Here is a 141,146-nt window from a genome sequence, read left to right on the forward strand (position 1 = left end):
TCATTCTAATTTTCTTTTCAGTCTACCAAGAAAAACTAAACATCTAAAAATATATTATAAAATTTCCCCATGTTTTTTTTTCTCAAAATGACTTAAGTGATTGGATTTTAGCTGATTACAATTTCATAATGCTGCAAAAGATATGTATGAGAAAAATGATTAAAAATAAGATATGAATACGACAAAGAAAAGCCAAAACGTGCCAGCATTTTGTAATAATTATATAAATTTATATAATTTAAACATAATTATAATGTAAAATGCATGATTTTATAATCTATAACCGTAGATGAGATATTCACTTATACCGATGAAAAATTAGAATAGCTTTACAAATTTTCATATTTTTTATATTATTAATATTTCAACAATTCAATCGTTGTATTTATATTTAATTTATATAGATTAAAATTTTATATAAATTAAAATTTTATAATTATTTGTTTTAAGTAAAAATTTTAACCATTCAATAAATATTAATATATATTTTATTGATATAATAAAAATATTGGATTGGTTTGAAAATATACATTAATGACAAGTACAATTATATCGATAAATTCAATAATTGAATCGTTAAATTATTAACTTTGAACCAATAAAAATACTATTTATTTTCTATCATATTACTAAATTAATTTTAAAAATAATTATATTTATAATTTATAATTATTAGCAAAGAAAGTTAAGCTAATTTTAAAATAAATGTAGTACTTTAATATAATTCTAAGCCTAAAATATAAGAAAATCTATGATAATTATAATCATAATTGAATTTACAATTATTAGTTAAAAAGTTGTGTTAATTTTATTAATGTAAAATAAAGTTCTTTCTTGAATAGATCTCTACGGTTTTGCAGGGTAGATAAGAAGGAAAATTAGAAAATGGAAAATTGAAGGGTAGAACAATAGGAAAATGTAAAATATATATTTTTATTTCCATAGGTGTGCTTAATAGAAAAGATGAAAAATTGAAAGAAAAAATAATTTTCTTTTCATATATTGTTTGATGGAGTTGAAAATGAAAGAATAATAAATAGAACATTTAAAAATATATAATTTTAAACTAACAAACACATAATTTTCTATTTAAAAAAATATATAAATTTCTCTTCTCTCGTCATTCCAGATAGAAATTATTCTTTTGTCTTTTTTTCCCTCTCACTTTCTCCTCTTACCAAGCACACTCGAAATTTATTTTCTTTCTATTTTTCACTCCCTCATTCCATCTCTCTACTTTTCCACTCAACTAAACATACCCGAAACATCTTAATTATCAATTAATTAATATTAGAGTTATATGCTAATTAAAATGTAAGTTTAAATTTATAAATAAGATTTATTAGTTCGGTATATTCAATCTAATGACATTTAAGAAAATTTATCAATAAAAATTAGAGATTATTAGCACTAACAAGTTAAAATTATTTACAACAAATTTTATCATTAAATCAATGATATTTCAAGTGAATTAAATTTCAACAATTATTTCTTAATTACTATTATTAAATGTATTTATTAATATAGTTTGAATACCTTTTTATTTATCTTGAGTTAGTGTTATAATTGTCGCGTTTTAACTTTTTTTTTCAAATGAATATTATAGCTTACTCTCTAATATAATTATAAATTTATATTTATTTAAAAATAATAAAAGTTATCAATAATAAGTGAATGTGATATAGATGAATCTGAAAGTATTTTTACTTTTTACTTTAAGCAGTAGGGGGTGTTATGGGAATGGACCCCATTTCCATGCGCATGCCTGATGCTCCATCACCATGCCTACCCAACCAAGCAAGGAATCCAATCACGGCCGTCCGATTCAAACACCCACCCCCAAAAAAAAAAAAATACCCCGGAAAATATATATATCACGTGACTGATCCCATCTTTGACGTGGACCGCATGTGAGCTTTAGGTAGTGCATTCCACGTCATCAATAACAAATCATCATCGTAAATGAAAACTTTATGGAAATATTTTAAAAGAAAATACTACAACTTTCAGATAGATAATTAAGAAGGAATTTCAAATCAGAAAATATTCATAGGTTTTGTTTGTTTTTTAAACAGTTAGCTAGGAAGAAATCTTTTGAAAGGACCCATTAAATCCTTGATGAGTTTGATATACACCAATTTCAATGTGTTTTGTCAATTATGGGGTAATTGGATTGTTGATCCTATTAATCAAAGCAGCCTTTGAAATCTTTTATTTTAAAACTGTATATTCTGTTGGTCTTTGGTTTATTAGGATGCCACACCTTTGACTTGGTTTACTACCTGTATCAACACTCCCATGTTGAAATCTACGCTCCGGAGGTTGGTGCCACTTTCTACGCAGATCAAGTCGATGCCGTTCATTCTTCAGGCCCTAGGCGTTTTAACTAAGGTTTTTCAAATCAGATTAGATTTGTCAGTTGGTACATTAATTCTAAACAAATTAAAAAGTTGGTTGATTTATAAATTAGTATAAATTAAATTAAAATAATTAGTTGGATCGACCATTAATTAATTTTTAAAAATTTATAAAATTTAAAAAATTTATAAAATTTATTTTATTTAAATGAGGAAAATTATGAAAATTAAAAACCGATGATCAAACCAGCCTATCTGATTTAAAAAATCATTAATTTTAGCTTTCGTACAAATTGATTAGTATGATATGGTGTTGGGTGTAACATTTGATTTCCTTTCTCTTGTTGCATGCTTTCCATGTCAATGATGATTTTCTTTTTATCGACAAAGAAAGCATAAGCCATACAAAATATATTTATTAAAATATGTATATATAAAATGTAAGTATATTTATCTTTTTCAAATTCACTAATTTATTAAATATGCTGAATTTCTGAATTTTATGAATATTTAAAATTATATTTCTATAACTTTTAAATACATAATTATATTGAATCTATCATTTCACTCTCAAATCCAATTTAAATCCTTAAATTTCGAAAACACACGAGTATTTCAATCTAGACAGACAATATTGTATATTTATGGATTTATTGGTATTAGTATATATTAATTTCGGTATGTTCTAGTTTATCATTTTGAATTTAATAATATTTTTAAAAATATATAATATTGATGAAAATTTTCTATAAATATCAAATAAATATGATAAAAAATTAAAATATAGATTATTAATCCATAAACTTTACGAATGTTTTTTATCAAAAAATTCACAAATATAATTCATCATTTAATAAATTTAATATAACATTACATAATAAGATCATCCAACAAATTATTCCGTTTTACATAACAAGATCATCATTTGTTTTACGCAAGCTTTTAAATTGTATTTTAGAATGTTAAAAATTGAAGAATAAAAAGAAAAAGATATACAAAAGTATTTAAACTCTGCTTTTATGGAATTAAAATATTTTACCTTAACCTAATATGATAGTAGAAGAAGTCTTAATTTCGATCTAATTTATCATTAAACAAAGAGGTGGATGCTCCTCAGAACGCATTTAGTTCCACAATGAAGCTCCTGTTCACAGAGCATTCTGAAATTGGAACCACTGACTGCAGCAGGTCATACTCATCATCATCGGAGCCCATCTATAGAACATGTAATTCCCCCCCTCCGGCCCCTTTCCAGTCCATACTAGGAGTAAAAATGAAACAGTTGTAACCTACTTGAGTTCAGGTTGAGCTATCAAATGAGTTTAATTTGATTAGTCATAAATCTAATCGAGTTTTAATTATTATTTTCAATTAATATTAAAAAACAAGTTGCATATTAACTTAAAAAGAATAAATAATCAAGTTTGAAGTTAAAAATGAATCTTAACAAATTTAATCTAGTAGGTTTGTATAATTCAATTTTTATCTTGATTCAAGTTCGAGTTATTACGTTCTAACCAAGCTCAAAGATTCAAATTTGAAGTGGAACCCAAGTTTGAGCTTTTTACAACTGTATTCATTAACAAAGAAAACATATTCATATTCATGGAGACAATAAATTCTATATTCAAACTTAACGTAAGTGCCTTAGGTGTAAGCAAAAACATCCCTGGCTGGGGCCTATATAGTCCAAGAGGTAAACACAAAATAATTTATAATCCTCTATTCAAAATATTTAATTATCTAAAACGTTATTTGCTCCATTTGTCATCTTGGCAATAAATTCTGGAAAAAGGGAGTGCACTAAGGTTGTATCAAGAGACAAATAACCTGGAAGTCCGGATGAAAAACCAAGGTTTGAAGTACTTAAGTGCCAAAAAGCAGCTAACTGGTTCAATGTAAAAGCAAACTCAAGTCCTAAGGCCTTTCCTGCTCCTGTTTAATTTCACCAATTATTTACTGATTTCCAAGGAAACTGAAATGAACTCTAGTAACTGCTACACGAGAGATTCCTAGAGGAAGAACATATTATATAAGCAAATAAACCAGGCATAAAGTATTGCAAGCAAAAAGCAAAACAATATCGAAGTTGATAGAAAATGCCTCCACAAAAGCAAGCCAGAGTTGAGGTATCAAAGAATAAGATTTTGAGGGGAAAGAGAGCAAGGTTCTACATAATTCGCCGTTGTGTATTCATGCTGCTTTGTTGGAGGGATCATGGAGACAAAAATAACCGGTAAAGTTCAACATTCATGCTAGCTAGATGATGTTTTAAGCATTAGATTAGAACAAAAATAGCAACACTACTTGTAAAAACTAGAGCCCTAGATCATATGAAGAGGTTCACTCACTAAATTTGCTAAAGAAGGCAATGGAATAGAAACTCGCTCTTCCCATTTTCTCCTTTTTCTTACTCATCAAAGTAGAGGCCACTTTATGCCAGGCATAGGTGCCTGCAACCATCTTACCTTGGTTTATTAGATATAATTTTCCTTAACAAGTGAATATAAGATTGTAAATTCTTGATTCATTTCAAGTTTCAGAAACAAGCGAAACAAAAGAGGAAGGCACCGTAGAATAAACGGTCCTCCCCCAACTCTCGCAAAGTGGGGAGCCATTGGCACCGGAAAACGTCTCTTTTACACTCTGAAGAACGAGTTAAGACTAAACATTTTGATATCTAAATACATATTTCTTGAGTGAAAATATCAAATTCCAGAATACATATGAGAATTCAAAGGGAAGAAGATGACCAAGGAATAAGGAGACAACAGCAAATATGCTGAAAACAGCTTAGCTTGATATCATTAACAACTTTCCGGCGAGCCAATAAAGAATCAAATGCAGTCACTGCAAATATTTAACCATTTTAAAAATTAAAATCCAATATATGAAATAATTGCAATCAAAACTTTATTTTCAGTAAATTAAAACCAACTGCCAATTTAAAAAAAAATTTGACTATTGAATTCAACAATATTTGTATTAGATATATTTTAAATTAATTTTTTACTCGTGCAATGTATGATTTTATGCATTAATAAAATATATTATAATTTTTTTAAAAAGTTTACCACTAAACTTTAAAAATATATTTTTTTATGTGCAAAATTTTCACTATATTTTAGCTGAATTTGAAAACTGCCATGATATTCACTTTAATTAATAATCATCATTGTATTTATAAATTAAAGATGTAATTACCACTATGCTTTAACTCTAAATTAAAATTTGTCACTTTACATTTATTTTATTAAATTTTATCTTTAAAGTTTAATTTGATTGAAAATTTCTACTGAATTTTTAATTTAAATTAATTTTTTGTATTTTATTTTAATATTTAACATCACTAAGTAAAAATTATAATGTCAAAATTAACAAAAACAGATATTTTATAAAAATAAATTTACTTTATATATATTATTTTTCTAGCATTTATTTCATTAATTTAAAATTTCTAAGATAATTTATTATTTTTATATTTTATAAATTAAATTATTATTAACTATTGAAATAAAATATTTGAAAAAATTATTATTAAAATTTATTTTCAAATATTCAAAATTAATATTGAGTGATAGAATTTAATTAAAAAATAAAATTTGGTGGTATAAATTAATAAAATTTAAAAGTTTAGTAGTAAAATTCATAAAATTTAGTATCAAATTTACTCATATTTTCAAAAAAAAAAAAAAAGACAAATATCAATAAAAATAAAGTATAATGATGATTTTCAATGGTGATTTTGTATTTTAACCATTTTTAAAAAAATGGTAATATTTGAATTTTAAAATAGTATGGTAAAAAATTATTAGTATTTTAAAACATAATTATCCGGTTGTTTTAAAATTTTTACCAAACAAAATTTTTAATATTTTTAGATTATTTGGTAAAGAAATTAATTTTATTTTAATTATTAAATAGTATGGTAATTAAAAATAGTTTTATTAACAAACATATATATTTAATATAATTACTCACCATTAATTTGAATTCATTTTAAATAAGTAATTGAAATTAATAAATTTTACGTAATTGAAATTAATAAATTTTACGTATAATATTGATTAATAAATAGACAGGCTTTCAATAACAATATCAACATTATATGATATTTAATTTTATATTTTAATATTATTATACTAATTTATATAATAATCGCATACCTATATATGTTAATTAATTTAATACACATTAATGCATGTTTATTTTATATACATATCATGTGTACTAATTAAGTTTTATATAAATTTATTATGAGTTAATTTATTTTATATATATATATATTTGGACTACCTATTTAATCACGTTGTGTAGATTTTTTAACTTGTATTTTAATTATTTTTCTTGTATTTGTATCACTTGAGAGTTTATTTGTATTATTTAAATTATTTATTTTAGGGATCCATTAGAAATATTTAAAGGGTTTGACAAGTTATATAATTATTTTAGGTTTTGATTTCGTATTTCATTTGAATATATTTCTAAATTTATTTTCATAAATATAATATTTATTTTATAAGTTTATCTATAATTAATGGTTGACATTCCAAGTAAAGTGGGTGTAAAATCTAGTTATTATAAATTTAAGATTATCTTTTATTAATTTAAAATAGATATATTGTAACAACCCAATTTCATTGAAATCGTAATAGTGGTTTCGAGATCACAAATTCAAGTCTGAAAAATAAAATTATTTAAATTTCATAAAATGATAGATATTATGGTGGGAATATTGCATGAAAATTTTTATCGAAAATTTTTATCAATTATGTGTCTAATTGCAAAAGGACTAAATTGAATAAAATGTCAAAGTTGAATTCTAGTATTTATAAGGATTAAATAGCTATAAATTAAAAATGAGAAGTCCTTATATGACAATTAGACCATTGATGAAAAACATGTAGATATTTTTAGTGAGTCATCCATGGAAAAATTGAAAAAGGTTAAGGACTAAATTAGAAATTAAATTAAATAAAGTATGATAAATGATTAAATAGAATTAAATCCAGTTTATATCATCTTCTTCTCCATAAAATACATGGAAACCCTAGGAGAGAGAAAGGAAATTTCTTAAGCTTGATTTGGTAAGTTCTATGTCCTGTTTTTAGTGATTTTTATATTTTTGAGATCGGGAAAGCTTAATTTATTTATTTGGGTGATTAAGTTGAAAGAAAATCAAAGTTTAGAAAATTACGCATGGATGAATATGCAGCAAATTGAAAGTTTTTGATAGAAAATGAAAGATTATTGATAGATAAATCACTTTTACAAGGTGATTTTTGGTGAAAACAAGTGTAGGGACTAAATTGCAATGTAGTGAAATTCTTAGAAAAATTCTAAAAATTATGAAATACGTGTTCTGTAAAAATTATATTGAAATTTTGAATAAGCTGGGAATAAGGAGAAAATTGCATGAATTTCAATTTCCAAGCCTAGGGACGAAATTGGAATTAATCAAAAATTTAGGGGCAAAATGATACTTTTGCCTAAAATGTGAAGTGGACTTGATTGAATGTAAAAATCATAGAATTGATGATTAAATTTATTTATATAGATCCGAAAGTGTCGAACAAAGAAAAAGATCGAGGGAAAGAAAAAGTTTCGGATTAGTAGATACGATCAATTGTCGAGGTAGGTTCGTATAACTAAATTAAGCATGTAAATGTGTTGAATTGATTGTTGAATATTGTGCATTATGATTTGTAATTGGTATGTACATGTAATAATCAATCTTGATTTGTGATTTACATGTAAATGATGAAATATTACATGAATTCGTTTGAATATTGATTTCCGATTGGACAGATGATTACCATGTATATGAGATCTTGCATATGTTGTAGTAAAGGTTGTTTCGAAAAGGATAATCTTTTGATCTCATTATGAAAAGGAATGTAACCCAAAAGGGTAATACTTGAAAAGGATTTATGTACCCAAATGGTACAACTTGAAAAGGTTATGTACACTTTGTGTGTACACTTGAAAAGGAAAGGTATACTTTGTGTATACCATATGAATAGGAAAGGTATACTATATGTGTACACTTGAAAACGTTATGTGCATTTTGAGTGTACAAATTGAAAAGGGTATGTACACTTCGTGTGTACCACTTGAAAAGGGAATGTGCACCTCGAGTGTACAACTAGAAAAGGAAAAGTCCATTGGAAATTTAAAAATTCAACAGAAATGTATTTACAAGTGAAATAAGAAGAAATGACATGTTGAGCTCATCTATGCATAATAATATTTTTGTACTAACCAATTTTGGTTGAATGATTGTGTATAGGTCATATTTGTTAGTTTGTTAAATTTATGGATAAATTACTTTATGTGTGATTTACTTGTTAATTTTGAGTGGTAAATGTAGTTTGGTTATATGAACTTACTAAGCATATAATGCTTACTAGGTTTATTTTTCCCTATTTTATAGTGCTCGAAGCTCGTGAAGGTTGGATCGGGTCGGAGTATCATCACATTATCAACTCCTTAATATTGGTATAAACGATAAACTCATTTTGATATAATGGCATGTATAGACTAATTGTAACACCCCTTACCCGTATTCATCGCCAGAATAGGGTAGGAGGCATTACCGGAGTTTACCGAATTAATTTTCCGTTAATACGAGTTAAATACTATTTATTTACTAAAACATGTCATGGTGTCCTTTAGATGGGCCTCTAAAGCCCAAAACATACTTGAGACTAGACTAGAATTAAATCGAAACCATAGGGATTTTTCAAAAATCCCAAAGTTTTTTTTTTTGCTCAATATAACCCTTTATAAATATCTAACCTTCCTGCAATTTTTAAAACCGAGACCAATCCAACCAACCAATTCATTTCAATCAATTTAATACAAAATTATACTTCTATTATAATTATACTATTTAACTTACTCATCATTCTTTACTTTAATGTATATTCATTAAACAAGTCTTAATATTTATATAATCACCAAGCCTTATACATGCCATATAAATCAAAAGGAAATTTACAAAAGCTACCGGAGATAATCGGATAGTGTGATCCTCTGTGTTGATCCGATCCTCCGTATACTTCCACGTCAATCTACAAGAGACATTGAATACATTCAAATAAGCTTATAAAAGCTTAGTAAGTTCATAGGCATAAAACATAAATCTTACCAAATATTTATACACTTATACTATATACACAATTATTAAGTTCACTGTCAATCACGGTCATTGGTGAGTTCCTATATAAACTCACTACCGCTTATCCATTTCCATTAATTCTTTTGGGCCCATTTGTCATATATCATTCTTTAACCAAATTAGGGAATGGTAAAGGAAAATTGAGTACTTCACTTTCACTTTGCCATAGTATAACTATGGGCTTGCATATGATCACTTATCACTTTTTAAAATCATAGTCCCGTCACGGTCTTACATCGATCACATTTATCACTTGTCATCGATCGATAAGTGCACTAAAGCTACCACTTATCATTATCACTTGTCACCGATCGATAAGAGTAGCTAAGCTACCACTTATCATTTGTCACTTATCATCGATCGATAAGTGTAGTGAGGCTACCACTTATCACTTGTCATCGATCGTAAGTACTCAAATCCGACATTCCACTCAATTTGATCATTTATTCGATTTTCAAGTTGTTATTTTATTTTCTATTCATCAATAAATATATTTCATCATACATTATATAATTCATAAAATTAACATATAATCATTAAACTTCAACCCTATGAACTTACAGGTTGATTTGTAAAATTTGTGAAAATTCGTGGACTAATCACTACTTTTTCTTTTCCTCGACTTGCTTCGGGTTCTCGATCTATCATTGTAAAATCATTCATTTATCAGTATTGACTTCATCTTCAACCCGCTTATAAGTAATATTATCTATAATTTAATTGTTTACTTATGTATTTTCCAATATTGTCCATCGGTGTCATAGTCACTATATTATTTTTATTTTTAGCTACAGAACTCCAAATTAGGATCCGCTAATTTTATCTGAAACTAGACTCATATATCTTCTTATCATAAAATTTTTAGAATTTTTGGTTTAGCCAATAAGTACAGTTTATTCTTTAAAGTCACCCATGTTCTGCTGTCTGACAATTCTGACCCTTCTTCACTAAAAATTAATTATCTCTTCGTATGAATTGGATGATTTCCATGTTTGTTTCTATTGAAAATGGACTCATTAAGGATTTTAAAATATAAATTTAAGCCCATAATTATTTTTATCCAATTTTGATGATTTTTCAAAGTCAGAACAGGGATCCTGAAATCATTCTGACATTGTCTCACAAAATCTATTATATCTCATGATCTACAATTCATTACTTTACACCGCTTTCTTCTATGAGAAACTAGACTCAATAAGCTTTAATTTCATTTTTTTTTATCTTCTAATTCGATTTCTACAATTTATGGTGATTTTTCAAAGTTAGACTACTGCTACTGTCCAAAACTGTTTTAGTGCAAATGTTGATTTCGATTTTTGCCCCAAATTTCACAGTTCATACAATTCAGTCCTTGCTCAATTAATCCCTCAATGAAGCTAATTCTTCCAAATTAATGCTTTACCTTAACATTATAAGTTATTTCACAATTATTTAAATTCAGAATTTCCACATAAAACCCTAACTTCAAACTTTTTCACCTTTAGATCCCAAACATTCACTTTCTATTCAATTCTTTCAATAAAATCAGCATATAAACAATTTAAAACTCTAATTCCATGCTAAATCATCATATAATTCCAGCACATATTCATATCAACTTTCAATTTCTTTCATAGAATCAAAACTAATAAATTCAACAAGTGGACCTAGTTGTAAAAGTCATAAAAATACAAAATTTCAAGAAATAATCAAGAATTGAACTTACTTGCAGTAAAAATATGAAAACCAGCTTAAGAAAACCCTTCTATGGTGTTTTTGCTGATGAGAATGCAGAAAAATAATGAGAATTCTAGATAATTCCACTTTAGTCCTAGTTTATTAAGTAAATTTTGCAATATTCCAATTTTGCCCTTAATTCATCAATTTTCCTGCTGATTTCATGCACCTTGTTGTCCAGCCCAAATAGACCTGGGGTCTATTTGCCTTTTAAACCCTCTTTCTTTTATCATTTAAGCTATTTAATCATTTCCCATAATTTTACATTTGTTACAATTTAATCCTTTTTATTCAATTAACTATCGAAACTTTAAAATTTCTTGACGAAACTTTAATACTAACTTATTAACACTCCATAAATATTTATAAAAATATTTATGGCTCGTTTTAAGAATTTTCAAACTCTCGATATCTCGTTTCCGATTCTAATTTAATTTTTTTTTTATTTCTAGTACACTATTCGCTATTTCAAAAATTTTCCTAACTTCACACTTAACTTATATTCACTAAATTATTAATATTTTCTACTCATTTTTTGGATTTAGTGACCTCGAATCACTATTCCGACACCATTGAAAATTCAGGCTATTACACTAATGAGGTCAAATGATGATGTAATATGTTTGTTTACAACTTAGCCATTGGAATGACTAGTAATATGTATTTTGTGGTAATGTGGTATGTTCATGTTCAACAAGATACAAATCACCTGTCTTAAAACTTGATTTACAAACCAATGTAAAGGCAAGCTTTAAAGTATGTTTAAAAGTTGGAAATGTTAGATTGAATGATGGAAATTGGTTGAAATGGATGGTATATATTTATAAGTTTTCATGCAGGAAAATGGTTTAGCTTAAGTGAGAAATAGGGCTAGGAAATGGTCTTATTTCATCCACACGGGGAAGACACACGGACAACCCACAGTCGTGTGAAATGACCGTGTGTCCCCTGCATCTTTAAATATAAAGTCAGGATAGTGCATATTTGTTGGGTTATTTCCTCTTTATTATTTAATATATGCTCCTTATCATCATCATCTGATGGTCATTGACCGAAATATGGATTATCTCAATTCCACCTATGATTGAAGTTATAAAATATGTAACATGCTAGTACGACCCAACCTTATTTTATGCTATACTAAAGTGACATTGTTAATATAAAAAATATTTTTTTAGAGCAACAAATGTCTTCTCAACCAAGACTAGCGAGACAATGGGAAGTGAAGATGCTTTATCAACCAAGGTTCGCGAACAAGTTGCGGACCATATGGCGACATTGGGTGTAGAGGATTCCTTTAGGCTGCTTGTTTTCAATTCACCATTGGTGAAATCAATTTTGCTTCAGGATATTGCAGAGGCATCATTGTAATTGATGGTTAATTCCCTGAATTAACTTCTTTATTTATTCTCTAGATAAAAAATGTTTTCTCAACCACATTTCAAAGCCTTGAATGTTTCAAATTAAAGAGTTTGTAAGCTGTTTATGGTGATTGTGTCTAGCACCATTCTCTTGGATGATATCATGCCCTATGATATCATGCAAGATATTTTTTTCTACTTGTATAATTAGCATTGACCTTATAATATTTGAGTTCGCAGTCTAAATAGTCAATATCTTTAATTATAAAACTTAAGTTGGAGAAAGACTTGATGTTAGGTTATATCCATTTTTATAATACATAAATTAAGTAAAATTAATATTAAATATATAATATATAACCTTTATAAAAATGATTTACAAAATTTATAAATTATACAAAGCTTTCATAACACTTCTTGTAAATAATATATATTTTACTATAATTTTATAAAGTTATTTTTATAAATAAATTATGATAAAAAACTATAACTTTTTTATGAATAAGTGTATTATTTTATAATATATAATATGGACACATAAATAATTTATGTCTATACTTGGCCATAACTTTCTATAAATAAATATATTATAACACTTTTATAAGAGGTAAATTATTTTTATAATAAACTTTTGACCATAACTTCAATTTTTTTAGGATTTAAATAATATAATTTTATTATACCTTTATAAAATATACAAATTGTATAATATCATTCGCTAGAATTTATAATATAAAAAATTAGACATAATCATCCTAAACACTTATACGTGTTCACAATCATAATATAAGTTATATAATTTTATAAAAATAAAACTTTAAAATTGGATTTGAGTATAATTACTTTGCAATTACTCTAATTCTCAACTGCCTAAAAATTGAAAAGTATATTTGGAATACTCCAATTATACCCTATTCAGCGAGACCTACCAATTACAATGGTTACTCAAATCTACCATCCTTGTGTAATTATAAAAAAAAAAAAATACAAGTGATTTTCCAAATACTAACTTATTATCATTATCAACATCTTGTAACACAATTATCCATGATATCATATTACCATCCTAAGATTTTCGGAAAAAAGTTAGGATTTAGTAAATCTTCACAAATTAATCCAAAATCTTTGGCTTTAAACGATGATCAGATTTCTGTTTCTTACATGATTATTTATCAAGTTGAAAATCCTGTGACATTGAACAGTCTCCAGGAGATTAGAATCCTATATGAGAAATAGTTGCGTCTTTGGCCGTTGCCATTTTACATATACAGAGTATTAAACAGGCAGAGGATTAAATTTCAATCAAGATTTAGAAAAAGAAGTGTTGGGTTAAGAAGATAGGGACTGGGGAGGTGAGTGAGAAATCATCACTGTCCACCCTAAACAATCATGATTCGCACTTTCCATGGGCTTTCTTTGGAGGCAAATCCCTCAATGATGGACCCTTGCAACAAATAATATTGCTTTGACTTTGGGAAACCATGTGCTGTTCCTGCATTATACCCACCTGCTTTGCTCCTATTTCCTCATACCTCACTTGCTGCTGGTTCATATATTGACAAACACAGCATTTCACCTTTTTCTCATGCATTACTCATTAGGAAGGAGGTGTCTAATTGAATCTAGTCAAGCTCAGTTTGATTGAATTTTTTTTTTAAAAGCTTACAATTTAAAGTTCACCAAAAAAAAAAAAAAAGTAGACCAGATGAAACTTACCATTAAGCAGATTGATTAAAAGTATTATTTTTAGCTTAAGGTGAGAAGGTTGAGTAGTCAATTTAAGCAAAGGTGCTATACTTATTGTGAAAATGACGGCCATTTCCATTCACTTGTAAATTTAGTATATTCATATTTAACCCGTTTTCATGCAGATTTAAATTCAAATAATATAAACAATTATTTGGCATAAATAATTCTGGTTTCACTTGATTGGAACACATATTTACTAATGGTTGAAATAACCAAGTAAGTGCGTTTGCAAATCTTCAAAAGACAAATCAAGTTCATCTGCGATTTGCATAGACAGCAATTTTTTTCACAAGGAACCAGAAAAGAGAAATCAATAGAACTTTTAATTAGGTAAGAAAAAAGCTCTAATGTATGGCATAATCATGATTAACCAGCTGTTTTAAGCCTTTTAATTATAAACTAGATAGTGCAGCCATCTGTTTCTAAGTTTTCGAGTAGTGAGTTTATTTTTCATCTTGATAAAAGAACATCACCATCATTTCTTCCATCTAGGGTTAATTAATTTAATAGTAGACATTGCCATTCCTGATCCAAGTGATACGGTATTATGATCTACATATATAGGATACTGAGTGCAGCCTATCTTGCAATTGCTTCGCTTATTAGAGTCGTTCGATGTGTGCATATTCATTTCTTTTTTCATTTTTTCCATGTATTTAAAAATGTCATAATTTTACATTAGTTTCCAAATATGTGAAAGTCAGAAGTGTAAAATAAGAATACTTCAATAAAAAATCAAAGTTTATTAAGAGTTATAAAATTCATTTTAATCCATCTATTAAATCAAATGAATTGTTATACATTAAAATTTTATTAAATCATCACACCGTTAAAATTACAAAATTTATACAAATTTTAAACTAGTGATGTTAACACACATTCAATATTTAGAATATATATTAAAATATAGTTTAGAGAATAGAGGATCATTCACGAAAATTGCTGAGCCATGGAAAGCTACACTATACCTATAAGAAAAGACTATATATGGAGAGCTAATTGATGCATGCAAAACTCCGATTGCTACATACAATAATTGCCCTCGGAAGATATTTGAGGATAAAAAACCTCAATTCTATGAGGTGACAGAAATGAGTGCATTTGACTTTAGTGGTATTTGCTAATGGATGTCACATTTTCATAATCATTCTACAAAGCTTTTGAGTAGGTTTTTAGATTATGTTAATCGGGATTTTTTAATATTAATATTTTAAAAGTTTTTGGTCGTACATGTTAAACATTTCGCCACCAGTATAAATCTACATTTTTTTTCACCTCCAAGTTAACAGCACCATTGGCAACATCCAACATGGGTTCTTATGCTAAAACCATGATTCTCCTTTTCTTATTAGTCTGTCTCCAATCATTTATCAGTGAGCAAACATTTCAAAGCATTCAAAGTTGAAGTAGTCAAGTCAGTTTTAAAGATGATTAACAAAGCTTTACCATATTCTGCAGGTGGAAACAAGGGCTCGGACTATGCTGCAAACTCTGCAACTAATGAAGTAAGTTAAACAGCAAATAAATCAAAACTTTTTATCTGTCATAACAGAATAATCTTTTAAACATACATTTCATAACTTTATACTGTAATTTTAATGTAAACCATTGTTCCATCTATGTTATTCGGACTTGAACGTCTCCGGATATGCACTCCAACACGAGTATATTCGATTTTTTTTTTTTAAAGTTAATGTATTTAAAGAATCCTCTTGATCTATGTCGACATTGGTGTCAATTATAAATGTTTAAAAAAAAAAAATAGAGTTAAAGCAACGTAGATTGTCATACTTGTGCTGAGTATATAATGGCTCCACTTTGAAGGGCATGATTCAAGTGCAGATGAGGAAACTGATACTAAATGTTGACATCCGAAGGGACTATAGTCCAGTCACTTCGAACCCAAAACACGAACCCGGACCGCCACGAGGAAAATCAGGGACAGCTTCAACTGCTGGAGGTGGCAGATGAACTTCAATTTAAACTGAAGGCCAGTTAAGTATTACTAAAATAAGATGTTTAGTGGGTTTTGAATATAAAATCTTGGGTGATAATTATGTTATAATACGCTGTTTTCTTCTGTTATTATTATTATTATTTAGTTGTAAGTTGTTCGAGTATAATTGCTAGCTTTTAAGCTATGAATTGATGTAATATTCTGTATTTCAACGGCAAACTCTGTCTTTCATGGATAAAGAATCTGAAAACTGCAGCAAGTCAACAACAAAGAAGCATATCTTGAAATTGAGAATATCAGAATCCAAAAATGGCTGTCGTTTCTTAGAAACAGCTGGCTATATGAAGTTATGATTCTTCAAATATTATTTTAATAAATAAAAGATTATGAAAAATTAAATATACTTACATCGGATATTCATGTTAGAATTCAAGTAACATGGTTAATGTTAATGGTGTATATTGAAGAAGAAAAATGAGAGATTAAAGTAGAACAAATTAGGTTGACCGGTAGATAGAGCTTTGATTCCATGCTCCATGTTTGATGAATATGTTTCGAACATGTTTTACAGACAAAACTGAAACATCAACAAATAATATGAGATAAAATCTCCATGAATGAATATTAATTGGTTACTATAAGAGAAAAGAAGTAAGAAGAAGGTTATGTAAGCTTAAGGAAAGTCGTGTGGAACATGGGAATTTAATACAGCGAACCAAACTGCTAAATTAAACAAAAGCAACTTTAAAGTTCCAACTTCCAATAATGAAAAAAAAAAAAAACACTAATGTTTTTTTACTCAGATGCAATTTTTTATTGTTTGGGTACGACTTTGATTCAAGCGAATTTAATCAATCTGCTATTTTATAAATTAAATCTAAACTTTTATAAACTTCTGACTGAATTTTTAATAAATAATATATGTTAATTAGAATCGATCTTGAAATCGAATTACATTCAGACTTAGATCAATATAAATTTGAATAAAATATACATATGATATTTACACATTATGAAATTCCAACCTAGATTTCAGAACTTTGATTTTTATCAATACCACCAAAACTTCATATTCAAACCTAAATGCTCAAGATTCCAAGACCTCCACTTTTATCAATTAAAAAAAACAATACAATTAAATTTATTTTATAAAAAGTGTGAAAAATGACAAGTAGATGAAAATTAACTATCACTTAAATGGAAAATGTTTTCAATTAATTTAGTTTAATTTTATTTATTTTAATATTATATTATCTCATAAAAACTTTAAGTTTAAAATTTGACTTTTATTTAGAATAATATTAAATATTTAAAATTTAAAGATAAAATATAGAATATATATTTTAGCACTTACATTTTCAATACTTAATTTTTAACACTTATTTTTCAACCCTTAATTTTTAATTTATCAAACAACACTTAAATTTGAATTTGTAAATAACATTTCAAATCTAAATTTATTTTTCTCTAAAATTATTTATTGTCATCATTAAATCTATTTGAATCCAAATAAATCAAATTATTTAACAAATGATTAATCTACTAAATATTTGAATTTAGTATATATAAAAAGAATTAAATAAAATTTAAAAATAAATAATAAATTTAAATATCCAAATTCATTATCCATAAAAATAAATAAATTTAGATATTAAATATTCAAAAGTTAATAATGGTTGTGTTTTTGACATAGCATAATTGCTACAAGTTCTTCTTTCTTTAATCCCGTCCATTATCCTTACCCAAATATTATTTAAATTTATAAAAAAATTGAATATAAACAGAGGTTGCCATTTTTAAATACATTATAGGGCGTAGCCAACGTTAAATGGTAGTGTCGGTCGGAGACCGTTGCAAACGGCAGAAAAAGCCAAAAACAGAACAGTTGACAAATATAAAGACATATATACCCTCAAATCTTACCGGGCACTGCCGCAACCCGCAACGCCAGGCAGGCAATATCTACTTCTTTCTTTGAGTCATACGGCGTATTGGTTGTGGTGAGCTGAACTCAAGTCGAATGCAGCCAAAGTCAAATTCCCAGAGGACTTCAGTTACTGTCCGCTTATTACATTTTACACGACAGTTCACAATTTACTGTTTTGTCCTCGCGTTCAATTACATTTATATTTTATAGTCTCTCTCTCATCACTGACCTGGCTCAAACCTCCCCCTCAAGATTGGTAACTGGTGGCTTGTTCTAATCTTCTAAGAGTGTTCTTTATTTTAATTTTTTATTTTAATTTTTAATTCATTTCTCTCCTTCATCAAATCATCCGAGTTTTCTTTCATCTCCCAATTCGATTTTATTTTATTTTTGGATCCAATGCCGGGTCTCAAATCTCCACCAGATGCTCCTCCGCTACGGATTGCAGTTTCGGAGCCACCGTCTCATAATCCAGTTCGTACCCCAAACAAAAAGATTCCATCGCCTTCTCCTTCTCGATCCAAGGCTTCCCCAGCTCGCTCCGCAAAGAAGCCTCCACCCGACTCACCCAACCCGGATGATTCCTCACTCGACAACCCGGATCTCGGCCCTTTTTTGCTCAAGTTGGCCCGAGACACCATTGCTTCTGGAGAGGGTCCTACTAAAGCTTTGGACTATGCGATTCGAGCAGCGAAGTCTTTCGAGAGATGCGCCGTGGAAGGCGAGCCCAGTTTGGATCTGGCGATGAGCTTGCACGTGCTGGCGGCGATTTATTGCAGCTTGGGGAGGTTCGATGAGGCGGTTCCGGTGCTGGAGCGGGCGATTCAAGTACCGGATGTGGAACGGGGCCCGGATCACGCGTTGGCTGCCTTTTCGGGGCATATGCAGCTGGGGGATACGTACTCAATGCTGGGTCAAGTGGAGAAGTCAATTGGGTGCTATGAACAAGGGCTAAAGATTCAGATCCAGGCTCTGGGAGAGACCGACGCCAGAGTTGGCGAGACTTGCAGGTATGGATTGTTTTTGTCTAGATTTATAGCAGATTTGAGATCTTTTGGGTGTTTGTTGAATAGGGTGAAGCGCAAACTATGTACTCTTTGCGAAGAGGTACAAAGATAGGATAGTTTACTAGGTATTGATACAAATCATATATATATATGAGTGTCTATATGTCCATATATATATGGCCGATTGCTGGAATCTGGAAGAAATAAAGGGCTAATTTTATCCTGATTCCATAAGGGATTAAACTTTTAACTAGAAAGGTAATGAACTTAAAACCATGTAGCAACCTGCAAGCCATTTGCTTCTTCCATGGTGCTTCGTAGAGTGTAATATGGTTTGTTGTCACTGTAATTAATGAATGGATCGTAGGTTTTAACTTAAAATACAGGATGCTATTGAAGGTCAGTTCTTGTTGGATGTACTTATTTTTCCTTGCGGAGATTTTTGGTGTTTGATTTGTTCTGTTTCTTGGTTTTCCCCGGAATGGTTATTTGTATTTTTGCATAAAATTGTTCAAGTTTTGTTCATGAATAATGGAAATGATAGGTACTTGGCTGAGGCCCATGTTCAAGCAATGCAATTTGATAAAGCTGAAGAATTGTGCAAGAAAACTCTTGAGATACATCATGCACACAGTGAACCAGCATCGCTGGAAGAGGCAGCCGACCGCAGGTTGATGGCACTCGTATGTGAGGCAAAGGGAGATTACGAGGCGGCTCTTGAGCACCTTGTCCTAGCCAGCATGGCAATGATTGCCAATGGGCAGGAGAATGAAGTAGCTTCAATTGATGTCAGCATTGGCAATATTTACATGTCTCTATGTCGCTTTGATGAGGCCGTCTTCTCCTACCAGAAGGCACTAACAGTTTTCAAATCATCAAAGGGTGACAACCACCCTTCAGTTGCCTCCGTCTTTGTACGACTTGCGGATCTATACCACAGAACAGGAAAGCTCCGAGAATCAAAGTCCTATTGTGAAAATGCCCTGAGGATCTTTGCAAAACCCGTGCCTGGAACCACAGCAGAAGAGATAGCTGGTGGGTTAACCGAAATTTCAGCCATATATGAATCTGTTGATGAGCCTGAGGAGGCTTTGAAGCTCTTGCAGAAAGCAATGAAGTTGTTGGAAGACAAACCCGGTCAGCAAAGCACAATTGCAGGAATTGAAGCTCGAATAGGGGTGATGTTTTACATTCTTGGGAGGTATGATGAGTCAAGGAACTCTTTCGAGAGTGCAGTAACAAAGCTTAGAGCAAGTGGGGAGAGGAAATCGGCCTTCTTTGGGGTTGTCTTGAACCAGATGGGCTTGGCTTGTGTCCAATTATTCAAGATTGACGAGGCTGCCGAGTTGTTTGAAGAAGCACGAGCAATACTCGAGCAAGAATGCGGCCCATGTCATCAGGATACCCTGGGAGTATACAGCAATCTTGCAGCAACTTATGATGCTATGGGAAGGTAACTAATATTTTAAACTACTATGCATCAAATTCCATTCAACCTAGCTTATTATCCATTCTAGTTCCATCATGTATTGTTAAATGTTATAGCATAATATGCTTTTACAGTACAATGTTATATATATCAAGAATTCAGTTACTTAATCTTCTGATATAAAAATCAGGGTTGAAGATGCAATCGAGATATTGGAGTATGTACTAAAATTACGAGAAGAAAAACTTGGAATAGCAAATCCGGATTTTGAAGACGAAAAGAATAGGCTGGCTGAGCTCCTGAAAGAAGCGGGCAGGTCACGCAACAGAAAAGCAAAATCACTGGAAAATCTCATCGATCCGAACTCAAAGAGGACGGCAAAGAAAGAGGGGACGAAAAAATGGGGTTTCAGAATTTGAAAGGAGGCATTTCCCAGGTCGTATCTAATCTGTTTTTCCAACTTATATCCACATTCTGTATCATGGAAGATCATGTATAGTGTTACAAGTTTTAATTTCTTGAGCTTTCTGTTTTTGGAGCTTTAAGATTTCATATTTTTTTCCCTTAACCTTTTTACTATTGTTATTTGTGTTATTGAATGTCTGTGATATGCTCTTGAAATTTGGAAAAGAAGAATGTTCGTTTGAGTGAATAAATCTTTGGGTGAATAAATTTGATTATATGTTTCTGTATCTTTCTATTGTAAACTAATGTATCAACTAAATTTGATTTTTAGTCTCTATCCCTCCATTTTTCACCCGTTGCAATACTATATTCAACTAAAACTTTATTTATGAAACTCACATTTCATCCGTGATAATTCAGCCAAAAGTGTGTCAACGCCATTTTCATCCTTGGAAAAATCTAACAATGCTATAATGATCACCATTGCTTTTCTTCTTTGGCTCTCCTCTACAATACCAAAATTTTGATTTGACTAATAGAGTATAGCATCTTTATTCCAACCTAGACACAGAATAAAAGAAACAACAATTGACAATGAAAATGATGTTGCCAATCCAATCTAACCCATTAAGGGCATTCAAACCCATATCCGCTATGAGTAGGTCACCGAGACGGTCTCTCTCTCCTTCAAAAGAGCACCTAAGAGGGTCAATGCTCCTCAAACCACTCTCTTCCATCATATTTAGGGAACTTCTATAATATCTTCGTTCAGCTCAGTCCAAGGGGCACAAAATGTATGTAAGATCTAAGAAACCTTAAAAATGGGCAAGAGACTCTTTCCAATTTTATTCTTTGTTTGTATCAGTACTAACTTAAAACATAGAAAGATGTTCTGGAGATCAAACTCCAACGCCCTTTGGCCCTTCTTTCGTTCTTTTATAGGTTCATCTAGCCCCTCCAGTAGCCAGCTACCCATCTTGCTAAAATCCACTTTCTAGTTGAACAAAAAACCCTTTTAACCCTAAGTAGGTTTTAGGTGGGTAAAAACTTTTGAGATAGCATTTAATGAAGAGAAAAATGAGATGACATTCATTTATGGGAACGAGATATATATGAGATGGTATAATGGGTTCATAGAATCTTTCCGTACTCCGTGCTATATTCTTAATAAAATTATTATCGAATATCAAAATTAATCTTTAATTTTTTTTAACCACCTTCTTTATTTGTTTGAATTTCGCTAATCCACAAGATAGAAATTAAAAATTACGCGAGATAAATGTTATACATGTTTTTTTAAAAATGGTTCTTTATCTTAAATGATATATATTTTTAAAATGTGGTTATCCTATCCTTAATGATTTTTAAAAAATTATAAATAAAATTAATAAATAAACTAAAATATTAAAAAGAAAGTAACAATTTTAGAAATAAAACATATATCAGTTTTAACTCTATTTTCATGGAATCAATTTCCTTCTACTAATTTTAATTTCGTACTTGGCGGCTTTTCGTCCAATGCAAAACATTTTAATATCAAACAACAAATGCGATGCCGTTTCGTCTCCGACAACAAAATCTCCCAGAATAACCCCAGCAAATTACATGTATACAGTTACCCCATCTGGAAAAAGTAAACGAACTCCTCCAAGGAGTTTTATGTAATTTGAAACTAACTTGATCGGCACTTTCAAAAATCTTTTTCATTTATTTTGATATTTTAGGAAATAAATTTTCCTTTTTCCCAATCGATTTGCCCAAGTAAAGATCCCCACTTTCCCCACTCTTCCAGGTGACCCTTCATCCTGGAATCAGGCAAAACATTAATTAAAATTGTTGTTTTAATTTCAGCGTCATTTTTATTATTTTTAAAGTAATTCGAGGAACCCTAGTTTCCCCAACTTGAAAGGTAATAAGGCGACAGTTTTATTTCAATAATTTGATTCTTTTTCTTTTGCTAATTTCTGTAATTTTATTCTGATATTTTTCATACAAGAAGTTCAAATTTCTTTTGCTACGAAACTTAGTGAAAAGTTCAAGCTTGTGGACAAGCTGATTTCCAATCAGTAGATTTTGCATTGAACTCGTGGCCTGAAACGCCTGAGACGATGCCGTTGTCGTTCTTGGTCAACAAATTTTGTGGTATTTTTTTTTCTTTCCTCAGATTTCTTATCTGTTTGTCGAGATAATTGTGAGAAAATATGGATTTGTTCAAGATTTTGTGAAGATAATTTTGGCGTTTGTTGTGCTTAGGTAAAATGCAATAGGAAATTTCACATTTAGGAAATTACAGAAGCTAACTATGATTTGAGTTGTAATCTCTCTTTTTCACTCGTTTTATTTAGTGGATCAAGTTTCTTAACAATGACTGAACTTATTTAGCTTTTGTTTGGTGTTAAACGAAACTCGTTTGATAATTGGATGAGGCTTAAATCCGATTACCCTTTTACTGAGAGATCTCTATTTATGTGTTTAATGGTAAAAGTCAATCTTTTGTAGAATTAGAGATAATTATTTTGCTATTTGATGAGTTCTTGACATTGTTATGCTGCTATGAATTTCAGGGGATTACATTTATGAACTGCAATAACATATAATGGCATCACAAGCTTATCATCTTCTCTTAAGGTAGTTAGGTACTGAATGCTGTAAAGCACAGAAACCATGGGAGACGGAAATAACAACTCAGGCAGAGGCATTGCAGCCAACAATACTCCATCCAGCAACAGTGAGAAGCCGGAGTGGCTGCAACAGTACAATCTGCTCGGCAAAATTGGTGAAGGTACTTATGGTCTTGTGTTTCTTGCTAGAATCAAGTCTCCGACAAACCGTGGAAAATGCATTGCTATTAAGAAGTTCAAGCAGTCCAAGGATGGGGATGGTGTCTCCCCCACTGCCATCCGAGAAATCATGTTGCTCCGGGAGATTTCACACGAGAATGTTGTGAAGCTTGTGAATGTGCACATTAATCACGCAGATATGTCATTATACCTGGCTTTTGATTATGCTGAATATGACCTCTATGAAATCATTAAGCACCACAGGGACAAGGTTAATCATGCCATGAACCAATACACTGTTAAGTCATTGCTCTGGCAGCTGCTTAATGGACTGAACTATCTCCACAGCAACTGGATCATACATCGAGATCTAAAGCCGTCAAATATATTGGTTATGGGTGAAGGTGAAGAGCAAGGGGTTGTCAAAATTGCTGATTTTGGACTTGCAAGGATTTATCAAGCTCCCTTGAAGCCATTATCTGAAAATGGTGTAGTTGTAACTATTTGGTACCGTGCACCTGAATTGCTTCTTGGTGCAAAGCACTATACCAGTGCAGTTGATATGTGGGCTGTTGGATGTATTTTTGCTGAGCTTTTGACTTTGAAGCCACTTTTTCAAGGTGCAGAAGCCAAATCTACACCAAATCCTTTTCAACTGGATCAACTGGACAAGATATTTAAGATCTTAGGCCATCCCACCCTGGAAAAGTGGCCTACGCTTGCAAGTCTTCCACATTGGCAATCAGATGTGCAGCACATTCAATCACACAAGTACGAAAATGCTGGACTTCACAGTGTTGTTCATCTTTCTCCGAAGAGTCCTGCATTTGACCTTTTATCTAGGATGCTTGAATATGATCCTCGTAAGCGTATAACTGCTGCACAGGCCTTAGAGCATGAGTACTTCAGAATTGAGCCCCTACCAGGTCGCAATGCACTGGTACCCAGCCAGCCAGGAGAGAAAATAGTTAATTATCCTACTCGTCCGGTGGACCAGAATACTGATTTTGAAGGGACAACCAGCATTCAGCAACCATCGCAACCTGTGTCATCTGGAAATGTAGCTGGTGGCATGGGTGCTCATGTAGGGAGAAATGGATCTGTGAATCGGCCCATGCCACCTCCTCCCATGCAGAGAATGCCACAGGGCATTATGGCTTATAATTTCCCATCACAGGCTGGAGTGGGTGGTGGAATAAATCCAGGAGGCATGCCAATGCAACGAAATCTTGCTGCCCAAGCTCATCAGCAGCAACAGTTGAGAAGGAAAGATCCAGGAATGGGCATGACTGGATACCCTCCGCAGCAAAAATCAAGACGCATGTAAGAAAATTAACTTCTGATATGTTAATCATCTCAATGTAATTGAGTACGGTGTTGTATTCTTTCAATTTCAGTATATTATTAAACTTATTTCATGGAATTTATAGCCCATTGACTTGTGCGAGATCAATAGATCTATTAATATGAACTCTCTGCGTGTTCAATCACAAACCATTCTTCAAATTCAAAGTCATAGACTACTGTGAGATCAATCCCCTAGGTTCAAAATGTCCGTTGAATAACCTTACTGTTATTGCTTGATGAACATTTGATGTTCATATGTTGCAATTTTTTTTTTGTTTTTGTTTGACGACTTATGAATTTAGTTATTTGAACGTTAGCAAAGATCAGGTGCGCAGGCCCCAGCATGAAGAGGCCTCCAAAGCTTACAAGTCACTGATCTCAAACCTCAACATTTTGTTCTTACGAGGGAAACATGGTATCTTTATATTTTATTTTTTATCTTTAGTTAAGGTTTTCTTTTACCAGGTGATGATGAAGTAGGTTAGAAAAATCTTGAATGGAGTTCCAATTTGAGTTTTGGTAATCATTTGCCTTCTTTTTGTCTTGCTTTAGCAGAGACGAGAATTGGGATTTTTATTAGTTAAAAAGAAAGGTTTCTTACAACTTGAGAAAGCACTTGGAACCAAAACCTGTACTTTCACTCACCTAGAATTCTATGACTACAAGAATTAAATTCTAAAATTACAACCTAATCATAACACTCCAGTACTCTCACAGGAGCTGCCTAGATTGGCCATCGCACTTTGAACAGACAATCTCACCATATTGCTGCCTGATGATATTGAAACATCTAGACATTCCTGAAGGTCGGAATCGCAAGCTATCAAAACCCATTCATTATCCTCATCCAAATACTTGATTTCAAAAGTACCCACATCCAGCTTCAGCCTCTTGGCCACTTCCTCTTTCAGTTCCACTATACCAGAAGTTAAGGAGATCCGAAATCTAATTATATCTTCTCTGTATGTAGCCTTAACCGTCACACTTGTTTTTCCCTGCCTAGCTGTTAAATTGGGTGTTGATCGAGTATAAGTAGTTGTGGCCTGCTTGAGAGCCAGATCAGAATATGGAGGTGGTGTCTCATCTACGGCGGCTTCCGCTGCTGAAGGGCATAAGTTTCTCAAGTCTTTAGAACTTCCGGCACCCTCTACTAGCATACCCCCAAAGGGCTCTTGACATTCTGTAGCCAGAAGGGCTTCGGGCATTGAGAATGTGGCTGATACATTCAACCCCCCTAAAGTTTGAAAGGCAAATTCAGGAGGGCTGTGTGCTTTAAAGCATTGAATGGAATTGAGTGGATCTTTAGTACATGCACTTTCAATTTCAGGATTACCTTGGCACAGGCCACGAGATGTAGGCATGTCAGCACTCTCTTCTCTTTGGCATCTCATTACTTCTTCCCTTTCATCCATGTTTGGTGAAAGCCCATTCAGCTGAGGGAAAAGTTCTTGGCTCGATGTCCTCCCTCCCAGCAACCAATCTTCCACCAAAGCTTGTCCATTGCTTCCCTGTGTACTATCATCTTTTTCACCTTGAGGCTCCAAGGGTTTGGATTTTGGTGAGTTCTGTTGATTGGAACCTTTCAAACTGCTTGGCCATGATACCGAACCAACAGTAACTGGGAGCGGACTACTGGCGAGAGAAGCTAAACCAAATGTGCTGTCTGTCGTACCTTGGACAGATTCAATAACACATTTTAGCTTGCTCAAGGAACGGTTAACTTTGTTGATCCTACGAGATGGCCATCGGGAGATCCCATGCTGCCTGCAGATGCGCTTCATTGTTGTAGGACAAACTGTAAAGCAAAAATCTCCCTGAGCATAGTCCATTTAAATAGTACCAAAACTGTATTCCAGATTATATAATATAAGTTTAAAGGCCAAGAAAACTTTTCATATGGAGCATATTACCACCAAGGCTTTTTGCAGCATCTTTGAGACTCCCTGCAAAATACTGTTGGAGCACCTCCAGACTAATTGATTTCTCGGTTTTCCCACGTTTTCTCTCCAGTTTTTTTCCATCTTTATTCTGTGGAAGACAAACAGGTTTGTCACTTCTGCTAGCTGCAACGCTACCTCCAGTAGTTGCAGGGTCAAGATTCATGGTTAAATGCTGTCGTGACGAATCTAATTGTAGTTCTCTATCTGGTGAGGTGTTAATCCCAGGTGGTGATTTCACAGATGGAGGGATTGGAACTGATTCAAGTATCGAATCATGCCTTTCATCTGAAGAAGCTTCAATGATTTGGATAAATCCTTCACTCTCTTCAAGTTTGGCTCCGGAAGCAACCTTAAGACTTCGGAAATGCTGCTTCATTGTTGCCAGTATGGAGCCCAACAAAGTCCGTTGTTCATTGCTGTCAACAATAGCAGAGGGCAAAAAGAATTCAAGAACATAATCATCATCTCCGGTATAAGCACTCCGTAAACAGATTGCGAAACATGCGGTTAATCCAAACATGCGAGCATAGTGTACCAAGGGGTACTCAGTTTTGCAAAACTGGGTAATGTCGGCACAGAAGCACGAGTTGTGGCATAAAAAGGCCCGACCGGCAACACCCTGACCCTTTTGTAGGTGATGCTCGAGACAAGCCTCTCGGAAACCCCACGTGTGAGCATCTACAACATAGGAAGCCAAATCAGTTGTTGACATACAGACTTGTCCCATGCAGCTACCATCAAAGCTTGTACAGCTTCTTTTTAGACCACCACCATAGGCCAGAACACTGCGATGCTGGCAAGGAACCCAGGTTTGAGCCAAAGGTAGTTTGTGATTTTCACATACTATTGTCAAAATCTCCAAAATTTCAGCCAACGCATTTTGGCGACTTTTATTGCAAATCTGGTATAAAAGCATTACTTCATCAGTAACAGACAGAAGAAATGAAATAACACCATACATTTTTTTGCAGTATCCATAAAGAGAACTAACAGATTTGAAGAATAAGCTTTTAAAGCTTCACCTGGGTGATCGGATGATCCAATATTTCTGAACTCTTCAAATTCACTGCCTGCATGAGAACTGAAATCACGTGACTGAGGAATCTCGAAGCATTTTAACATATTATTTGCCAAGAATCAGTGCTTAAGAATACAGAAGGAAAATAAGAAGGGTTCTTTGAAAAAGTCTCCAATGGACGGACTGGATGTGAATGTCAAATATGGGTATATATTCAACACAGATGTGTTCAGTTTTTTAAAGTTCTTTCATTTATTTGAACTTTGGAGTCCTTGGAAAGTCATATTACTATATTCGTATCCGGGAAATGCGTACTTAGAGAAAAATACAAGGTTAGGATGTACTGGAAAGAAACACAACCTGAAGTGCTCTGCATACTTTATCAACCTCAGGTGCATAGTTAATCTTCTGTGAAGTCATTATGAGTTCAAGTACACCAACACAAGACTGCATTGAAGGTTCAAACACTGGCAATGCCAAGGTTCCCTGAACATTGTAATGCAAAGCATGACCAAGCCGTGAGTACTCTTTGCTCGAATAATACTGCACATTTGGAGTCCATTCTGGCAATTTCTGCAGGAAAACACGACCGGGAAGCCCGAGCTGCTTATCACTCTCCCCATCGACAGAAAACATGTACATCAATGAAACCATCCGATACTGATGCAGCCCGTTGCTATTCGGATCGAGAACAAAGGGTTGTCCCGAAGTCGTTAGGACATATCGGCCACCAGTCTTTATGGGCGCCCAAACCTGTGCTAGAACATGTTGTTGTGTCGATTCTTTGAAGTAACGCAGTGCCTGAGTCATCCTTTCTTTCATTGCACAATAACTATCCGGGTTCTCAAGTGGAACCGGTCCCAGAAATGGCGAAGACAGCCCTCTCTTATTATCGTCTTCCTTGGGATTCTCATTCACTGAATTGGAAGTGCCTGCATTTAGTATAGTTTTGAAATACAAATCAAGTCAGTTAAGCAAACATGTACAGTTTCTAGAATGATGCCCTCGAATAAGCTCAGAAAATTGTAGAATATTAGGTACCCCATATTGTATTTTTATTCAATCAGAAGTTCAATTTCCTTCTTCCATGGAATTAGGGTCTTGAGAAACTTAAAAAAGGGATTTAAAAAACCGAAGAGATGAGATGATTTCGGACACGTAATAAAAATTATAAAAATATTAAATATTATCAGGTACCAATCATTTTGGATATGAAATGAAAATATTTCCATAAACATAAACAAAATTTTCAGGGTTCCAAGAAGGATCAAATTCAACCAAGACAGACCAAACCAAATTCAAGCTTCAAATCAACAAACTAAAACACGAAAAACCCAAAAAGTAATCAGCTAATACAAATAAGAAAGCCAAAAAGAAAAAGAGAATAAAATATTGGAAGTCCAAAAAAGGACTAACAGGTTAGGAAAAGATTGTAACCGGCTGCAGACCCAAGCTTACTATCCTCATCAGAGAAAGTCCAGAGAGGAGAAAAAGGCTGCTCAGAAGAAGATATGATGAAAGGAGAAGGTGGGTTAGAAAGGAAAGTCAGCTGATCCAACGGCCAGGAATTGTGGAGATCAACGCCATCATCATCATCATCATCAACCGAATCCATGATCCCCTGCGGTTGTTGTTTTGGCGGGAAAGGACATGCTTTGTCTTCCTCTGGCTCACACATTCTCCTGGGGAAAAGGAAATTTTTTGCTCCTTAAAAAAATTTCTTGTTATTTGGGATGGAGAAAGGAAAGTTGTTTTCCTCTGTGCTTTTTTGTTTGGTGGGGAGAGACAGAGAAGAAGGAAAAAAAAACCAACAAAAAGAAAAAACACATACGTAATACAATACAGTGACTTGTTTTGTTTCTGCGCATATTTGTTAATTCACGCATACTGGCATATTGATGCAGAAAGGACATTTTTATCTCTTGGTTTAAATATATTTTTATTTAATAATCAAAACTATCAATCCTCCTTCTTCAATTCTGAAATAAGATCATAATACGCACTCGAATTTATATTTTTTACACAGATAAAAATATCAATATAAGTTAAATTAATATTTAATTAACATTAATTAATTAAATATTAATTTAATTGATAATCAGTTAAAATTACCTCAAACATATTAACTTCAAAACTCAATGCAAACAGAAACCACATAAATAACTCAAAAAAATCTATGAAAAGGAAGAGTAAATTCATATTAAAAGAAAAAAGAAAGGAACATAAAATGGGCCACACAAAGCTAAAAAAATCTTTTGAGAAAACTTAAAAAAAAAAAACATACAGAAAACGCCGGATATATATATATATTTTTGATTTCTATACAATAAAATTTTTCAATACCTTATTAAAAAAAAACCCTTAGATTACACTTTAATTACACGCAAAAATGATCATAAGTTCCACGGTGTTTTTACTTCCAAATAATTTAAATATAATCTTATACAAAAATAATATGAGTATTAATGACACCAACAACCATCAAAGCATAGATCAGCGAGAGATGGAGGGACGCCGAAGTCGCAACAGGGATAGGCAAAGGCTTCACAAAGCAAAGGGAAAAAAAAGAAGAAAATCAGCCATGAACGGAGTCTCACTAGACATCAAAATGATGGACGAAAACAAAATGAGAGACCCTCTGGAGCAGTAAGGCCTGCTTCACGCATGCAGGCGGACTAAGGTCAGCTAAAAGAGAACCACAGGTCTTGAGTTATTATGCCGAAAAAAACTAAGGGTATGGAAGAAACCTAAACGACGGTTGATGATGTGAGTGGTCACGACCCTGGCCCGAACTGGAAGGGATGATAGAGTTTGAACCTTAAACTCACAGTCAAAAAATGAGAAACCTGTTGCGCCGAAATGTGTTTTAATCACATGAGTAGAATCGATTAGCTGTGAATAGGGGTGCCTTCCAAACAACATGTGTCATTGCCCCCATGTACCCAAAAAAGAAGTTTTATTCTTTACAAGAAAGGAAATGTGATTCCTGCTAAAATTGATTAGCTGAGTCTACTTAAACAAATCTCACGTCATTGATTGATTTTATATTACACCCAGTGACGTACCATTGGAAAAATAAAACTAATAAAATGAGAATATTTTAAAATGTTTTGGCTTAACAACACAATCGATAATAGTTGACGACTTCTATTTATTATTGTTTATAGATATTACAAATGAGATTAAGTGGTGATTTATATACCGCACAAATGTAATTTTAATAAATAAAATATGCAGCAATATATTAATTTTATTTGCAAATTTGGAAAAAAACCTTCATTATTGTCAGTAGAAAATATCATGACTTGAAAATTTCAAAATCATTACTTTAGATTAAACCCGATTTAAAAACTTATTTTACTATTTTAAAATATAAAAATATTTTGTATTTAAAAGTAAAAAAATTATTATTAAGTAGCGTTATAATAATTAAGTTATATAAAATGTTAAAGTTGATAACGACGTGGTTTACACTATATATGATGAGAAAAACCGTTAAAATTTATGGTGGTTCATACAATAAGTAATGTAGAAAGCCATTTTTAATTAAGGATGGTGTAATAACGTGTCAAACTTGAGTTCTACGTGCTAGATGTGAGTTATTTTAAACATTGGAATTATTACCTATTAAATCTATTACATTTAGATGTGTTTGATTTGGGTACTGTTGATAATACTTAAGTGATTGCTCTTACCAAGGTTGTTGATAGTATCTCCCTAACCACTTGGTTGGTCATACTAGTTGTAAGCAACTTAATGTTGATACTTTGTTCTTGTATGTTTTTGATTATATTACTACTGATCATAAGCATACTAGTAGTATTCCCATCAACCATACTGATTATCTCCATGCTCATAGATTGATTTTGGTAATATTGATCACCCGTTCGTAGTTGACCTCATTTACTTGCACTTTCAGGACGTTTTAAATCGCTTTAGTTATAACTTCTCATTTAATTTCTCGCAAGTGGTGGTAATTATTATAATGATTAAGTTATACAAGGTGCTGAGGTTAACAATAATGGTGGTTCACACCATTGATTATGCAGAGATCCAAAAAGGATAGTGGTGATTCATATAGTAAGTGATGTGAAGAGCTACTAAGAATTATTGTTTATTCGAGTTGGGAGAACGATTGAAAAAAGCGTAGGCTATATCGTTGGTCTTGTCTTCTTATTCTTAAAATATATGATATTTATAGGTGAAAAATGGTTTAGAGTGGGTCCCTCATTACATGGTTACTTCCTTTATCAAGTTCAATTTAAACATAAACTTCTTCAAGATTAGTGTGTTTAGAAAGTTGAAAATATTTACAAGATTGAATATGATTTAACAACTATTCTTAATGATATTGTAACAATATGTTTTTTATGGTCACGTAAAGATTCTATATATAAAAAAGTGTAGGAAATACCGAAACTTGGAGTGTTCATATATGGAAAGCATAGGAGATACTCATGCTTGGGTATAAATAATAATTTCAATCAAAATGAATTAATTTAAATTATACATAATATTGTCGAAAACTCAATTCATACAAACCAATTAGTCCACTCTTAAACTTGTCTAATCATTATTATATGACAAATAAATAGGAAATCGAAGCTGTTTGCTTTTAACATGATGATCATTACCATCAAAGTTTGTATTAACCTTAGCTGTCATTAGCACTTAATCTTATTTATTATAATCATTGAAATGACAAAGCTGCCCGTAGCATTTCTATTCTTTCAAAGAAATGTGAGAAATTTGTTGGTCAAAGCGGTGGCATATTAGAGAAAGAGGTGCCTTAATCATACCCCTTTATTATAAACCCCTAGATGCTGATGTTGATATCTAAGGGAGAATATTGTATAGTTGTTTATTTGGATGGGAACAACGTAATAATCATATCGATACGGACTTTGGTTGTTTAGGATTTTTTTTTTTTTCGGGTAGATTCAAATTTGAAAGAATGGGATGAGTTTATTTGAATTAAAGGTGGGTTTGGATAGATAGTGAGGTGGGGTGCAGTACTGTGCGTTTAGTTTATTTCTTATCCTACATTATAATATTGTTACAGTATGTAATTTTATTGTCATCACTATTTTTACATTAACCGCAAATAAACGCACAGTCCATCTAAACTTATCCTAAACATATGAATGACATTGTGAAAGCCTTTTTGTCAATGACTTTTTGATTGATGGTTTTGGAATGTTAACATCTAATGAGGTCGAGCTGCAAGTTGTCTTAGGCTGGACATGCAAGACACTTTTCTCATGGGATATATACCTTAATATCGATTGTCTTGACGCAACTGTTTGCATACAAAGCGATTGAGTTTCAAGGCTAAGATCAAATGGTTGCTTGACTTAAGCTTAAACCCATAAGACTTAGATGTTATTAGTTCAATTGTTGTCTTTAATTCCACAAAACTGTACCTTCATTTTTTTTATTTATCATGCCAACTTACTAGTAGCAAATAATGTTATAAATCAAACTTGGATTGGAAAAGAAGTTCTGGTTCCAATGTGAAAGTAGTTGTCGAGTTTAAACTCTCAAAAATGATTTAACCCTTTATAAAAATTTATAAATATATAAACAAATAGGATATTTGTCACAATTTCAACCATATTTGTGTCATCTAAAAACTCCACAAACTGTGTAGGTAAAAGTATCATAGAGGCTGTTGTAGTAGGAGTCGAATTGCATTCTGTCCCCTTTACTTAAAAAAATGTACAAATTAGTCTCTATACGTTAGATCAAAGAGTAAATTGGTTCTTCTATTAAAAATTCTATCCAATTTTACTATTAAAAATTGGTCCTTGTACTTTAATATGAGGTACATGTGACATAACATGTATCTGTATGGTTATTTCATCATGCACACTACTTTTAACAGTAGAAATTGATGAAATTTTTAATAAAAATGATCAGTTTGCTCTCTGATTTGATCAACATATAAATACTAATTTGTCCATTTTCTAAATGAATGGGGCAAAATGTAATCTAATTCCTAACATAAGGGCCTCCCTGATACTTTTTCCAACTATGCATCAAATAATTACATTATCTATATAAATATAACATTGATCGAAAAGAATCAACTTACACCAATATAAAATTAAAGTAACTTTACCCTTTTATATATATTTTAATATTTTAACCACCTCCCCAAATTGATTATACATAATAAAATTTTATAACTAAATTCTAATAAAAATATTTTGAATACTGTATAAAAATAAAAATATTTTGTAATTAATAAATTATTATTTGGGTCGAGAAAAAAACCTTTCGAATTACAAAAAAAGACCTTCTCTACAACCTAATTCAGTCAGAGTAACCTGTCTCTTGAAGGACAAGAAACCAGGGTGTTATCAAGGAGAATACAAAGTAAAGATCCTAATTTCCAATATTGGACCAGAAAAAAGGCCTTATTTTTACTACTTAAAAGCCTCTTTATTACTTCAGAAACAGAGTGAAGAGGCATAATAAAAAGCCACTGACACGAATGTTGAGATAATTGTAATTTGAGTTGGTATCTTCCCTCCATCATTTCTTAGGGCAATGGCTCCATAAACTGGTAGGCAATTTAAGACGATGAAACCAATTAAAATCATCTGCAAACCCAGGCCTTCCATATTGTTGCCACGCATAAATGCAGTCAATCCCAATAGGAATGAGAACAAGTTGATTATTGCTGCCATTGTTAGTGGCACAAACAATGGGGATGGGACACTAAACTCAAAAATGCCCCAGCCATATCTCTTGCTATGTTCATCATCAAGCGCCTTGCTTGTTAGGCTAAAACCATGTGTGGAAATCCCTACTGACTTCAACAAGTACTCAACTGAACCAAATAAGTAACATGACAGTCCCCTTATCATCCACATCCTTTGACAATTCCACCACCTATGGACCGTGCCTCCAGCCAGGAAGAACTCAACGAAATCTTGCCCATATGCCCCGAGGAAAAGGAAAACATATAGGAAAAACCATGGTTCCGATAACTGCAAACACACAATTTTATTTTCGAGTCGATAAATATATCGGATTCAAACACAAGCTTCACTACATATGTCTACATTACCTTTGGGAAGATGCTGAATTGATTGAGGAGTGCTAGCTGGGGGAGGAAAGAATAGAAGATGACTGGAATGCACCAAATGGGCCAAAATGCATAGTGAGAATAAGCTAGGCTCATTAAAACACCCATATATTGAGAACCAAAAATGAGAGGATTATATTTGGAGAAAGCTACTTCAAACAAGCCAATGCACCATCTCTTGTTTTGGCTAAGTACATCAAAAAGGGTAATTGGGACATCCCCTAAAAATGCAGCTCTCTTAGGGTTGCAAAATAAGCTCTTCCATCCTTCACAATGAAGCCTATACGATGTGTTATAGTCCTCAACCAATGATCCATATCTAAACCCACTCTGCATACATAACAATGAACTCTTCAAATACTTTAAAATTTTAATCTTTTTGAAGACAGTATTGTGGAGAATGACTTATGAGCTTTACCTTAGAGCCCCAATTGGTTTGGTTCTCGTAGTTGCAACCTGCAACATGGTGTGCCAATGACAAAATTTCTTGAGATTGAATGGGCTTGCTTACCACATGGTCGGGGCTGAGTTCTGGGATTTCGGGTGGCACCGGAGTTGATGGACCTCCGAACAAAGCTCGTCGATGAAAAAAGCAGCCGGATCCAATATAGCTTGGGCCCTTTAGCCCATCAAAACCCATAGGATTTACTTGGAAGTGATGTTTATACTCACAAGCATAGATATCGTGTTTGTTAAGGCCATGAAATCGCTGGGGAAATTGGATAAATGCTAAGTTTGATTTGATTGCAGGGTCCGATAAATAACACAGTATACGAACAAGTGTTTGGGGATCATTTGAATACATGTCGCAATCTTGAGTTAAGATTATTGGTGCATTTGTCATAACAGCTGATACACGTAACTTCAATGTCAAAAATGAAAGGGAAAAAATCCAATCAGAAAAGCATAATAAAAAGTAATTAATTTGATGGTTAGCAGAAAAACAAGATTAATGGAGTTAATTAATTCATACCAGAACATTAAGAGCACCGGCTTTAAAGTGGTGAGGTGAAGTCTTGTTTTTCTCTCTAGAGACATAAATGAGATTTGGCATTAAACGGCCAGAATTATCTTTGTCATGCTTCTTATCTAAGATAACCTGCTTATAGTTCATAATCTATTAGTAAACAAAAACAAGATAAACCTATACAAGCATCGGATTATCTAAAATAATCTGCTCATAGTTTGTCTGTTTCATTCTCAATCTGCATGCAACTCACAAGGATTTTTTTTTTTTTTACTAATACAAATTATATTTAAATTTAATTATATAAATAGTAAACAAGTCAACCTAAGTCGAAATAATCTTGAGTCTGATTTGAAAAATGTAAATAGAATAAGCAAACCTGAATGACAGTAGGATGATTCATACGAGTAAAGCCTTTGATCCATTTATTAAAAACTTGTCGTCGTTGTTGATCACTAATATATTCATCAATTATTTTACCTTTATCCATCACATGTTCTATCTTCATTTTCATATCTTCATACATTATCTGCAATAATTACGATAGATTTGTTAATAATATATTCCGTAACATCATTATTAATGAATAAATATAAATTTATATAGTCTGAATCTACATAGAATGGGATAAGAATGAATTGGCAAGTGGATATTAGTCTGACCATTGCCAATCCATATTTTAAAAGTTTGTAACCCTTTATAGCAGCCCCCTACCCTATCAACATAAGGCTTATATTTTACCTACATATTGACATGTTTGAATATTTTTGGTGCTGTATTTAATTATTTTCTTAAATTATTTTGGGATCCTATTTAATTTATTCCATTTCGTTTAATGAAAATATTAAAATGTAAAAATAATTTATAAAAGTGCTTTAATTTTAAAAATATTAATTTATTACATATTCATATTCAATCTACTTGCTGAAGGCTTCTATTTATTGATATCATTTCGAAAAAAGAATCGATAATTTTTACGGTGTACTCTATCTTTTATAATAAAAAATATTTTTATACAAATTTATTTAAAATAGTTAATCTACACAATCAGTAGGTAATTCTGAATAATTATAATCAAATTCGTTTTATATTTAATAAGAATTAATTAAGTAATTGTTCTTTATTAGAATAGAATGATAATTAAAAATAACTTTTATTAATAATAAAATAAATCATAAAAAGATTTGAGAGTTCCGACGTTAGCTAATGCTACATATTTAATAACTTCCGGAAACGACAGATAACTTATCTATAATTTATTGTACAGTTGTTATTATTAAATATATAATATGATTAATTTAAGGATAATTATTTTATTCATTGTTAGTAGAGTAAAAGAGAAGATGATATCATTCTTATTTATTATTATTTTATTATATTTCAAATGATATTAACCTAAATTTACTTGTAAAGTTTTTACTAGATAATATTCCATAATTTAAACATAAATATTAATACTAAACCTACTCTTAAATTTGAGTGTTTGACCTTTAAAAAATCCGAGTTTGACTACACCACAAATAATGTCAACTAAACGACAAAATTTTTATGGCTGTCTGTGTCTGGATCTTTGTCTGAATGTATATTACCTAATTTTTTTTCGTATTCTCTGGATATAGAGTTTGAGTGAGTTTAATTATATTTTTAAAAAATTACGGGTATTTTAAAGTTTTTTACAAAAAAAAATAGAAAATTAAATTAATTACTAATATAATTTCGTATAAAATATGTTTGGAAAAGTTAATTAAGGTGTTTGAGTGTATTAATTACCTTAATCTTCTCAAAGTGAGGGCTAGAAGAATGGTAATTAGATTCAAAATATACTTGAGGGCTCCTTTCCATTACATTGTGTTCCCTGCAAAACGGTAACCAATGCCTTGCAAACTCAGCAGCCTCCATGAAAGCGAATTGAGTCAAATCCGATCCTCCATCATCGGAAACATAGATTGAAATCTTGTCGGTCGGGTAATCGTAAGCCATCAACGACAATGCCGTGTTCACAACATTCATCGGCGGTTCCTTGTAAGGATCAGCCGTGCATATGAACACGTCTAGTTCTACAAAATCTTCATCTTTGATGATTTGTTTTAGGTCTTGAGGGAACTCTTTCCGACGAATGGGCGACATTCGGAGAGCTTGCAGCGAAGCCCACATGAAGCCAAGAACGAGATCAGAGATAAACAAAGAAAGGGCGATGGAGAAAGAGAGTAGGCTGGTCGTGGAAAGGAGAAATAGGTTTCGGACATGGCGGTAGAGTAGAGCCAGAATGGCAGAGAAGTAAACCGCCGCGAACAGGCGGTTGAAGGTGGTGCGTCGTAATGGCTCAGACGTGTGAAGCGGAGGAGAATCGGTGGTGGTGAACCCTCCTCTTAGACGTCGACCTTCCATACTTGTTGGCTAGCTGATATGACCAATACCATTACAACACATCTATATATATAGGCGACAGAGAGGGTAAAGGAGCCAGAACTATTCAGCCAAGATCTCATGTCTGGAAATGCTAAATGAGGCTGGGATTCTCGCTCAGCAAAAATTCATTTTAATAAACAATCACAAAAAGTCCAAACAAAGCAGAAAATATAGACCAATGGGCAGCCTCAACAACCCAAATAATTTTTGGAATCCCAATAATTTTTATAATATATATTGTTCAACTTGGGATCTCAATTATTTTGGAAAGATTAGGAAAAAAGAGGAAAGAGAAATAAATTAAAATTGGTTGTATGCTGTTTGCTTGAAGATTATTTTTTGGGGTTAATGAACAATAGTGTAGAAACGACTTAGATATCAAATAACAGTGCCATCGTAAACTACTAAAAAGGAATCAAAACTAGGGTCAAGTTGTTTGCTTCGTATTACATAAAAGAGAGAACGATGAACAAATTAATGTCTTAAAGATACACCGGAAGGGTTGGATCTTTATTATGACCTACCAACTGAAGAGGATATTATAGGGGTATGGGAAGGATGAGTTTTCGATCAGTGTGGAAAATTAGATTCATGGACTAAGTTCATAAAAACGGTGTGAAGCATGTATGTTTACGATGATGCAAAGTTCATCGTCCAAAGAGATTTGCAACCATGGGGAGGGAGTTGAACGCCAATGGGAAGAAGAAAATACACCTTCAATGCTTTCTGGAAATTTCAATTTTAATATTCATTTGTGCATATTCAAAAAAAAAATTATATCCAAATAAAGTCACGTATTAATAATATTTCACTTTTTATATAAAAATTTAATAAAACTTTATAAAATGTTTAAATGTACAATAAAAACGTGACTAATACCCATACATATCATATCAATAACACAATTTTTAATGTCTTAAATTTCAGTATACATGTGTAAACTTAATTGATAACTGCTATTTTCACGAATAATAGCAAATAAAAAAAAAAAATACAACATTAAAGTTTTGAAGCTTTATAATTTTAAACTTACTGTTTGATGATATGTATGGTTAAGAAAGTAGACTTTAAATTTGTTGGCAACTGTTATATTTTATTATTTTGGAAGTCTCTTTATTTTTATTTATAAAATTTATTTTTTATATTTTAAAATTTAAAATTTAAGTTTAATTGTTAATACTATTAAAATTTTTAATTAAATTTGTGGTGTAATATTTGGAAATAATAAAATATTTATTCGGTAAATATGTAACAAAAATTTAATGTTGTAATAAAGCTAAATTTAATCTGAATGACCCGAATTTTAAAAATTGAAAACTTTAAAGGCTAGATTCTTAAAAATAAAAATAGAAAAACTAAATTTCATATTTAAGACTTGTTCATATTAAAAGTAAAGATAAGATTCCAATTTTTTTAATTCCTTAAATTCAAAATTCTAAATGATTTTAATGAAATATTAAAATAAATATTTATGTTAATATTTATATTTTAACAAAATTCTGATCCAAATATTTTGTGGTTAATAAATTGTTGTTTGGGTTAAGCGAAGATTAACACGAATTACAAAAGATTTTATTCAAACAAGCTAGAGCAGTAACCCAACCCTTGATGAAACCCAAGGAGAATACAAAGTAAAGACACTAATTTCCAACATTTAACTAGAAAAGGCCTTATTTTAGTGCTTAGAAGAGTCGTTGTTACTCCATAAACAAAGTGAAGAGGCATAATAAAGAGCCACTGACACAAATGTAGAGATAATTATAATTTGGGTTGGCATTTTCCCTGCATCATTCCTTAAGGCAATGGCTCCATAAACTGGTAAGTAATTCAAGACGATGAAACCAGTTAAAATCATCTGCAAACCCAGGCCCTCCATATTGTTGCCGCTAAAAAATCCAGTCAACCCGGATAAGAATGAGAATAAGTTGATTATTGCTGCCACTGTTAATGGCACAAACAATGGAGATGGGACCCCAAACTCAACAATGCCTTGTCCATATCTCTTGCTTTGTTCATCATCAACCACCTTACTGGTAAGGCAAAAATCATATGTGGAAATCCCTAGTGACTTCAACAAGTACTCAATTGAAGCAAATAAGTTACATGTCAGTCCCCTTATCATCCACATCCTTTGAACATTCCACCACCTTCGGACAGTTCCTCCGACCAAGATGATATCAAGAAAATCTTGCCCGTATGAGCCGAGGAAAAGAAAAACATAAAGGAAAAACCATGGTTCCGATATCTGCATGACATGAATTGTTATTTTCCGAATCCATAAACATACCTAAATCTAATAAAAACTTTATATATATAATACAATTCATTGATGTTCATACCTTTGGGAAGATGCTAACTTGATTGAGAAGTGTTAGTTGAGGGAGGAAAGAATAGAAGGTGACTGGTATGCACCAAAAGGAACAAAATGCATAGTGAGAGTAACCTAGGCTCATTAAAAGACCCATATATTGAGAACCAAAGGTGAGAGGATTATATTTGGAGAAAGCTACTTCAAACAAGCCAATACACCATCTCTTGCATTGGTTAACACCATCAAAAAGGGTGATTGGAACATTCCCTAAAAATGCAGCCCTCTCAGGGTTGCAAAATAAGCTCTTCCATCCTTCACAATGAAGCCTATACGATGTGTAGAAGTCCTCAACCAATGATCCATATCTAAAGCCAGTCTGCAAACATGTCAATGAACACTTCAGATACTTAAATTTTACGCTTCTTAGAGACAGTATTGTGTAGAGTGACTTATGAGCTTTACCTTAGAACCCCATTTGGTTTCGTTCTCGTAGTTGCAACTTGCAACATGGTGTGCCAATGACAAAGTTTCTTGAGATTTAATGGGCTTGTTTACCACATGTTCTGGGCTAAGTTCTGGGATTTCGGGTGAAACCGGAGTTGATGGATCTCCAAATAATGATCGTCGACGAAAGAAGCAGCCAGACCCAACATAGCTTGGGCCCTTTAGCCCATCAAGGCCCATAGGATTGATTTGGAAGGGAAGTTTATACTCATTATCATAAATATCATCTTTGTCAACGCCATGAAATCTTTGGGGAAACTGAATGAATGCTAAGCTTGATTTTAGTGCAGGGTCTGATAAATAACACAGCATTCGAAGAGGTGTTTGGGGATCATTTGAGTACATATCACAATCTTGAGTTAAGATTATTGGCGCATTTGTCATAACAGCTGATACACGTAACTTCAATGTTGAAAATGTAAAGGAAAAATTAAAAACCATAATGAAAGGTAATTAGTTTGATGATTAGCAGAAAAATAAGATTAATAGATTTGATTAATTCATACCAGAACATTAAGAGCACCAGCTTTAAAGTGGTGGGGTGAAGTCTTGCTTTTTCCTCTGGAGACGTAAATGAGATTTGGCATTAAACGGCCAGAAATATCTTTGTCGTGGCTCTTGTCTAAGATAATCTGCTCATGGTTCATAATCTATCGGTAAATATAAATAAAATAGACCTATCCAAGTAAAAAAGGTTGAGTAAACAAACCTGAATGACAGTGGGGTGATCCATACGAGTAAAGCTTTTGGTCCATTTATTGAAAGCTTGACGTTGTTGATGATCGGTTATGTATTCATCAGTAACTTCACCTTTATCAATCACATGTTCAACCTTCACTTTCATATCCTCGTACATCATCTGCAATAATTCAAGTTTCAGTGTCCAAAAAGTGGAAGATGAATTGCTGATAACTGATAAGCATAAAAAAATGGCAACTAGTCAGCTAAAAAACTTCAGATTTCATGTGATTAGGAATGTTCATTTTGACATCCTGCGAACTGAATAAAAAATTTCAGTAATTTTACTAGTAAATTAACTTGTGGTTTCTTAAAAATTGAAGTGATGTTGTAAAAAAATTTCATTTTTAAGGGGCTAAGACAACTACCTGCTCCTTCCTTCATCATTGATTATCACGTTACTACGGATGATTATCACGTTACTACGGATGACTTTTGAAGGATCATTATGTTGATGATGAGCATTAATTTTTTTGGGGGATTTACATTATATATTTGCACAGCACAATCAAACGAGACGTTTAACTTATATAATTTTTTAGTTGAGAAATAAAACCTTAACATAAGATAATACCGAACATTGAGAAGTTTGTCAACTTTGACACTTCAAAAACTCCTCCTAAAGGAGTTGAAAATCCTTTAACACAATTTATTGTTGAACGTTTAACTCATTTAATTTTTTAATCTATACCATAGATAAAATGGTTGATTGAGTTGGTATCATAAATCAACTCAACACCAACTCGATTATGAAATTACTAAAATACTTTTACTTGAAAGGGTGATTAATATTATTGTAAGGGTATTTTTATTATTTCATTGTCTCATATAATTTGTCAAATAAAACAAGAAATCAAACACATAACCAACGAATTCAAATAAAAATATCTTACCACCTATAGTCATTTGTTAAAATAATTTTATAAATACATATTTTTAATATATAAAATATTTTCGTTCACTCTTATCATGGGTGTGATCAACTCTATTATATATAATATTCAGATACAGATGAGAAAAATTCATATAACAAATTTATAGTAAAATTATTATAAAACAATCATGTATATGTGATATTACATATTTTATATAGTTGAAATGGTAAAATTAAGATGACGAAAATTAAGATGTTTTGGTTCAAATCAAACCATATATATATATATATATATATATATATATATCATTAGTGTGATCAACTCTATTATATATAATATTCAGTATACAGTATGAGAAAAATTCATATAACAAATTTATAGTAAAAATTATTATAAAACAAATCATGTATATGTGTTATTACATATTTTATATAGTTGAAATGGTAAAATTAAGATGACGAAAATTAAGATGTTTTGGTTCAAATCAAACCATATATATATATATATATATATATATATATATATATGTATTATTCTATATTTTATATGAAATATAGAAAAGATAAAAATATCTTCAAAATAATATTTTTACTTTATAATAATAATCTACTTTTAATATTTTTAACACGAATTAAAACTCAATTCATGAATCGAATAATTCACCTAGTATAAATAAAAACAAACATAAAATATTGAAAATAAAATAAAAATAATGTCTAAAAGGTTATATTTTCCAAGTGAAATAGAATAAGCAATTACCAACATGGGAACCATGTGCAAATGCAGTTTTCAGAAAGGTAAAAGTAAAACTAAAAACTCTGTTCGAAGATAATGGATTAAAATTATCCACTAGGTCAAGTTTTTAAAAATTTAAACTTATTATATAATATTTTTTAAAATAATAATACTTTTATATTTAAAAATTTATATTTTTAAAAAAATATTTAATACACTATCAATAGAATTTAAAATTCCACAAATAAAATTAGAATGATGACTAATATATATAAGATACAGTGAAAATATATAAAAGAAAATTAAACTTACAACAAATTTATAATTCTATTTAACAAATAAAAATATATATTATTAATATATCAAAATATTTACTGTTTTAAAAATTACATTTTCTTTTTTTTACCTCCAGAGGTTATCACTTGCTCTCGGAATACAAAATTAGAGAGTTCACATGTTGTTTTCAACTATGATATACCCAAGGCAAGTGGACATATAATTTGTTCTCTTTGCATATTTTAAAAGTTTGACAGTTCAGCCTATATATTTAACAATAAAAACGTTCCGCCCATTGACAAAGAAACTTAGGATGATTATTTTTAAAGTAGATTTTTAATTTATATTTTAAAAATTAATTAATTAATTAATATATAAAATTATTGTACTCACTCATTTAATATACAGAATTTAATTTATTTTATATTTTAATAAAAATTAAAATACAATTCAAAATATAATAAAAAGATTTTGTGATATTTTTTCATATAAAAAGATTAATTATATTTTAAAATTAAAACTTACACATGTTATGTTAGAAAAGCTAAAACAATATCTTAAATACTAACGTCATAATCCAAGCTGAACAACCACAGTCGAATTTAGGGGTTGGCATAGACGTCGGTTCTCTCTAAAATAAAAATTAACATTTAGGTTTTCTAATTTTTTTAAAATTTTAAATTAGTAAAAATAAAATTGTACTTTAACCCTCTAAAATTATAAAACTCAATTTAATTTTTAAAAATTATAAAAATATAGATTATAAAAAATTAAAATTTATTCGACCCCTAAAAATTTGTTCTAACTTTGCCGCTATCAACAATGTAATAACTATAGAACTATTTTATCCTCCAACAAATGAAAATGAAAATAAAACATAAAATAGTAAACTAAGTTGAAAGCTTTGTGTAGTTAAGCTACATATACGTGAACATTATAGGTTAGATTTAGATATCTTATTATACTGTTTTCTTGGTATGATACACGCACCTGAATGAAAACAATATGTACATCAAATTACTTCCAAAACGACAAGCAACTTATCTATAATTTATTGTATAGTTGAAATGACTTTTTATATCTACAAATGATATGATTAATACTAAACCTAGTCCTTAATTTGAGTACACCACAATTACTGTGCACTAAAATGACAAAAAACGTATAGATGTCAAACTGGTATTAGTTAACAATAAATTAATTTTATTTAATAATTTTTATTCATTCACATTAATTGTTTTAAATAAATGAAAGAATCTTTTGCCATATTTTGAAAATGTTATTTTTTAAATTAAAATTTTGCTCAAAATTTTAATTTGAAGTTTATAAAATTATTTTAATTCTTTTATATATATATATATATATATATATATATAATAATTAAGCTTTTTCTTTTGTTAAAACACTATAACTAAACGGAGGCATGAGTGTATTAATCAAAACAAGTAAATATAGAGAAAATCAAATTAATTGCTAGTATATATAATTTGGTATAAAAATATGTTTGGAAAAGTTAATTGAAGTGTAATAATTACCTTAATCTTGTCAAAGTGAGGGCTAGAAGGATGGTGGTAATTAGAATAAAAATAGACATGAGGGCTCCTTTCCATTATATTGTGTTCCCTGCAAAATGGTAACCAATGCCTTGCAAACTTGGCAGCCTCCATGAACGCAAACAGAGTCAAAACCGACCCTCCATCATCCGATACATAGATCGAAATCTTTTCTGTCGGATAATCATAAGCCATCAATGACAATGCCGTGTTCACTACATTCATCGGCGGCTCCTTGTAAGGATCGGCCGTGCATATGAACACGTCTAATCCCACAAAATCTTTGTCTTTGATGATTCGTTTTAGGTTTTGAGGGAACTCTTTACGACGGATGGGTGACATCCGGAAAGCTTGCGCCGAAGCCCACATGAAAGCAAGAACGAGATCAGAGATAAACAAAGACAGGGTGATGGAGAAAGAGAGGAAGATGGTGGTGGGGTGGAGAAATAGGTTTCGGACATGGCGGTAGAATAGAGCCAGAATGGCAGAGAAGTAAACCACCGCGAAGAGGCGGTTGAAGGCCGTCCGCCGCAATGGTTCAGACATGTGAAGCGGGGGAGGAGCATGGGTGGTGAACCCTGCTCTTAAACCTCGGCCTTCCATACTTCTTGGGTAGCTAATATGGAAGTTTGTGATACGATGAATACAAGTTACAACATATGTACATGTAATGGATATATAGGCCAGAGGGCGGCAGAGACGTGCCACAACAGTTCAGGCAAGATACATGAAATATGGCAATATGTCCGAAAATTTTAATTGAGATTTTGATCCAAGTGGTTATATTATATATATAAATATCTATATTAAACAATTTAATTTCATTAAAGTACATTATCTCTAACTTTTTTTTTTGAAAGGATTTGAATATTAAAAAATTATACTATATGAATAATATTTCTGTTGACTGGATGTCGACTTCTTTAAAAGAAGTCTACAAAATGTCATCTGTTTGGAGCTAACTATCCTCAATAAGTTGGGATTTTGTCTCCCAATTTTTTGGAGAGACTAAGTGCCTATAACAATATATTCAATAGAGTGGGAGCTTTCTTCCGAGTTTGTGAAGAGTCTGTGTACTTAAAGTGGTGGATTCAGTAGAGTGAGAACGTCTAGATGGAGACGAATTGTGCATAGTGCACTATCACCTGCCAAGGAAATGTGAGGAATTATGATTTATAGGATTTGAGACCATGCCCTACAAGGCTCTTGTGAGCAACTATGCCACCCCTTGGTGGATGGCGATTCATATGGCGTTGAGGTGCTTGCTTTAAAAGAATAGATGAGTAAGAAGCATAGCAGTTCAGGATAGAAGAAGTTCCTCCTGAAGTTAAGGATGGGTATTTATAAGTGAGGCTGACCATCACTATTCATCAAGTCCTAACATGTGTTTGGTGTTGATCTTATCACGATTGACCACTTAGGAAGCATGATAGCCCTCTAGATAAGTGATGATGAAATTGACATGGATTAGGCGAGACCTCATGTATGATCCATATATAAAAAGATTCAACATTTGTCCTTAGCGAGATAGATCAGAGATGCCTCACATCCCATGCAATTATGTGTCTGCAAGGTCCATGGTTGGGAAAGTGTAGCCTACAAGTGAAGTCATAGTCAACAAGTTTGTTGCTGGGAGAGGTAATGGTGGCAAAGGCCACTCTAGTGAGATACTAATATCAATTATCCCTTAGTCAAGGGGGAAGTTACAAAGTGACTTATTTTGAAATGATTTATTTTCTTATTTATAAATGCGTATAAATTGCACGTGTGGTGAAGTGAGAGAACGATTTATGCATGTAGAAGCTTCCATAAATACTTTAATTTGAATTTATAAGAGGCATCATTTGGGTTTTGCTAGCTAATAAGAGAGACATGCAACTAGTGTTGATAAATCATTGATTCAGTAAGTCGTAACTTATAGGACACATGTTAACGCTATATTGGATACGACAAGTTGTGCCACTTTAAATCTTTCTTTGAACACCTTAATCCTTATAAACTTTAAAGAAACTTTTTGTTGCTCAGATTTGTCTAAATTTTTGCCTTTGAAATTTCAAATTTTGGTTTTACTTTTTTTGTCTTAAGCATTCAAAGCAAAAGTTTTAAGGATTAGGAAAGTTAGGCTTTATATTTAGAATGCGATACGGGGTGAATGTAATGGAAGAGGGAGGAGTAAAGGCGATGGTGAAAAGAAGAAAAGAAAAGATTGAGCTAGTTCAAGTACAACGGCGGTAGTGACAAAGAACCCAAATTAATTAATATAGGGATTGGTTGTGTAAAACGAAAGAAGAAGAGATGATAAAAATGTTGGAGGTGAGGGGTATCACAGTGCCAAATTACGTGTTCGAATTTTCAATCCAGATGGTGTAAACTTATTAGTGATGAGTTGGGGTTTCTATTTGCCATTATACATCTTCGAAGCTAGCTTCCATTTGCGTTTGGATCCCTTCTTTTGTGAGACATTGAAAGAATATGGCCCAATTCAAACGAACAAGACGAGTAACTACAACAAAAAAAGAAATAATTGCGCAATAGGCCCAAGCCCAACCAAAGGGAACAGCTTGGGTGCCACTCCTTATCCATTTCTTTCTCTTCTCATTGAACCTCAGCTAAAACGAGAACAATGGCTTCAAATTTTCTAATCTTACAAACCCCAAAAGAACATGATAAAAGAAGCAAGGCAGTATTCATCAATAAGAATACAAAGCAAAAAACCATTGGGAGATAAACAATAAAACAAATATCAACATACCAAAAAAACTATAAATAAATAAAAAAAAGGAAGACAAAGATCCTAGTTTCCAGTATTTCACTAGAAAAGGCATTATTTTTAGTATTTAAAACACTCACTAATACTTCACAAAGAAAGTGAAGAGGCATAATAGAGAGCCACCGACACAAATGTTGAGATAATAGTAATTTGGGTTGGCATTTTCCCTGCATCATTCCTTAAGCCAATGGCTCCATAAACTGGTAGGCAATTCAAGACGATGGAACCAGTTAAAATCATCTGCAAACAGAGGCCTTCCGTATTTTTTCCACTAAAAAATTGTGTCAATACCAATAGGAATGAGAACAAGTTGATTATTGCTGCCACTGTTAATGGCACAAACAATGGGGATGGGACCCCAAACTCAAAAATGCCTTGGCCATATCTCTTGCTTTGTTCATCATCAACCACCTTGCTTGTTAGGCTAAAACCATGTGTGGAAATCCCTACTGACTTCAACAAGTACTCAATTGAACTAAATAAGTAACATGACAGTCCTCTTATCATCCACATCCTTTGTGCATTCCACCACTTTCGGACAGTGCCTCCATCAAGGACAAAATCTAAGAAATCTTGCCCGTATGCGCCAAGTAAAAGAAAAACGTACAGGAAAAACCATGGTTCCGTTATCTGCAAGACATAAATTTTCATTATTTTTTTCGAAATCTAATAAAAACTTTACTACATATAACACAATTCATGGATGTTCTTACCTTTGGGAAGAGACTGACTTGATTGAGGAGTGCTAGCTGAGGGAGGAAAGAATAAAAGGTGACTGGAATGCACCAAATGGGCCATAATGCATAGTGAGAATAAGCTAGGCTCGTTAGAACACCCATAGATTGAGAACCAAAGATGAGAGTGTTATATTTGGAGAAAGCTACTTCAAACAAGCCAATGCACCATCTTTTGCATTGACTAAGTACATCAAAAAGGGTGATTGGGACATCCCCTAAAAATGCAGCCCTCTCAGGGTTGCAAAATAGGCTCTTCCATCCTTCACACTGAAGCCTATACCCTGTGTAAAAGTCCTCAACCAATGATCCATATCTAAAGCCACTCTGCAAACATGTTAATAAACTCTTCAAATACTTAAATATTAAGCTCTTTAAAAACAGTACTGTGGAGAGTGAGTTTTGAGCTTACCTGAGAGCCCCATCCGGTTTGGTTCTCATAGTTGCAACCTGCAACACGGTGTGCTAGTGACAAAATTTCATGAGATATAATGGGCTTTCTTACCACATGGTCCGGACCGAGTTCTGGGATCTCAGGTGGCACTGGAGTTGATGGGCCTCCAAATAAAGCTCGTCTACGAAAAAAGCAACCAGATCCAACATAATTTGGGCCATTTAGCCCATCAAAACCCATAGAATTGATTTTGAAGAGACGTTTATACTCGGTAGCATAAATGTCATCTCTGTTAAGGCCATGAAATCGTTGGGGGAATTGAACGAATGCTAAGTTTGATTTTAATGCAGGGTCTGAGAAATAGCACAGTATACGAAGAGGTGTTTGGGGATCATTTGAATACATGTCGCAATCTTGAGTTAAGATTATTGGTGCATTCGTCATAACAGCCGATACACGTAACTTCAACGTCGAAAAGTTAGGAGGGAAGAAACAATTAGAAAAGCATAATGAAAGGTAATTAATTTGATGATTAGCAGAAAAAAAAAAAAACCAGAGTTGATTAATTCATACCAAAACATTGAGAGCGCCAGCTTTAAAGTGGTGGGGTGAAGTCTTACTTTTCTCTCGAGAGACATAAATGAGATTTGGCATTAATTGGCCTGAAATATCTGTGTCTTTGCTCTTATCTAAGATAACCTGTTCATAACTCATAATCTATTAATAAACCCAAATATTGTAATATCTGTTAGTCGGACCAAAACTTGTAAAATAGAATAAGCAAACCTGAATGACAGTGGGGTGATCCATAAGACTAAAACTTTTGGTCCATTTATTAAAAGCTTGATGTTGTTGATCATCACTTATGTATTCCTCAATAACTGCACCTTTATCTATCACTTGTTCTACCTTCATTTTCATATCCTCATACATTATCTGCATTATTTAAGATTTTAATGTAAAAAAATGACGGATGATATCATGTTTATTACTTCAACACCATGATAAAATAATTTTTTTTCTGTAAAGAGAGATTTTCTTAATAGATGAAAGAGATGCATAGATAGTTTAAAAAAATAGTGTAGTATACCTAAAACGTGATATTTTCTAAGCCAAATAGAATAAGCAATTTTAAGATTATCCTAACCGCCCCACTTGCAGAATGGATTAAAAATAATCAACTAATGTTACTTTAATATAATTCTGAAAGGATAATTAACTCGAAATTATAAAAATACTTTTTATATAAACTTTTATCTATTCCTACTTTATAAATCCAAGAATTTAATATGTATTCAATAATATTAAAATATAATTATGTTATAACGCCTCTTATATTTATTATTAAATAAAATTACTTTTTTAACTTATATTTTATTTACCCACATTATAGGTGTACAATTATATGTATATAGATTACAATTTATAATAATATACCCAAAGCAAATGGATTATTTGCTAATCCATATTTTTTGTATTTTAAGCAGTTTAAAGCATACCCTTAGCGTATAAACATAAGCTTTATATTTACAATTAAAATTTAATTTTCATGGATTTCATATCGATTATCATCACCATTCAAATACATAGAATCAATGTAAAACTCATCTATTAAATATGAAATTTAACTTGTAAATGATGATTAATAGTGTATTGAATATTAATAGATGATATAGTAATGGATGGAAGCCAAACTCCCATTGAAAGGCCAAATTAATCAATAAAAATTAGAATAATTAGTTAATATACTGTACTAGGAAATTTTTAACTTTACAAGAAACCTTAACATATCTTTAATTAATATTTTAAAAATAAAAATAAATAAATAAAACACAAAAACATTTTTAAGTTTAATTATGAAATTAAAAAATAAATACAATTTATTAAATAATAATCCTAAAAATTATATATTAAATATTCACGTCATAATCCAAGCTGCACAACCTAATAACTATATATAACTATTTCGCCCTTCAAGAAATAAATTAAAACATAAAATGGTAATTAAAGTAAGTTGAAAGCTTTGGAATTAGGCTACATATACGTGAACATTACAAGTTACATTTAGATATCGTGTTATACTTTTCTTGCATAACACATGCACGTGAATGAAAACAATATACATATATTTAATCACTTCCAATATGACAAAGCAACTTTTCTATAATGTATTGTATAATTGAAATGAGTTGCTTGTATTTTTATTAATATGATTAATTTAAACATAAATTATTAAATTGGTTGAGTCTTAGTTCAATTGGCATGGACATTATTGTCAATACAAGAAGACATAGATTTAAGTGCGCTGAAACGCATTATCCTCCTATTTATGGGTTGGGGATGGGTTATGGTAGTTTTAGGCATTGTGTAAACAAATTTGACCATTAATCTTTTAAAAAGAGTCAAATTATTATTATTTTTAACATCAATACAAACTAAAACGTTAATTTTTAAACATTACTACATGCATGACAATCACATGCACTTCATTTTAATTTTTTAAAATTTTATGAACCTTTTATTTTTATTATTTTTATAATTTTTAAATTATTTGTTGATGTAACACATAAAAAATTAATTTCATATCAGCAATAAATGTATGTGAACTGCAAGTAGGTTGTCATGTCAACATTATTAAAAGATTACTGTTTTTGTCAATATTTTCATTAAAAATAACATTTTCACTTTTTTGTAAAATTAATAATCAAATTTAACTTTTAAAAAGGGTCAAATTGACAAAAGATATAAATGATAAAGGCTAAATTTCGTATTACGCCTAAATGTTATTTAATTTATATATATACATATTATAAATTTTAATTACATAATTTTACACTAACAAGTGTTAAGTACAATGGCAAGACACGTTGCATTTTCAATGGGAGGACACGGGTTTGAGCTTTGAAGACAATATTGTTAAGAAAGACCGTCACCAACGACGAATTTAGGATAGATTAATCTCTACAAACCATAAAACAGACATGGAGGATACTTGTGTTTAGTAGAAGCATTATTATTATTATTATTATTATTATTATTATTTTGCTTATTTTAAAGATGTATCTTTTACTAGAGTTCTATTCATCTTTTAATTTTATGTTTAAATTTATAATAATTATTTTATGAAAAAAATTATTTTAATGCATAATTAAGCTCATGTAATTAATCAATGTTAGAGAGAAGTAAATAAAGAAGGAAATAAACAGTAAATTAAATTAATTACTAGTATAATTTCGTATAAAAATATGTTTGGAAAACTTAGTTGAAGTGTTTGGAGTGTATTAATTACCTTGATCTTCTCAAACTGAGGGATAGAAGGATGATGGGAAATAGATTCAAAATAAACATGAGGGCTCCTTTCCATTATATTGTGTTGCCTGCAAAACGGTAACCAATGCCTTGCAAACTTAGCAGCCTCCATGAAAGCAAACAGAGTCAAAACCGACCCTCCATCATCCGAAACATAGATCGAAATCTTTTCTGTCGGATAATCATAAGCCATCAATGACAATGCCGTGTTCACTACATTCATCGGAGGCTCCTTGTAAGGATCAGCCGTGCATATGAACACGTCTAATCCTACAAAATCTTCGTCTTTGATGATTTGTTTTAGGTTTTGAGGGAACTCTTTACGACGGATAGGCGACATCCGGAAAGCTTGTGCCGAGGCCCACATGAAGGCAAGGACGAGATCAGAGATAAACAAAAAAAGGGTGATGGAGAAAGAGAGGAAGCTAGTGGTGGGGTGGAGGAATAGGTTTTGGACATGGCGGTAGAGTAGAGCCAGAATGGCAGAGAAGTAAACCACCGCGAAGAGGCGGTTGAAGGCCGTCCGCCGCAATGGTTCGGACATGTGAAGCAGGGGAGGGGCATCGGCTGTGAACCCTGCTCTTAAACCCCGGCCTTCCATACTTCTTGGGTAGCTAATATGGAAGATTGTGATACGATGAATACAACATAAGTACATGTAATGGATTTATAGGGACAGAGGGAGGCAGAGACGTGCCACAACTGTACAGCCAAGATACATGAAATGACAATATTTCTGGAAATGCTAAATCAGATTTGGGTCCTAGTGGGTAATATTAAACGACAACGACTAATTTTTTTTAAAGTACATTTCGAATCTCTAGACTATCTTTATTATATATTGTTGGACTGGAATCTCAATTTTTTTGAAATGATTACTACTATATGAATTATATCTCAATTCTCGATATTTTGGGATGATAAAAATAAAAGAAGGCGAGAGAAATAAATAAAATCGTTGGCTGGATGTTGCTTTCTTAATGGATATTTGTGCAGGTATCAAAACAGTAGTACTCCGAAAAAGAATCAAAATAAGCATCTCTAAATCATAATTCAGTATTAGATTAGACTTAGCGGAGGAATCTCTCATCTTCGAAGCTCTGCTAGGGAAAAAAGTTTGTACAAAAAAAATACGAGATTTAGAAAATGAATTTGAGTAAAATTTTAAACCCATTTTTTATATGGATTGAGTTTTAGGTAAGATTTTTTAGCTTGAGCCTGGCCTAATCCGATTATATTATGTTATAAAAATTAATTATATTAATTACACATGTTAAATAATAATTATATATTTATATTAAATTACTAATCCAATAACAATTAAATTCATTATCCAAAACTTTAAAAAAATTATCTAACTAATTAACTCAACTCAAAATATAAAATTTTAAAAATTATTTTATATACAATAAATATTTATGGTAGCGTTTTTAATATAAATTTTTTTAATGTGTCGAAAATTTTTTTAGCATTTTTAAGGTATTTAATGTATTAATTTTTAAAAAATTATTTTGAAATAAAAACTAATCTAAAAAAATCAAATATGGATGAGCCATGTTGGGCCCGAGTTTACTTTTCTTAAATTAGCCTAAATTTGATAAAAAAGTAAGTCTATTTTTCAAGTCAGACCCGAACTTGAAAAAATAGTCTAGATATCTTGCATGAGCTCGACTCAGTTCATAAACACCCCTAATACAGATTATAATGAGAGATTTGAAAGATACAATGGCGTAAAGAGTTACTATACTGCATTGAGAGAAGTTTACGATTGTGCACTTATGAGGGATTTATCTATTTATTTTAAGGTTGTGATATTTTTTCGAAACAAAAATATTTAGTGTCAAGTAATTAAATCTCTTATTGCAGATATTCTGAAAAAAATTAAATAACTGGCCATACTTCATTTCTATAAAAAAAAAATCAAACTCGATCATATTGTTAGAAAATTAACAATCTGGTTAAGAATTGTGATATTCGTTTTTGGTCAGAATCACAGAACTTTGAGTAGGTAAAATCCTGCACTTGGACCATGTCCATTGAGATCTACTTTTGTGGCTGAATAAAAAAGAGGGCTATGCTGCTTATTTGATGGCACATTGATCATTACTCTCCCGTTAACTATGGTTGAAATCGGTTAGTTTCGGTCGGGTTTTAAAGATTTTTTAAATTATTTATCAAAATTCGATTTAGTTTGATTTTCTATTTTTCTATTAATTTTTTTAAACATATTTTAATAAAATAAATTTTATTTTATAGTTTTTAAATATTATTTGATAAAATTTTAAAAAAATTTCATAAATACTTTTAAGAAACAATAATTTTTAAGAACTTTTAAATTAATTTTATTATTTTAAATGTAAAATATTTTTTATATCATAAAATTAAAATTAATAAGAACAAAATTTGGTTGAGTTTCGGATAATTACAATTTTTAAACTTGTAGTTCATAAACTGTCCAAATATCTTAATTCGAGTCAATTTTAATTTAATCAATTTTTTACTCAACTCTAACAATATATTTAGTAAGATGTATAGCCATTTTTTCTTTTTTATTATCGTACATAAATTAATGTTACCATTTTATCTAAAATTTTATTTAATATTTACATATTTATTAATAAATATATTTATTATATAAAATTTTCATTCACATGATTTATATATCCTAATCTAATTAACGTAACATTCCCGTCGATTCAATTTTGTGGCAAACATCATCTTAGAGTTCACCATCATTCTGCCTACCCATGTTCAAAGATGGGACACATTGAGGCATTTAGCGTGTAATAGGACCATACCATCTGCTTGTTCTAACGAAAACCAGAATTATATCATTAAAATATATTTGTATTTCTTAAAAGGCAGATCATTCAGTTTTTCTATTTGTTCCAACGAAAAAGTAATTTTAAGCCATTATTTTGTAGGTTATATCTTATTATCAAATAATAATCAAGTCCTCTATCATAAAAATAAATGGTTTATGACCATATTTATTTTTAAATATTAATAAGAGGATATTATTTATTCATTTATCGAACTATAAATTTTATTATTGTGAATGATATTATATATTGTAAAAGTCATGCACTCAACATAAAACAACTCGAATTACTAATTTCTCATAGGCCTGACCTAAATGGGTCCAAACATACAAGCCTGTTGGGTTGAACAAAAATAAGCCACGTCTGGACAAGTTTCCCTATGCCTCTATTTACTATTCCGTCAATCACAAATTGATCCATTTGTATAAACAAGAAGGTAGGTTTTAGATGAAGCCATGCAAAAGCACCTGATCCAATACATTTTTAAAATTAGAACCATTAAGTGCACACAATTTGCACAAAATGGTAACCCTAATAGGACATATAAATAATAAACCTACCTCCTACACACCCATTTGATGTTTCTGGAAAACTCTTCTACTACTCCATTGCTTTCATCGTTTTTTTTTTTTTTTCATATTTCCTTGTATAAAATTTCCATGGAATTGTATAAGGGGCACTGCCACCTAGGCTAAAAACGCCGGTGATGGCGTAAATCAAGAAAATATTGGCTTTTTAGCTTTATTTTTTGTTTTAAAATCCATTTTTCATAATCATGTTCTAATGTTTTTATATAAAAAAAGCTTTTTTTTTAAGATTTAATTTTTATTACTTGCATTATTTAAAGGAGCTGTATTTGAAATTTCAACGGCAAATACAAGGTGTACACCCTTGATGATGATGCCAATGGAGCCAAACTTTTACTGTTTCTATATTAAATAACAAAATTTTACGAAATTAGCATGCACTGTTTAAAAACCAACAGATTGTTTATTTGTTTATTTTTAAAAATATATTTTTTATTTAATAACTCTAATATGAACGTGCACCATAAATTATTTAATTTAATATATTTTTATATTTAAAATTTAAGTATATTGTTGGTTTTAAATTTAGTGGTCTAATATTTTTTCCAATTTTTATTATAGGAACTTTGATAATATTCTTTCAGGATAAATACTAAAATTATACATGAACTATGGTTTAATATGCAATTGTATATATGAACTTTGATTTTGTGTAATTTTATACATGAAATTTTGATTTGATCCAATTCTTATAAATTGTTAACACAATTATTGATATAATAACATTATTTTATATTTATATATTGCATGCATAAATAATTATATTTATCCAATATAAAAATAAACTAAAGTACTTATTTCTTTAAATATGTGTATGATTAAATCAAAATTAATGTTTCAAGTATACATTTAAACCACAATTAGAATTTCACGTGTATTATTGCACCAAATTAAAATTAATGTATACAATTACACATTAAATCAACTTTTATATATAATTTTAAGATTTATCCTATTCCTTATTAAGCAAAAAAGTTTAGAATAGGCAATATTTATATTTTTAAAAATATAAAATGGTTTTAAACATTGATAGATAATGATTTTAAGAAGGAATTTGACATGTTCTATAGCTTTAACTTATATTTTAAATAATTAGAATATATAAAATTGTATTCATCACAAAACCTAATATTGTTATGCTGTCTTAGTAAAGGTAAGATAAAAATGAATAACAAATAATTCAATATTATATGTGGGTATTCTAGATGGTTTAAAGCTCACTCAACAAAGAGGTCATGACAAGATGATAATCCAAATAAACAGTTTGAAGGCTATTAAGGTCATACATGAAAGTGTTTTGAGTACCTCAAACTCTGACCTAATCAAACGAATTCATCACATATTGTCTCAAGAAGATTGGTGAATATTAAGATACATTTTTAGAGAGCATAATCAAAGCACTGATTGTTTAGTTAAGTTGGCCTTTGCAAAAAAGGAGGGCTTACAATTATTTGAACTCCCGCCTAAGTAAGCCTTAGAATTTCTTGAAGTAAACAAGGAAAATGGTGTTTTTATCTCTCAGCTATTTTCAATGTAATTCTTTAATATAGTTTTTATATTATTCACCAAAAAGAGAGAGAGAGAGAGCGCTTAGATAAAAGATAAGGCTTGTTTTCTAGATGGGTCGAGTCTCAAGTAGTAATTTTTTTGATCCGAGCCAGGCTGAATTAGTTGTTTTCTTGTTGTTTTGCTTTCATTTCACTGTTGTTTTACTACCATTTTATTGTTATTATTTGAATATTGTATAACTCTTATTTTATTGTTAATTTTGCTACTATTTTAGAGATATTTGCTTACTAAATGATAACTACTTTAGTGTTATTTAAGTATAAAGACTTTTTAATCTATTTTAATTTATTAGGAAATATTTATTTTAATATTTTTAATATATTAGATAGTATTATATTTTTTAATTTATTTTTTAAAAAATAATCTAAAGAAATTTAATACGGACAAATTAGGTTGAGCTCGAACTTAGTATTTTTAATCTAGGTTAGACTTAAACAGAATTTTAAACCAAATTTTTGGGTTGGGTCTAGGCCTAAAAAACAAGTCTTAAATTTTGCATGTGCCTAGTCCGAACCTAATAAGTCTAATTAGCAGCCTATCGAGATCCTTAAATCTCAGAGCAGAAGAGGAACGACTGACTTGGTTGATGATATTCGATAATTGATGTCTCAACAGTGGCAAGTGAAGGTGCAGCATGCAGTGCCTGGTGTCAACTCCGTGGCAGATGCCATGGCCAGGGTTGCAAGAGGACTATCTCCGAGGGTACACTTTTTGAACGACCTCCTGATTCTGTTGAATGTTTGCTTCAATTTGATCTGTAATAGCTTATAATACTATGTGATTGATCTGGCTAAACTTACATCTGGCTTCCTTTAAAAAAAATAAAAATTCAAATATCAAGTCTACAAACATAAGTCAACAACGCCTTGCCATACTGAAAAGATTAAAATCCCAAATTTTAGAGGGCTAAGAAATTAGAAATTTTAGACTGTTTCTGAAGTGTCGTTTACCTTACTATTTCTTTAATCAATTCTTCTATTCTTTTTCCCCTTCCCCATTCCATGCTGCTTAAAACTTGAATCCCCCCTTAAATAATCACAAGCCATTGCCAACGGTCTTCTCATCACATGGCGCCGATCAAATTTTTGAAAACCAAAACTATATTTGTCTCTTTCCCCAAGTACTTTCCCCAAGTACTTCCCCCATTTTCTTTCCACTAGTTTTTGCCAAAGATTCCACGTCTTAAATACCAGTTCAAGCGCCTGTCTGTCTGTGAATGCTGACACTGATTTCTAAAATGGGGAATTGTGCTCTCAAAGGTGCCGTTGAGGAGTGCAGCCATTCCATCAGGGTTTTAACCGATGCCGGCGAAATCATTGATTTCAAGGGCCCCAAACTAGCTCGGGACATCGTAAATGGTTTTCCAGGGTATGGTATTTGCAGAAGAGGCCAAGCTTCAGCCCCATTGGCTGAAGATGAATGCTTGGTTAATGGGGGATTTTACTATCTTCTTCCCATGGGCAAGTTTCAGAAAAATGGTGACTCTGGGGTGATTCCAAAGGATAAGGAAGAAGGTGTTAAGAAAGATGAAGTGGATCGGGTTGATCAGATAGAGCGACCGAAGATGTCGTCGGCGGATTTCGTTGAGAATTTGTCGAGTGGGTCTTCGTCGGCTTTGGAAGTGCTGTCGTCGGAGAAGAACGGGGTTTGGAAGGTGAAATTGGTGATCAGCAGTCAGCAACTGGGGGATATTTTGTCGCAACAAGTGAACACTGAGGCGTTGATTGAGAAGATGAGGATGGCGGCTAGCTCAGCTGTTGTAACTCCACGGCGGACCAAGCGGTTTTGGGGGGTGGCCTCCTGGAAGAAGCCAGCGGTGTCAAGTGTGTTCAAGGTTGCCACTGATAATACCAAATCACCATAGCTAATTATTGAATTAGAAAGAAAAAAATGCTTAGTAGCTTAAGCATCTTCTTGTACATATAATTAATTGAAATTTTAGAAACCCATGTTGGCTTCAACGCTTCAAGCATCAAATTCCGAGAAACAATGATAATTCTGGTTATGGCCTTATTTTCAGTTTCACTCTCCCTTCTTGACTTTATCTTCATGTTTTGACTCTAATTGGTTCATAATTTATGTCAAATTCTTTAAACATAAACTAAAAATACATATTAAATTATTTAAAAGTTTTCATTTAAATTATTAAATTATTCAAAAAAATTATTCAAATCATTTTACTATTTTTTTAATTTTTGTCAATAAGCTTCATGCGACATTCAATGATAGGTACGGTAGATTCGTGACATCGATAAGTAGAATATATTTTAGATTCAAATCATTTTACGGTTAATGTCAAAAAATGACAAAAAATTATTTAAATTTTAATTTACAGATATATAACATCCAAAACTGTTTGATAAAAATAAAGTTTTCAAATGATGAAAATAATGACAATAAAAAAATCATATAACATCAATTTTAGCAACCAAATAATTTAAATGAAAAAACTTTAAATAATGTAGTGACTAAATGATATCTTCTTTTAATTAATACCCATGGTTTATTGAGTAATAGTAGTTTACCCAAAAATTTTAAAAGAAAAAAAAACAAAAAAACAAAATTAAGGTTCCACCGAGATTTGAACTCGGGTTACTGGATTCAGAGTCCAATGTCCTGACCACTAGACCATGGAACCCTTTGAGATTGTGGGCCCAAACTTAAGCTTCTTATTGTGTTACGCTTTTAGATCCGACTTGCGCTGCTTCTTTTGACGTATTAGGAGGCAAGGAAATAACAACATTGGACTAAAATATGAAACATGATTTACCACACATGCAAAAAAAAAGAAGAAAAAAAACCAAAACTGAGGTGGCAAAGCTGAGAAAGATGGACCTTTGATAGAAATTTCAAGCAAACTTTGCTTTTGCTAATAAATTAATTGCTAGTGTCTGCTATGAAGGCTAGTCCTAAAAAATATGCACTTTCTATTAACTCTTTATTTTCTGTTATCCATTAACAATATGTTCTTCCATATCACCATCAGTGAGCAAAACCGAGCTGTGATGATGCACAAGGTACCACCGTCCATGATGGAACTCAAAGACGTTAGTCATGTTAAATGCGCTATTATCCATGTCAACATAGGTTTTCATAGTAACCCAAGCCATGTCTGTCAATACCCGGGCTCGAACATCTGTAACATGAAAATCAACCCCTTGCTGCAAATTAAATGCTAGGTGCCAACTGAATATCACCGCATTATATCTGCAATTGGGAAAAAGAACATCAGATATCAGCAAAGCAAACCAGTGATATGAAAGACCTAAGCCTAAGGAAAATACTGAGATGATATATTTTACTAATCCGCAGATTAGCTAATGTCAACCTACTTCCTCTGAAAAAATAAAAAACCATGAAGGTCATAATTCTGATACGACTAGGCTGAGGGTAGAAATATCATCAAGGCCCTTATACTAGGAGTCAGATTGCATTTTGCCCTTTCTACTAAAAAAATGTGCAAATTAGTCCCTAAGTTAAATCAAAGAGCAAATTGGTCTTTTCAATTAAAATTTTATCTATTTCTACTGTTAAAAATTGGTCTATGTATATCAACATGAGGTATATGTGAACATCTATCTTCAGCATAACATCTCTTCTTCTCAATACTTCCTGCACCTATGGGGTACCTTGCCTTTTGTTTGAGGCATAAATTTGTCTCATGCTTATAGCAAAAAACATGACAAATTTTTTTTGTTGAAGTGCACTAATAAGTTAGGGAAAAAGCATTGTTACTCCAAGTGAGGAAATCACCATGAGCTAATATTGTAAAAGAATTCCAATGTTGGAACCAACTAAACAGACTCAAGCCACATATATCGTGGTCGTATAATCAATCCACTATCATCCTCCGAATTAGATCTCCTTTTTAGTTTCATATATTTTGAAATCATCGCAGCATATACTAGGTATCTTAGATAGGAAAATATCAAAGGACCGGATCCACATTTGACTCGCATTTAATTAACTGCTGCATTACATTACATCTATAAATGGGCAGACAAGCATGTCCATCTATATGGCCAAAAAAAGCGCATGTCTATGTAACTCATACAGTGGAACAGATCTACATGAAATTGTTCAAGCAACAAGATAAAAGAATTAAAATGAGTAATGACACCATAACTTTTACAGGGCCGAGTTCAAAGTTTGAACCCAGACCTACCTCAAGACTAGACCATGAATTTTAGAGCAGAAGCTTGATGAAAAATCATAGGAATTACTGAAATTATAACCTTCCATCATCATAAAGACAAAAAGCAGTAAACAACAAACCCTGAAAAAAGTTCTCCAGATGCATGAACACACTTTACATAATCCGCATTGAGCCAAAAACGAATCATCCCTGGAAGAGACCTATCTCTGATGATGTTAAAGAATTCGGTATTAACATTCATTATGGCTCTTGTAGCCGCATAGTATGCCTTCCACCCATTAACTGGTGTTACGGTATCTTGCTCCAAAGTAAAATCCTAACAAACAAAAGATTAACACAGAAACAACCAACTTTTAAGAGAAACATGATAATGCACAGTGGTAAGAGAAAAAAAAAATTGCAATCACCAGATAACGGCCCAAAAGTTCAAAATTTTGAGTGATTCATTGATTGCTTACTAAAGCCTATGAGGTGATAAAAAACTCACACCACAAAGGAACAAAATAGAAGACACATAAACATTAAAGCAAGTACATTTTTTTCATTCGAGATAAACAAGTAGTGCCACGATTTTGTTTAGTTAGGTTCTTAATTCTACTCTCTCCAATAAACTAAGAACTAAAAGATTGAGGAAATTGGGTACCTTGTGATAAAGCGCTTTCCAAACATTATCATCATTGGCCGCCTTTCTCATCAGCGAATTCGTCATGGAGAGCTGGCACAGGCTCGGATAATCCAAGTAACTGAGCGCGTGTGTTGTAATCTCTGGCACTAACTGCTCCATCATCGACGCCCCGTTCTGTCTCTCCGCCACTACATTGGAAACATCCGCGGTCACCATACTTCCCTCAACCGGAGCACCGGCACCGCCGTGAACGAACGCCGCGGAATCGGAATTTCCGTTGAGGGAGAGGGAACAGTTGCAGGAGGACGAGGGTGTGGCTCCTTTGCTTTCGTCTTTGCCGGATGACGTGGAGGGACCAGAGGCGTTTGATTTGCGGGGCCTCTTGAAGAATGATCGGACGGCGACGAGGAGGGAAAGGAAGGTGATGATTGTGGCTATGATGAACGGCTGAAGGGACTTGAAGGCTATGGAGAGGCTATAGGCAATCTCCATTTATGACACATTAAAGCTTCCCCGTACATGAAATAAAACCCTAGAAATTCCCACAGATTCCAAAACAAAATTTAATTAAAACACAATTCTCAGGTCTGTTTTCTTAATTTGAGGCTTTCGGCAATACTATATCCTGAAGTTTTGAAAAAAAATATATTTTTTAAATTAAATTAAATTTTGTTGCAGAAGAGAGGACGGAGAGTCGTAACGGAGTTGGGGGAGAAATTCAAACCAAAAAAATAGGTCAGCATTGGGGCCATTGGGAGATAGTTTCGTAATTGTAGTTTTCAGAAAATTTTCTTTAGCAACGGCGTCGTAAGGGATACGTTATTTTTTCATCTCCAGTTGAGTTGTGAAATTTTGATTTAACCTAATTTTAGAGTTTTAGAAAATAGATTGATTTTTAAAAATAATAATATTTTTAATATTTAAATAATTTTAATAAAAATATTTTTCGTATTTTTTAAAATATTTTTAAAGCTATTCTTAATGAAATAAACATAATATAAATATATTTTTTATAAAATATTATAGTAATATTTCTTTTTAGAATCAAAATTTATTTTATAATAATTAATATCATATATATATAAACTTAATTAATAAACATTATCTAATTAAAATTTAATTTAAATTTCATAAAATTAAATATTATTTAAATAAATACTTATATTTATATAATTAAAATATTAATATTTTATACAATAAAATATTTATTATATTTATAATTGTAATATAAATTTATTATTAAAATATTGATATAGATATTTTTCAATAATATATTTAGAACATTATTTAAAATTTAAAATTATTATTGTTAAAATTTATTATTAAAATAAAATTGTAATATTAAATTATATTAATTATATTATTAAATATAAATAATTAAATAGGTATGTTTAATAATATTGAACATTATAATATACGATATTAATACTTTTAAATATTTTAAAATTAAAATAAAAATTATTATTGATATAATAATATTAGACTTGATTTCAATTTAATTTTTATATAAAAACAAAATTATTAATAAATAAGTTCTTTCCGGAAAAACCTTTGCACATAAGTGCATTCATTCCTTGTAGTGTCATGTTGGTAAGTGTATTTTGATATGATCAATAGGATTGAATGGCTCGTATAGGTCTTCATAACTAACATCTTGATGCCTTTAGGTAACATAGTAACTTTTATTTCCTAAGCAAAAGGGGTTTCTTCGAAGCTTTGAGTCCGAGGAATGTAGGTGGGGCTACTATTTTTCTTTCTATAGCTTCCATTTTGGCTTGCTTCGGAGTGGGTAACATTGGTAGCCTAGTAAGAGTAAATCACAAACGAGTTAGTAATTGAAAAGGAAGAGAGTTTGAGGTTACTTAATTACGAGATGCGACGAGGAGCCTTTAAGGACAACTTTAAGAACTCTTCAGGCTTCACTTACTGCTTAAGAGAAAAAAACTTCAAAATGAGTTGAAGAAGAAGCATCATAAACTTAAGGATTGTCATTTAGGAATCAAGGGAGTTTAGACGAGATTTTAGGAGGCTTACGAACTCCTTAGACTCCTTATCAGGAAGATTGACATCTCCCATAGTATCCAAGGAAGGTAGGCCTTAAAAGTGGGAGAGAGATGAGTGAGGTATGCTATGTGGACTCCTCAAACTCCTCGAAGATGAAAGACTCGAACTTCTTAATCTTGGAGTTTCAAAGGGGAGAGAAACTACAAGTGATGCAAAAAGCTTGTAGGTTTGAACTTGGATTTAGGCATTGGACGGTTTTGTGGCGTGAAGAGGCCTAATCTTGGGGTTTCTAAGTGAGTTGTAAACATTCTAAACTCCTCAAACTCCTCTTAGGATGTAAGGGTCTTGTGACTCATGGTTCTGAAGTTACGTAAGTGTGAGATCTTGGTGCAATGGAAGGTTATCTCGTAGTTTGCGTGCAATTACAATAGTTTATAGACTCCTTGAGAATGAAGGATGTCTTGGCTCAAGGTTTTGAGTTGGAGGAAAAATTAAAAGCGGTGAAAGGAACTTGACAAGACCTAAACCTAGAATTAGGTGTTGGAAAGCCTTAGAGTGTGGAAAGACATAATCTTGTGGTTTTTGAGTGGCTTATAGACGTAGCAGACTCCTCAAATTCCTTGAGTCTTTCTTTGGACATGCAAGAAAGGAATTGTGGTTAGTGTAGGCTGGAATTTTTACCTCTAGAGCACACTCCAACACTTAAATCAAGCATGTAACATGTTATGGTGTTCGCTATAATTGACCCGCTATTCAATTAAGATCAACTTGACCCCTTTTATTTCGCTAAGTATATGGTTCGTCAAACCATATAGTTTGCCTAAATGGGTTTGCCCCACCATGCAATGAACTCATACTTAAGAAACATGTGTTGGCCCTACAATAAGATATGTGTTAGTATGCATGGGGACCTATCTAATCCTAGCATGTCAAATTAAGAGACCATGCTTTATAAATAGAAAAATTGACCTCCATGAAAAATAGACTTACGAAAACACTCAACGTAACCAAATTTTGAAAATTTTAAAAGAGTAGAAAGAAACCTTGTGACTGATGGTATGGTTGCAAATGACAATGATATTTGCTTTTTATAAAGCTTTTTGTGACAACTTGAGGAAGCCGACTTCCCATTATAGGCTTAGAAGATACATCAGTAGGTAGAAAGATTCTTCCTTAAACCTTGAATCAATGGATTATTACTGGGCATGGGCATTCTTGACTTTGTAGGAATTAATGGATTATTACTGGGCATGGGCATTCTTGACTTTGTAGACTTCTTCTAATGGGCTTTAAGCCACCTTACAAGCCCTTGATATTTTACTATTTTGCTCCAACAAAAAGTATAAAGTCAATGATGTCATCTACCATGTCTTACTTTTTTTATTAATTAGCATTATGCAAGTATCAAAATGGAAATTAAATTGAGAAAAGTCTAGTTATATAGCTGAATTAAGCAAAAATATACATATAGTGACTAAAGGAGCACTAGTGAGAGGTATGGATGTCCTACGTTAGCCATGAAATTGAAATTGAAGTTGAAGTTGAACTGTATGTGATTTATGGAAGCTTACAACATAGTTGGTTCAAAACAATAATCGGACTTGGACAAACCGACAACGCTGGTTTTGTACTTTTGTTAGAAAAATATAAATCAAAGGCGAAGACTTTAGGAAATATAAATAATTGTTTCAAAAGGAACATAGAAAATGAGTCAGAAAAAGCTATTGTCATCATCAGCCATTATAGTCTGCAAATCCAAGCACAATCAAGACAAAGGAAGAAGAACAAAGCACCAGTGGAGTACTGAGCTCAGCTAATTAATGGAGTTCTGAAATCACCAATCTTCCTCCTCCTCCTCCTCTTTCCGAAAAATAAAGGTCAACTCATGTAACAAAATCTATAATTTCTCTTGTTATTTCAATATATGGTAGGAAAATTCATCGCTTTTATAGATTTTGAACTGGTGTCATCTTTTAACTAATGGTTTTTTTTTTTCTTTTTTCTTTTTGTGGGATGCATTGGTTTAATTTAAGACAACTGAAAGCTTGATTATTGGTTGTTTTGATTGAATGGAACAGTTGGAATGGGACAATGTCGACTTTTTTCTTCTATTTGTTATTTTGGGTCCTACACCATCTTCCTGTCTGTAAAACTAGTTGACTTTCTCGCATGATTTTCTGCATTTTTAGGATCTTGATTTCTTTTGGGCCTAAATGTCTTTAATGGTTAAGGAATTAGCTCAAGTAATTAAGAGAATCAGAATCTAACACCCACTCCTGCTGATCCAGTTTAGTAGATTTAATTCATTACTAACTATTTTTTTATTTTGGAGGCCAAACCACTATCAAACGATTCACTTCATTGCATATCTTTGTCCTGTCACTGTTTTTGGTGGTGACTGTTTCCTTCTTGCTTGGCACAATATAGTAGTAACAGTTCTTTTAAGAGAGTATTCATAGTAAAATTTTGAGATATACAGAAATGATGGTTTTAGTTTATTAAGGATTTTACTGTTGGATGGATGTAAATTCTTGTCTCGATGTAGCAGATATCATCAGATAGACTATTTGCTCGAATCCCATCCCTGAGAATCTTGTTTTGTTTAGTTCTGCATACTTTGATGGGCTGCTTTTGCTTGAAGAAACTTAGACACAAGGCTGGGTATGAAGCGCCTATCAATCTTGCTTCCGAAACACCTTGTAAGTTAGACAGTGAAGAATGACCTAATAACTTGTTTTCTCTTTACATGTTTCAGTCTTTTTCTTTTCGCAATTCCCACTTAGTTCTGTTGTGCAAACAATATACTTGTAGAGTACTTAACTTTGAAACTGCTTTAGTTTTTAAGATTCATAGATGAAAGGATATCGATCCTACATATGCTGCTGCTTAAAAGGCTAGATTTCTGAGTATCAATTCGCACAATCTGTAGTATATTTGGTTGCCTAAGTGTAGAGCATGTCTTAAATTTTGACAGTTACGGTGAACGAAGTAGAAGCTTTATATGATCTGTTCAAGAAGTTAAGCAACTCCATAATTGACGATGGTCTGATTCACAAGGTACATCTATTCCAGTATGGTTCATATATTTGATTTCTGTTTGTGGGGTTACCTTAGATTGTTTGAGTCGCAATGTACCAACCATAGCTTCTTTGAAATTCGGAAAAATCAATACATATTCTTTCACCATTTCTTTTAAGTTCACTTTCTTTGAAATGTTCTCCAAACAGGAAGAATTTCAGCTTGCACTCTTTAAAAACAGCAATAAGCAGAACCTCTTTGCGGATAGAGTGAGTATCCTGTCATTCGGAACTATTTTCTTTTGTCATTTTACATACTTTAATTCTCAATACATATCTAGTTTATTGCAGATATTTGATTTATTCGATGTTAAACATAATGGGGTTATTGAATTCGGAGAGTTCGTCCGGTCTTTAAGTGTGTTCCATCCTAATGCTCCCGAAGCAGATAAAATTGCTTGTATGTAATACACATCTGAGATAAAATGTTTTCATCTACCATAGCATCAAAAATAATTCTTTCATTTCTGTTATTCTTACAAATGAAAACTAAAGTTGGTAAATATATCTTCTTACAGTCTTATTTAAACTGTATGACCTACGACAGACCGGCTGCATCGAGGTTGAAGAAGTAAGTACTTTTTAACTTGATCTTTTCTTAATTGTTTGCTTCAGATAACGTCAATATCAACGAAAAATCACTCTTTTTTTTTATATCTTGCCTGATTGATGTAGTACTATTGTCATCATGTTTCCATTTTCGAAATCAAACTTCTATAATTTTGTAGTTTACTACTCAATATTCTTGTTGATCATTGCATTCAGATTCTGACGTTTCATCTCATTTTCCTTCTTTATGACCTAAATCGGAAGTTGAAAGAGATGGTAATGGCTCTACTTTGCGAAAACAACATGTCACTTTCCGGAGATGTGGTGGACTTGATTGTGGAAAAGGTGCTGGACATTTTGAACTGATAGATTTGTTCCATTTTATCATTCTGCTTTCTGGACCTTTTACAATGGCCGTATATTCCTATTTGTGCAGACAATGATAGAGGCAGATACAAAAAGAGATGGGAAGATCGATGACGAAGAATGGAAGGAATTTGTGAAAAAGAATCCGTCAGTCATAAAGATCATGACTCTTTCGGATTTGAAGTGAGTTCTAAAGTTCTTTCATCTTCGCCTCTAGTCTAAGTTCATCCTTTTTCCTTCTATGAGTGTCACTCGAGTTCGGTCTTCTCTTTTCGATTCCAAACTCAGTCATTCGATGAAATATTTACTTTCGGATATTATGTTTCAGGGATTTAACCCTTGCATTTCCCAGCTTTGTAATGAACTCCGAAGTCAGGGATTTGTAGCAACCAGTGAAGAATTGAGAAAAAATTGAACTGAAGCTATTGATTTCAGGTCATTGTTTGCACTTGGATTATGAAATCTGATTTCAATTTTCAATAACTTGATACCTTCTGCACCATATAGGAACTGTATGTACTGAAAATTTATTCAATTCCTAGCAGAGATGAAAACTCGTTCCGGACGACTGGAAAGAATTTATATGAATTCTAAAGAGTAATATGATGTTTTATATGCTCAGTAATCTATTTTACATTTTGTAAGCCCAACATTAAAGCAGTATATAAAATCTTTACAATTAGTGCTAATAACAAATTTCTCAATCAGAATGTTCCCTATGCTAGCTAGTTTCATTCTTTGTTTGTCGGTAATAAATTCTAGCAGATAAAGATGCTACCTGCTAGCAGAAGAAGGTTTTATACGAGGTTGTTCAGGCTTTGACTAAAAACCATTTTTTCCAAGTTCATTGGATAGCACATTTCGGTGTGACGGCTGCTCCACACATTGTCTGCAAGTATCGCATTCACTGCATCAGTTGGATGAAACTGATCCCACCAGATGTGATCTGAAGCGTTGCGACACGCCATTTGCGGTGACATGCACATCATCCATCCATTATATTTCCCTAACCCACAGCAAGCATTGGCAGTGGACTCGAAACCTGAATCGGAATCCATAAAAGCCATCAAAAGGTAATCAAGGATCTCAAACAAAATGCATAGAGAAAAACACAGTTCAGAATTTGGATGATCATACCGTAATTCTTATGGTTGCGAATTATATCCATGGAACCTTGAAACACGTCACAGAAAATTATGCCAGCATCAGGAAGCTCATGGAGAAGCTCATCAGTCATGTATCTCGTGAAAAAGTTGAACTCCATGATCATATCATTTATCTCTTCAACACACTCCCCATTGTTGCTCTTGTACCGCTGCAAGTAGTACGGAGCACAACCGATTGGTGGTAGCCCCATCACGACGAATCTCCGAACATTTGTGTTGTACAAATTCTGGTTTACCAATACTTAACAGGTCAGGAGTTACCAATAAATCCAAATTCCGACAAACTAGAATTAAGCATGAAACAAAGAGAAGACAGTGATAGTCACCTTTATTTCCTGCCTCATTGTGGAGGCTAAGAACTGATTGAAGCCCCAAGGTAAGTACAAATTTTGCACATTTGATACATTCCGCAAATAGTAGTGTATGTAGTCATTTATCCCAATCGAAATGTAAAGAACTGAACTGGAGATGAGATCAATGGCGACATCCTCACCGAGGCTTAAAACGAACTGCTGATAAGTATCACTGAACTGCTGAATTTGGTGGGTGAGTGAGATGTGCTGACCCTATTTGATGAACAAATGATATGAATATCTAGTTACCTAAAGGAGAAATTGTGATTTATGTTACTTGATCTCAGGGTGCGAGTACCCCAAACTGTTGTATTTGGAGAGCCGCAAATTCCTGGGATCTTTTGTACCCTTTAGCAATATCCATTTGCCCAAAGCAAGGGACAGCCGAGATTCGAATCCCAGACTGCTGGATGCCATCTTTTGAGGGTGACTGTAAACACTTGCAAGAACTTCAATCCGAATTACAAGTTGATAAAATAACTCTTATATATTTATTAATGAGACAGTTGAAATCATATTCATACCAACTCCGATCCACTTGAGAAAATAATGCCAGCGGCGGCAGATGCATAGTTGACTCCATGAAGCATATCTTCCAGCTCTCCAGTTTGTCCAAGATAACTCGGCACAAAGGGAAGTCCAAGATGCAATGCTGATTAAAAGGTAACCAAAATCCAAATATGAAAAAATGAAAAATGCCCAGGACATAAAACTAACCCAATGTCACACTCAATGCCTAAAACATGAATAAAATCAGGCAAGAAAATGAAGAAAGATAAGATAGTGATGAATTACCAAGATAATCAACAGGGATTCTTCCATTGCAGAAGCGTCCAGTGGGGAGATGGGTGTCGAAATCTCGACCATAAGGAGGACGATCGGCGCGAGCAAAGGTGCCAAGATAGTTGTTGTTGCCACAGTCGACAGTGGAGTCGCCGATAATGAAGAGTGCAGGGACCAGAGGGGAAGAAACAGCTGGGGATAACAAGGGCGTGGGAGAAGCTGAAGAAGAAGGAGGCCTGGAAAGGTTATCGACAATGAAGATCTGATTTGAGGAAAGATTGTAAAGTTCTTGAGGGAATCGAAGAGCTTTGGAATGCGAAACAATGGCGGAAATGAGAAAGATGGCAAGAAGATGAGTAGTTAACATTTCTTTTGTGTTAATGTTTCAAGAAGTGGGAGTCAGGCTTGGAATTTGGCGGGCAGGGTAAGTAGTTTATTTTGTGGAAAATGGGGGAATGTTTAGTTAATATCTTTTTTAATGCTAATAGTTTTATTAAATATCATAACTGATTGCATTATTAATTATTTCCAAAATACTGGGGTTATGACTATCAAAACTTTTTTTATTATATAATTTTTAAAATTATTTACAACCCTTCTCTAATATATAATTAAAAATATTTATAATTAAAAATATTTATATTTCAACGCATTTAAATACTCATTTCAACAACAATATGGATATCAGCACCATCAGAGTAATCTTAAATATATTTTAACATGTTTATGTTGTGTCAGTCATGTTTTACTTAGTCTATCATAATGCTTCTATTTAAAATTTTATGTGTTACTTACCAATGTACCTATAATATATTCGTGTAATTTTTGTTTCATTTAATGTTTTAATTATTTTTCATATTATTTTTATATCATGTATTAATTTATTGCATGTTTGTATTATTGTATTTAAGAGTGGAGTGATTCTGAACATTATATCAAAAATCCTTAAAAGTTAATTTTCTTGAATCAAATTACTATATATTTATAATATAAATATTTTATTCAAAATATAGAATCAAATCATTATATACCAATATAAATATCTTGGTCAAAATATGGAAGAGGATTTATCTAGTAATTTTAAAATTTATCTCAAAAATGCTTAAATTAATAAATTGCAAAAAGAAAAAAGAAAGAATCGAGATGTATTTGGGTAAGACTCAAGTTATTTCCAAAATGTGTTCGGATGCTTAAATTAATGAATGAAAAATCACATAAACGATAAAGTGGCAAACCATTTGCATATTATACAGCTTTAAAGAAACTCAGAATACACAACAAATGATGTTTGCATTCTTAAATATGGTAAAAAATATATTGCTTTAACGAAAATACAACAAAACAGATCCCAATACCATGCCCCACGGATCTAAATTTACCCACTCTTACTTGGACCAAGCGACCGTATCGATTTCAGCTTGTGCACTCCTATATAATTCCAGTCTCTTCGCAAGAGCGGATCGGCGTTCCATGATTGCTGGATCCTCATTCAGTAATGCTGATAATCGTTTTTGCTACAAAAAAAAATTCCCAGAAATCATTCACTGATCCTCATCTGTTTCACCAAAATAAGTAACAGACGGTAAGTTGGTTAAGAGAGGACATTTCTCACCTCCAGTTTACCCAATTCCGTGTAGAAAAAGTCAAGCAGGCTTCTTTTAGCTTCACGGACTTGACAATAAACAATGGACTTTGGAATCGAGTGGCGCAAAGTAGCGCAGACCATATTTACGTAAGACAAAACTGTACTTCCTGCTCATACATTGTTAGAAACCCATTATCAGAAATAAAATACATCGAATAATAGTATCCTTCGATTAAGTTTCAAACAATTGAGATCCATCCTCAAACTTTGTGTATATGAACCTACCAATTCTCCTCAGGTAGGAGTCATTGTATCGGTCAAATATTGATTGCGTAGCACTGCCACCCTTATCCACGTCTTGAGGAAGCTTTCGGAAGAACTCAACTGTAAGGTAACAACATTCCATATCAACCAGTTGAAGTGTTGCTTTTTTGCTCTGATCCCTCATTCTTTCAAGAGACTCAATCGCAGCATTTCCCACCTCTCCTCTGAGTGCAGGATATTGCTTCAACTCCTGAAAACCAAACCATGTTGACTCTTATAAACCTTGAAGAATACTAAACTCAATGTCAAAAGATAGAAAAATAGCAGGCAAAATTTCTTTGATGCATGAACAATATAAGCAAAGATGGGAACATACTGGAGTTTCACTCATAGCCTTGTGAACCAGATCCTTCAGAATGGAATGAGTCTGAAAAATGTAACAAATGAAATCAATCCAATTTGAAGCATCACTCCATGACCAACATGATCCCTAGTAAACCGAGACCTTAATAGCAATTAAAAATTATCAACATTTTTTATGCAAGACAACTAAATAGAAGAGGAAAGCAAGAATCTTGATACTTGAAAGAAAAAAAATGTTTTTTAAGAATCACAACTGAACTGATGCTGAAAGAAAAAGAAAACCAGATGACCTTGGTATGCCAAATTGAATATGACAGATATACCATTTTTTCTAAAATTTACTTTCATACCGCATCAACAGCAGCCTCAGCTGGACCTCTGATAGTAACTAAAGTAGATTCAATCAAACGACGATATCCTTGTTCAGGAGCTATTAAATGTGGTTGATAGCCATCAGCTTCAGTAATAAGCTTCCTAATATTCTCCATTGATAGTTGCCTGTCAAATTGCAACCTTTTCAAAGCAGCAGGAAGTTGGTTGTCGAAAACATTGTAAACCTTATCACCACCAGTACGCCTGTGAACAACATTGAAAGTCAAGACAAAACCTCTAACAAAATTAGCAAAAATTGAATGATGTTAAAGACAGGTGTATTAAGGAAGGTAAAACAAGACGTGATACATACACCCCATCTAAATGTTCTCTGAAATTTTGATCAAAAAGACGGCAAATCTCCATAATTGTGTACAACTTCCCCTGTATAAGCATCTCAATCATCAGTAATTCCTAAAGAGCTTATAACTAATAATCAACTGAAAGTGGAATAGCCAAAGAATTCCAAAATCCACACACAAGAGCACACTTACACCCGCATCAGCTGCAATAGGCTTTCCAAGGCGACTCAATTCGGTTTCAAGTTCAGCAATTGTTTTATTAATAAGGGACTGAATGCCAGGGATTCTAGACTTGATAACAGTTTCCAAATGCTGAGACATTAACCAGTATGACAAAGTTAATACAACTTAAGAAAAGATAGCACTAAACCCAGTATCATCTTGTCCTTTACAAGAAAGTATAGGATAAAAAGTAAAAAGAAAAAGGAAAAAAGAAATAAACGCCCTATAGATTACCTTTGAAAGCATCTTAGCAAGATGCTCAGAACCCATTCTATGAGCAAGATGCCTATACTCAGGAGTACCAGAAAAATACTCACGCTCTCTACGTCGAGCAGCAATCATATCCACATTCTTGTTAATATCTGCTTGTGAGCGATTCACGACACCAACCCAAGGGAATTTCAGCCGGTAAGATTTGCCTTCCAATATCTAAGTCAAAGGAAACATTAATCAGAACATGATAACACCTAAGGCATCCAATACTAAAGATTTAAAAGTTTTAGCATCCAAATCATGCATAAAACAAGTTACATCAACTGCATCAGTGCCCTTATCCATCAGATCAATCTTTGTCAAGACACCAAGAGTCCTCTCCCCTGAAAGATTTATAACAATGCTTAGTATCAGAAAAACCCAAAACATCCAACCATAATGCTTTGAGCAACCAATGAGTCAAAAGTTTACACATCATAGCAATCCTTTTACAATAGTAGTACAAATTTAAAAACACGCATGACTTCACGGTTCATTGATATCTCTCAAAAGAAAGTAGAGACGATGATAATCTTGAGCTGCATGGCAAGGAAAAGAATATTGAATGAACTAGTATAGCAAAATAATAACCTGTAGGGTCCACCTCTCTTGAGATTTTAATTGCGTCCGATGTAGCAAGATCTTGATTAGCAGGTGAAATTGCCAAGATAATACAGTTGGGCTGCAGAAACAGTTCAAGAAAAATAGCAACAATGTTCAGCTGTCATTTTTGCACAAACCATAAAAAATGTACACTGCAAAGTTATTGGAAACAGAGGAAGTGGCAATTACAGCAACAATCTACAATCCACTTTTCCTACAATTTTCGAAGAAGTCACATATAAAATACACATTATCCTAAAATATTGTTGGCAGTAACATCATTGTAAATCTTATTTAAGTAAATTTTACTAGAAGGAGCACACAATAAAGATCAAATGCATTTTACCTTCTCAATGTAAGAGCGAACCATGTTCTCAATATCTTGCACAATGCTCTCGGGCTGACCCTCTACATTTAGCAAGATAATCAATCAATTTCACATAGTAACATACAAATTAATCAAGAATTTCATTGGTCATGTTGCAGCGGAAAAGCTAAAAGGATAGGGTTTAAAAGTGATAAAATGGTATGGCTATTATATTTGAATTTAAAATGAGAAAGACAATTGCACTTTGAATATTACACTTCTTTTTTAGGTCACCGTGGAAATATATTGCAGTCAACGAATAACAGTAATATAAGGCTTAAATTTTTCTAGGTGTAAATTTACTGGGCATTCATTAACTTACCAACTGCTACCTTCGTAAGACCAGGAAGGTCAATCAGAGTCAAATTGACAACTGCAAAAAAAAAAAAAAAAAAGGGGGGAACACAGAATAAGTAAAGGGGAAAAAAACTAGTAAATACATAGAAAATAAATAATCCACAAAAGAGAAGGAATAATTATCTGCCACCAGATTATACCATTGGGAGAATATATGCTAAGATGAATTGGAACACTGGAGATTTGCTTGGTTCGGCCAGTTTCTCTATCCGTCTCATCTTGAATCTCCTTCCTAACGGCAGCTGCAAACACAGATAATGATTAGTGAAGTTAAAACCTAAGTCTAACTGATGCTAAAATTTGGCACGAAAACGAAAGCTGAAAGGATAAAAGTAATAAACTTACCGAAATCGGTGAATCTTTTTCTTGGAAGGTGAAGAAATTCAGCGTATTCTCTGCTTCCTTCATCAGTCTTATGAAGCTGCAACACCAGAGGTCTCCGGGTAACAATTCCTGCATGAATTTTTAACTCAGTGAACAAAAAAAATACTCATTTCTTGATTTAATGTCATCTTTTCTTAATTTTACCTGATCCACGGGGTAAAAAATCTTTGCCGACAATGCTTTCGAGCACCGAAGATTTCCCTGAACTCTGTTCAAATTCGAAACCTCATGTCAGCTGAAAGAAAAAAAAATTTACTAGAATTGAAAATAGAACGGAAGATCGAGTGCTGACCTGACCGCCGACGACGGCAATCGCAGGTAATGAGTCCCAAAGAGTCGGCAATGCACTTGCTTCTCCATGGTCACCAAGAGCGGTGCAAGCTCTTTGAATCTTGTTCACAAGAGAAATTAAATTCTCCATTTCTTTTTAAAGCAACAGATCGGTGCCGGCGACGATAATAGGCGTCAGATTCAATCAAGCTGATGAACAAATCAGCAACGGCACCTCAGATCTGAGACAGTTTTTTTTTTTTTGTTAAGTTTTGAAATAGGAAGAAAAATGAAGAGGTTGGCTTTAAAGTGAAGCCCGTTTTACTTAAAAGGTGACTCAGTCTCGATACGACATGACAATAAGCAACGCCTAGAGAAAATGAGAAGTCTATGACTCGCTAACTCGGCTGAGTTAACTCGCGAGTAGCGAGTCTGTCGCTGCAAAGTCGCTCTTTGTTTGCTACCAATTGCTAAGGCCGTGTTTGTGTGGTTCGTGTTTAAAATTCATTTTTTAACTTTTTCTTTTAAATCGTAATTGATTTTTACGTTTTTCTACCAATAATTTAGATTTATATTTATCTTAAAATATTCGAGTTTATTTAAGAAACATTTTTTTGTATTTTTATGAATTACTGATAAAGTGATAATTATACGTTATTAAGTTCAAAACCTTTAAGAAAAATAATTTATATGGTATTTATTAAGAATGTATATGTTAATAAAATATGAAGATTATCATTTGAGTTCTAATTCAATTGACATTATTATTTTTATTAATGTAAGAGGACGCGAATTTAATAATAACTTATAATAAAATTAATATTAAAAAATAAAATATAAAAATTGAATGATTAATAGATAATTAATGTCAAAACTAGTGCACACTCAATATGGTTGATAATTTGAAATAATAAAATTAAATTAAATATATTTTTAAAATAATTTATTTAATAATATAATATTTTTATATTTTAAAATAAAAAAATTTGAAGTAGATTTTCTTAAAAATAAAAAAAATAACATTAAAACTATAGATGAAGTATAATTAATTTTGTTATAATTAACGTCAAAATGACCGTAAAACGATTGTAAATAAATAATAAAAGATAAAACTATGTTCTAATTAAAATCAAATAGTAGAAATATAGCTTTATATGGCCCTTGACTTCTCGCCCCCCACAAATTCTATTATTTTACTACAGTATTTATTTATTCAACAAGTAACGAAATTTAAATCACTCAATATTTAGCAAACTCTAACAATACATTTTGACTTGGTTAAAAAAAAAAAAAAAAGGGAAAGCATGTGATAACCTTTTCCTTGTTTCGGTAACATGTTTTTATCAAGGAATGGAACTTGAATTCCTAACCTCAATGGTGTGAGGTCTTTTCAACTTCAAAACCCCAAAAAAGTAACTCATCAATCATCATATACTTTCTATATATATATATATATAGTTTGGAAAAAGAAACATAAAATTATGAAATTTGAAATTCAAGCCCCTAAAAGATGTTTTAAAATTGATTACCAAATCAATTAAAATTTGATTTTAAATTTGAATTTGTTGTACCGTTATAACTAGTGTTTATCAATAACTTGGGACTGTTCTTTTGTTAAATTCCTAAATACATTAATAAAGCTCTTCATTCCTTGATAAGGAAGACTTATTTCATGCTAACTACTCCAAATCTGTAAATTGTCCATCTTATGTTTTTGAGATTTGACTGTTTCATTGCTCTTTTAGTCTGAATAAGTTGGAAAGAAATTAGGCTCAGATGTATGGGATAAGCCTGATGTCTTAGGTTTAGTTATTTTCCTCTTCTCTTTTTTCTTTTAAAAAAAATCTGACAATTTAAATTTGTATTTTTATTTTAACACATTATGCGGCAAATATAGTGCAAATTTTTGAACTCCAGATATGGTGGTGGTTTTTTTTTTTTTCTTTTACGGTAAAATTGCTTTAACAGTTCTTATTTAATACTCCAAATTGCATTTTAGTTCATCTACTTGAAAATGGCCCAACTGCCCCTATACGTTTGATGGAGGACTAAAATAGTTCGTTTGTTAAAATTGTGCCATTAAATGATTATTTCGATGTTTTATAAATAAAGCATAATAACAAATTTAACTATCAATATTTATATATTTATTCAATTTGAATAAATTTACAAAAATCGAGGGCTAAATTTATTATTATGCTTTATATATAGAACACAAAAAAATAAACATTTAATAATGACATGGCTTTAAAGGAGAGACTATTTTGCTCTTTCATCCAATATACAAAGACTAGTTTATTTATATTTTCAATAGAATGACCAAAATGCAATTTAAGATATAATTTAGGGACTTGAATGGTGCTTTTACCTTCTTATATGTAAGGGGTTGAGTAAAAGATTGAGAAATTCATCAAACTTTAAGAGTGTGTCTGGTTGGATAGAAAAGCGAGAGAGAAGAAAATAAGAGAGATAATCAAATTTCATTCTAATGCATAAAAATCAATTTTCTATATTAGAATGATGAAAGAAGAGAAAATGAATGAGAGGTGCGTGCTAATTTAAAATTATGCATTTTTTTAAATTTTCATCTTTCTTGCAAAGTATATCTGGGAAGAAAATTTATATTTTTGATCTTTTTATTTTTTTATCCCTTCAATTTTTCATCTCTCCACTCTACCGAGAAAAATATAATAGTTTTTTTAAACGAAAATTCACTAATTCAAGAAAAAAAAGAACAAACATCCGTCGTAAACGGTGAAGAACAAGCCTCATCAACACAACAAAGGTTTTAGCCTCAATATCAATAGGACATTATGGCACGTTGACAATTGGCTCTATCACAACTCAAGCACAGCATATCTGGAGTGGTTGTAAGTACTTAATACGATAAGAAAATCAGTCCTGAAAGGTCCAAAGCGGCGAGCAAAAATTGATAAAAAAATCAAGCATCCACCAAACTAGATAGGACAATAACAAAATCATCTCTAAAATCACTTGCAAAAACAATACTACATATATAAACAAGACTAAAAAATGCACTATAAGAGTAGACAAAAACTTTTAAATATAAAAACCTATTAAATAAAAAAAATCAAACAAAAAAATATAAAACTTAAAACAATTTTTTATTATTCTGAAATATACTCAAAATATAAATAAATTAAAAGACTGACGAAGTATTATTCACGTTCAAGAAAAACTATTACTACTCAATAGAGTGTTAACACAATTTTAGATCATTTAGGTCATTATTTTGTTTGAACAATGAACTATTCTAAAATGCATTTTATTGTGTACATTTTCACTATAAGTAATAGTGGTATCTAATATGCTAGTGAAGTGTACTAAGTGAGAGTTTAACCCATACAAATTGTCTAACCTTGAGGTTGTAGTTTGGTTTTACACAATAATTTTTGAAAATGATTTTTTTAAAAATATTTCTATTATTTGATGATTTCTTAAAAACATTTCATAAAAAATACTTTTAATGAAATAAATATATATTTGAGATTTTTTATCTTTTCATTGTTTAATTGAGTTTATTTTATGCTTATAAATTTATATTTTACATTGTTTTATTTTGTTAAATTCAAGTTATTACAACATCATTTTTTATTACATGACTATCAAGTAAATATTTTTTATTTAAAAGCGTGACATCAACAAAATTGATAAAAAATTTAATAATGTCAACAAATTAAACTAGATTTTCAAATCTAAAAAGTAGAAGGACTAAATTCTTAAAAATAAAAGTACAAAGACTAAATTAAAATTTATGAAGAATACATAGATTTATCACATATTTTAACTTTTATACTACAAAACGATTATTATTAATATACTATAATTGTAATAACTATTTATTATTAAAATATTAATATTAAATATTTTCATAATACATTAAGAATATTATTTTTAAAATTTATTATTAAAATGAGATTGAAATATTAAATAACTTATTAAATGATAAATTATATTAATCATTTATTATATGATTAAATATAAATAATTAAATATATATTTAATTATATCAAAAATATAATATCTTATATTAATATTTTAAAATTTTAAATAAATAAAATTTATTTTCAGTGCAATAATATTAATGTTGATTTAAGTTAAATTTTATATAAAAACTACTTAGAAGAATTCTTTTTAAAAATGACTTACGCTTTCTAAAAGAGTAAATCATTCTAAAAAAACTTATTTTACGTTGACTTATAAGTTAGTTGACTAAATTGTTTTATGTAAAATAAGCACGAGAAAATATAGAATTTTTCATAAATTTTTTACATGTAAATAAACGGAACCTAATATTTAAATTAAAAATTCATATATGAAATTCAATTTTAGTTTAATTCCATATATAAGATTCTGATTGAATTGTACGAATTATCTTGCGTCTTCTCTCTTGAATTTATTCATTTTTTGTTTATTGTGATATTTAAAATTTGTTTGTTGAATACATTTTCTTATTTCACTTATAATAAATAGAATAATCATTGAGTTAATCTTATATACTCAAATTTCTTGAAATTTATAATTATAATGTCGAATCATAATCAATAATAAATGTCGAATCATAATTAATACAAATACAATAAATTGCAAATAAAAATATATTTAAATCTAAAGTAGAATAAATCTTAACAATACTTACACATAGTGAATTGAAACTCAAAATAATTTTAAAAAATTAACATATAATTATTACACATAATAAAACTCGAATCTAGACTACCAATCAAACCATCTAAATTTTATAGGATAATTTTTAGTCCCAAGTTATCTAATTTACTATTTTCTCTTACAAACAATTTAAATTTATTATTTACTCAATATTTGACCTTAATAATGGGGGATTCTTTACTCAAGTTTAAGCCTTTGATTCCTTTCAACATTTTCAATCACTTTTAGTAGTGAGCACTTATATAAAATTTAAATTACTAATAAATCCTTTAAAATTGTAAATGATTTTTCGTGTAAAAAATTGTAAATATCTTCTTCCTAAGCCAACCAATAACAGTGAGTAGTATCTAGATGACTATTAATATAAAATTACTCATAAACCTCTTAAAATTTTAAATTTTAAATTTTAATTATTTGAAGCATTAAAAGCCGTTGTACTTTGACCCTACCTGCCATGGGCCTTGGCCCATGGAACCAGTGGTATTAACGTTGCTTTCTGCCGTTCATAGCGGTGGCCTGGCCCCTTCCCTCCCCATAGCAATACAAAAGATGAACAAAATAAAGACACAAGACAACGAGGATAGTGTTACTAAAAATAGTTCTAAGGTTTTTTCATTTTTGACTCCCTTTTGACAACAATCACCAACGGCAGCAACTTGTTTAAAAGACTACACAAAGCTTTGATCAAAACAAATTCCCACCTTATTCTTTATAAATCATCTAAAATGATAAATCAACTCAATTAAATCTGTATAAAGTTAAGAAAATCTAATCTCATAGGTATTGTGTGACCTGACAAAAGTATTGGCACCGAGTTAATTCAAGTTCGGAGATGCGTATCCATACGGGTTCTTGCTGGCCCAGTTCCATTGATCCCTGCACATCTCCTCGATGCCGTATTTTGCCCTGAAATCGCAACAGATAAAACCAAGGATTACCTTTAGCACAATGTATGAAGATCAGCTTAAAGCTTTTGCATGAATGGGGATGCTCTTACTTCCAATTCAATTCATGCTCAGCCTTCTTCGTTGAAGCATAAACAGTTTCAACATCACCGGGTCGACGTCCCGCCATCACCAAAGGAATTTTCTGATGCAAATGATGAATTTGGCCTGTTAGCTGAATACCACCACTGAAAAAATAAGCATAGCTCGAAAACGAAACATGGAAACAATACCTTTCCGGATGCCTTCTCGAATGCAGCAACCATCTCCAAAACCGATGTTCCCTTTCCGGTACCTAAATTGTAGACCTCACATCCTGTAATAGCATAGCTAATTACAATCAATTACCGAAGATATGACTCATCTCTGCTACTACAAAACCAAATACTCTGAAGCATTTAATCAAGTCAAGACACACAGCCTTTCATAGAAGACAATTGGATACAAAGTGAAACGAAAAGGAAGAACAATCCGCCGAGTTTAACGGAACAAAGAATGCAAATTTACCTATTTTCGGATCAGATAGTTTACGTAATGCAGCAATGTGGCCGTCTGCTAAATCAACGATGTGAATGTAGTCACGTACCTGAAAGTAGACAGAGAAATGGAGACCTTGAAGTGAAATTTACAAATAAATAGACGTTTAAGTTTCAAAACCAAATCCATAGATGCCTGAGTTTCCGGTGCAAAGGAGGGGATAAGAATAAAAGGAATGACTTACTGGAACCGTAAAAAACTTACCCCTGTACCGTCCTTTGTCGAGTAATTATTTCCAAACACTGTCAATGCCGGTTGCCTCCCAATAGCAACTTGTTGCACGAAAGGCATGAGATTGTTCGGAGTGCCCCGGGGATCCTCACCTATGTAGCCACTAGGATGTGCACCAACCGGATTAAAATATCTTAGAAGTATGATCTTCCATTCAGAATCAGAACGACGGAGATCTTGACAGATCTCTTCTATGAAAAGCTGAAAGACCAACAACATCCGATTTGATTAGCTGACGCTATAGGAGAAGATGTTAATTGACAAATTCCTAGGTACTCATAAGAATTGCATACTCTCGCATACCATACCTTGGTTCGTCCATATGGATTGGCTGCGGCCAAAGGGGACTCCTCGGTACATGGAACCTCCTTCGGCCAGCCATAAACGGTAGCCGACGACGAAAACACGAGCTGCAATGCACCAAGTTAGAAGACTGATCGAGTTCTAAAGCTCCAAATCACCGTCTGATTAATAACAATATTGAATTATCAAACATAAGAAAGGGAGTGAGACATACATTTTTACATCCGTGTGCAGCCATTGTTTCCAACAGTGTGATCGTCCCGATAAGATTGTTGTCGTAATAGAGCAACGGTTTGTGTACACTTTCACCGACTGCTTTTAGTCCGGCGAAGTGAATCACAGCATCAAACCTATGACATAATTATGTAACAGCGTTAGCTGTCTAGAAAGAGAAAACAGAAAAAAAATGATAACCGAATATCGATCCAAATCGTACTTTGTCTCGGCGAAAACTTCTTCGAGTGCCGGTCTATCCCGAAGATCCACCTGCAGTTGAAAACAGATGTTCCAGCATTAGGAACATCACAGATTTATGTTCATAATAACTCAAGAGCACATATTTAAACAACATTGTTACAATAATCCCAGAGCACAGATGAAATTTGATTATTGGCAAAATCAGACAAATTCCGATCAACATTTGATTTTCAAGATGCAAATCTCCAATGATAAACACCGCACTTCATTTAATACTTGTATTTTATGTTCGAGACATATTCATTTATCAATATGAATATAAAATATAACCTTCCACACATTTTTAACAAATAGTTTTGAAAAATAAAATTAAATATATACAACCACGTCTAATATTTAGACTCAAGCCAGAATAACAAATAAATAAAAGTTAGAGATTAATTGACAAATTAAATTAATTATAAATAATATGTCATACATCAAATTAGTCTCCCCATTGATTGATTTAGTAATGATACAATCAATTTTGAACAAAATTGCAAAGGGTGTAAGGTTAAATGTTTAAAAAATTACTATAATAAAAAGTAAAAAATGTTTAAAAAAAATTTAAAGTTAAGGCGCAATTTTTAGCCCAAACTGTAAAAAAATATTCATAAGGTAATTTAAAGAAAATAATAATATATTAAAGGGAAAAAAAATTAAACAGGCTTTCTCAGCCAGAATTAAGGAATCTTCACCTAGCAAGACAGTAGGAACTCTGTGTAATCATTACCTCACCAAAATTGTTCACTTCGAACAATAAAAAGCTCTACTTTTTCCACGTGCATTTCAATTTTCAAGCAATCTCTGATAAAAGTAATATAAATTTTTTGTCTAAAAAGTTAAATAAATTAACACCACAGTTCAATGCAAAGAAAACAAGAAATATTTATAAAACAGTTAAATTATTTATCAGTAAAATTTAAAACTATAGAAAATCTCGTGAAAGAAAAAAGAAACTAAACAGTGAAAACTCATCTATTATTCGCAAATATTTCAAAAAATAAAAATAAAAATCTACAAAAGTTCCAAGAACATATCACCGAATTTCACAACACATGTTGCCAGCTATAGCAATTCAATCATCAACTAAGCATTAAATTTAACAATTTAAAATCAATTAGGGTCCAAAATAGCAGTAAAAACAAAAGAAAAATAAATAAATACATACATACATACATAAACAGTCTCTCATCAGAGTAAACAGAATATTTTCAATTTTTTAATTAAAACGAAAGAAAAAACTAGAAAACGGTGAGTTAACTGTTGAAGGAACCTTGTGAAAAGAAAGGTTTTTGGCGAGTTCGCCGGCGAGCTCTTTAACTCTTTCGATAGCAACGTCGGAGGAATTGTCCAGATTATCAACGACCACCACTCTGTAACCGTCTAACAGCAACTGCAACACCGTGTGGCTCCCAATATAACCTGCTCCGCCGGACACCAGAACGTTCTTCGACATATCGGTCCAATCAAACCAAACAAGAGAGCAGAGCAGAGAATAGCAAAGCAAAGCAAAGTAAAGCAGAAAGAATAAGAAGTTAAGATAAGAGAGTTTTAGCGTTGTAGAAAAGTGTTCTCTTTTGAATCAAATCAGAGCAAGGAAACGGTGGAATTTATATTGAGACGAAGAAGAATTTAGAAGAATAAATAAATAAATAAGGAGAATTAATATTGAGGGAAAGAAAATACAAAAATAAAGAGAAAGATTTTGTTGAAGTATTGAATGATGAGAGAAAGGGAGTTGAGAGGATCGGCCACGTGGAGAGATTTTGTATAGTTTCCAAGTTCGGGAAGTCCCCAGTGGCGGGTTTCGATGTGTTTGGACCAAACTAACCCTTCTCGTACTTTGTTTTTGTCCTGTTAGGAAAGGGACATTCTCGGTGTTTTTGTACTTTTGTTTAATTATTTAAAACTAATTCTTTTACTATATTAAGAAATTGTTTAATAATATTAAATATAGAATTAGTTTTTTATTAATACTTTTTTCACTTTGGAAATTAATTTTTTTGTATAAATTATTTTCGTGTGATTTTTAAAACAGGATTTAATTCAACACTTAAATACAATGGCTATATGATTTTCTTTTTAAATTTCGGTGATTTTCTTTTTTTTCTTACTATAAATTAAAATTTGTGTAAAGTTGCAGAAAGAAAGTGTATTTTCATTATGGAAATTAAAAGGGTTGAATGAAAATCGGGAAACAAAAATCAGTAGGAAGAGAATCAAGAAATAAATAAATTAATAAATAACCAAAGAATTTATAAATTACTATAATTAAAATGTCATTTTGTAATTAACATATGTGGACTTTTCCATTGCCATCCTCACTACTCACAATCTGTGGGAGGAAAGCGCAAAATCCAACATCATGCCTCGAACAGCAGCCACTAATAATAAGGCCCTTTTTAAAAAATCATAACAGTCCTAAAATACTATTAAGTAATTAAATTATGTAAATAATTCGATTAAATAAATTTAAATCAAATTTACAGTAAAACTTAAATTCCATAATGATTATTTTACCCTCTAATTTTTAAAATGATTATTTTAATATTTTATTTATTTCTTTATATCTTTTAGTTTTCAAATTTATATTTTTCTATTAAATTACCTTAAAATGGATGAAAAGTTAACTTAATAACTTTATTGGCATGTCATATACATGTATTACTACGTGATTAATATGTCAACATTTAATTAAATTTTAAAAATTTTAAAATTATCTTTTATGTTTTTAAAAATAATTTTAATAATTTTTAATTTTAAAATAATTTTATAATTTCTTTGAACTTTTAAATTTTAAAAAATTAATTAAATGTTGACATATCATCCACGTGATAATTCACATGTATGCATCATTAGTTATATTTAAAAAATTAACTTTTTCAGCCATTTTAGATGATTGAACAAAAAAATGTAAGTCAAGAGTTAAAAGAGGTAAAATATTAAATAAAAATTAAATGATTATTTTATAAAGTCGAAGGGCCAAAAAATTATACCAATTTAAATTTAATATCTCAAAAAATCCTCCTTTTACAATTGGGATTAAATATTATATTTAATAATAAATCTATACTATTATTTAAACATTTGATTGAACTGATATTACCTATCAATTAAGTTCTAACTCAATTGTGAAAGGAAAAAATAATATATTTTTATAAAAAAAGTGATTTTATTACAATTATATTTATATGTTTTACATTTTATATTAAATCAATAAAACTCATTTTTATATTAAACTTTCAATTTTGCCACTTAGATAAAAAATTAAATTAATTTTTAATAAAAATATTTTATAGTCGAATATTTACATCATATGTGTGCTATGATCTAGTATTATGTTAAACAGATAAGTATTTTGACAATAATACTTTATACCTACTCAAGTGTTCAATAGAAAATAGAATTGTTGGGAAAAGAAAAGGGGGGATTTTAGATGCCATATGAAAAAGAAAAGGGAAGAATGATTTGCTTTCTTTCAATCACGTAAATTTGATGGAAATTTTTATAGCAGGGAATAAATTCTATGGGGTAAAGTCCATATTTCCGAAATTAAGATTCTTTATGATTTTATAACTAGAACTGAGTACGAAATTCTATGAAATTCTTTATATTTTCATAATAAATAAAATTTTTATTTTTTTGGAGTTAAAGTGTAATTTTATTATTATTAACTAAAAATTTTATAAATTATAAAAAATTAAATTAAAATTTTACCGTTTTAGAGTAGTCATGATCCTTTTGGGTCTCCACTATATTCCGTCACTGTTTATAACATCTTTCATTTTTTAAGAACACTAGATACTCAACATATAGAAAAATCTGAAAAATAATTTAAATACTATGGTAAATATTTATATAATACATAAAAAAAAAAACACAAATTATGAAATTCAAGCAAGTCCTAGATAGAAGGACCATAAAAGGTGGCGTATTTTTATTCTGTGTCATTGTTGAATAAGGAAAAAGTTAGGCTTTAAAATGAGTAAAAGTAAATTGAAAAAACATAAGAAAATAATTAGAAGCATAATGGAATATGAAAATATATGTAAATACATAAATGGTTAGATCCGTACATTAACCTTACCGTAACACAGAAAAAGAAAATGAAGAAGCTTAGACTTGAAGGAGAAATAATGTAATAAAATAAGATGGGTACATGAAGATGCATGTTACCTTTATATAATATTCTCACTTTTTACATGCGTAAGCTATTGCATTTGCATATGAACCTCTTCTCTTTTTTTTCTTTTTTCTTTTTCCATTCGATGCACCAAAAGAGGAAGAAGATAAGTGAGAAAGAAACTTAGAATTTGATGCAAGGACAATTTTTCTCAATCTTCTTCATTATTTGGATTTTATTAAGATGTGAAGATACGACATTTTAAAATTGTAAGTCATCATTTATAAACTTGAAAAATTATATAAAATCTAAAATATAATTTTTAATATAGTTTTCACGTTATGACATGACACAAATATTATAATGTAACATTATCACACTTTAACAAAATTCAAATTCTATGAATAGAACGTAAATAAATCTAAGGACTACATTGAGAAAAATTGTCAAGTTTCAAAATTAATGTAGTAAAAAAAAGTTATGTAAAATTTTTAGGGTAAACTACCTAATTGGTCACCTAACTTTTAGGGCACTTTTATTTTAGTCACCCAACTGTTAAATTTCTAATGGCAGTTAACTTGTACACGCCACATCATGTTTACAATTTTTTTTTCAATATTGATTAGGTAAAAAAAAATTAAGGATTAAAGTGAAAAAAAAAAAAGGGTAGAAACTAAAATAATGCTTTAAAATTTGTCAAATTATACTTGTTTAACCCTTGCCAAAAGTTCTAAATTTCTTTTGTTTTTCAACATTGAAATTTTAAATTTCAAAATATCAAAAATATTTAAATAAGTTATTGAAAATTTTATCCCTTCATCGTGTCAAGCAATTTGTTTATGTAATATTGAAATTAATTAATTTAGTCTCCTTTTAAATCTTAAAATTTTATTTTATGTTTCCAAATTAAAATCAACTCAAATAAATCATCTTTCATAATTGTACATGAAACCCAAATTTCTTTTGATGATATGATATTGAGTCTTCCATGCCAAACCAATTCCATAATTTTTCATCACTTTATTACCCAAACGAAAAACAAGCAATTAATTTAATTAATTGTGATGGTTTTCTTTGTTTTAACTTAGTATGAAAGAGTAAAGATTGTATAATTAAAATAAATTTAAATTTCACAAACAATTATTAAATATGAGCTATCGAGTTGATTTCATTAAGAATAATATGGAAACATAAAATAAAATTTTAAAATTTAGGAGATTAATTTAATTAATTATAATATTACAGAACAAATCAATTACATTATCAAGGAACAATTTTTTAACTATTTATTTAATTTATTTTATGTACTAAAATTTAAATTTTCAATATTTAAAAAAGAAATTTAGAATTGGGCAATGTGATAAATAAGTACAATTTAACAACTTTTTAATGCATTATTTTAGTTTTACCACTTTTCATTTTAATTTTTAATTTTTTTACCCCAATCAATACTTTAAATAAAGATTTTTTTATGGCTAAAATAAAAGCGACCTAAATGTTGGGTGACCAAAATAAAACTGTGAGCATGATGTGGCGTATACAAGTTAATTGATGCTAGAGATTTAATGGCTTGAGTGACTAAAATGAAAGCACCTAAAAGTTGAATGATGAAATTGTAAGGATTTTATTTTAAGTGACAAAAATAAAAACGCCCTAAAAATTGAGTGACCAACTAGGTAATTACCCAAATTTATAGAAATATAATATTTACATAAAAAGATATATCATGAGTGTACCATAATTGAAATATATCATTGTTGTCCAATGAAATACAATATATAGGAGAGTGCGCTGGAACCAAGTTATGGAGCATGTTGTTGGGAGAGCCTTTAGCTGTCACTAAGCAAAGTAGTGAATGGTATTGTTGGCACCATCTCAATTGTTTATGACCCAACTTCCACTTCATTATGGTGTCAATTCTTTTATTAATTTCTCATCCTTTTGTTTTGTATATTCTTGCAACTTACTCCCCAAAACTATGAATTATATATTTTAAATAACCTCTTAGGTTTATTTTTTTTAAGGGTTAATTAGTACTTAAATTTGAAATTCATTATCTTTGTTATTTTTAAAACATAATAAAAATGTGATGATGTGACACTGTCAGCATATAATATTATTTTATATGATAACAATAAATTGTAGTACATAGCAAATATTAATAAAAAGCTTATAAATTAAATAAAAAAATTACAAGAAAGATATAAAAGCTATTTGATGTTCAGGACTAAATGAATCCAAACCTTCATCTGAAAAGTGTTTTTCTAATAAATTTATTTTTTTTAATTTCAAAATAACTTGAAATTTTTCTGTTGTAAAAAGAAAAAAGAAGAGGAAATGATGGGGATTTTTTTTGTTTTCAATTCCAAGTTGGGAATGTTCATATATCATTTTTATCCAGTTTTTTGTTTAATTCCTTGAGATTTTATCCCTCTGCCTAGGTTCATGTGAAAATACTTATCATCGCTCATATGAGAAAATTCATAGGTGTCAAAGCAATAAATTTTGAAGTTCTCATGCTCCAAACTTTTGGCAGATATATCGTACAAAATCATTATATAAATTCGGCATATATCGGTCTGGAATATTAATTTGAAGTTGGATGGTACTGTCAGGGTGAAGACAACATATGAATTCCAACAAAACTTAGCACCTTGCAGCTAGCACCCAAGCTCTACAAATTACAAATAAAGGATTCCCCCCATGGATTTCTCATTTAAATAAAACACCATTATGTAACAAATCCAATGGTATATTGCTAGCAAGTGAAATATAGCTACCATACAACATGCCTCCTAGTTTCAGTTGAACATACTGAATTCCCACATTTCCCAACATATATAAGAAAAACAGTCTTGACTGACAAGTTGATAGCGCAAGTCAAAGAAAACAAGATGCAGCAATCCTTTGGTTTACAATATCCCCATTGGCATGCAGACATGAAAAGAGAAAACCAAGGGCAACAAACAACCTATCATATGACACTCGTAATATCTCATACATCAGTTGCCAAAACGGCCTCTTCCCCAGGGCATTCTTTGTCGGCCACGGCCATTAGGTTGTACACCATTGTTCTGATGTGACAATACCCTCAATCGCTCTTCTTTCATATTGGCAAAGAGGGAATCCAATGTTTTAGGCCTTTGTTTTGTTACTATGTTCTCTTGTTGGTCTTGCTGTAGTTGTTGTTGTTGTAGCTGCTGCTGTGGCTACAAAAAAGGAAATTTGCTCACTTAGCATTAATACAAGTGATCCGAGAAATTCAAATAAATGACGATTTAGTCACACAAGACAATTCCAATCCAATTGGGAATCATAAACTATTAATTTGCAAAGTTAAAAAGCCAATAAATCTATAGAATCTACGTTCCAATCCGTAAAAAAGCATTATTTACAATTCACTACATGCCTATGACCAACCATTTGAGCTTCTGGAGAAAAATGAGTACCTTTGCAGTAAAACCGCCATTTGCAGCCCTCCTTTGGACAGGTGGTCTTCCAACCCTACACCGAGAAGCAAAAACCATGAATGGATAACAAAAACATGACAAAACAATGACAGAGGTAACTCCAGGGAGGAACTAAGCTTTCACCAAACATGCCGTCAACCATCAACAAAAAGTTGAGAATTGGGAATCTTACCAGCATAGGAAGACTATTTATTTCCAGTAAACAGAAAGACAAAACAAACAATCTGTACTACTCCCTTTATTTTCCGCAAAACTTTTTCAATTTCAAAACATGATCATGCACCTAAACCCCACTCTGGACATTCATTGCAATCAACGGAGAGTAAAGCTTCAAAAGCAGAGCAGAACTAGGGGGAAACCACATCAGGAAATTTACCATGATCCAGACAAGCAGCAACAACAATTGGGGCAAACCCCTAAACCCCACCTTTTGAAGTCTACACCACTTGAGAAAAGGTAGCATAACAGAAGTCAAATTTACATCAAGACAACTAGATAAAATCAGCTTAAACTTTCAATATTTCCCAACCCAGTGTTCTTCCAGCTTCATATCTCTAGCTCAGATATCAATATGGCACCGTCAGCAACAATATATTCCTCAGCAAAAATATTCGTTTTAAATGGTGTATCATGGTGTCAACCAACCACTGTTATTAAAAGAACATAAAACCCAACCATGGATTTAGCAGGCAGGAGAAACCATAGAAAAGATGAAAAGGATGAACCATCAACAGTGGACTGGAAAAAGAGTTTAGAACAAGGGCTTTTACATAAACCACAAGCTCTCCCAACTAGTTAAAACTAGTGTAAATTGAAGGATATGTGACCTCCAATGACAAACCATCAAAGAATCTCAAGTAGCCAAAATTACTTGAAAAAGGAAATCAAAATTAATGGTTGACCCTGCTCATGGAATTACAAAACCCATTAGAATGAGCACAAACTACCCCATTAACACTTCTAGACATGTCAACAGTTGTCAAATCATGTAATAAGCCAACTACAAGAACTATTTTTTGAATGTACACATTCATCTCTTGCACAGCTCATCAAAACTTGGTATCATGTATTTTTCTAGATCAATCTTCTTCAAACATTATAACCACATTCAACAATCGTTACTCAATGCTTCAACATCCCCACCCAAAAGGCAAAACCAATTCCAAAATAGGCACCAATTAATCTGAGGACCTTGCACGATATAGATACAAAGCTTATGCTACTCGCATACTACTTTTGAGTAGTGCAAACAAAGAATAGCCAAATACTTCAATTAATCCCACATTTGCCTTTTCCACAAGAAATGTGATCAAATATTAGGTGTTCCACATAACATGCAACTTGAAATAAGTTAACCAGGAACACATTCCAGAGGTCATCAATATTGTAGAAGATCCATAATTTACCTGCAATGACTCAATTATAAGAATCCACCATTAGAAGGCAGTAATTATGTTTTAATTGTAAACACCACTATTAAAGCTAAAAGAAAACATAGTTACTTTATAAAGCAACTATATAAACTATTTGACATCCATATACCTTGGCTTGTTCAAATTACCCACCCTGCTAGTATTAAATGCTCTATTGCGTATTGGAGCAACTGCAGCCCTACGTGCAGCCTCAGCCGCAAAAGGAAACCGGTTCCCCTGGAAATTAGACCTTCTTTGAGCTAGAACCCCCTGATTAACATGCAAAGAGCAGAATCGGGAAAAAAAAAAAAGGGGGAGTCCAAGTCATAATATGGCTCAAGTAGACATGAAAATTTATCAACAAGAGCAGTAAATAAATTGCACACCTGTCTAACAGAGGCCCGCGAGTCCATGTACTGTCGTACCTTCAAGGCCTTATCTTTAGCAGCATTACTCACAGGTCTCTGGATTTTATTCTGATAGTAAAGGGAAGAACAGGTTAGAATATCAACTTAAGCATGGTCATCGATAAAAATGTGCTATCTAGATTAAAAAAATTCTTACCGGTATCCTTCGCTGTTTCTTAGATTTATGTGAAGTATTTTTTGACATTTTAATGATATCATCTAAGTCCATAGAAAACGCAAACTGATCAGAAACATGTTCACCGCCTAAGAAAATAACTTCGAAAAGGCAGAAACAGTTAAAAGCTCACCCAATGTCATGTCCATTTTCTTTTCTGTGAGGGCGATTGCTTCACTCGTAAGAGGTTTAGCCGCCATCTGACAAAGTAAACAGAATTAACCCACAATAATTTATGGAGATATTGAGAAATAAAAGCAAAAGAAAGTACATATATATATATTTTTAAAACAGCTCAACCTCAAGAGACGAAACACACAAACATGATAAATAATCTCCACGAGAGAAATTTATACACGTACGTGGTATTGAGTAAGTTCGAATTAAGAAAACCCTAAAACTTTTGGGATTTCTTCAAACGCAGTAAAAGAATCTTCCATCTAAATCAGGAAAAAGAACTGGGAAAAGAAAATTTCAACAAACAAACAGCACAGAAACCGATTTGCAGATGAGATGCGATGGATTCAATAAAGAAATAAAAGGATTTGAAGAGAGAAACTTACCGATTAAGAAAAGAGAGAATTAGCAACGACCTACGAAAAGAAAAGCGAAACGAACTCAAGACGTGGTTGAAACTGGAGATAGGGTTAGGGTTTTTTGAAATCACTTGTTGGAATCGGGAAATTGAAGGAGGGTATTTCAATGCTTTGGATGCTTCGAGGTCACGCAAAAACGAAAAGGAGTCGACGGATAAGAAGAAAACGGGTGCTTATATAGGGCCGCATAAGTTGGCGGATTTCAAGTTCGATCATTGATCGTTTAATATAATTAGATTTCAAGTCCGTCTTTAATTAGGGACCACGATTATTACGTCGTTATAGTTTTGACGGTAATTAAAAGTTAAAACCCCCAAGTACAGCTCAGCATTCCGAATTCAAGATGGTTTTTAGCTATTTGACGGATACGAATCGGCCACGTAGGAGATCACTGCGTTGGTTTTGTAGAAAAGTAAATATTACACGTGGCATATTTTTATTGGCTTGCTGACATTGGATTCCTGAACCCTTTTGTTATTCAGATTTTATTTTTCTTTAAAAAAATATGCTCATATTTTTATTTTTATTTCAGATTTTAATTTTTCTTACTTTTATTGGAGTCCTATAACAAAAGGTTTTACATTGTAATATAATTTAATAATATTAATAATTAAATTTGTATTTTTAAATTTAATAAATAAAGAGATTAAATTCTAAAATATAAAAAGTATATAATCTATCCATCTATAATGTAACACCCCTAACCCGTATCCGTTGTCGGAATAAGGTTACGGAGTATTACCAGACCAACAAAATAGTAAACCATTCAAATCATACATTAATACAAACATAATTAAATTTCATTCAAATGCATTCATAATGTCCCATTAATTGAGCCTTCGAGGCCCTAAAAATACTATAGAAACAATTCAAAACTAAATCGAAAACATTTGGAAATTTTAGTAAAAAATTGCAAATTTTGGACTACAGGGATCACACGGCTGAGACGCACGCCCCTGTCTCAGGCTGTGTGGACATTCGAGATAGGGACACACGGCTGTGTCCCAGCTCATGTCCATGCCCGTGTAACTTACTGACTTGGGTCACACGGATAAGCCACACATCCGTGTGCCAAGCCATGTGCTAAGTCATGTAACTGCCTGACTTGTATGCTTGAACCTACAAGGGACACACGATTGAGACACATGCTCGTATCTTAGGCCATGTAGCCTCAAAATGAACCTTAAAACACAAATTTACCATTTCAAATTACTTGGAACTTAAGCAAACCATTTACATATCAAAATACCTATCCAATTTGACTTTAATCATGCTAAAATCATACCAAAATCAAACTAATTCAGTGCCCAACTAATGTACCATCATTAGTACCACAAGTTTACATAAATTTATAACAAAATATAACATTAATTCAACCTATTAATTCATTCAGGATATCACCTAACAACACCCACTCAAACATACCACATCTTAGCTTCTGAACAACCAATTCATCATATACTCTTAACCATTCCAACAAGTATCAAATGGCCATATACACATATTGATAAGGCACTAAAAACACCAAAAGAAGATCAACCAAAACACTTTGTACAACTAAATTCATACTTAACTATTTACATATCCAAAACATTTGTATCATCATTCAACCCATTACATGCCATATAATTTGAAATAAACGTTTCAAAAGCTATCGAATTAAGTTGGATAGTATAACTTGAGTGCTGATTCGATCGTCCAACCTTCCAAGTAACTACAAGAACAAAGTTTAACACAAATAACTCAATGAAGCTTAGTAAGTTCGACATATTAAATCGATAAATCTTACAAAAATGAACAAAACAAATAAAAAATTAATATAACAACCATGAAAGTTTATTGTCATCCACAATCTCATTTGGTTATTCATAACTTATCAATTCAAATTTCAAAAATATTTGAAAAATTCATCAAAGTTACTCAATAAATTAACTTACCGAGATTTTCATCTCAAAGAACGGCTTACAGATAGAAGTATCTCATCAGTCCAACTAAACACACCAATGCTCATAAGAGCCAATCCATCCATCACACCAATGCTCATAAGAGCTAATCCAACCATCACACCAATGCTCATAAGAGCTAATCTAACTAGCACACAAAAAAAAAAGTATAACACGAGAGTTAGCAACAAATGCTGAATCTCGATTTGCTCAGGAAATATACAAAAAGATCCCTTCAATACCATCTCCACTCCAAACCACCATAACGCACCAAAACACAACTATACTCTATCTTGCGTTCAAATCAAGCCAGGATCAAGTTCAATATTAAACCTCAAATTACCATCCATCATCATCAATTAAAAACAAATATATAAATTGTATCACGTTAGATTACTTATTAAATTATTTTGATATTAAATTCTAAACTGTACGAATTTACATGGACCAAATTGTAGAAGTTGCAAAAGTTTAGAGAGTATTCCGTAAATTCTCCTTTTCCACGAGTATATACGGTATCTTGATCTAAAATGTAAAATTCTTTATTTATCAGCATATATTTCATTTCCAATCCATTTTACAATCAATACCCTTTTATTTTCTAAAATTACACAATTACCCTAAGCTTTTATAATTTTTGTAATTTAGTCTTTTAACCCTAAATTCATCAAATTAATCATTTCTTTCCTTAAATAAATATTTATCCAAATATACTAAGGCCCTCAAAAGCCCTAATAAATATCAAATTCACTATCAAACCCTAATATTTTGACATTTTCACAATTTAATCCTAAAATGAAAATCTAACAAAATTATTTTACAAATTTATCATATAACATAATCGAAATTCCAAATACATAATATTAATAAAAAACATTCAATATTCATCAATGACAACTTTCAAAATTTTTAATAGAATAAAAAATGAAGGTACGAGCTAGCTGGACTAGTTGCAATAATCTTAAAAACATAAAAATTATAAGAAACGGGTATAAAATTCACTTACATGCAAGCTTCATATGTTAGCCAAATATCAAGCTTCTAAAATGGTGAGAATTCCCTAGGTTTTTTGGCAAGAAGGTGAGAAAATGATGATTTTTGGCTTTTATTTTATTAAATTTTAATTTATTTACTAAATTACCTATTTACCCTTACTTAAAACCTTTTACAAACACCATTTAAAAACCCATTATAGACAATTAATAATCATATGGGCTAATTATTGTTTAAGCCCTTTTATCTCATAAATGAACTATTAAATCTATGGAATTCAAGATTTACTAGACTTAACACTTTTTAAATTTAGTCTTTTCTTTTAATTAATTATCTAAACATTAATATTTCTAAACCAAATTTTAATACGATTATATTGAATTTATAAATATTCTAAAAATAATAATTATGAACAGACACAATGAAAATTTGTGGTCTCAAAACTACTATTCTGTCAGCCATTAAAAATTGAATATTACATATAATATGTAAAAAGAATGAATTTGGAAAAACTTTTAAATTAATGAGAGTATTTATTATTTATTATATTATTAAATTGATATTAAAATAATTTATTAATATATTAATAATGATAAAATCTTACATTATTCTAAAATAACTTATATTTAATATATTTTATTAGAACTTTTTATTTGAAAGTAATCTAAAAATATAATAACTATAAGAGGATTATTAGTATACATATCTTATGGTTTGTGTATTAAAAATAATAAAATTATTCTTTTATTCTTATATTCAAAGCGTTAAACAAAAACAATTTTTGTATATAATAAAACATTATATTATAATTTAAACCATTAAATTTTATTAATAAGTAATATGCTATTATTTTTCTTATTTAAACCAACAACAATGATGTGTTAATGCAGGAATTGAACTCTACAATTTCAAGCTGAAGCTTCAAATTCATGGCCTGTGAATCCAAAAATACTTTCTTTCACTATGGGTTGCTTTCATTTTTTTTCATTACTTTTGAAGAGTTATTTTATTTTTAATTTTTTAAAATTAATCGAATTTTAGTATAAATTAAATCAATCCTTATTTAATGAGTAAATATATTCTTGAGATTGTAAAATATATATTTAATAAATTAAAATAAACATGTTTCATAGTAATAAACCAGATAATATTAATAATGCTATTATAAATTTTGTGTTGGATTGGAAAAATGTTTTTATAAGTTAGTAGTGTTAGAATTTGATTTCATCATTTCCGAGATGAATTTGACTTAATTTGTATATTTTTTACATTAGATTTATTAGCTTTTAATTATAATTGATAATTTATCAAAGGCACAAATAAAAAAAAGTTCTAAATTAACATAAAAATTAAACTCGTTCTTTACTAAATAAATAAGTTTGATTAGTTTAATTTTTATGCCGGTTGAGTTTTAGTTGAATTAGTATGAGTATTGTGGCCAATGCAAGATTACGTGGGTTCGAATCTACTGAAGTACATTGTCATCCTATTTATGGGTTAAAAAGGGACTATGTCTAGTTCTAAACATTGTGTTAAAAAGAGTAAATATGATCATAACCTACAATGAGATTATTCAAGAAATTTTTTTTTTATCTCGAATCAAGTTTGCTTTAACTTGAGTTTTGTGTCGAGTCAATAAACTTATGCTTGACTCTATTTATTTAACCCTTAAATACCAAGCTAGTAGGAAAATTATAAAATAATGATTTATTTAGTTCTCCAACTTTATAAAAAATTTATTTTAGCGTTTCATTTAATTTTTCTTCTTTTTTAGCTTTCAAGTTAATGTGTGGTATCGAATTAATGTAAATCACCACTTGAATGTCACATTAGCTATTAATTAATTTTAAAATTAAAAAATAAAAAATATTTAAAATTTATAAAAACAAAAAACTATTTTTAATATTTTAAAATTAAAATTAATTAATTACTAACATAATATACAAGTGACCATGTCAACAAAGACAAAAGAGATGAAAATTAAAATAATTTTTTGTAAAGTTAAAAGGTCAAATAAATTATTATGCTATTTAAAAAAATTATTTATTAGTATTAATTAAAATAATATTTAAAAGTAAAATATAAGTAAAGAATGAAAGAGATTATTGTTTTAGAAAATTCATCAAGTTTGACATCAGATTATAAACTCTTCTTATTCTGGAAATTATGCCTCAGCCCCACCTGGGACAAAAAGTTTGTGCAACTAATGAAAAGGAAAAAGTGCTTCATCGATTGCCTTCATAGATCCATTTCTCTGCGTTGCTTTTATAGCTAACCAGTTCTTGTGGCTTGAACCATAAGTTGATTTCATCCTCGGCTGTCTCAGGACCATCACTCCCATGAATTATATTTCTGCATTGTAAAATAAAACCCCATATTTTACATCTATTTTAAAACTAAGATACTTCAACAATAGTTGGTCTTATACCTTCCCACAACCACTGCTAGGTCACCTCTGATGGTTCCAGGCTCCGATTTCTGAGGATCGGTTGCTCCGATGAGTTTCCGGCCATACTTTATGACTCCCTCTCCTTCCCAAACCTGGTTTATGGAAGATTAATTCAGCCATGTTGGGAACAAATACGATGAGAAGATAAGATTTGTAGTTCATCATTTTACCATAGCAACCACAGGGCCTGAGCTGAGGAATGCACAGAGGCCATTGAAGAAGGGTCTGTCTTTCAAGTCGTGGTAATGTTTCTGGGCAAATTCCTTTGAAGGAACCAAGATCTTGATAGCCACAAGCTTGAACCCTTTCCGCTCAAAACGAGATATGATTTCTGCAATCTGGTAAATATACACATGCTTTTAGCTCAGCTATCTGTCATATTTCAATCCACCATGCATAAAATTACATGAAACAACTATAAACTTGACAAGAAGAGGAAATCACACTGTTCAGCTATGTTGCTTTGAGTGTTTTTCTTATAGTATTTTTATTTCATATATTTTCTGATATGGCCCTTTAAGGACTTCCAAATAAATGGAAGAACTTGTAAAAATTGTTTATACAGATGTCAAGTTTATTTTTATTCTAAGATATACGCAACAAGAATATGGCCTTAAAATATCCTTGAGGTTCATATAGGACGTAAGAATCTGATCTTCAAAAATTCTTCAAGTATATATATAAATATTTGGAAAAGAAAAACTCAGAACATATCCATGTGAGACACATATTGAAACTTAAGCCAATGCGACTTAGTTTCAATCTATTGCTAAAAATATTTGGAAGTCTTAGATAAGTTTAAGTTGATGTTAATACAGATCAGAAGAATCTTACAAGCCCTCTTTGTACTCCATCAGGCTTGATAGCAATGAAAGTGCGCTCCATCTGAATGACGAAAAATGGAATGAAAAATATTGAAGAAATGAGTAGCATTATCACATAGAGTAGTAGCTATAAAATCGAATGTGTAATGGTACCTGTGCAGCGTGAGCTTCTTGGTCCTGAACCATGTAAGCTACAAAGAGATAATCAAAACATTCAGTTCAGAGTTTTTGCCCTTTTTTTTTCTTTTTGTTGGGGGGGGGGGAATGGAGGGATGATTCATCTACAGAGATTTAAGTATCTAAACCTGCCATTGGAAGAGCAAACATTCCTGAAAGCCATCCTCTTGATGCATTGGCTGAACCACCATTTCCATAAGCTGATGAAGCTAAAAGAGGCACCTTACTGTTAAGCGAAACTGCTGTTGCTGCAGCTACTGCCCGCCCTTCTGCTGACGATAACATAAAAGATAGATACCTTAAAACAAAATGTTTTCATCTTTCATGTAATAGAAATTACAAGCATATACATGTACGGATGAATGTTTAGTAGACAAACACAGGTAGTTTTTTTCTTTTAAAAAAATCCAATAGTGCAATCTATCTTAGAGTCGAATTGGTCAGACCCCAAATGGAGAAAACACTCTCAGAGCATTTATTTTTTCATTCCCAATACTTAAAAACTGATATCTTGCCTAAAAGACACATAGCTCGTTACTGCTCGACCCGACAAAAGTTGGTAGCTATATATAGGTTTTTAACACATGAAACTTGTACATTCTTAACTTTCTTTCTCACTAGATCAAACAATGTAGCAGCTTAGGTCAATTCTGAGAGGAAAAACATGTTTCCTCAAGATCGGCATATGGTTTAAGTGTTTGATTAGACACTCCACTTGAATATAACATTACAAGCAACCCGAAATTTAACAAATGTTCAAAACCTATGAGAGAACATCATTTTAACTGTATGAATCATGAAATGCAAGGAAGAATAAATAATGAATAATATTGAAACCAATACAATAGATATAGGTTTGGGAAGGGGGTCATTTGATAGAGCAAACTTTTCAAATCAGTAAAACTTACATCTAATACTAAGATGAAGGAGGCATTAAAAACATGAAAAGTGGAACAGAATTTTTTTTTTCTTCCTTTCTCTCAGGAAATGGGTGGAAAGCAAATCTGTTAGGGGGACACAAAAAGTGACATTCCTCTTTTTGAAGGTCTACATCAAGTACCGAACTACTCATTGGGGTGAGTGTAGATGTCAATTACAATATACACTCCACAAGAATATATATATTTTTTAACTTTTCACAGATTTAGTTATTGAAAGGTCACATTCCTATTAGTAAAAATATCCTAATGTGTTTGTATTTACTTTATTTATTAAAAAATAAGTAAATTAGTCTCATATTTTACTTTCTTTTACTCAAAAATAGATAAATTAATCTTTATATATTAGATTAAAAATACTCTAGTCATTCTTTTAAAATTATATCCATGTCCACTATTGAAAATTGGTCATTTTACATTATGATAAGGTATCGTGGCACAGATCGTGTAATTATTTGATTATTCCGTCAAATATGTCGATTTTTAACAATAAAGATAGATAATTTTTTAACAAAAGGACCAATTTGAACTTTGATGCAATGACTAATTTAATGATTTTTTGAGTAAAATGACAAAATGTAATCTATATCCTAATACTTTTACCTACTACATAATTTTTTTAAGCATATAAAAAGTTTTCATCCATTTTACGATTTGAGTCTACTTTTGTAAAGATTTATATGAATATGATTTTGAAGATCAAATAGACAAAAATGAATAATCCTAAAACTAAAAACTTGATCATAATTTTTTTAAATTTTCATTTTAATTATCCCTAAATCTTTTATAAATTTGGTTAACCTTTAAAAATTTTTAAAAGTAATTAAATCTATCAAAATTTTTAAAATTTTAATTAATTCATCAAAGCTTAAATCCTAATATTAACCACTGTGCACAGAGATGAAATAACATCTTCCACTTCCGTCCAAACAAGATAGAAAGATTAAACAATCATCTTATTTCGACACTTGATAAAGAATCAGAGTTCAAAATGACTCGGACGATTGATCTAAAACTAGTAATAAGAATCAGAGATTAATATAACAAAACTGAAAAAAAAAAGAGTACTTTCAACATTTAATCAAACACGAAATATGATCTTTTAAAATAATAATAATATTAAAAAACCAAACATTTTGCTTTATCAGGAAACATATTCATCAAGAGATAAATTCACAGATCAGACATCGCTGATCTCCCCAAAAACTGAAAAAAAAAATGCAGAAAAAAGGCGTTACTAAAACGATAAGATGAAGAAATCACCAGTGAAAAAGCGAGAGGTCTTCGAAGCTGAAAGGAGTGATCGGACGACTCTAGAAGCAGATTTGCAAATGTGAGAGCTCATTTTTTGTTGTTGTTGTTCTGTTTTTTGGGAGGATTGATTTGGTATAAACAAGCCGAGAGCTGATGAAGTGTTTGTTTACGGAAGTGATAACTAAATTTAGATATTTTGACTGGCGTATATATTTATATTATAATATCTTTAATTATTTTCTAGAATAAATTTCGGTTCTGATATCTTACCAAAAACTTGTTGATGCTTAAAATGTAGATTCCAGCATACTTATTTAAACCTTTTTACCCATATAGACTCATTAGACATAGATTGGAGGCAAATCTACAGTAATTGATATCATCATGGAAGTCCTCTGGTTTCAGTTGCTTGTGTAAATGAAAACGACAATAGTCCTTCCATCCTTACTTATTCGACCGTCGCGAGGCAAGGCGTTTGGAGGAGCGGCCAGGAGTTATAGGCACAGAAGGTGATGCTGGTGCCTCCTCGTCGTCCCAATTATCACCCCAGCGGTCATCCCAACCCTCGTTAACGTCCGGTTCTCTTCTTGCCCTACCAGATACAGGCAGCTCCCTGTTTAGCCTTTGGTATTTGGAGCCACTTCTTGGGAGTTGCCTCCATCTCAAGCTCTTACACATCCAACGTGATGCTAATATCAGTATAGCAGCAGCGAATATAAGGGCAGTTGTAGGGGTTTGTGACATGAAGTTCACATAGGACTTGCCCGAACCATGCGCAATGAAATCCTTGAAATCGAGACTGCATTCTCCGGTACCGTCCTTTAAGAAAATCAAGTTTCCGGTTCCTGATTTTTTTATGGTAATCTTTACCTGCGCAAATGCATTTAACGGATACAACATTCTGTGAACATATTATTGGTACCGTAAACCCTAAAACACATGCTATATAACACGAATATCTTAATAACTTGCAATATTATTTACAAATACCTTTGTATCTTGATTCTCTTGGAGTTCAACATCCATTTCATCTAAGTCAACAAAAGCAGGAGCAGATATTTTAAGGGTAAGAGGCCCCTTTCCCTTGTTCTGAATCACAAGTAATAGATTGGGAGAATCTGGAATATTGCAAACCAAAGTTAAAAAGGCCAAATATTGTCTAATGTGATCATCATGACAATTCATACTCTTTTCTATTGTTGGAAACTTGCAACCATTTATAGTTAGAGGATATTTACCATTTCCTGGAACTCGCAAACAGGCAGCAAACCTTTTCTTCGTATCCGTACACATATTAGATGAGTTGCATTCTTCAACTTGAAAGCCATCATTACTTGTTAGTGAAGGCGGTGGCGGTGGTGGTTCGGCTGAGTCCCGTATAATGCCATTCTCTTCATTCACTTTCTTGGGGTCCACGCTATCATCCGGAGTTTCCTTTTGATCACCATCTGTCATCCCCTCGTCTTCAACATCCGATTGTTCCTGGCCGTTGTGCGTATTATCACCTTCTTTCCCACCATCCGTCTTTCCTTTTGCTTCTGCACTCGATGCTTTCCCACCCTTATCTGAATTCTCGCCTTCATTCAAACCCGATTGCTGGTTGAGATCGCTCTTACTTGCACCACCACCATCAACATCCCCTTTTGATCCATCAATTTCATTGCCACCGTCAACTTCCCCACCATCTGTCTTTGCTTTAGCACTCGATGCTTTCCCACCTTGATCCAAATTGTCGCCTTCATTTGTACCTGATTGTTGGTTCAAATCACTCTTACTTGTACCACTGTCAACACTTTCTTCTGATCCATCAACTTTCCCAACATCATTCATCTTTCCTTTTACCTCCTCACTCGATGCTTTCCCACTTTTATCCAAATTCCCACCTTCATTTGAACCTGATTGTTGGTTCCAACCACTCTTACTTGCACCACTATCAACACTTTTTTCTGATCCATCATTTTGATTGCCACCATTATCTATCGCTTCACCAACTCCAATGGAATCCGAAGTAGATTTAGAATGAACTTCTTTTATAACTGGATCTACTTTGCCACCTACATTTTGATCGAAACCACTCTTTCCATTAACGTTTCCCTAAAACCAAACATCAGTGAGAAACCGCCTTAATCCCATCATCAAATTAACCAATTCAATAAACATCTATTAAATTATTTAACAAAGAAAACCTCACCTCTGTATCATTACCAGAGCAACCGACAACAACTAGCAGCAGAAAAATTCCCACCAAAACAACATAATTTGTTTCCATAATTTAAGATACACCCACCTTTTTGTGCTACAAAAAACAACCTATTTAACATAGAATTCATTTAAATACATGCATATAAAATTTCACTTGGAAAGAGTTATATAAAACAAGGAGGAGGTTTCCAACCTTTAAATGAAACCTTGTTGGGATGCCTGTTTTCAACAGCTTTACACTTCATTACTGAGTTTATTTCCTGAGCCAAATTAAAAGGCTTACACATTGATCGAATAGAGAGCTTTTGAATGAGTTTAATAGTAGAAGAGAAAGAGGGTGAGTTTGACCAGAGAATTAAAAAACGCCATCCTTTTTCGTTCTGAGTTGCAAATCGTTGTCTTTCTGACAACTTGTAATGCAACGTTAATTCCTTGTAAGCATATGTCTTGTTCCGGGAAGTCAGTTTCTGTCGTAAATTTCGATAATAAAAAAAAAAGCTTGCTAAATGTTTATCACCAAATACAAAATGTTCGACGAAAACTAAGTAATCTAATAAATATTTAATTTAGATGACTGTTTCTGCACGGATATGTTGACATCAAACATACTATTATATGTTTCGAGATAGGAAAGTTAATTTATTGTTACAGGCCTGGGTTTTTATGACAATGACCCAAATTTTGTAACCAAGTAAGCTCGTCGGCTAGTCTTATCCGAAACTTTCTAAATACCATTGGTGGTCAATTGAAATCGACATAATACTGGAAGCAAGCCATTACTGTTGACTTCTTCCGCTGAGTGAATGATGCTTCCAAAATACTGATAGAGCTATTCACCAGCCTTGCCTAGCTAATAGGCTTTTGCTATAGTTCAAGTGATACCATATACTTCAAGAGATGACTTATATTTTATGAGTTTAAATGTTACCAAGGACCAGACTCAAATTGCTTCTTGATGAGTGGTCATAAGTTCACTTCAAAATTTTGACTGACTATAGTATCGATTTTTAATCAATAATTATTTTTAAATTGTATTCTTTATAAATTTAAATTTTAATTTCTATACTTTTATTTCTAACAATAATCTCTTTACTTAATCAAAATACAAAATATTCCACGAAAACTAGGTAACCTAATAAATATTCTATTTAGACTATATTTGCTCGGAGATGTTGACATCAAACATACAGAGTATATTCCGACGTTGGACTTTGTTGATCTGAAAGTGAAACTCAATCTTTTAAGATGCTCAAAATTCAAGCAGGTTGAGCAGGATCGAAAAGTTTAATTCTTTAATTTATGATTTAACCCTTCAAATATATATATTTACTTTAGTGCTTCAAGTATGCCTCTGTTATAGCACCACATGACTTTCTATTGCAAAATATATATATATATATACATATTATTTTCTGCAAGTAATTTTCTGTCGTTAGATTTGATAAGAAAAAGCTTGAACTGTTGCTAAATGTTTACCACCAAGTTACAAAATGTTGGATGAAAAGAAACATTTAATTTAGATGAGTGTGTGCGTAGGGAGATGTTCAAATCAAACCTACTATATTTTGACGTTGGATTTTGTTCTCTTAAAAGAATCTTAATATTTTAAGAAGCACAACAACAGTGGATTGGACCTGGACCCAAATTTTTTAAGCAGGGAAACTAGTAGGCTATGTTGTAGATGAATGAAACTTCGGAAATGACATGAAGTGGGGCACGAATGGGATGCTCTGAGTGATTTGTGTTTGACCAAGGCAAGTAAATTTTATACGCAACTTTATCCGATCAAAGCTCTGATCAGTTGCTTTCCGCCAACCTGGTCCATGTGCCATGCAACCCCACCCCTAAAGAAAAACCCTATACTAGGACGTAAACGGATATCTTGTAAATTACTCGATGGGTTTCTAACACCATCTATATTGGTAAAAGAATTTTTTTTTAAAAAATTTATTGGATTATGATTATAAGTGAGATGATAAAGGAATTTGTATTTTAATGTTATAGAATACGTGCTCGATCATTAGATTTATAATTAAGGGGTGAAATTAAAATTCTTTTAGGAGGTCGGAACTAAATTATAAAATTTTAAGAGATTCAAATGTAATTTCACCATGTATTAATTTATAATCTATTTTTTATGAATCAAATAAATTTTTTTTATATTTAGGGGTAAAATGCAATTTTACTATATATTAATTTATAATTTTATTATTTTTAAAAAGAATGAACTAAAATTTTAAGGCCCATGCTAGCCCCAATCTTTCACCTCTAATACTAACTCAGTAAAGTGCTTAAATATAGTAAGAATAATTACATACCAATATACAACAAATTATGGCCTCTAGATCTACCCTCAACAAATTATGATATGGAAATCCATATATAACTATTTACAACTCTAATTAATCTTTATCAGCAAAAGTTGGTGGGCTCAGCAAACTGTCCAAGATGCCAGGGAGGGGCAGAGAGCCTGGAGCATGTTTTTAGAGACTGCTATGCTGCATCAGAGATATGGGCAAATCTATAGATTGAATGGCCACAAGAGCAGAGTCATGCACGGTTTAAGGACTGGATGATGTTTCTTTTTAATAGTTTTCTGGAATCGTCGGTCTGCTGCAGAACTTGGAAAATGAAAAAGAGTGGAAAATGTGAAAGAAGAGGGAGCGACAGATTTGAGAGGTTGACATGCTGATTTTAGTTTTAGGGGGTTTTTTAGGATAATTATTAGTATTAAGTTAGGACGTGGGCTATAATCTGATTAGGTTTTGTGCTAATATACAATCTTTTCTACGATATTTTCTCATGGGTTATATTAGTATAGCTAAAAAGTTAAATGATTTTTGGGTTCAACTAGAAAGGAAACAATGAAATTGATATTTTTTAGCCCCATTAAAAGGAAAAATAAAAAATCATCATATGCATTTACCTTCCGCTTTCTCTACGGTAATCATAATGAAAAATAAATTACCTTTATAACTATTTTCTTGAGGGATGTTTTGTGAAGACTATGTTAAGAAAAGTAAAAATAGTAATTGATAACCAGCAATTAAAGTGAAATTATCATAAAAGAAACAAAATATATAGACACAAACATAAAACAATTGTTTTCTAGTATAATCAAAGTAATTTCATTTCTATTTTACTGATTTATAAAAATTAATTTTTCAAAATTTAAGATTTTTCTCTTAAAAATTTCGTCTAAAATATAATTATTATAATAAGATTTTTCCTTTTAAAAAATAATTTTCACATTCGTTTTACGGTTTATATTCGAGTTCGGGATTATCTCTCTTAATAATATCGTTTCTAAAATAAAAATATTATATTTAATCACTATAAAATTAATTGCTAAAATATGTATAACTATTAGAACCATGAAAAATTAATATAAATTATTAAAATCTGTCATATTAAATGTAAAAATATACCTAATAAATTCATTAACATGTCATCTTCCAAATTAGAGCTATTATGCATGGCAACGAAACACCTTAGCTTGGCGGTGCACGTGGCCCACAAGTCAAGTTTACTCTAAAATTCAGGGTTATGATCATGCCACATACTCAGTACATATTTCATCTTTATTTTTTAATTTCAAAATCAATCAGTTAAATACCTAAGAAGCTTAATGATGATTTAGCTAGCTTTCTTCAAAACCCTAAAAGAGTTGCTTATTTATATAATTAGTCCTTTTCATAGATGGAGAGACCAAACAGATTTGTCAAACCGTCCTATGTATACAATAAATGAATCTAATATATTTCCTATGACAACAAAATTAATTAAAAATACTATGATATATTGATGTATTATATCAAAGTTTATATATCGTATATTTAATTAAATGCATGTAAGAAAGAACAGACCGGATCAAGACAGGCCATTGAAGGAGAGAGAACCGACAAAGGTCGCCCCTTTTATCCATTATGTTTGGACCTTCTGCTCTCCAACCCTACGTTTGACTCTGTCTTGTGACTCTTGCCTGCCTTAAGCACCTTTGTAGTCTCACAATTATTATTATGTCTAATATTCCATTTATAGTTCACATTTGACATAGATAGAGGCAGTTACCAAAAACATCAAAATTTAAATACTATAAATATGGTGTTAAAAAAATAGTAATTAATTTATCCATCCGATTATTTGGGATACCTATTTTTTCTTTTTGATAACAAAAATGGAATAATAAACTAAAATGAAAAAAAAAAGGGAACTAAAGCCATAAGCATACTTTCACCAAAAAAAAAAAAGAAAGAAAAAAAAGCCATAAGCATACTATCCAACCTTAACTGGAGATTGACTAAATGGGAAGTCCTATGAAAAATATGGATGCTTGAGTAGAACTTCATCAAACCAGCTAACGAGTGAGTGGCAAAATTCATACAATTGAGATTTGATTGAAAACTACATTTCAATCCTGGCAACATAACTCCTTAGGATACTTATTTGACTAATAGATTTGATAGATTATTTTATTATAGGCACTAAATTAAATCACATCTAAAGGAAATTACTTAAATAAAGGTCAGTTATTACTCTTTTGAAGATACAAATTTGATTTGAGTTTTAAGACGAACAATTCTTAATCATTAAATTAGTCACGAAAGAGATGAATTTAATTTTTGAATTATTAAAAAGAAATGAAATAAGACTAATTAAAATATTTAATGAAAAATACATTAAACTATAATATTGATGGAAAACATACGTGTCTTAATCAAATACATTCAATATTTTAAAATAAATCCAAATAATATACATATACACAAGTCTAAGTTGTGTCAAAATGGCGGTGCTCATGTTTTGCAAATTAATTAAAGGCAGGGAAATGAGTTGGGTTTTCACATTTAAACCACTATTTTTATGGATTTAAGATTAAAACTTTCATATGAACTCGCTGTGTAGCTCATATCTATGTCAAACATATTCAACATATTTTCAACTTATGAAATAATGGCCAATAATCCAACGATTTCTATAAGACAATAGATAAGGTTTTTATCTGTATCTTTTTGAGTCATGACTTGAAGAAAGTCTTTCACTATTTCAAAATTAACTTGGACTACTGACAAAAATATTTTATTTTATTTTTTTATGAAAATTTATATTTGGATTTTTATTACTTTTTAGATAAAAAAAAAACAGATCACGTTAGTTTTTTAACCTCTGAGCCATCTCTTGCTTATAGGGAAAAAATGCATTCACTGCGATAGTGATACACATGATCTATTTCTCTATTTCATCATTTTTATTTATTCAGCTTGTTGATTTAAATGCAAACCTCAAGGGTTGTACCGAGCTAATAGAGGGATCGATTGGATATATATATAATTAGGGCTCAAATAATTTGTAATTAAGTTTCGATTTTTTGTATATTAATTACAACATTACTTAGTCATGAAATCATTCCACTAAAGTACCATGACTAAGCTCTCCCTATTATATACCATTATGAAAGCAACATATCAAGTGTCTGTCCAACGACCTTATCATATATGTTACCTTCATAAGATATCTTTAGTCTGTTTGGGTTAAATCTGTTCACCCAAAATGAACCTATTTTATTTCACAGTAACTATTACGTATTCTTTCATGAAAAAATAAATTACTAACATATAGTAATTAAATAATTTGTCCCAGACAATTGATCAGTGGTCATGTTACTTTTCCTTCTATCATCCAATGAGAGGATATCATTTACCCTTTAATGGTCTATGGACTTCACTATCGTAAATAACGCTATGTTATGTTGAAGCAGTATATCCAACGTACCAGCTTTCGACATTATTACCAATTGAATTCAGACTTTCAGTACTTTAAATTGTACGAGTCACATATACATAGTCCGTCACTTATTCGAATTTGAGGCGAGCCACATTATGAACATTACAAGTGAAGAAATTCATTAACAGATCTAAGATTTATTCTACTTCGGTCTTATCTGATGTATTGTTAGTCTAGACCATCACATCTTTGTCTTTACCTTCTAGGAGTTATTTGTTTTGATACCTAAGATAAGGTATCCCCTAATTTGACTTGATAAACATCACAATAGTCATTGAATTGATTTACTCAATTTCTACTCATTAGACTATGGATCATTTAGATTACCTACTATATAAGTTATCTTCTCTCATTATGATCTAATCACATAATGCAACTTAATATTAGTTAAATGTTAGATAATCTGTTAGTCAATATTTTCTTATACATTTTGCTTTACGTACAAAAACCATTGAGGACAAATACAAACAATATTAATGTGAATGATGGAAATTTTATTAAACCAATCTATTTGAAAAATTACAAATCTATATGATGAAAAACTACACTAAATGCACTAGATCCCAACACCACTAGCACCTTGGAAATTAACATCAATGTCATTAGGAAAGTTACATGGCCATTAAACTGATTCCATCTTATTTGTATGCAGTTTTATTTCTCTTAGAAAAACTACATGAGGAGCTTTAACCTTTAACGAATGCCAGAGCCTTTGAATTGCACCTAGGCTTCCAATTCCACAGGGATTCCAACTTAATGTGCTTGTGGATTCAATATGAAAAAATCTAAAAGCAACATCATTCTCGGAAACTTTAGCATCCAGTTCACTAATTTCCATTATGCAATATCAACATCCTCTGCAACACCATTTCGTTTACTTATTGATAATTAAACAACCCAGAAGAACTAGTTGTCTTATAGATCTCGCTTGTCTCTTCTAAGTCCTTGTGCCCTTTTTGTGAACCAAAAAATTCTTAGAAACTTCTTTGGAACTAGTCTCTACAATGACACCTGAAACCTATGCTAAAAAATTAGAAGTAATGCAATGTTCCAATTGAGATGCACCCACTATAAACTCTTTTATTGGAATTTTAGCAAAATCAACAAGGATAAATATGATAATTTAACCACAAAATCCTTAACTAGAAATTTAGAAAAAAATCGATTAAGATCTAACTTAAATTGTTATCAATCAAAATCACTAGAAAACTAATCCATCTTGTTCATTCTTGCTGACCAATCTACCCACCTTAGGATTATCCCCCATGAATGCAACATCCAAAAACAATTCTTTCACAATCTCACTTGCAATATCCGAATTAGAAAAAGATCTAACATCATCTATCATATTAGAAAATTCAACACTCTAAGAATTAGCATTCTCCATCGCGTCTCGTAGGCATGACCTCTTCATCAAAATTAAAACATTGGCTATTAGGGTGAACACATTCAACATCACCAACTATGGTCAAGTAAACCATAAACATGAAAAATAATTGTAGAAAGTCTCTCACATTTTACTTGTAAACATTGAACAATCCTTCCTTGAGCTCCCTTCAGCAAAATATAGCACAACAAGCACTACGGGAAAATAGACTTTTAACGGCCTTTTTTTGCCTTTTTAAGCGCCGCTAAAACTATTTGCAGCGTTTTTACAAGCACCGCAAAAAACGCCGCTATAGATAACGCCGTTAAAGTTTGCGGCGTTTATTTAAAAAAACTCAGCTAAAGGTCATAAAATTTAAAAATATATATATTATAAAATATTATAAAGGTCATGAAAAATTAAAATTCATTATCAAAATATTGAGAAGAATAATATCCATGATATAAATATAAAAATTTTCTATTAAAATTCTATTAAAATTCATTATCAAATTAAATTTTCTATGAAAAATTTAACTTTAAAACTAAATATAAAAATTGATAAATTCAAATTTAGAATTTAAAATAATAAATTAATAACACAATTAAAATCCAAAAGTTAGAACTCAAGTTATTAAATATTAAAATAAAAATAAAAATATAGAATCAAAACTAAAATAAATAATAAAATTAGATTAAATATAAAGATATAAATAAAATATAGCAAGTCTTTTACTAACAACAAGTTCAAATGCATCATCTTGTTTGCGAACCTAAACAACACTGAAAATACAAAGGTCTTTTATAAAAGACAAATTGCTAAGTTTTGAACTAGGAATTCTAATACCTCGGAGGACAATGCAAAGGTTAAAGCTTCATAAACTACACTCTCATCAAGACAAGATGCCAATGAACCTACAAACAGAGGGGAAAAAATATTATAGATTTGAATAGTCTGAAAGTGTCTAAAGGATTTTTGTACACTACTCCAGTCTGTTAATACAGAAGTCGTTGAAAAGGCTATGCATAATATGTACCTACAACATACAAAATAATGTAACGTGAAACCTAAATCCGTTAACTACGAAATTGCAGGAAAAGAGATCTCTTTTCTAGCAACTAAACACTTCAATCTGCAGCGATAAAACATTTCAATTTCTAGCAACTAAACACTTCAATTTGCAGTACTTAAAACATTTTAATTTACAACATTTAAGCACTTCAATTTACAGTGTTTAAACACTTCAATTTGCAGCACTTTAACATCTCAATTAACAACATTTATATATATAACTCAATTACAGCAATAAAACATCTCAATTTCCAGACAATTCAATTTACAACATTTAAACATTTCAATTTACAGCATTTTAAACAATAGCAGCCATCAATTAAATAAGAGGAATTTTAAACATTTAATAGTTATTTCCATCATAATCGACAGCAAATTATCCACCATTTAATTAGCTTAGTTTCAGCATTAATTCGGTAATGAGCAACAATATACAGCAACATTCAATCCACCATACAAAGATATTTCAAACATCAATTTACTCACTTCCGGACCTCATTAACAGCAGCAATTTAACTGATTTCTTTCATACAGTTCTTCCAACCCGCAACAGCAAGATTAAACCACTAAGGATTGATCTTACCTAAACCTGATAAACCATGTTATTAGGATGTTGAAATTTGAAAACCAAGATCATTGCTAGTGCTAATTAATAAAAACAATAAAACATCTAAATGTTGCAAGACAATAAGTTAGGAAAAATAGGGCATGCTTTCAATACTTAAAGGCTAGCTCAAAATGTTCCTAAGTTGCCAAAAGGACTACTAGAGCACTGAAATTTAGTAGGGACTTGAGACAGCTAGAGTTCCTTTCTTTCTACCTTTTTCATTTCATTTTGTCCTCCATATAAATTAATTAGAGCTATAATTTCTCTTGCAAAAAAAAAAAACCAACTACTATCATGAACATTTAAATACTTGTGCACATAACGAGATGAATTATTTCAAGGAACAATTAGTATAAAAAATTAAGGAATTGTTTCAAGGAACAAAATAATAAATACAGAGCATGTTCTGGGTAAAAAATTAACTTTGGAACAACAAAACTAACAACAGTTTTAAGCTCAAACTTATACATTTATTCAATTATATAATTAAAACAACAATCTTATATAAAATAATAATATAATATTTAATAAATATTCATAAAAAATGAATAAAATATGTAATTACATATTAAATTAAATGAAATATGCCGACAATTGGAAGTGTAGAACATAGAGATATAAATATAAATCTCAAGGATTTCAAACCTCAAAAACAGGCTCTGATTGGTTCCTTGGAGTTCTTTTAACAAGCGATATTAGTATATCCATATGCTTTCAAGTAGAAAAATTTATTCAAGAGGGTTACTGTTTATGAATGGAATGCTTGTTAAGTGCCATCTATTAAAGACTACTTACAATTTTCTCAAGTCCTTTGCGAACTAGTGGATCACATTCAATAACACCATACCTTCTACTGCCTTTGCTGGTAAAGGATAAACACAAAAAAATAAGAATTCTATTGTGAGTTATAAGTTATGAGTTAAGGCACAAATAATGAAATATAAGCATTATTTAAAGAATAAATCATACCAAGTATGGAGAGAGACCTACCTTAGCAGATATTTCCAAAGATTTCATGTAAATTTCATTGCTGGGATCCTACAAATACAAAGCTACCAAGTTAAAAAAAAAGCATTCAAGCATTGAATCTATAGATCCATCCATAAATGCAGTAATTGATACTTTAGCCAAACAAAACTACAGAAAAACCTCATCAACTAATTGCTGGAAATATTGAGCTGCCTTTTCGAAGTAAGGCCCGGCCTCATCTTCCTTGTTAGTCAAAAATGCAAAAGAAGTCTGAGCATTTCCCAAACACCATAAAGCATTATGCTTCTTAGGGTTAATCGACAGAGCCTCCTCTAGCTTCGAAATAGCATCTATTCACAATTAATTTTTAGTAACAAAGAAAATTAATATTTGAATTACTAATGAATGAAATTAAATTTATTATGTGCATATATATTATGAGAACCTTGAATCATTTTCTGTGAATCTGGAATGCTTTGAAATTGACACAACTCAAGTAAAGCTCCAGCCCATCTTATTAAGTTCTGCAAACAATAAATATAAATTAGCCAAAAATCAATTTTAATTGAAAAAAAAAAGATGAAGAAGAAGAAGAGAAAAACGGATCAACAGAAGGAGGAAGCCAACGTCGGCATCGAGAGGATTGGAAGCATAAGTAGCTTCGGAAATTTTACAAGCTTGCTCGAAAAAGTGCAGCCTATCGAGCTCACTCGACGATTCCATGGCTGCTCGTTCTAACTTCTTCTTCTTCTTCTTTTACCAGGTTCGATATTTCTTATACAAATAACTTGAAGATAAAAAAAAAGATAAAATAAAACGGGAGAGAGTCCGGTGAAGGGAGTAAAAAAGTAGCAAATACCTAAGAACGAGCAACAAAGATAATCTCACTCTCCATTTGCTTTGCTTCTAGCTTTATTATTCAATTCAAGAGTTACTGCTGTTGATGAGGGTGGTTAAGAAGAAGAGGAGCTTAAAGTAGCAAAAGCGGCAGAGAGAAAAGGTGTTTTGAGGATACCGATTTTAGGGGGAAAATTAGGAGTTTCAGGGGGGAATTTGGGGATAAAAAGGCGCCATTTTTTAAGTAAAATAATTTTTGCTTATCTTTTACGGCATTTTTCATAAAAACGCCACTAATCTCCATTTTATATCTTTTTTTTTTTGTTATCAATGTTTTTATTTATTTATTAATTTTTTTTAGGTCTAATATTTAAATACATCAAATGGTTTAGATTAAATATTTTTGAAAATAAAAGTATTAATGTAACACCCCCTAACCCCAAACCGTCGCCAGAACGAGGTTATGAGACATTACTGGACATATCGGACAACTTACGAATAATTTACAATTAATATAACTTTCATAGTATAATATAATAATTAAGTCCCTATCTTGAACTCTCGAAGTTCAAACACGATTAAAAGTAGAACGGGACTTGTTCGAGTATTCCAATTTTTTTTTATAAAAATTTCAAGACATTTCGCTTATTTTTACCTAAACCTCCTGCAAATTCAAACCAAAACAACCAACACCAATATTTCACATTCATATACTAATATTTATATTATTAACAAAATTTTAATTTAATAACTATCATAGCATCATTCAAAATTGATTAAAACTTCATTCATTTAACAACTTAATGTTCATGTATCAAAATATCATGTACTTTCCTTACCATTTCATTTAACCATCTAAATTTTATAATTCATCCTTCACTACCCAAAGTAATATACATATTCAAGTGACTAAATAACACCTATGTACATGCCAGTTTTACCCAAAAGAAAAATATACATCACCAAGTTTGTGTTGGAGTCGGGATTGTTCTGGATGCTGAGCCGGGACACTTGACTTCTACTAACTTGTGCATGGAAACAACCGTACGCTGAGTATGGATATACTCAGTGGTATTACTATAAACCAAGACTATTTAACATTAATAAATTACAAACATCAACCATAAATTTTATAATTATTTAAACTACTTTTATATAAAATTATTTTACTTCATAAATCTTAAATTCATAATTCATTTTTCTCATACTAACTCAATTCATAATTTAGTTCATACATTCTTTCTCGTACTTTTCAATAGTGCTAAAACAAATAATCTCATTTTCAAAATTTCATTTCAATTATTTACCCTATTAACAAAGCTCGGACTATGACAGATACGCGGATTTCCACCCAAACACACCAGAATATCCAACCCAAACACACCCGGAATATTGTAAATCCTCCATAACACACCGGTATAATATATCCTCCCAAACACACCAATAAGGCATTAAATGCCTATTCGGATAAACCGAAGTATATAATAACAGAAACATCTTCTCGGCCGAACTACAATCTCTTCATCACATCACAAATCCAATGGCATGCCATTTGTATCGAATCTAGTCCGACAAGTTAATAGGGTATTATTTTACTTTTTCTAATTTCAATTTCATTTACACAAAAAATTTCAATACTCATTCAATTCAAATATCTATTATCTTAATTCATATACAAATTAATTTTCACACAAGTGTATACCATCAACACCATACAATTGTCACCATTTATTTATTTTTCAATCAATACACTTTTCAAATAATCACATACTTACCTCAAGCCTTACTTACCATACATAACAATTAAAATTTCAGCAATCAATAATAATTAAAATTTAAATTATAGTAATACACATCGTAATTCTCTCGTTTTAGTCCTCGATGACTTTCTCATTTCCTTTCGATGCTGATGCTTCAGGTTCTTTGTTGGCTACGAAAATAATAGTAATTTACATTATTATTTACAGCATTAATTATAATAAATAATTAAATTTCTAAACAACTCCTACCTTATTCCCAATTTAATCCTAACTAAACTTAATTATTTTCTTAATCCAATTCACTCTCTTTTTCTATTCAAATTTTGTCTAAACTTATATTTAACTATAAAATTTCCAGCATATTTCTCTAATTTTGAAATTTCTTCAATTTAGTCCCTACAACATAAAACTTATAGCCTAGTTTACAATTTAATCCCTTAATCAATTCTAACTTAGAATTCATTCAATTAAATCCCTAATTCCATAATTTTCCAACATGAACCCTACTTGGAAACATATGAACTCTTGAACTATCAACTTAATTTCATCAAAATCTTGTTTCAAAGCTCCTAAAACATCAAAATTAACTAAAAAGGACTTAATTGACTTACCTTTTAAAGCTTCAAACCTTAAAACCCTAGTTTTTCCTTTCTCTTTTCTTCATTTCTTTTTCTTTCCCTGTTTCAAAATGCTTCTGTTTTGTTTCTTCTTTTTTCTTTTGTCTTTCTTTTTATTCTTTTATTATTTCATTTATTTTACTTATTTATTTTATCATTTAACTAATATATATTATTATTAATTTAATAACAATATAATTAACACATTTGTATACATGTATCTTTGTACATTTGTACACTATTATTACCATCCATTTGTCTTTCTTTTATTTATTTAACAAATAAAAATCTTATAATATTAATATTTAATTAATAAATATCTTTAACTTAAAATTTAAGTAAATACATAATTATAATACAAATGTATATATTCATATTATTACAAATGTCATTATTTAATTTGTTTTTCATACCAAAAATCTTATAATTTAATTATTTAATTAACAAATATCTTTATACTTAAATTATAAGTAATTAAATATTTAAATTACAAATGTACCCATACAATTCTTACACATGTATATTTTATTACCATACAATTGTCTTCTATTTAATTTATTTATAATATATTATCAATTAAATAATCATAACAATTTAATATAAAACCATAATAATAATCATTATAATATATAAAACCTAAAAAAATCTTTGATTTTATTTCACCAATATGCCACCTCATTTGTAGTCAATGGCTTAATTGCCATTTTAATCCTTTTATTTTCTATTGCTTTATAATTAAACTTTTACCCTTTATTCAATTTAATTCTTTTATTACTTACTCTAAATTAAGCTAAATTCACTTAATTAGATCCTAATTAGACACACCACTAGGCTCATAAATATTTTTAATAATTATTTTGAACTTATTTCACTAAGACGGAGGCCCTATAACTCACTTTTCCTAGGTGCTGTGAATTTCGGTCATTACATTTCTCCCCCCCTTAATAAATTTCGTCCTCGAAATTTACCTGAGAAGAGATGAGGATATTGTACTCTCATAGTTTCCTCTGGTTCCCAAGTCACTTCTTCAACATTATGATTTCTCCATAGGACTTTCACTAAAGGAACCTTTTTATTTCTTAACTCTTTCACTTCTCGTGCCAAAATTTGAACCGGCTCTTCTTCATATGATAGATCAGGTCAAACTTCAATATCTTCTGTAGAAATTATATGAGAAGGATTTGATCTATATTTCCGTAGCATCGAAACATGAAAAACATCATAAATCCTTTGTAATTCAGAAGGTAAAGCCAATCGATATGCAACTGGTCCAATTCTTTCCACTATTTCATACGGTCCAATAAAACGTGGGGTCAATTTACCTTTCCGACCAAATCTCAAAACTTTTTTCCAATGAGAAACCTTTAGAAATACTTTGTCTCCAACTGAATATTCAATATCCCGACGTTTCAGATCAGCATGAGATTTTTGTCTATCAAAAGCTGCTTTTAATCTCTGTTGAATCTTCTTGACTGTTTCTTCTGTTTCACGAATCAATTCCGGCCCAATTACTTTTCTTTCACTCAATTCCATCCAACATACTGGTGATCTACATTTTCGACCATATAACGCTTCATACGGAGCCATCTGAATACTAAATTGGAAACTATTATTATAGACAAACTCACTAGTGGCAAATATCGCTCCCAACTTCGCTTCAAACTCAATAATACAAGCTCAAGCATATCTTCTAGTACTGAATTACCGTTCGGATCGTCTGTCGGTTTGGGGATGAAAAGTCATCTTGAAACTAAGTCTAGTACCCAACGACTCATGTAATCTGTCTCCAAAATCTCGATGTGAACCGAGGATCTCGATCTGAAATTATTGATATCGGAATGCCATGTAGTCTAACAATTTCTCGAATATATACGTCTGCAAGCTTCTGCAACGACCAATCAGTCCTGACTGCTATAAAATGTGCTGACTTGGTAAGTCTATCAACTATCACCCAAATAGCATTCTTTTTGCTTGCTGACAACGGTAATCCCGTAATAAAATTCATCGTGATGCGATCCCATTTCCATTCAGGAATATTAATAGGCTGAAGCAATCCAGTAGGAACCTGATGTTCTACCTTTACCCGTTGGCAAGTCAGACATTTACTTACAAATTCTACTATGTCTCTTTTCATCCCTGGCCTCCAGTATAATTCTCTTAAATCTCGATACATTTTCGTGCCTCCCGGGTGCATAGCAAACGAACTATCATGAGCTTCACGTAGAATTAACTCTTTGAGCTCAGAAGTATTTGGAATACAAATCCGATTTCGAAACCTCAAGCATCCACAATCATCAATACTAAAATTTTCTACTGTGCCATTCTGTACCATCTCTCTTTTCTTCAATAATTTGTCATCTTCCAACTGAGCTAATCTAATCTGATCAAACATTACCGGTTTTACTCTTAATTCGGCCAAAAGACTCCCATCATCAGTGATACTAAGCCGTACAAACATTGCTCTTAATTCAATTACAGCTTTTCTGCTTAATGCATCAGCTACAACATTAGCTATTCCCGGATGATAGTCTATAACACAATCATAATCTTTCAGAAGCTCGATCCAACGCCTTTGTCTCAAATTCAATTCCTTCTGAGAAAGAAGATACTTCAAACTCTTATGATCAGTATAGATGTAGCATTTTTTACCATAAAGATAATGTCTCCAAATCTTCAATGCAAAAATCACAGCTGCTAACTCAAGATCATGAGTGGGATAATTCCTTTCATGTGATTTCAATTGACGAGATGCATAGGCTATTACCTTCCCATCCTGCATCAATACACAACCCAAACCACTCAAAGAAGCATCACTATATACTACAAATTCTTTACCCGATTCTGGCAATGTCAAAACTGGTGCTTCAGTTAACATTCGCTTCAATGTTTCAAAACTTTTCTGACATTGATTATCCCAAATAAAAGGAACATTCTTCTGCAATAGTTTAGTCATTAGTAGTACTATCTTCGAGAATCCATTTACAAACCTCCTGTAATACCCAGCTAAACTGAGAAAACTGCGTACCTCCGATACATTATTTGGCGCCTTCCACTGAACAATTGCTTCGATCTTTTTCGGATCAACTCGGATTCCATCTGCAGATACTACATGTCCCAGAAATACCACTTCTGATAACCAGAACTCGCATTTACTGAACTTTCCATATAACTGTTTCTCTCGTAAAATTTGTAGAACTATTCGAAGATGCTGATCATGTTTTGCCTCTGTCTTCGAATATACCAATATATCATCAATGAAAACCACCACAAACTAATCTAAATACGGCTGAAAGATACGATTCATGAGATCCATAAAAGCAACTGGGGCATTTGTTAACCCAAATGGCATTACCAAGAACTCATAATGGCCATACCTCGTACGAAAAGTTGTTTTCGGTACATCACTTTCTTTTACCTTCAACTAATAGTAACCCGACCTTAAGTCAATCTTCGAAAACACAGAAGCTCCTCTCAACTGATCAAATAAATCATCAATGCGAGGCAACGGGTACTTATTTTTAATTGTTACCTTGTTCAACTGTCGGTAATCAATACAAAGTCGCATAGAGCCATCTTTCTTTTTAACAAACAATACTGGAGCTCCCTAGGGTGAAATGCTTGGTCTAATAAATCCACGATCTAGTAAATCTTGTAATCGCACCTTCAACTCTTTCAACTCGATTAGGCGACATTCGATCTGAGGTATAGAAATTGGTGTTGTACCTGGATACACCTCAATAGCAAATTCAACCTCTCTGTCAAGTGGTAAGCCCGGTAATTCTTCTGAGAATACATCTAGAAACTCACGTACAGTCCTAATCTGACTGCATTGACTCCCAACCGCATCGAAATTAATAACATATGCCAAGTATCTTTGGACAACCTACTGCGATAATTTATTAGCCTTCATCATTGAAATAATGCGTGTCGAACCACGATACGAATGCCATTCACTTCAATTCTATTCCTATTTTCTGTCTGAATACTAAACCTCTTTTTATAGCAATCCAAAACTACCCCATGTTCATATAGCCAGTCCATACCCAAAATGATATCAAAATCACCAAAAGGCATGATCAACAAGTCCACAAGAAACATTTTATCATGTATTATTAACGGGCACCTCCGACATACTCTATCTACTAATACCGTTTGTCCCAAAAGGCTAGACACTTCTATAGAAACTTTAGACATTTCAGATTCTAATTTCCCCGATTCGACTAGTTTTGAATTTATATATAAATGTGACGAACTCGGATCAATTAAAGCATAAATAGGCTCAGAATACAATAAAAATATACTTGTAACAACATCATGTGCATCGCCCTCCTCACGGTCCGGACTACGTGACGCTCTGCCGGCGCTTTCTGGCCGCTTCCTCGCCTCTCATTGTGTAACTATATCGCTTGTTTCTTCTGACACCTCCACCTCTAGACACAGAACCCGAACCACCCCTACTAGATCCTCTGCCACGAACAGTAGGTACTGATCTTTGAGATGTTGCAGGTGTGGCACTTTCACCTTTCGGACAATCTCGAATGAAATGATCTGTGGCCCCACATCGAAAACATCATCGAGTTATCCTCCAACATTCACCTAAATGTTTCTTTCCGCAATGCTCACAGTTTGGAATTTCTATACTTCGGGATGGACCTCTCACACTACTAGTAGATATTGTCATCTGTTTACCTCTGCTTCTACCACCTCTATCTGAACTAAAACTAGATCTCCAGTCACTTCTTGATTCTCTGAATCTCTTCGGTAATGGATTAGAACTAGTAGTTCCCATACGTTTCCCAGCTGATTTACCAATTTCTGATTTTTTATCCAGACCCAGTACTTGTTCTATCATTTTTGCTCGCTCAACCAGATCAACAAGTTTAGTAATTCTGAGACTTACCAATTGAATCTTGATTTCATCTCGCAGTCCCCGTAGAAATCGTTTACAACTATCAGCCTCGGCTGGAACATATTCTAAAGCATACCTGCTCAATCTAGAGAACTCTCGCTCATAATCCAATACTGACATATTCCCCTGTTTCAACACTAAAAACTCTTGCTTTTTCTCTTCGATGTACAATTCCCTAATATACTTCTTCTGAAATTCTTTTTGAAACAAGTCCCAAGTTACCTGATCATCCGGCAAATGTCTAACCACAAATTCCCACCAGAGATACGCTTCTCCTTGTAACAGTGATACAGTACATATCAGACTCTCTCAGGGGGTGCAGTCTAATTGTTGCAAAACTCTTTTTTTTATTTCTATCCAATTTTCAGCAACGGATGGATCAGCTCCTTTTAATCCCTGAAATTTCGTGGCACCATATTTTCGTAGCTCTTTAATTGGGGCCTGTCTAACAGTAGGTACAGATGTAGTAGTAGGTATAGCTCTCACTATATGCTGTAATGCATCAGCTATATCTCTTAACACTTGTGAGGTATTTCTTTCTCTCCCTACGTTAAGAGATTGATTATTTAACGGATTCACACCAAGTGTAACAAATTCAGTTTCTTCTAATTCTTGACTTCCAGTATACATTTCCTGTTCAACATTATCCATTCTTTCATCTGACATTTTATCTATAAAACAAAATCAAATAAATACATTAGCATCCAAAAATCCCGACTCAATTTCGACTCGACAGTGGCATGTACTTCTAAACTCACTTCCGAGCCCAATTTAGCCCGAGAATCGGCTAAACCTGATAGCTCTGATACCAACAATTGTAACACCCCCTAACCCCAAACCGTCGCCGGAACGATGTTATGAGGCATTACCGGACATATCAGACAACTTACGAATAATTTACAATTAATATAACTTTCATAGTATAATATAATAATTAAGTCCCTATCTTGAACTCTCGAAGTTCAAACACGTATTAAAAGTAGAACGGGACTTGTTCGAGTATTCTAATTTTTTTTTTTATAAAAATTTCGGCAGCATTTCTGCTTATTTTTACCTAAACCTCCTGCAAATTCAAACCAAAACAACCAACACCAATATTTCACATTCATATAACTAATATTTATATCATTAACATAATTTTAACTTAATAACTATCATAGCATCATTCAAAATTGATTATAAACTTCATTCATTTAACAACTTAATGTTCATGTATCAAAATATCATGTACTTTCCTTACCATTTCATTTAACCATCTAAATCTTATAATTCATCCTTCACTACTCAAAGCAATATACATATTCAAGTGACTAAACAACACCTTTGTACATGCCACCTTTACCCAAAAGAAAAATATACATCACCAAGTTTGTGTTGGAGTCGGGATTGTTCTGGATGCTGAGCCGGGACACTTAACTTCTACTAACCTGCGCACGGAAACAACCGTACGCTGAGTATGGATATACTCAGTGGTATTACTATAAATCAAGACTATTTAACGTTAATAAATTACAAACATCAACCATAAATTTTATAATTATTTAAACTACTTTTATATATAATTATTTTACTTCATAAATCTTAAATTCATAATTCATTTTTCTCATACTAACTCAATTTATAATTTAATTCATACATTCTTTCTCGTACTTTTCAATAGTGCTAAAACAAATAATCTCATTTTCAAAATTTCATTTCAATTATTTACCCTATTAACAAAGCTCGGACTATGACAGATACGTGGATTTCCACCCAAACACACCAGAATATCCAACCCAAACACACCCGGAATATTGTAAATCCTCCATAACACACCGGTATAATATATCCTCCCAAACACACCAATAAGGCATTAAATGCGTATTCGGATAAACTGAAGTATATAATAACAGAAACATCCTCTCGGCCGAACTACAATCTCTTCATCACATCACAAATCCAATGGCATGCCATTTGTATCGAATCTGGTTCGACAAGTTAATAGGGTATTATTTTACTTTTTCTAATTTCAATTTCATTTACACAAAAATTTTCAATACTCATTCAATTCAAATATCTATTATCTTAATTCATATACAGATTAATTTTCACACAAGTGTATACCATCAACACCATACATTTGTCACAATTTATTTATTTTCAATCAATACACTTTTCAAATAATCACATATTCCATAATTCACTTATTCAATTCAATTTGATTCAATTTATATCACTTTCATTTTCACTCAATATTCATATCAATTTCACATACTTACCTCAAGTCTTATTTACCATACATAACAATTAAAATTTCAGCAATCAATAATAATTAAAATTTGAATTATAGTAATACACACCGTAATTCTCCGTTTTAGTCCTCGATGACTTTCTCCTTTCCTTTCGATGCTGATGCTTCCGGTTCTTTGTTGGCTACTGAAAATAATAGTAATTTACATTATTATTTACAGCATTAATTACAATAAATAATTAAATTTCTAAACAACTCCTACCTTATTCCCAATTTAATCCTAACTAAACTTAATTATTTTCTTAATCCAATTCACTCTCTTTTCTATTCAAATTTTGTCTAAACTTATATTTAACTATAAAATTTCCAGCATATTTCCCTAATTTTGAAATTTCTTCAATTTAGTCCCTACAACATAAAACTTATAGCCTAGTTTACAATTTAATCCCTTAATCAATTCTAACTTAGAATTCATTCAATTAAATCCCTAATTCCATAAATTTTCCAACATGAACCCTACTTGAAACATATGAACTCTTGAACTATCAACTTAATTTCATCAAAATCTTGTTTCAAAGCTCCTAAAACATCAAAATTAACTAAAAAGGACTTAATTAACTTACCAAATTAACTCCAAGCTTCAAATCCTTAGTTTTCTCTTTTATTTTTCTTTGCCTTTTTCTTTCTCTTTTTCTCCCCTGCTTCCCGTTTTCAATTCTGTTTCTATCTCCTTTTGTTTCTTTATTTCTTTAATTCTTTTATACTTTATTATTTTATCAATATAATATAATATTAATATCATATATTAAAATTTCTTTTACTTTAATATTAAGTAAATTAATAATTATATAACAAGTGTACATATTTATATTATTACAAATTTCATTATCTAATTTGCTTATTAAATAAAAATCTCATGATTTAATTAATACATTAATAATTATAAAATATCTTTATACTTAAATTATAAGTAATTAAATATTTAAATTACAAATGTACCAATACAATTCTTACAAATGTATATTTTATTACCATACAATTGTCTTCTATTTAATTTATTTATAATATATTATCAATTAAATAATCATAACAATTTAATATAAAACCATAATAATAATCATTATAATATATAAAACCTAAAAAAATCTTTGATTTTATTTCACCAATATGCCACCTCATTTGTAGTCAATGGCTTAATTGCCATTTTAATCCTTTTATTACTTACTCTAAATTAAGCTAAATTCACTTAATTAGATCCTAATTAGACACACCACTAGGCTCATAAATATTTTTAATAATTATTTTCGAACTTATTTCTCTAAGACGGAGGCCCTATAACTCACTTTTCCGGTGCCCGTGAATTTCAGGTCATTACAAATTTAAATATTCAATTAAAAATAAATTGTATTTTAATACAAATAAACCAGTTAAATTATAAATAGACAGATGAAACTTTTTTTAAAAAAAGTGCTGCTAAAGCCACTAAAAGCTCAATATAAAATGAAAAACTTTTTGCGGCGTTAAAGATCAAGTATTAGCGCCATTAAAAGCTCAAGACGAAGTTGTGTAAAGTTTTTAGCGGCGTTTTTTCAAAGCGCCGCTAAAAATCGAGCATTAGCGGCGTTTTTTAAAAAGCGCCACTAATGCTACTGAAGCTTAGTTAAAACGACGGCGTTGAGCATAAGTTTTGCGGCGTTTTTTTAAAAAGCGCCTCTAAAAACGCCCCTAAAAGTCAATTTTACTGTAGTGAAGGCTTATAAGAATCAATCTCTAATATGATATAAATAAATTTTCATCAAAGCATATAGTCCAACTTGTGATTTGAATTAGTAAAACCATATGGTTATTGATAAGTTTATTTGTATATTGATTTATCATATTGAAAAGCAGATCATAAACGCAAATACAAAATAACGCATTATTAAAAATATAATTGAAAGTTGAATATCACCACCTTAATCTTTGATGTTTGCACTTCTATATTGATTACGTTGGTTTTTTCTTTCAAATGTATTTGAGTCAAAATTTTAAAATCAAAGCATCCTTAATAATCAAAGTTTTCAAAATTAAATTAGTAGTCGAATTGATTGGACTATTTGCCAGTTCTTCAATAAACTCATACAGTTTAATTAAATAAATTGTTAAAAAACTCATAAAAATAAGAAAAAAATTAAAAAATTTATTCAACCTATTTTTGACTCAATTTAACTTGTCGGTAGTGATTCAAATTCTTTTTATCTTAATATTTCAATCGATTCTAGATTTCACCGATAGATTTGACCCAATTTTAATCACAATGAAAAAGGGCAATGAGAAAAAGGATTTTGTCATCGTGACATCAATTGTTAGTGAAATGACGTGGAGTATTATTTTTTCTAATTTTTTGTTAAACCGACGTGGTATTAAGCCGCATTTGCGTGGCTGAGTAAAATCTTTGGCGGAGACTGAAATGAAATCACGAGAAATCCAAATTTCTCTCCTTTAGGACGCTATGACTGAATGAAAAACCTACACGTGGTAAGGTGCTGGGGGCCCAGGGAACAGGACCACCGGCTTAATGTCGGCGTCGCCTTTGGACCAAGTCCTTGCATATCATATACTGCCAAAACTCAACTTTTTTTAGTCTCCCTCATTTATAATTTCCTAACTCTACATAATAATTACCCCATTTTTAGCTGTCTTTAGCTATAACGAGTATTTCTTTTCAAAATTACATCAGTACCCTTTTTCTAAAATATTATATCACTATTTTTAATTCCTAATTTATTTTCACAGAGCATTAATGACTTCCACAACGAATGACGAAGTAAGAAAATTTTATATTTTTGTCAATTTTAATAATTTATATTTTTATAATTTTTAAAAATTAAATTAAATTTTATTATTTTTGAGAATTTAAGTAAAATTTTATAAATTATAGATGACATAAATAAAAATTTTTATATTTTAGGGAGGCGGAGCCCTTATTAACCCCTTGACTCCGTCACCGAAATCATGCAATGTGATATATTATACAATACAAATATAGATTTATTAATGAGGTATGGTCTTAAGATTTACCCATACAATTACTAAAATAAAAGCTAATAATAATATTAATATTTGAAGTATTGGTTCATACAAACATATAGCCGTAAATTCAGTATAAAAAAGTCGTTAACTTCAAGTTTTGGTTGAAATTAAATTTAATATTTTTTGAAAAAAATAAAGCAAATGGGAGAGAGAATAGAAGGAAGATACGGGGAGTGTTATAAGATTGAGTTGTGAGCGATAATTAGGTTTTGGTCACATGCAAATACATCAAATAGTCCCAGTGGTATCCATATATATGTGGGCATTGGAGGGCCGTCTTTCACGAGCCTTGTTATTGATAAAAACTTTTTCAAACCTCATCTTTACGAATTTAATGCTCCACATCAACCCCCGGATCCCACTTTTGATGATGCTGATGCCTACCTTTCTAGTCTCATGAAATTTTCCTCATCATGTTTGGACATGATTTTGTTTAATGAGTTATTAATGTTTATATTTATAAATAAAGTCTTTTTATCGTTACAACAACAACCATAAAATCAAATTAAAATTAAAATTTAATCCATCGTTAAAATTTATGTTTTAAATTTATATAACATCAACAAAAATGGGAAAGTTTTTAAAACTTAGTTTAGAGTTTTATCAGTGTTTAATTAGCAAAGATAACATGTATTGCAGGTGTACTATACTGGGAAGTTCATAGAATGGAACTTTGAGGCCGAAAAATCTGACTCAGAGAGAGAGAGAGCAGTAATGGCATTTGGATTTTGTGCTGCAGAAGAAATTTAATATAAATAAATAAAGATAAAAAGGAAGAGAGAGAAAAACATAAAATTGTGGCAGAGAAATGAGGAGCTGACTCTGTTTTTGTAATAAATTCAAAAAGTAGGTTTTTAGGGGCAATGAAAAGTACGGACACGTGTTGGGACCCACGCGTAAAGTCAAATTTCAGATTTTTTTTACTTTATCCATCAGATATGTCGCAAACGCAGTATGACCCTTTCAATCTTCTTTTATCTGTTCTCTCATGTTTGATGTTCTAAAGTTAAAGTAAAATATTAAATAAGGAAATTATTAATTTCCCATAAATAAATATTAAAAATAAATATTGTATAATACTATAAATAGAAGAGGAATTCACATACAATATAATATTATATTATACAACTTTACCTAAATTAAAATTTTCTAATTATCAAAAATTATATAAAAAGTTTTCAATTGTTAAAATAAATACACACAAAAAAAATAACATTAAACCCATCATGATAGTAGGCAGGCGTGGGTATAACTTTGTACCCGTCTCACATAATATAATGAGCAAATTTAAAATGTAACAGTACTCAATGTATTCTACACCTTTTTTTCCTAAGAAATAATTATATTTATTTAACTAATATTTATAAGTATATAGAGGATTATATGGGTCTGGGACACGAGAGTGATGGGACGGAGATGATTTTAGGTTTATACCCGCAACGGGTTATGAGGCAAGGATGGGATAAAGCTCCTCACACACACCCCGCCCAATAGATAATGCATTTAGTATGCATTTTAGTATTAGTTTTATAAATTGGTAAGTAAAAGAAAAAAAAAAAAAGATATTGCATTAAATATATATATTATTATTAGTTGGAGCTGGACTCACTGTGCGGCTATAAATACACCAAAGCTTGAACCAGAGACATCTCTCAACACAGTTAAATTCTAATCCCCTCCTTTGAAACCCCCAAAATAAATTATTTTTCTTCATTTCCACGCCAAAAATCTGGGTTTTTCTTTTCTCACATAGCATTTGCCCCTTGGCTTTAAAGTTGAACCCAACATTTCTTCATCGTTAAACTATCCATATTACCTTTGGTCTCTGTTTCAAACAAAGAATCATACCTTTCTTTCCAAGTTGGAATCTCCTTTGAGGGACCTTTTTTTTTTTTTTTTTAAAGGCTCCTCTGTTTTTCCTTAATCCACTTTTCTATTGCCTTTTGGTTTTTGTTTTATAAAGGAAAAAGGGGCAGTTTTTAAAGTCCTGTTTCCTTTCTGAATCTTCCCTCCCGCACTCTGTTTTCAAAAAAAAAAAAATGCAAGAAATCTATCATCCTTTTGGATTCAAAAATGGCGTTGATATTGGATCTTCGTTATCACAAATCATATTATCAGGAGGCTCTAATACTTTAGATTCAGTGTTCTCTCATTGTGCATCACTACCAACAGCCATTGCCACCAACTCTGTTTACGAGCCATTAGGTTCATCAGTCTATCTCCGCCAGAGGGATCTCCTTCAGAATTTCTGCCATGAAAACAAAGGGAACCCTTCATTTTCAGGAAAATCCGTAAAGGGTAGTCTTCAAAACTGCCCAAATCCTCCATCGACGACCGATTACTTGAGCCCACCTCAAAAGAAGAAGCTTTACAGGGGCGTGAGGCAAAGGCAATGGGGCAAATGGGTGGCTGAAATTAGACTCCCGCAAAACAGAGTCCGAGTCTGGTTAGGCACTTATGACACAGCTGAAACCGCCGCTTATGCCTATGATAGAGCCGCGTATAAGCTTAGAGGCGAATACGCGAGGTTGAATTTCCCGAATACCAAAGATCTAAGTGAGTTGGGGTTTGCAGATTGTGCTAAATTGAATGCTTTAAAGAATACAGTGGATGCTAAGGTTCAAGCCATTTGTCAAAAGGTGAAAAGAGAGAAAGCTAGAAAGAAAGCCAAAAGATCACCTGAAGCTGAAAAGCAAGCCAAAGTTCCAGAGCCATGTTCATCGTCTTCGTTGTTATCGCCGGCGGTTTTTAGCGAAAATTTAAGCAACGAATGGCCGTCGCCACCGGTGTCCGAAGATGGGTTTTGGAGATGTGCGAATTCGCCGTCCTCTGTTTTGAATGACTATCCGTCGATGATTACAGAGGAACCCATGTTTGAAGACTGTTCGCTTTCAAGAATGCTGTCTTTTGATGCTGATTTGTTATGGGAGATTCTTGCTAATTAGGATAATAATTATGTTTCATTTTTTTCCTCAAAAAATCAAATATCTTCAGCAGATAGCTGTTATTTTTTGTTAGGTACTTACTTACTAACAATGGTGTCATGCTGTTTATGGGGTCTGGTTTAGGGTTTTGGTTTTTAGTCTTCTCTTTTTCCTTTCTTTCGATTTTGAGGCATTTTCTGAGTTTGGATTTTGTTTTTCTTCTCAATGAAACATATTAATAGTTAACCATGTTCCATGAGCTTCTATTACATTAAAAAAATGTTACCCAATTATTATAATTTTATAATATTTTGTATAATTATATAATTACATAAACTATAATTCAATTATATAAAATATTTAAAAATATTACCATTTTGGGAATATTTTATAAAATACATAAACCATTATTTAATTATACATAAAATTTACATTAAAAATCAGTTATTGTTTGGACACCACTATTATTGATGTTCCATTTGGATTTTACTGTATCAGTGCAGAAGTTTATTTTTTCTTTCCTAAAATTTCACAATTACAAAGTTAATACAATTACACGTATAAGATATTTATAGATACAAATAAATGTTTGTATTGAAATTATAATTAATACAATGTAAAGCTAATCCAAAATCAAACAAAAACTGAACTAATATGGAAGGAAGGGGATAAAATTCACACAAAACATAAGTATATGACAAAAGAGAGACCGTATATCATTATTACAAATGGTGGAACTCGAGCTCAAATTTTTATGGACTTGACCATATTGGTTGAACATATTAATAATCTCCGACTCTGCAATCCCTTTAGATCCATCAAAACAAAATGCCAATAGAAAATGAGTATCGGGTTCGACAGAGTTGCCTGAAAACACAAAAGATCAAGTTAGAGCCTGCGTTTAATTATTCTTCTTCATCTTTTTTATGATTCTATGTATGAAGTAGGAAATCTGCTCCAAAACCACATTTTTGCCAATAAACTGTTTTTACTGCAAATTTATCTACAGGCAAGCAAGTTTTTATGAAACACAAGCTGACTAAACATTACCTGAGAATGTTTATTAAGAAAAAAACAATGAAATAATGAAAAATAATCCATAAATGCAAAACCCCGATGAACATAATCGAATTATAAATAACAGGGAATTCCTCTAGGCTGCCCTCTGGACTCTGACACTTCTCGAGATTATTTCCTTTAGATCATCGCAGCGGCTGCGGTGATAATCGATCCACAAGCACAGCTGCCTAATGGCTTCTCTCTTCTCCTCTCCTAGTCCGAGCATGCCTTGATCTTTCTCTTTCATTGCTGTCTCCAAGACTTCCATCTTCTTCTCCAGCTGATTCATGGCTTTTAGCAGATTCTCCTTCTCCGCTTCTTCCTTGTTTGCCTTAATCCGTAGCTTCTCCACTTGATCTAACAGAGTAGATTCTTGTTCTTTCTGATAGTTCAGCTGCTCAATCAAGTTTGTCACTTCATTCCTTAGTCGCTTCTTTTCGCTCTTTGTCTCTTCGACCCAATGTTTTGCAATCCTTAGCTCTTTCGATGTTTCTTCAATGCATTCCTTGTAGCTGCTACACTTCTCTTCAAATTTCTGGATGACTGCTTCAAATCCAGTCAAGGTAATATTCACATTCTCGGAGATATCAGTGATCATCTTGCAATAGGCTTCGTTGTTGGCAGCAATTATTCCAGATAATACTGAGATCCTTTCTTCAAGCAGTCTTTGTTCTTCCAGGTACCTTGCTTCTGCTTTTCTGTAGCTTTCTTCGTTCTCAGTTAGTAACTGTTCTGTGACTCTAAGTTTTTGGTTTGACAACCGGAGCTTAACTTCAATTGTTCGGACATTCTCAACCAAAGTACTGAGCTCATCTCCTTTCATTTCTATATCTCTTTTCAAGTCTTCAATAGTTTCCTCCAACTCAGCAACAATTTCATCCTTAGATTGAATGTTCGTATTGTGCTCTCCTGCCATTTCTTGCATCTTCCGTTCTGTGATTTCGATAATTGCCTTGCACTCCTGAAATGAAGTTTCAAGTTGTTTGTATTCATTGCTTAGCTTGTTAAATGCATCTTCTTGTTCTTTTAGCATTCTCTGATGATCCGTGATCTGGTTTATGAGGTCATTTTTCTCATCTTCCTTTGCTTCCAAATCTCTTTGAAGGTGCTCAACCATTTGCTTCAGATCAGCTGCTATCTGACTTTTAGATTCGAGGTTTGTACGGAATTCTTCAGACATTTCTTCTGTCTTCCTTTCAGCAATTTCAAGATTTGCCTTGCACTCTTGGTATAAGCCTTCAACCTCTTTGTATTCCTCGCCCAACTTCTTATATGCCTCCCCCTGTTCTGTTAGCATTCTCTGCTGATTGCTAATTTGGCTTTCTAGTTCGGATTTCTCGTGCTCAAACTCAGTTTTCACTCTCTCAAGCTGCAACTCCAGTTCATTTCTCTGGTTCTGTATTGGATCCAACTGCTGCTGCAAATCGTTGACCTGTGCCACTAGGGCTGTTAATTGGGAGGAAGTTTCATTCTCCAAGCTGGCATGCTTTTCTTGGAGAGCATTGAACTCGAGCCCTCTTTCTGCCAACGTTTTCTCTAATTCAATGGTTTGACCCTGTAAACTCACTATTCCCTCCCTCAATTGACCATTCTCTTCGATTTTAGTTCTCAAGTCCTCTTCCAGTTCACCTTTCTGGTTCTTTAGAGAAATGACCTCCAATTCTAGTTCCTTCATTTGTGCCAACAAACCCTCTTTCTCCTGCAGAACTCTCTGTTGATCCTCAGTCTTGCTTACTATCTCTTCTTTTGCCTTTTCTATCTCAATCATATGATCTGAAATAGCTTGTGTTTTACTCTCAAGCTGAACTTCAAGTTCAGCTTTCTGGCTATGCATGGATCCCAGTTTCTGCTGCAATGTATTTATTTCATCCATCAAGCTCTTGACTTGGTTTGATGCTTCATCGCCTTTAACTACAATATGTTCTTCCAACTGAGCTTTCTCAGTCCGCAGCAACTCCATGTCTCCTAGCAGATTGTTAATCTGCACTGTCAAATTCTCCACTCTAGATAATGATTCTGTCTCATTATCCTCAAACTTCTTTGTGAGAGTAAAAAGTTCTTCTTGTCTCGTTTTTAATACCCTCTCGAGTTCTGAAATTTGATATTGCAGTCCCATATTTTCCTCCCTCAGCTGACCATTCTCTTCGATTTTAGTTCTCAGGTCCTCTTCCAGTTCACCTTTCTGGTTCTTTAGAGAAATGACCTCAAATTCTAGTTCCTTCATTTGTGCCAACAAACCCTCTTTCTCCTGCAGAACTCTCTGTTGATCCTTGGTCTTGCTGACTATCTCTTCTTTTGCCTTCTCTATCTCAATCACATGATTGGAAATAGCTTGAGTTTTTCTCTCAAGCTGAACTTCCAGTTCTGCTTTCTGGCTATGCAGGGACTCCAGCTCCTGCTGCAAAGTATTTATCTGATCCATCAAGCCCTTGACCTGAGTTGATGCTTCATCGCCTTTCACTACAATATGTTCTTCCAACTGAGCTTTCTGGGTGCGTAGGGACTCCATGTCTGCTAGCAAATTGTTGCTCTGCACTGTTAAATTCTCCACTCTAGATAGCGATTCTTTCTCATTGTCCTCAAACTTCTTTGTGAGTGTCAAAAGTTCTTCTTGTCTCTGTTTTGATATCATCTCGAGTTCGGAAATTTGGGATTGCAGTCCTAAACTTTCCTCCCTCAGCTGACCATTCTCTTTGATTTTAGTTCGCAAATCCTCTTCCAACTCACCTTTCTGATTCTTTAAAGAATTGACATCAAATTCTAGTTCCTTCATTTGTGCCAGCAAACCCTCTTTCTCCTGCAGAACTCTTTGTTGATCCTCGGTCTTGCTTGCTATCTCTTCTTTTGCATTTTCTATCTTGATCACATGATCGGAAATAGCTCGAGTTTTACTCTCAAGCTGAACTTCAAGTTCTGCTTTCTGACTCTGCAGGGACTCCAGCTCCTGCTGCAAATTTTTTATCTGATCCATCAAGCTCTTGACTTGAGTCGATGCTTCATCATCTTTTACTGCAATATGTTCTTCCAACTGAGCTTTCTGGGTGCGTAGTGACTCCATGTCTGCTAGCAGATTGTTGATCTGCACTGTCAGATTCTCCACTCTAGACAATGATTCTTTCTCATTATCCTCAAATTTCTTTGCGAGAGTCAAAAGTTCTTCTTCTCTCTTTTTTGACATCATCTCAAGTTCTGAAATTTGGGATTGCAGTCCTATATTTACCTCTCCCAGCTGTTTTGCTTCACTTGCTTTGTTCTCTATCTGCAGCTCCTGTTCTCTGTTTGTTGCTCGCAATTGTTCCAACTCGAGTTCCAAGCTTGTCACTTGTGCCTCTAATTCTTTTAACTGGGCAGATGATTGATTCCCATGCACCTCATGCAACTCTTTGAGCGTCAAAAGTTCCCTTTCTTTGTCACCCAGTTCCTCTTTTGACTGACTCATTTCAGCCATGAGTTGTTGTATGGTGCCCTGGGCCAGCTCAATCTCATTTGAAACCTCAGAAAGCTTCAAGTTCAGGGAGTTATTCTCTTCCACTGTAGCATTAAGACTGCGGCTCAATTCTGAAACTCGCTGTTCTGAAGATTCCAGCTTTTGCTGCATATCGGAAACTTCCCCCCTAAAAGTGTCTAGCTCTTGCTTTAAACTTATATTTTCCTCCTTCAGCAAACTAACTTCTCTTCTAAGATCTTCTGTAAACTTCTCACCATCTTCAATTCTTTTAACAGCAGTTTCTTTCTCTAGAATTAAGTTATTGTTTTCTTGATACAGCTCCTCAGACCTTTGGTTCAACTCAGCTTCCATCTTGGCAGCAGCGTCCAGCTTATGCGTCAGCTCTTCATTCTCAACCACAAGTTTTGATTTTTCACTCTCTGATCTTTCAGAATCAAGCTTCAGATTTGTGATGATTTCCTCTGCTTCTCGCACCTTGCTTAAAGAAGCAAGATAATCTGAATTCAATGCATCTTTTTCTTCTCTTGTATCTGTCAGCTTCTGCTTAAGTTCAGCAATTTCCAGATTTGATGTTTCAAGTTCTTGTTTAACGCCTTCTGCTATTGCCTGAAGTTCTCTTTCCAAGTGCCCATTTTTACTGCCACCATCTTTTGAATAACCATCAGAGTCGGAATCTGAGCTTGATGAAGAGGATGCATCTTTTTCTCCTTTGCCATGAGCTTTTTTCCTCAGCTCCCCTGTGAGATGATCATAGTGCGCATAGAGGTTTTGGTAGTGTTTGTGGAAATCCTCGATTAACTGAACAAGTGGTTCCTTCTTGGAGTTAGCTATAGGAACTCCATTTTCTTCAACTTCTTCATCGTTAATGAGCTTCAATATTGTTGCCACCTTTTCATCAATTTCTGAAACGGAGGGAGTTTACATTTGAGATTAAAACATGAAGCAAATCATAAGTGGAAAATAATGTTAAGCTGATTGTCGCAATTCAGAACACCCGGAACCAAATTCTTTGTCACTCGGACTCACATGTGAGTGCCAATACGGGTAATTGGAGGGGCCTTGAAGGGTCATATCCTCATACCAATGTTCAAATATGTGTTGAACTTAAGTGTCGAACATAGACACTTAAAGAAAAACGAAAAGTCGGAGCAACGTAGTTCAAAGTTATAGGTAAAATAGAAAATTGCACCCCAAAGAAATCAGTAAATGTAGAAAATTACCTATTTTACTTCCTTTAAGCTCTTCATCCTTTTCTGGATCAACATGATGCCCAAAGAAGGACTTTATAGACTCCCTGAACCGATGCTTAGTCATCTCTTCAGATTATCAACTAATTTTGCTCAGCAAGTCGGCATGAAGATAAGGCAATCTATATCTCAAGAATAAAAGCTGAAAAAACAGAATTATGGACACTTTGTAATTAGTTTCAAACTATGTCAACCATAAACAATACAGCATAGTCTTAGCCACAGATTGGATCGATTGCAAAAGTAAAAAGACTAGTAAACAGACGGCTTATTTCGGGTATTAATGGTCCCAAACTCACTCCCCTACGCTAGAAAACGATCGGCCTTCGTCTATAAGCAGACAACGAAACAAGTGACAAACTACACTGAATAAGAAAATCTTACTTTTGTTGAATAAGTGCTACTTTTCTAATAAAAATAAGATAAAATCAAAATCAAACCCTTTGCCTTTTTGGCAACCCTGCTTAAGATACAAAATCTCAAAGCATCTTTTTTCAGCTTAAGATGACAAAATCCCAGGCCCTGTTTCTTCTTGACAACCCAGCTTTAAATGACAAGATCTCAATTTTTTTTTTCTAACATGGGTCCACAAATCAAGGCATGCATCTTCATTAATATTTAATATTTACTACCTTCATTATTAAGCATTATCAAAGTCGAAAAAAGAACTGACTAGACTAGCTGGTCGAATTGGCACAGCCGAGAATCGAAGGGTTATTCGATTAGATGATTTACATAAGACTGGATGATGCTTGAACCAGTTTAACTGGAAAAAGAACCGGTGAAAAATCAAGAGAAACCCATTTTTATTTTTTTTCTCTATTTTTTAAGTTATGACACGTGAACCCATAAGCTCATAGATTCCAAAAAAAAAAAAAACCTACCATTAAGCTAAAATGCATGTTCTTATAAATCATTTACTAGATTTATCAGTTATTTATTTTCTAACATTTAAAATTGTTTTAATTATTTATTTAAGGAGTAAATGGTCAGAAAAGTGGCAGATATGATTCTAGCGTGGCGACACCTCATCATCACATTCATTGGGGATGGTATCCAGCCACGCCAGAAACAGAGAAAGCTGATTTGGAATCGAAACGATAAAAGACAGCTATTATTTGAAAGAAAAAAGGTGAGCTGTTCTTTTTGTTCATTCATTTTCTTTTTCCATTTCATTCAAATAAGTCAAGGCCGGTCAGTCAATCATCACTCAATTACTCAAAAACCTTTTTTCTTTTATTATATATGAAAAACGAAATATTATTAAACAAAAAAGATAATAAATAAAAAAGCAGTAAAGGAATAGCATATCAGTAGAAATTTGGCATTACTGTCACCTGAGATTCTGAGACTTTCTCGTAACTTTCCTTTCTCAATCTTGTATCGGAAGCTATGCTATATTTCTGCAAAAACAAATAAATATATCTTTTGTTTAAATCGAAACAGTAAAAATATTGAATTTAAGATAAATAACCGAATCAACACTGATACAAGTGATAAGTTCAAAACGAAGAAAATCTGAAAATTTTTAAAGAAGATTTTTTTACTTGCATTGGAAATCATGATCTAATAAAATTTCAGCTCTAGTCATTTTCAATTATGGAGTTCGAAAATCAAAACCACAAGGAAGTTCAAGGGAACAAAAAAGATATAAGTTAGTTTTATGTTAATGAAAACAAGTGAATCGAAGTTAAAATTCAATCATAAAATCATAAAAGGGAAATAACTGAACTAAAATTCAACTATCAAACTGATCGAAGGTTTTTTGATTGAAAACTGAAGTCCAAGTAATCAAAAACATGAAGCAAGTGATGATTAATCAGTTGATGAACAAAGCTTACCTTAGAATCAGAGCTCCAAAGCTTGATTAAGAAGAAGAATCTGAAAAACAGAGCAAAAAAAGAAAAGAAAAAAACTGAGAGACTGAGAGAGAGTTCTGTTATTTGATAAATAGAAAGAGCATGATGTAGCTTTTTCTATTTTCAGGATATGGAATGGAATTTTTGGAGCCTTCTTTTATTCTGATTTTAAGTAACTACCCTTGCCTTTTTTATTTTATTTCAGTTATGCCCTTTCAATTTCTCGTCACCAGAGATGATCTGAACAAATTTCATTGGTGTTTCACGTTTATTTCTTTATTTTACTTTCTGTTCCAATTGGCTGTCAGACAATGAAATTTCTCTATTCAAGATAGTTGGATTCAGTTTCAGAATAAAAGTATACTTGATTCTATTATTATTTACTGTATCTTTGAAATTTAAGTGTAATTAATCATATATTTTTATATAATTATTATAATTAGTAGATTTTACTAAATTGAATTTAAAGATTATAATTGTTATAATTATTACTTTTACAAGAAAAATTATTATTTCCCAAAATGTATCCCATTAATTATTTCTTAAAATAAGTCGTTTTTTTTTGAAAGGATTTCGACACCATTTATATTTATCGAAATTTAATAAAAAAATTTACTTTTGAACTTCCATGGATCAAGGAGGGATCATAAAACCTGAATTTCTACTCATAGGTCCGACTTTGAACATCATGTCTCTCAAGTTTTGTTTTAATACTTTGAATGCTTTCTAAGTTTTATATAATAATAAAAAGGAGAAAAAAAATAAAAAATAAGAAAAATGGTTAGAATGTTAAATGTAACTCAACCATCACGAGAGTGGAGGTTTAAAGTCAAATTTGGCAGTCGAAACTTTTTTACTTGTCATGTCTTAAGATTTGATGGTTAAAATTTTATTTTAAAAATTGACATTTATGGGTGTTTAAAGATTTCTGCACTAAGAACACGTATTTTGGGAAATAATATTTTATACCTATTTTGAGAGTAACTAATTTTTATATAATTTTAAGTACAAAAATTTTATATTTTAAAAGATATAATGATAAATTTAATTATTAATAATTATATTTTTGTCAATTTAATTTTTTAGTAAATTTAATCTTTAACATTTAAAAAAAGTTGAATTGTAATTTTTAATTAAAATACAAATTAAAATGTTAAATTGTTTTCAATTAAAAATTTTACATCAAATTAAATTGATCAAAAGCACCTCTAACTTTATTTTAATTTAAAACTTTTAATGCATCATAAGAAATTTTATCGTAAACTTATAAACATGTCTCCCATTTTAATATTTTAAATATGGTAACTCTCGTAATAATATTCACGTATATTTTATGATAATTTTGTAATATTGAACTTTTTATTTTTTTAGTATCTCATAATCTATTTTAAAATACATGTCATCAAAACTTGTGCAATACTTTTAGAGAGCAATCCCTAAGAAAGAAGCAGAAGTGGAACTGAACCACTGCACTGCGGAGATATATTTCCGCTTACGTTTCTAGTCACGAAACTTCCCGCTTTTTCACTTTTTAGCAACGTAAGCTCTTGTCCGAATCACAATTCCGTAACTCCCTTACCGTGAGCCAAAATAAAAATTTCTGTCACATCAAATTACTCATATAAAACATAAGATTAACAGATCAAGGTAAATCAATGAATAGAATTTTGTCGCTTTTATTAAGTTTCTGAAATAAGAATACATTTGTTAATGAATAAATGAGATATGTTACACCTTCATATAAAATGACTATTTTTCTTTTAATTCCTATTTTTGAAATACATGCAAAAAGGAATCATGTTTTTTTCTTGGTTCTACCAGAGACCATTTCCTTGAGATGGTCATAGCAGCTGCGGTGATAGTCAATCAACAGGCACAGCCCTCTAATGGCTTTCCTCTTTTCTTCTTCCCTACCCAACAACGCTTCATCTTTTTCTTTTGTAATCTTCTCCATTTCTCCAATTCGACTCAAAAGGTCGGCTATGGCTTTCAACAGCTTCACCTTTTCTTCTTCTTCTTCACTCAACTTACCTTCACATGAAAGCTTTTCTCCAAGTTCTCTATTTTCTTGCATTAGCTTTGAGTTTGATTCATTCATTGCATTTTTGCTTGCGTTCATTGAATCCCTCAACTCCCTCAGCTCAGCTTCACAACTGGCAAGCTTCTCTTTAAGCTCACCATTTTCGTGTTCTAGCCTTGAAATGGATTCAGTCCATGAATTCTTGCCTGCCTCCATTGAATCCCTAGATTTCCTCAGCTCAACTTCACAGGTAGCAAGCTTCTCTTTAAGGTGTCCATTTTCATGCTCTAGCCTTGAAATGGATTCAGTCCATGCATTTTTGCATGCCTAGTATCCCTAGAGTTCCTCACCTCAGCTTCACAAGTAGCAAGCTTCTCTCCGAACTTTCTATTATCTTGCTCTAACCTTGAATTCGATTCAGACAATGAATTTCTGGCCGTCTTTATTCAATTCCTTAACTTCCTCATCTCAACTTCACCGGTACTTCCTTATCTCAGCTTCACCGGTGGCAACCTTCTCTCTAAGAGCTCCATTTTCTTGCTCCAGCATCTTTGCCTGCCTCCATTGAATTCCTCAGCTTCTTAAGCTCACCTTCACAGTTAGTGAGCTATATTCTAAGTACTACATTTTCTTGCTCCAGCCTTTAATCGCATTTTTCACTGCCTCCTTTGGATCCTTTAACTTCTTGAACTCGGCTTCATAACTGGCAAACTTCTTCCCAAGTTTTTCATTTTCTTTCTTTAACCTTAAATTTGATTCAGTGAATGCCTTTTTGTTTGCCTCCATTGAATCCCTTGACTTCCTCATCTCAACTTCACAAGTTGCAGGCTTCTCTTCAAGTGCTGCATTATCTTGCTCTAGCTTTTCTTTTATAGTCTTGTAAATATCTTTGTTCTCATAATGTACCTTTTTCAGCAACCATGATCCTCTGGTACAAAATCTGGAACTCTTGTGCTAAATCCTCCATCTTTCTTTCCAACACATTGATATTAAAAGTGGTTC

At 31.7% G+C, this 141,146-nt stretch overlaps 18 protein-coding genes and 1 non-coding gene across 33 annotated transcripts in view; 5 read left to right on the forward strand and 14 right to left on the reverse strand.

Moving 5' to 3' along the window:
• Positions 1-18,191: 18,191 nt before the first annotated feature.
• Positions 18,192-21,339, forward strand: LOC108456901 (protein KINESIN LIGHT CHAIN-RELATED 1-like). The gene is made up of 3 exons (XM_017755637.2): positions 18,192-19,257; positions 19,799-20,707; positions 20,874-21,339. Exons 1-3 carry the CDS (start codon positions 18,647-18,649, stop codon positions 21,100-21,102), a joined length of 1,749 nt encoding a protein of 582 aa, XP_017611126.1. The 5' UTR covers positions 18,192-18,646; the 3' UTR covers positions 21,103-21,339.
• A 1,317-nt stretch (positions 21,340-22,656) lies between these two features.
• On the forward strand, positions 22,657-25,380 carry LOC108457479 (cyclin-dependent kinase E-1-like). Of its 8 annotated transcripts, none has more exons than XM_017756564.2 (3): positions 22,657-22,997; positions 23,088-23,230; positions 23,653-25,380. In XM_017756564.2, exon 3 carries the CDS (start codon positions 23,753-23,755, stop codon positions 25,193-25,195), a length of 1,443 nt encoding a protein of 480 aa, XP_017612053.1. In that variant the 5' UTR covers positions 22,657-22,997; positions 23,088-23,230; positions 23,653-23,752; the 3' UTR covers positions 25,196-25,380. The 8 variants fall into 8 exon arrangements, with proteins under 8 accessions (XP_017612053.1, XP_052875547.1, XP_052875549.1 ...); XM_053019587.1 differs by having other exon boundaries at positions 22,684-22,997; positions 23,085-23,230; positions 23,717-25,380; XM_053019589.1 differs by having other exon boundaries at positions 22,684-22,997; positions 23,721-25,380.
• A 367-nt stretch (positions 25,381-25,747) lies between these two features.
• LOC108454037 (protein NLP6-like) lies at positions 25,748-31,017 on the reverse strand. Of its 3 annotated transcripts, none has more exons than XM_053019586.1 (6): positions 29,590-30,150; positions 28,534-29,105; positions 28,178-28,225; positions 27,126-28,056; positions 26,549-27,010; positions 25,748-26,395 (listed from the first exon to the last, which is right to left on the reverse strand). In XM_053019586.1, exons 1-6 carry the CDS (start codon positions 29,849-29,851, stop codon positions 25,908-25,910), a joined length of 2,763 nt encoding a protein of 920 aa, XP_052875546.1. In that variant the 5' UTR covers positions 29,852-30,150; the 3' UTR covers positions 25,748-25,907. The 3 variants fall into 3 exon arrangements, with proteins under 3 accessions (XP_052875546.1, XP_017607824.1, XP_017607823.1); XM_017752335.2 differs by having other exon boundaries at positions 25,748-26,449; XM_017752334.2 differs by having other exon boundaries at positions 25,748-27,010; positions 29,590-31,017.
• Positions 31,018-34,408: 3,391 nt separating this feature from the next.
• Positions 34,409-38,775, reverse strand: LOC108454833 (cellulose synthase-like protein G3). The gene is made up of 6 exons (XM_017753419.2): positions 38,004-38,775; positions 36,613-36,762; positions 36,240-36,365; positions 35,685-36,128; positions 35,249-35,596; positions 34,409-35,168 (listed from the first exon to the last, which is right to left on the reverse strand). Exons 1-6 carry the CDS (start codon positions 38,619-38,621, stop codon positions 34,626-34,628), a joined length of 2,229 nt encoding a protein of 742 aa, XP_017608908.1. The 5' UTR covers positions 38,622-38,775; the 3' UTR covers positions 34,409-34,625.
• Positions 38,776-40,192: 1,417 nt separating this feature from the next.
• Positions 40,193-46,355, reverse strand: LOC108456145 (cellulose synthase-like protein G2). Of its 2 annotated transcripts, none has more exons than XM_053019422.1 (6): positions 45,617-46,355; positions 42,176-42,316; positions 41,964-42,089; positions 41,416-41,859; positions 40,982-41,329; positions 40,193-40,887 (listed from the first exon to the last, which is right to left on the reverse strand). In XM_053019422.1, the coding sequence occupies exons 1-6, from the start codon at positions 46,235-46,237 to the stop codon at positions 40,318-40,320; spliced, it is 2,250 nt and encodes a 749-aa protein (XP_052875382.1). In that variant the 5' UTR covers positions 46,238-46,355; the 3' UTR covers positions 40,193-40,317. The 2 variants fall into 2 exon arrangements, with proteins under 2 accessions (XP_052875382.1, XP_017610230.1); XM_017754741.2 differs by having other exon boundaries at positions 42,167-42,316.
• Positions 46,356-48,155: 1,800 nt separating this feature from the next.
• Positions 48,156-53,691, reverse strand: LOC108454864 (cellulose synthase-like protein G3). The gene is made up of 6 exons (XM_017753465.2): positions 52,822-53,691; positions 50,319-50,468; positions 50,106-50,231; positions 49,551-49,994; positions 49,118-49,465; positions 48,156-49,034 (listed from the first exon to the last, which is right to left on the reverse strand). Exons 1-6 carry the CDS (start codon positions 53,497-53,499, stop codon positions 48,492-48,494), a joined length of 2,289 nt encoding a protein of 762 aa, XP_017608954.2. The 5' UTR covers positions 53,500-53,691; the 3' UTR covers positions 48,156-48,491.
• Positions 53,692-59,056: 5,365 nt separating this feature from the next.
• Positions 59,057-59,683, forward strand: LOC108455438 (uncharacterized). Its single transcript, XM_017753996.1, has one exon. The coding sequence runs from the start codon at positions 59,057-59,059 to the stop codon at positions 59,681-59,683; it is 627 nt and encodes a 208-aa protein (XP_017609485.1).
• A 702-nt stretch (positions 59,684-60,385) lies between these two features.
• TRNAQ-CUG (transfer RNA glutamine (anticodon CUG)) lies at positions 60,386-60,457 on the reverse strand. The gene has a single exon. It is a non-coding gene; the product is annotated as a tRNA-Gln (tRNA).
• Positions 60,458-60,640: 183 nt separating this feature from the next.
• On the reverse strand, positions 60,641-63,421 carry LOC108454950 (F-box protein SKIP8-like). Of its 2 annotated transcripts, none has more exons than XM_017753591.2 (3): positions 62,619-63,421; positions 62,128-62,291; positions 60,641-61,026 (listed from the first exon to the last, which is right to left on the reverse strand). In XM_017753591.2, the coding sequence occupies exons 1-3, from the start codon at positions 63,090-63,092 to the stop codon at positions 60,768-60,770; spliced, it is 897 nt and encodes a 298-aa protein (XP_017609080.1). In that variant the 5' UTR covers positions 63,093-63,421; the 3' UTR covers positions 60,641-60,767. The 2 variants fall into 2 exon arrangements, with proteins under 2 accessions (XP_017609080.1, XP_017609079.1); XM_017753590.2 differs by having other exon boundaries at positions 62,095-62,291; positions 62,619-63,417.
• A 2,656-nt stretch (positions 63,422-66,077) lies between these two features.
• Positions 66,078-69,292, forward strand: LOC108455756 (calcineurin B-like protein 8). 2 transcript variants are annotated; one of them, XM_017754302.2, is made up of 9 exons: positions 66,078-66,481; positions 67,153-67,303; positions 67,579-67,661; positions 67,832-67,891; positions 67,973-68,081; positions 68,200-68,252; positions 68,495-68,575; positions 68,667-68,779; positions 68,925-69,292. In XM_017754302.2, exons 2-9 carry the CDS (start codon positions 67,225-67,227, stop codon positions 68,980-68,982), a joined length of 636 nt encoding a protein of 211 aa, XP_017609791.1. In that variant the 5' UTR covers positions 66,078-66,481; positions 67,153-67,224; the 3' UTR covers positions 68,983-69,292. The 2 variants fall into 2 exon arrangements, with proteins under 2 accessions (XP_017609791.1, XP_017609792.1); XM_017754303.2 differs by having other exon boundaries at positions 67,211-67,303.
• LOC108455755 (GDSL esterase/lipase At1g71691) lies at positions 69,175-71,357 on the reverse strand. Its single transcript, XM_017754301.2, has 5 exons — positions 70,911-71,357; positions 70,640-70,767; positions 70,089-70,328; positions 69,734-69,989; positions 69,175-69,638 (listed from the first exon to the last, which is right to left on the reverse strand). Exons 1-5 carry the CDS (start codon positions 71,263-71,265, stop codon positions 69,394-69,396), a joined length of 1,224 nt encoding a protein of 407 aa, XP_017609790.1. The 5' UTR covers positions 71,266-71,357; the 3' UTR covers positions 69,175-69,393.
• Positions 71,358-72,063: 706 nt separating this feature from the next.
• LOC108457139 (dynamin-related protein 12A) lies at positions 72,064-76,746 on the reverse strand. The gene is made up of 16 exons (XM_017756005.2): positions 76,262-76,746; positions 76,114-76,177; positions 75,931-76,038; positions 75,726-75,827; positions 75,551-75,601; positions 75,208-75,269; positions 74,850-74,940; positions 74,538-74,602; positions 74,241-74,435; positions 73,977-74,096; positions 73,796-73,866; positions 73,461-73,686; positions 73,124-73,174; positions 72,769-72,997; positions 72,511-72,650; positions 72,064-72,412 (listed from the first exon to the last, which is right to left on the reverse strand). Exons 1-16 carry the CDS (start codon positions 76,388-76,390, stop codon positions 72,284-72,286), a joined length of 1,833 nt encoding a protein of 610 aa, XP_017611494.2. The 5' UTR covers positions 76,391-76,746; the 3' UTR covers positions 72,064-72,283.
• A 2,100-nt stretch (positions 76,747-78,846) lies between these two features.
• Positions 78,847-85,099, reverse strand: LOC108455803 (UDP-glucose 4-epimerase GEPI48-like). 2 transcript variants are annotated; one of them, XM_017754352.2, is made up of 10 exons: positions 84,676-85,099; positions 83,380-83,429; positions 83,158-83,293; positions 82,949-83,050; positions 82,614-82,841; positions 82,380-82,458; positions 82,106-82,188; positions 81,926-82,017; positions 81,721-81,834; positions 78,847-79,140 (listed from the first exon to the last, which is right to left on the reverse strand). In XM_017754352.2, the coding sequence occupies exons 1-9, from the start codon at positions 84,856-84,858 to the stop codon at positions 81,744-81,746; spliced, it is 1,044 nt and encodes a 347-aa protein (XP_017609841.1). In that variant the 5' UTR covers positions 84,859-85,099; the 3' UTR covers positions 78,847-79,140; positions 81,721-81,743. The 2 variants fall into 2 exon arrangements, with proteins under 2 accessions (XP_017609841.1, XP_017609840.1); XM_017754351.2 differs by lacking the exon at positions 78,847-79,140 and having other exon boundaries at positions 80,860-81,834; positions 84,676-85,098.
• Positions 85,100-90,256: 5,157 nt separating this feature from the next.
• LOC108456893 (uncharacterized) lies at positions 90,257-93,777 on the reverse strand. The gene is made up of 7 exons (XM_017755626.2): positions 93,553-93,777; positions 93,123-93,189; positions 92,972-93,033; positions 92,794-92,883; positions 92,538-92,677; positions 90,975-91,029; positions 90,257-90,734 (listed from the first exon to the last, which is right to left on the reverse strand). Exons 2-7 carry the CDS (start codon positions 93,187-93,189, stop codon positions 90,528-90,530), a joined length of 621 nt encoding a protein of 206 aa, XP_017611115.1. The 5' UTR covers positions 93,553-93,777; the 3' UTR covers positions 90,257-90,527.
• A 4,846-nt stretch (positions 93,778-98,623) lies between these two features.
• Positions 98,624-102,884, reverse strand: LOC108456284 (nucleoside diphosphate kinase 3-like). 2 transcript variants are annotated; one of them, XM_017754878.2, is made up of 7 exons: positions 102,173-102,884; positions 100,100-100,243; positions 99,948-99,985; positions 99,805-99,855; positions 99,141-99,308; positions 98,950-99,062; positions 98,624-98,873 (listed from the first exon to the last, which is right to left on the reverse strand). In XM_017754878.2, exons 1-7 carry the CDS (start codon positions 102,252-102,254, stop codon positions 98,747-98,749), a joined length of 723 nt encoding a protein of 240 aa, XP_017610367.1. In that variant the 5' UTR covers positions 102,255-102,884; the 3' UTR covers positions 98,624-98,746. The 2 variants fall into 2 exon arrangements, with proteins under 2 accessions (XP_017610367.1, XP_017610368.1); XM_017754879.2 differs by having other exon boundaries at positions 100,100-100,240; positions 102,173-102,881.
• Positions 102,885-114,043: 11,159 nt separating this feature from the next.
• LOC108456533 (mitochondrial import receptor subunit TOM20-like) lies at positions 114,044-114,885 on the reverse strand. Its single transcript, XM_017755086.2, has 5 exons — positions 114,790-114,885; positions 114,608-114,686; positions 114,343-114,512; positions 114,163-114,231; positions 114,044-114,055 (listed from the first exon to the last, which is right to left on the reverse strand). Exons 1-5 carry the CDS (start codon positions 114,883-114,885, stop codon positions 114,044-114,046), a joined length of 426 nt encoding a protein of 141 aa, XP_017610575.2.
• A 14,325-nt stretch (positions 114,886-129,210) lies between these two features.
• On the forward strand, positions 129,211-130,760 carry LOC108456263 (ethylene-responsive transcription factor ERF061-like). The gene has a single exon (XM_017754860.2). It carries the CDS (start codon positions 129,627-129,629, stop codon positions 130,530-130,532), a length of 906 nt encoding a protein of 301 aa, XP_017610349.1. The 5' UTR covers positions 129,211-129,626; the 3' UTR covers positions 130,533-130,760.
• A 719-nt stretch (positions 130,761-131,479) lies between these two features.
• On the reverse strand, positions 131,480-138,248 carry LOC108456887 (COP1-interactive protein 1). The gene is made up of 4 exons (XM_017755621.2): positions 138,107-138,248; positions 137,603-137,668; positions 136,239-136,407; positions 131,480-135,920 (listed from the first exon to the last, which is right to left on the reverse strand). The coding sequence occupies exons 3-4, from the start codon at positions 136,330-136,332 to the stop codon at positions 131,665-131,667; spliced, it is 4,350 nt and encodes a 1,449-aa protein (XP_017611110.1). The 5' UTR covers positions 136,333-136,407; positions 137,603-137,668; positions 138,107-138,248; the 3' UTR covers positions 131,480-131,664.
• Positions 138,249-140,498: 2,250 nt separating this feature from the next.
• LOC108455440 (uncharacterized) overlaps positions 140,499-141,146 on the reverse strand; it is a 4,028-nt gene continuing 3,380 nt past the window's right edge. Inside the window, exon 3 of the mRNA XM_053019475.1 lies at positions 140,499-141,146. This exon is cut by the window's right edge and continues 1,358 nt beyond it. Within this exon, the coding sequence (XP_052875435.1) occupies positions 141,040-141,146 (107 nt within the window). The 3' untranslated portion in view covers positions 140,499-141,039.

The sequence above is a fragment of the Gossypium arboreum genome, chromosome 9 (genome assembly GCF_025698485.1).
Source record: "Gossypium arboreum isolate Shixiya-1 chromosome 9, ASM2569848v2, whole genome shotgun sequence".
In the NCBI taxonomy this organism is placed as follows: domain Eukaryota; kingdom Viridiplantae; phylum Streptophyta; class Magnoliopsida; order Malvales; family Malvaceae; genus Gossypium; species Gossypium arboreum.

What these genes read in the sequence shown, in the direction of transcription:
- LOC108456901 (XM_017755637.2), top strand. Translation starts at nt 18,647, where the DNA reads ATGCCGGGTCTCAAATCTCCACCAGATGCTCCTCCGCTACGGATTGCA. An exon ending in AGAGTTGGCGAGACTTGCAG is followed by an intron (nt 19,258 to 19,798) that starts GTATGGATTGTT and finishes TGGAAATGATAG; the next exon opens with GTACTTGGCTGAGGCCCATG. An exon ending in ACTTATGATGCTATGGGAAG is followed by an intron (nt 20,708 to 20,873) that starts GTAACTAATATT and finishes TATAAAAATCAG; the next exon opens with GGTTGAAGATGCAATCGAGA.
- LOC108457479 (XM_017756564.2), top strand. Translation starts at nt 23,753, where the DNA reads ATGGGAGACGGAAATAACAACTCAGGCAGAGGCATTGCAGCCAACAAT.
- LOC108454037 (XM_017752334.2), bottom strand. Translation starts at nt 29,851, where the DNA reads ATGTGTGAGCCAGAGGAAGACAAAGCATGTCCTTTCCCGCCAAAACAA. An exon ending in TTACAATCTTTTCCTAACCT is followed by an intron (nt 29,106 to 29,589) that starts GTTAGTCCTTTT and finishes TACTAAATGCAG; the next exon opens with GCACTTCCAATTCAGTGAAT. An exon ending in TGCTGCAAAAAGCCTTGGTG is followed by an intron (nt 27,011 to 27,125) that starts GTAATATGCTCC and finishes TTTGCTTTACAG; the next exon opens with TTTGTCCTACAACAATGAAG.
- LOC108454833 (XM_017753419.2), bottom strand. Translation starts at nt 38,621, where the DNA reads ATGGAAGGTCGACGTCTAAGAGGAGGGTTCACCACCACCGATTCTCCT. An exon ending in ATCATCCTACTGTCATTCAG is followed by an intron (nt 36,366 to 36,612) that starts GTTTGCTTATTC and finishes AACTATAAGCAG; the next exon opens with GTTATCTTAGATAAGAAGCA. An exon ending in AATTCAGCATCTTCCCAAAG is followed by an intron (nt 35,169 to 35,248) that starts GTAATGTAGACA and finishes GTGTGTTTGCAG; the next exon opens with TTATCGGAACCATGGTTTTT.
- LOC108456145 (XM_017754741.2), bottom strand. Translation starts at nt 46,237, where the DNA reads ATGGAAGGCCGAGGTTTAAGAGCAGGGTTCACCACCCATGCTCCTCCC. An exon ending in CTCACTTTGACAAGATTAAG is followed by an intron (nt 42,317 to 45,616) that starts GTAATTATTACA and finishes GAATTATTGCAG; the next exon opens with ATGATGTACGAGGATATGAA. An exon ending in AAACCAAATGGGGTTCTAAG is followed by an intron (nt 41,330 to 41,415) that starts GTAAAGCTCATA and finishes ACATGTTTGCAG; the next exon opens with ACTGGCTTTAGATATGGATC.
- LOC108454864 (XM_017753465.2), bottom strand. Translation starts at nt 53,499, where the DNA reads ATGTACTTATGTTGTATTCATCGTATCACAATCTTCCATATTAGCTAC. An exon ending in ATCACCCCACTGTCATTCAG is followed by an intron (nt 50,232 to 50,318) that starts GTTTGCTTATTC and finishes AGTTATGAACAG; the next exon opens with GTTATCTTAGATAAGAGCAA. An exon ending in AAACCGGATGGGGCTCTCAG is followed by an intron (nt 49,466 to 49,550) that starts GTAAGCTCAAAA and finishes ACATGTTTGCAG; the next exon opens with AGTGGCTTTAGATATGGATC.
- LOC108455438 (XM_017753996.1), top strand. Translation starts at nt 59,057, where the DNA reads ATGGGGAATTGTGCTCTCAAAGGTGCCGTTGAGGAGTGCAGCCATTCC.
- LOC108454950 (XM_017753590.2), bottom strand. Translation starts at nt 63,092, where the DNA reads ATGGAGATTGCCTATAGCCTCTCCATAGCCTTCAAGTCCCTTCAGCCG. An exon ending in GGAAAGCGCTTTATCACAAG is followed by an intron (nt 62,292 to 62,618) that starts GTACCCAATTTC and finishes TTTGTTTGTTAG; the next exon opens with GATTTTACTTTGGAGCAAGA. An exon ending in TCTGGAGAACTTTTTTCAGG is followed by an intron (nt 61,027 to 62,094) that starts GTTTGTTGTTTA and finishes TCCCAATTGCAG; the next exon opens with ATATAATGCGGTGATATTCA.
- LOC108455756 (XM_017754302.2), top strand. Translation starts at nt 67,225, where the DNA reads ATGGGCTGCTTTTGCTTGAAGAAACTTAGACACAAGGCTGGGTATGAA. An exon ending in ACGATGGTCTGATTCACAAG is followed by an intron (nt 67,662 to 67,831) that starts GTACATCTATTC and finishes TTCTCCAAACAG; the next exon opens with GAAGAATTTCAGCTTGCACT. An exon ending in TGGACTTGATTGTGGAAAAG is followed by an intron (nt 68,576 to 68,666) that starts GTGCTGGACATT and finishes CTATTTGTGCAG; the next exon opens with ACAATGATAGAGGCAGATAC.
- LOC108455755 (XM_017754301.2), bottom strand. Translation starts at nt 71,265, where the DNA reads ATGTTAACTACTCATCTTCTTGCCATCTTTCTCATTTCCGCCATTGTT. An exon ending in AATCCCTGTTGATTATCTTG is followed by an intron (nt 70,768 to 70,910) that starts GTAATTCATCAC and finishes CCTTTTAATCAG; the next exon opens with CATTGCATCTTGGACTTCCC. An exon ending in CAATGAGGCAGGAAATAAAG is followed by an intron (nt 69,990 to 70,088) that starts GTGACTATCACT and finishes TTGGTAAACCAG; the next exon opens with AATTTGTACAACACAAATGT.
- LOC108457139 (XM_017756005.2), bottom strand. Translation starts at nt 76,390, where the DNA reads ATGGAGAATTTAATTTCTCTTGTGAACAAGATTCAAAGAGCTTGCACC. An exon ending in AGGGCACTGATGCAGTTGAT is followed by an intron (nt 74,436 to 74,537) that starts GTAACTTGTTTT and finishes CCTTTGACTTAG; the next exon opens with ATATTGGAAGGCAAATCTTA. An exon ending in TTGCTAAGATGCTTTCAAAG is followed by an intron (nt 74,097 to 74,240) that starts GTAATCTATAGG and finishes TTAATGTCTCAG; the next exon opens with CATTTGGAAACTGTTATCAA.
- LOC108455803 (XM_017754352.2), bottom strand. Translation starts at nt 84,858, where the DNA reads ATGTCGAAGAACGTTCTGGTGTCCGGCGGAGCAGGTTATATTGGGAGC. An exon ending in CGACAAAGGACGGTACAGGG is followed by an intron (nt 82,459 to 82,613) that starts GTAAGTTTTTTA and finishes GTCTACTTTCAG; the next exon opens with GTACGTGACTACATTCACAT. An exon ending in GAGCATGAATTGAATTGGAA is followed by an intron (nt 81,835 to 81,925) that starts GTAAGAGCATCC and finishes TTGCGATTTCAG; the next exon opens with GGCAAAATACGGCATCGAGG.
- LOC108456893 (XM_017755626.2), bottom strand. Translation starts at nt 93,189, where the DNA reads ATGGCGGCTAAACCTCTTACGAGTGAAGCAATCGCCCTCACAGAAAAG. An exon ending in GAAAATGGACATGACATTGG is followed by an intron (nt 93,034 to 93,122) that starts GTGAGCTTTTAA and finishes CTATGGACTTAG; the next exon opens with ATGATATCATTAAAATGTCA. An exon ending in CGCGGGCCTCTGTTAGACAG is followed by an intron (nt 92,678 to 92,793) that starts GTGTGCAATTTA and finishes CATGTTAATCAG; the next exon opens with GGGGTTCTAGCTCAAAGAAG.
- LOC108456284 (XM_017754878.2), bottom strand. Translation starts at nt 102,254, where the DNA reads ATGAGCTCTCACATTTGCAAATCTGCTTCTAGAGTCGTCCGATCACTC. An exon ending in GTTTGCTCTTCCAATGGCAG is followed by an intron (nt 99,986 to 100,099) that starts GTTTAGATACTT and finishes ATCTCTTTGTAG; the next exon opens with CTTACATGGTTCAGGACCAA. An exon ending in AAGAAGCTCACGCTGCACAG is followed by an intron (nt 99,856 to 99,947) that starts GTACCATTACAC and finishes TTCGTCATTCAG; the next exon opens with ATGGAGCGCACTTTCATTGC.
- LOC108456533 (XM_017755086.2), bottom strand. Translation starts at nt 114,885, where the DNA reads ATGGAATCGTCGAGTGAGCTCGATAGGCTGCACTTTTTCGAGCAAGCT. An exon ending in CCAATCCTCTCGATGCCGAC is followed by an intron (nt 114,687 to 114,789) that starts GTTGGCTTCCTC and finishes TATTGTTTGCAG; the next exon opens with AACTTAATAAGATGGGCTGG. An exon ending in TCCAGCAATTAGTTGATGAG is followed by an intron (nt 114,232 to 114,342) that starts GTTTTTCTGTAG and finishes TTGTATTTGTAG; the next exon opens with GATCCCAGCAATGAAATTTA.
- LOC108456263 (XM_017754860.2), top strand. Translation starts at nt 129,627, where the DNA reads ATGCAAGAAATCTATCATCCTTTTGGATTCAAAAATGGCGTTGATATT.
- LOC108456887 (XM_017755621.2), bottom strand. Translation starts at nt 136,332, where the DNA reads ATGACTAAGCATCGGTTCAGGGAGTCTATAAAGTCCTTCTTTGGGCAT. An exon ending in GCTTAAAGGAAGTAAAATAG is followed by an intron (nt 135,921 to 136,238) that starts GTAATTTTCTAC and finishes CCTCCGTTTCAG; the next exon opens with AAATTGATGAAAAGGTGGCA.